The sequence below is a fragment of the Apus apus genome, chromosome 18 (genome assembly GCF_020740795.1).
Source record: "Apus apus isolate bApuApu2 chromosome 18, bApuApu2.pri.cur, whole genome shotgun sequence".
NCBI lineage: Eukaryota > Metazoa > Chordata > Aves > Apodiformes > Apodidae > Apus > Apus apus.
Genome location: NC_067299.1, coordinates 8,416,924 through 8,520,682, shown reverse-complemented (window position 1 = coordinate 8,520,682; position 103,759 = coordinate 8,416,924). Strand labels below are relative to the sequence as shown.

General features: G+C 47.6%; 1 protein-coding gene across 5 annotated transcripts; it reads right to left on the bottom strand.

Moving 5' to 3' along the window:
• Positions 1-9,694: 9,694 nt before the first annotated feature.
• CLIP2 (CAP-Gly domain containing linker protein 2) lies at positions 9,695-103,485 on the bottom strand. 5 transcript variants are annotated; one of them, XM_051635743.1, is made up of 19 exons: positions 103,406-103,485; positions 102,241-102,369; positions 85,579-85,709; positions 70,331-70,551; positions 48,686-49,224; positions 38,872-38,996; positions 34,290-34,503; positions 33,134-33,331; positions 30,998-31,101; positions 28,869-28,929; positions 25,523-25,627; positions 23,013-23,957; positions 20,350-20,407; positions 18,565-18,648; positions 17,984-18,140; positions 17,379-17,538; positions 16,566-16,751; positions 13,134-13,196; positions 9,695-12,529 (listed from the first exon to the last, which is right to left on the bottom strand). In XM_051635743.1, the coding sequence occupies exons 4-19, from the start codon at positions 70,440-70,442 to the stop codon at positions 12,518-12,520; spliced, it is 3,123 nt and encodes a 1,040-aa protein (XP_051491703.1). In that variant the 5' UTR covers positions 70,443-70,551; positions 85,579-85,709; positions 102,241-102,369; positions 103,406-103,485; the 3' UTR covers positions 9,695-12,517. The 5 variants fall into 5 exon arrangements, with proteins under 5 accessions (XP_051491703.1, XP_051491702.1, XP_051491701.1 ...); XM_051635742.1 differs by lacking the exons at positions 85,579-85,709; positions 102,241-102,369; positions 103,406-103,485 and adding exons at positions 72,564-72,677; positions 85,221-85,289; XM_051635741.1 differs by lacking the exons at positions 85,579-85,709; positions 102,241-102,369; positions 103,406-103,485 and adding an exon at positions 85,221-85,289.
• Positions 103,486-103,759: the final 274 nt, after the last annotated feature.

Genomic DNA, 103,759 nt, shown 5'->3' with positions numbered 1-103,759 from the left:
GACCCAGCTTGTCATGGCCCAGCTCAGCACAGCCTGGCTCTGTATGACCCAGCTTGTCATGGCCCAGCTCAGCACAGCCTGGCTCTGTATGGCCCAGCTTGTCATGGCCCAGCTCAGCACAGCCTGGCCCTGTATGGCCCAGGTGCCCCCAGGGGCAGGGATCACCTCGCGGGCTCCTCGCTGCCTGTTAAGGAACAGCAAATTAAAACAAATGGGGAAAAAAAACCAACTCTCTCTAAAACTGGGCAGCACTTGAAGCTCCCAGGTTGGGAACTGCTGACAGTTTTTCCCCTTTGAAGCTCACATGATGCAGCTGCTCCATGAGCTGGATTTTGTTTTAAACAAGGGATGATTTATCACCGCTCCGGGGCCACGGGGAGAAAAAAAAGCATTTGAAAACACTTATTTTTTTTCCCCCCCCAGTTTCTGGAGGAGCAGGGAAAGGTTGGTGGGGTTTGTTGGTGCTGCTGAGCCCCACGTAGGCACCCGGAGGTTGGGGAAGCACCTTTCCCAGCAGACCCCAGTGTCCCTCCCTGTGGCATCAGGCCTGACAAACTCATTGCAGTGGTTGGGGGGGTGCTGGGAGGAGTCCCAGCACAATCCCAGCAGGAATGGAAGGTTTTGGTGGGATGGGGCAGGGCAAGGTCCCTCCGGGAGCAGGTCCCCAACTCGCTGTCCCTTGGAGACCAAAGGGTGAGGGAGAAGATGGTTGTTGGATCATTGCATGGAAGGTCTTACACTGAAGGAAGAAATCAGGGCATCTTTGGGCTAATTATCTTTAAGCCAGACCTCCCCACCCCCCCAAAAAAAAATTGAAAAATAAAAGAAAACCCACCCAAATGACTATAATTAGGTCAGCAGAGCACGGGAGCTGAGCAAGGGATCTCCTGGAAGGACAGACAGGTCTGTGGCCAGGGCTCTGCTGCCCCTTGTCCCTCTCATCCTGGCTCTTGTCACCTCCTTGTCACCCTGTGGCCAGACCCCTGTCCCCACCTGTGCAATTAAAACATTGAGGGGAAAAATGTGTTTTGGTGCAACATCCAACACCCCGAGGGCAGGTGTGCTCTGCCTGTGCCCTGTGCTCCTGGTTGCCCCCCAAGATGTGCCCTCCCCGGGCTGGCACAGGGCACCCCAACCCCACCGGGCACCAGGGGGGTCCCCACCAGTCAGAAACATGAGGGGTTGGTGTTTGGGGAATCAAGCAAAGCCCCCCCTGCCTTGTGTCCAACTCATCCCTGCAGGAAATACTCCTCAGGGAGACACTTCTCGGAGCCCTCCAAAGGACACTGGTCCCTGGAGGGGACCTTGGCACTAAGGTCCTTTTTTCCCAAAGCTCAACATCTGCCCCATTCCAAAAGTGCTGGGAATTGTGCTGCCTTTTCTCCTGGCTCTGGATCCCAAGAACTGGTGGCAAGGCTGGGACCCCAGGGGCTGTGCCTGCTGGTTTGAAGGACCCGTTTTGCTCCTCACCCTGGGGGGAACCAACACAAGGTTGGAGACCCAGAGGTGCCACCTTCAGTCACCCGTGTGTGGATGGGGAGCTCAGCACACGTGGCCAGCAGCAGATCCCAAGGGAACCTCTGCATCAGGTGCCATCCCCAGGCAGGGCCGTGAGTGCTGAGGAGCAGGAGAGGCCAAAATGATCCTGAAATGTGGAGAAGGAGCCTGGGGAGATGGTGAGGAGGAGGGTGGGCTGAGCTGCAAGGGTGCTGGGAGGGACAGGCTGAGCCCACCCTGCTGCCAGCGGGGGGGGCTATGGGCCTCAAGGGGAGGTGGATGGTCTGGAGGAACCCCAGATGTTCTCCAGATGTTCCACAGGTGGAGGTGCTGGGTGCTGCGAGCTGGACTCAGGCCCCCTGGACCCCCATCCTCCAGGCTTATTAAAAGGAAGCCTGGGATGGCCACAATGGCTCAAACACTCTCTCCCAACTCCCCTGGAGGAACCCACCCCAGCAGGATAAACCACGAGATGTTTTCTCTGGGGCTGCACAAACCCATCCAGCCAGGTGGTTTAATCTGCTCCATCTGCAGCAATAAAGAAGTTCCTTGTCACAGCACCCACAAAAGAACAGGCAGCATCCCCAGAAAACAATCCTATCTGCAGAAAGATTTCTTTTCTCTCTCTTTTTAATGTTTTTAATTTGTTAATTGGTGACTTCTGGGCATCACAGGAACCTTTGCTCGGCTCTGATGTGCTGATTTCTTCTCTCGGTGGAATTGGAGATCACAAAAATGTTTAAAAAATATGGAGAGAGGAAGAAAAGCTGCTGCTTTAGAAGAGGGAAGGGGGGGGGGAAGTTTTAGTAAGGTCAGGAGAAATTTAATTGGAGGAATGAGTTTGTTTCTGCTCTCCTGAAGGGGTTTTGTGCTCTTGTGCTGGAGCAACTCGCTGGTTAAAGCAACTGAGGCAAAACAAAATGGGGTTGAAATGATAGATCCAAGAGTGGGGCAGTTCTAGGAACCCCCTCATGGATCCTGGGTGAGCAGTGGGGATGTGGGGGGCTGGCAGTGCCCCCCTGGCTCCTGGCACCACCCTGGGCAGGGCTGGGGATGCACTATCCATGGCAAGAGACCAGGTGAGGAGGAGGTCCTGGGGGGTGCGGCTCTGGGTGGGAGCTTGGAGGGGTTTTTTGGGGAAAAAAAAGAGCTTTTCAAGCCATTGCCCACACTGGGAGTAAAAAGTGGAGCAGATCCAGGGCTGGGGTTGGGGCTGGATTTGCAGCGAGTCCATCCTTGCACCCAGAGCAGCTCCTGTGGGCAGAGCTGTGCACCAAGGCAGCCCAAAGCCTTGTCAGGTCTTCTCCAAGATAGATGCTGTTGAGGAAAACTGGCAAGGATCCCCTGCAGAACCCAAGCTGGCATCTCTGGCTCCCAAACATATGAGTAGAAAGATAAAAAACAAACCAAAACAAACCCTCTCCCCCATTCCCTGCCCCCTGGGGCACAGAGATGGCTTCTAGTGGGTATTTGCTTTGGGCACTTTGGGCTGCATTTATCACCTCCATCTGCATTCACCACGTCTATCTGCATTTATCACCTCTTTTTGTCTGCATTTATCACTTTTATGGACCCTGTGCCAGAGATAAAACCCTTTTCCAGTTGTGTTCCGTGCATCCCTTGGATTTTTTTTTCCATGCTGATGAGAGCCCAACGAGGTGCTCCCAAACTGGAGCCTCTGCACAGTGTCCTGGGGAGCAGAGTGGGGAGATTTCAGTTTTTTAATCCCCCCCCCTAAGCAGGAGGAAAGGTCCTTTCCTAATCTGATGTTGTCACTGGGGTTTTTTTTGGCTCGACAGGACAAGGGACAGGAGGGCAGGTACCCACAGCAGCCCTAGGGGGGGTCTGACAACCCACCCCTTGGCCTCAGGGTCCCCTCTGCAGGCTTGAGGCACTCGAGTGGGCCTGAGGAGGGCTCACCTGTGGAAATCCCACTCCCTGCCAAGGGAAAGCAAGTGTCAGGGTTGTCCCTGAGCCGGGTTTCAGCCAAGAGCATCATCTCCTGCCAGCGAGGCCCGAGGCGGGGGGGGGGGGCTGCAGGGGGGACACTGCCCCCAACCTCAGGCTGGTAGGTATTTTTAATCCAACCCACAACTGAAGTCCCAGCCTCAAGCCTTTGATATCCCCACGGAATTTCCCCCGGAGGCTCCAGCTTTGCCCGTCAGCCCCTTCCCCAGGGGGGGGGCTGCATCCCCAGCGAAGCCCCTCACCCCCATCTCCTGCCCAGGCTGCTTTTGACCCTGGATTGCAGCCCCCCATGACCGGGGGTTTAATGAAGGGAGAGGCTCATCCCTCAGCTTTCCCCTGGAAAGGCTCATTCCAGGAGGTTAGGGGGTGGTTTGGGACATGATGAAGGGCTTGTAGCCCAGGGTCTGTTCTGCATCAGGTGCCTCGTGGTGGTCCCAGCCCCCCAGCCCCTCTGCCCTGCTCTCTGTCCCCACCACAGCAAAGACCCCCACGGGGTCCTTGTTGGTTTGTTTTTTGGCAAGGAGATGCCTTCAAGGTCTTGAAATATTAGGCAAGAAGGGTTTTGCCCAGGGCAGGGCAGAGGCAGGAACCTGCTGCCCAGCAGCAGGGGGGGACACACCAGGACAATCTGCCTCCCAAACTGCTGCATCTTTCCTCGATCCCGCTGCTATTTTTATTACAGATGCCTTATTGAGATTCAAATGAATGTTTCAAATCCTGGCTCCTTTGCATAATTCTTTTTAATTAACACTTCAAAGGTTTGAACACACCAGCCGTGCCATTTCCCTAACGAAGTTGGCTGAGCCTCCCTTTCCCTGCCATGTTTCCCAGGGCCGGAGTTGGGGACAGGGCTGTCCCCTGGGTCCCCTGCGTGGGGGGGATGATGTGTTTGGCTTCAGGCTCTGCAGAAATGGGAGCTAAGGAAAGAGATTTGTCCTCACCTGATGCCCTGGTCAGCTCGGCCCATCCCAGGCAGTGAAACAGCCTGACCCTGGCACAGGAACTGCTGCAGCGTTGGAAGGGAACGTGGCCACAGTCACAGCTTCCCTGCCCCAGCTGCTCTTGTAACCCCACTGTGCTCCCCCCAGGTCTAACAAAACCTTCCCAACAAGGAGCACCTCATCTTCAGGGTGTATTTTTGGTCCTATTTTCCACATTTTCTTGGCATCCAAAAGGCCCAGAGATGCCTTTCTCCCTTCTGAAACTGGGCTTTAAAACATGATGTTGTCACACAATCTTGTTCACTGGAAAGAGATCATGGAATCACAGGATGGATTGGGTTGGAAAGGACTTTAAAGATCATCTAGATCCAACCCCCTGCATGGGCAGGGACACCTCCCAGCAGCCCAGGTTGCTCCAAGCCCCATCCAACCTGCCCTTCAACACTGCCAGGGATGGGGCAGCCACAGCTTCCCTGGGCAACCTGTTCCAGTCTCTCACCACCCTCACAGCAAAGACTTTCCTCCTCATGTCCAACATAAATCTCCCCTCTTCCAGTTTTAATCCATTCCCCCTTGTCCTCTCACTCCCTGCCCTTGTCCCATGTCCCTCCCCAGCTTTCCTGGAGCCCCTTCAGGCACTGGAAGGTGCTCTAAGGTCTCCCTGGAGCCTTCTCTTCTCCAGGCTGAACACCCCAACTCTCCCAGCCTGTCCCCAGAGCAGAGCTGCTCCAGCCCTCTGGTCATCTTCCTGGCCTCCTCTGGACTCAATGGAGCTTTTCCTCAGCTATTCCAAGAGCTGGGAAGGATGCAAAGCCCTGAGGCTTTAACAGATAGAGGAGAGAAGGAACCACCTCAGGTCACTGTCTGACTTTCCCCCATCACTGCACCCACAGGGTCCCCAACTTCTTGGGTGGGAGCAGCCTCATGTTGCAGGACTGGGACCCTGAAGAGCAGCCTGGTTCAACAAACAGGGAAATGAGCTTCAGCTTTAATTCCTGCCAGCACAGGAATGATTAGACACAACAAAATTGTATAATTAGGATTTAATAAGAGACTGTCCCAGACATGCAAAAGAAGTAGGTTAGACAGTGGCCTTTGTTCAGCTACAAAAGACATTAATTTGCAAATACTCTTAATATTCATTTTTTGTTATTTAGACTGATATTTTGAAAGTCTCTGATAAAATGAGTATCTGGACTAAGCATTCCAGTTGCATTTCCAAGCACAGGAATCCAGCTTTGATGTTCCCCTTGATAACATCTTTTTAGAGCCTTGACTGCATCAAATTAAATTCTGATTACCCTGATAGTGCAATATGCAGCTTCCAAATGTATTCAGGTGACTTTTTGTTCTGGAAGGAAATTAGCTATTTTGACAGGGATGCTTGTTAGGCAGCAAAGAGATGGGGAGGAAACATCCCTAGCAGGGAAGCAGCCTGTTCCCAGCTCTGATCTTGGTGCTGGGGCTGTGGTGGCCCTCGAGCTGGGCAAGCTGGGCTGCAGTGGGGAAGGGGACACAGGCAGCAAAAGCAGAATCACACTTCTGGTGGCCCACAGGTCTCCCAGCACCCAGCAGAGACCTGGTACCTCCATCCCCTCCAGAAGGGACGACCCAAAGGGATGTGCCCTTGTGTGACGGGTCCTGAGGGAGCGTGGTACACAGGTGGTCTCAGGATGTGTGGTTAGAGCAGGGTGGCCACATCCATGCAGGTATGTCCCCTCTGCTCATGTCCCCATGCTGAGAGGCCACCTCACATCTCACCCCTGGATTAAACCCATCCCTGAAGCACCTGTCCAGCTGTGGGCACAGCATCCCAGGGGGATGTGGTCCCTGACAGGGATGAGAAGGACACCCCACCCATCACCATTCCTGAGGGCAGGAGCTCCATGTCATCCTCACCCCATCCATTTCCATGCAGTGACCCTGCTCCCCAGCCCAGGATCTGCTCCTTGCCTGGGTGCTAGGATGAACATAAAGTGCAAATATTATTGTTGGCAGGGATGATCAGCTCCCCCACAGTGATTTAGGCATCTTTAAACTTCCTGTTTTATTACTCCTCACTGTACGATTAGTGGCACTGAAATGGGATGTCTGCAAACAAAGGCATCAGCTCCAGCCTTATCTCTGAGATACCAGGGCTTGGGCACCTGATGGTAGATATTCCTGTTAATACATGGTCCAGCAGAGCTGGAGCCACCTGGCCTGAGCAGGGCTGTGCTGCTCCTGGCCTTTGTGTTCTGCCCAGAGCCCAGGGAAGTGCTGCTGTGATGGAAAACCTCCTGGTTTCTGCCAGCTGTACTGGGAAGAGCCTCCTGTCCCCAAACCCACGTCCTTCCCAGGCACATCTCCCTCCAGGACTTGCTTGGTGACCTCACAGCTAAGAGGGGAGCCACGGAGCAGGGGGTCACAAGCCTTGAAGTGGCTTTTCAGAGCCAGGGCTGAGCAGTAAGAGTGGAGTCCCAACACAGGAGCCACCAGCTGGGGCAGGATCCCACCCTCCAGCTCCAGCCCTGACGTGAGGGACCAGCAGCTCCTTGCCCAGCTAAGGGGAGGAAAAACATGGACCACCAGTTCCCTGCTGGGCTGAGCCTGGAGGGACCTTCCTGTGCCAGGAAAACAGGAAGCAAAGCTCCCATCTCTCTCCCCAGGAAAAGCTCCAAACGATCATTCTCCTTCCAGCCGCTGGAGGACAGCGAAGTTCACAGCAGCAGGTGCCACCAGCACCACTCTGGAAATAACCAAGGCAGTGAAAAAACGAACCCAGCAGGATGGATGGAGAGCCCTGCACAGACCTCACGGCTCAGGAATCAGGCTGCAGGGCCAAGTTGCCATGGTTTTATAATGGGTCACCTGTCATGTTCCTGGGGCTTCCCCCTGGAATCAACCCCTCACCTGCAAAGCTCAGCAGCTCTTCAGAGTTGAAAACTTCCAGGTTATCCTGGAGGTGGAGGATTTTGGAGAAGTCAAGGAAAAAAAGCAGACAAGAAGCAAGGTAAAAAGCATCTCAGTTATTTTCCTGTATTTTAAGACAGGTGGGAAAGCTCTGCCCTTCCAGAAAGGATCTATAGCCCATGGGTGCAGGAAAACGTGGGAGGAGAGATGGATGTTTCATTGCTCTGTGGAGTGTTGCTGAGCCAGGGCACTGCCCAGGGGCTGGGCTGGATGCTGGGGACAATTTCTTCCTGGAAAGGGTTGTCAGGCCCTGGCCCAGGAGTCCCCATCCTGCAGGGGTTTCCAAGCTGTGGTGCTGAGGGACATGGGGCAGGGGTGGCCTTGACAGGGCTGGGCGAACAGTTGAACTTTAAGATGTTTTTCCAACCAAAATGATTTGGAAAAAGAAAAAAAGCCCCAAACCCTGGACTCAAGTCCCCTGGGTTCATCCCATGGGGACAACATAACCCTTGGAGCATGTGTGGGGACGTGGTGGGAACATGGGGGAAGAGCCTTACCTGGGACAGCATAACCCTTGGAGCATCTGTGTGGGGATGTGGTGGGAACACGGGGGAAGAGCCTTACCTGGACCCACAGCAACCCTGCCAGCAACATCAGCTCCCCTGGGAACAACCTGCAGCCATCTCTGTGTCCTTGTGCTCCAGGCTCTGCAGTGAGTGAGCTGGAAGGGATGAAGGAGATGGTGGGAGGGAGGAGAGGATGGGAGGGGGGAAGACTCAGCAGCCACCTCTGGCCCTGCTCAAAGGGGTGGGTGCCAGGCTGGGGGTGAGGGGAGTTGGGCTCCAGTCAGAGCCCAGCCCTGCCACCCTCCCTGCCTGGGGCTGCTGTGGATGCCTCAGAGAGAGGGACTGGGGAGACTGACAGAGGGGAAATAATCGTGGAGAAAGAAACACAAGCACCATCAGCCCACGGCTCAGGGGACACCTGACAGCAGCAGGCAGGGAGAGGTGCCCCAGGAAGGAACTGCTGTCTGCTCTGCTTGTCCTCAGCTCCAGCACAGGCTGCAGGAGAGCAAATGCCTCAACACCAGCCCTGGGCTCCAGGTCTCTGCTGCAGCTCAGGGCAAGAGGGACTTGCCAAAGCCCCCCAGTGAAGCTGCAAAGGAAAAAAACCTCCCCTTGCCCCCAAGCTCCTTCAGCCCAGCATGGCTCATGCTCTGGCAAAACACCCTTCACACACCCCCAGCACCCCAAGGTGCCCAACTTCAGCCACAGATTTTATTTAGTAACAAGCTCACCACACCAGCAAGCCAGGACAGGGGGGGGGTGGTACATGGATACACATCTGGAGTAGTTACACAGACTGAGATTTGTACAGCTTTTGTACAGAGGAAGAAAGAAAATGAACCAAATAACAAAAGAGACAGTAGCAGTCAAACCTGGTGGGGGTTTTTTTTTGGTCTTTTTTTTTTATATATATATATCCTCCTAACAAAACCTGATAGCCAAAAAATGACTAAGCTACAAAAGTGTAATACATACTGTAGGGGTAAAAGGTTATCATCCATTTATACATCTAGTATCTTCTTTATTCTGGTAACTTACATGAGGCCTACAGGATCTTAGTGTATTAATAATTCCCTACAAGATAGTGTTGAGCTGCTAAAGCTGCCAGAGAACGAAGTATTGGAGTTTTTATTAAGACTTTTAGAGTGTCATTTGCATTATTTTGTTTGAATGAAACCCTCATGCATCTCTACTGCAAGCCAGAGGAACTGCTGGTGGCTGGGGGCAGGCAAGAGCTGGGAAGCCTTGGCTGGTATCTTGGCACCCAGGGTTCAGCACAGCACTGGTGCTGCCCCTTGCTCCAGCTCTCCAGGTGCTGGAATCCTTGACCCAGACAGATTCTTTCTCCTTTGGTCTAGAGGGTCAGAGAAAATACCAGGAAACGTGGAGCAGTCTCCACTTTCAAGACGTTCCTTCCCCTGGTGCTGCCACCTCCTGCTGTCCACCCTGCTCTGGGGTTCTGGGGTGTGATGCTGGGGACTTGCAAAACCACATGGGAGGTGGGAGAGGGGCTGGGGAGGACACAGCCCCCCCCAGGCAGCTCTCAGGGATCAAGAGAAGAGCAAAGCTGAAGCTGAAGGGGAGTGAAGGCACAAAGAGGAACCAGCCCCTGACCAGTGACAGGAGATGGGTGCATCAGTGCTCCAGTGGCCTTGACCATGTCTCTCAAAGAGCCAAGCCAGTAAGCCCAGGTATCATGAAGTACTTGAACCACCACCACACAGGCAAGAAGAGCAGTTAAACTTGCAAATAAATAGAGGGGCTGGGGAATCTCCTCCTTGTCCCTTCCAGGTTTGTCCTTAGTTTGGTCTCTCACAGCCTCTGAGGTGCCCTTGGGAAGCCTGTGCCAATTCTGGAGAGGGAGGACACTGCTGGTGTCCAAAGCCCTACTGGCCACTGTACAGGGTTGAGCCGAAACCCTGATGATGTGTGATAACGTGCTCTGTTGACACCACAGTTGGTCCTTTTTGGGGAGCAGCTCCCACAGACCTGCAGCCCAAGGGTGGCTGGGACACAGGGAACGTGGCTTCACCCTGCTGCCCATTTCAGTACAGCCCTGCAACACCAAGACCAAAGCCAAGAAGTGCCATCAGCTCCTGGCTGATCCTCAGGGACCAGCACAGCTGTTTACAGCCAGAAGAACATCAGCACTAACTTTAACCCTGCTCAGACCCATCTGCTGCTGTTCTGCACTGTCACCCAAGCTGACTGGGAAGAGCCACAGGTCTGAGCCACTCACAGGGGATGGTCCCTGGGAGGAGACAGAAGTCAGAGACTCCTCCAGCCTGAACCACTGCCACCCTGACAACTTTGGATCTGATTAATGGAACCAAATACATGATCCCCATAACCACTCCTGGGGGATCCTGCCCTGTGCAGAGCCAAAGGTTCATCCAGGGAGATAGAAAAAGCAGGTGTTTTAACTCTGGAGATGAAGGCAGATGGTCACAAGTCTCTGGATGACCTATCAGGGAAAATAAGCTACAAACTAGAGTGCTTGGGAAGCCCTGGGCTTGGAGACAGGCAGCACTGCAGGCAGCACTCTGTGTTAGCTCCCCTCAAGCCACTGAGAGCTGTGAGTGGGACTTCAGAGACCATCCAGCCAACAGAAGCACTTTGGGAAACACCTGCCCTAAATTCCTAAAACCAGCAGCTCCCAGTGAGGCCACTATTGCAGGCTCCAACAACAAACACTCCCTTTGGGATTTTCCTAAATCCCTCAGGAGCTGAATACACCTACCAGGAGGATTTTGGAGACCACCCTTACGATCCCTTGGGAAAGCCCCAGAGCTAGGCAGACATCTGGTGATCATCCTGGTGATTAGTCAGAGCTGATAAACCACTTCTACAAGGCAGGATGGGATCCCACTTGAATTATTCCCAGCCAGTTGGATCCCAAGCTCTGCCTCCCCTTGCCACGTGCCAGATTTGAGCTGTTTTCTGACCTGCATTACACCCCCATGAAGTCACCTCCCTTCCTCAACCTCCCTTTGCATGGAGATCACCAGTCCTGCCTCCAGTGAGCAGGGTCTAGAACTGAACCACAGCCCAGATTCAGCAACATTCTCCTCATGGCAGAACTGCAGCCAGGAAGCCCAGGTCCTTCCCAGATTGCTTCTGGCTTCCCATCCTTCAAGGATGTTTGGCAACCCACTAAGAACATGTAACAACAACTTGGTGGGAAATCAGGGCAAAAAGCAGTGAAGCTGACAGGCTGGGATGTTCACCTGCCTGTGGTCTGGCCCAGGTCTCCTCTCTGAGGTCTTTTCTGTCCTGGCCTATTTCACAGATGCCCCACCATAACACAGGAGCTTCTGAAGGCTGGAGGAGTTGGGCACTAACTAGGAGAAGCCTGATAAATATTGCTGTGACTCTTCCCTGTGGTATTGAACTGTGAATCTGAACAGGATTCTCTCACACCTTTAAGAGCACGTTGTCCCCTTCCTCCACCCTAAAGTTCCTTGGGAGCTGTGGTGCAAAGTCAGAGAGAGAAGTAGAAAGTCTTCAGAAGAAGAAAAAAGCCCTACACTGCTGTGTATGGACACAAGAGCTGTGTGGGCTCCAGACCTGGATTCCTTCTGCTCTCAGGTCACACACAGAGGATTGTTGGCCCCATCAGACACAGCCACCACTGCATGAATGCTCACAGCAGCACCTCAGCCTCCTCCCTTCCTGGTAGTAGGGAATGGGCATCATACAGAGGAGCCAAGGAGAGCTCTGGAGAATGGCCAGGCAGCCCCCAAGTAGCTGTTCAATTAAACAGGCAAGGAGGGAACCAGCTCCTCCAGGCATCTGTCCCACACTGACTGCAGCCAGCACAGAGCCCTAAAACTAGTGGTGCCAAGACCCAGTGTGGAGCTTGTGCTCAAAGAGGACCCAATAAACCTGATAGCAGGGACAGGGACAGGCTGGGCAGCCTGGCTGGGGCTGCTCTTCTCTCTGCAAGAACAAAGGCCAACCACATCTAAACAAGGTGTGCCTGTCCCCAAACTCAAAGCCACCACCACTCCTTCCCCAAACAGCAGCAGGTGAGAAACAAAATAAATATCCCTCTGAAATGGGATCCTTTCCCATGAGATGAAGAGTGAAGTCTTCTACAAGGTGAGGAGGGAAGCACATCCCCACACCCTGTCCTTCCTCAGCCTGCGTGTGACCAGTCAGCCCAGAAGGTTTCACTTGCTTGTGCAGGTCTTCAGGACATGAGGTGGGTGGATGGGAAGGGACAGACCTCGTGGGCAGCACGTGGCCTCTGGGCACACACTTGGGAGTTGAACACCAGGAGCAAATCCCTTTGCAGCTCCTGAGGGGTCACGGGATCTTGCTGACACTCCAGCCACCCTGCCATCCAGACCATGCCAGCTGGTGGGACAAGGGCAGCTCAGGCAATACAAATTCCACAGTCAAAACCAATACAAGTAAGAAACCAAACCCAGAGAGGTCTGTCTGCTCCCTCTTGGAACAATGGCTGTCTTGGAAAACTGGGCTCCAGGATTGTCCTGATGACATCAGTTAGTATATTATAAACATTGTCCTGCTTTAAAGTGAAAATAGTATGTCTGGTCTTTTGGAGGTGCTAAAGCCAGATGTGGTATTGTTCTTCCTGCCTGTGCACAGGAGCTGATACTGGCCTGAAATGATCCTCTTCACCTCTTATCAGAGCTTCTCCTGGAAGGAGAGAGACCTTGTTAGGGAAAACAAGGGTGAGCACAGAGGTCACTTCACAGAAGAAACTGAGCCATGGAGTGGGATGCCACCAGGCCTGCCATGCCCTGACCACACTGTCTGTTCCTCAGGCTGGCCATCCTGCCTGGGAAGAGGCAAAGTCTGAGGCTCCAGGTCCTGCATCATGAAAACCATGGGAGACCAGGACAGCATGTCCCACAAATGCCACCTGTGTAAAGGGGATGGCAGAGATCTGAGACCCAGCAGGTTCCAGCTGGGGCTGCCAGGAGGAGTCACACAGACATTGGACCCAGGAAACTGAGGGAAAGCTCCCCCCACACTGTGTTTCCCACAGCAAGCACCTATTGCACCCCAGTGTGCATCTCACTGGCACCTTCCTGATGGCCTCAAGTGGTTTTCATGGCAAGGTGAGGTTCCCACCATGCCTGGCAACTGGGGTTGGGCAAAGCCCTTGGCTTTTGCTGTGGGAAGCAGAGCCCAGCTTTGCTGGCAGAACTGCCTCCATCCAAGAGCTGCCCCCAGCACAACAGGCAAGAAGCCACATGAAGCAGTGACTGTTTGAAACACCATTCTGCTTGGAACTTACCTCTTGCTTGTGGGATTTATCCTGCTGGTGAATCCCATTGGCTGACCCAGAATTCCCAACAGTCTGCAAGGGAGAACAGACAATACTTACTGAGGAGGGACACAGAGCCTGGTGGTGCCTACAAAGAGCTGAGACCTGGCAAGGCTGCCACCTCCTGCCTTGGTAGCCCACTCCACACCAGGAAAGGACCACACAAAAATCCCACCCCACTTTTGGCAAGAAGCTTCCTGCCCTCTGCACCCTGGCCCAAGCCCCACCTGCTGAATTGCATCCTTCCCAGCTCTAAAACATCCCTGGAGTTCCTTAGGGACACTCTTCACTCCTGACTCTTAAATCCCAACCAACAAACCCTGAGCCAAGGGCAGCATTAGCTGCAGAGCACAGCAGAGGGAAAAACCCAGCAGTGAAAAGGACATTTGCCATCCCCTCCCTTTCCCATCTCTGGGGACAAGCCAGGACAAGCTGTTCTACCTTCAAAGAGCACAAGAACTTTTAAACATTTATGATGTTTCTTTAGCAGGAATAACATGGAGCCCTTCAGCTTGAAGATGACAGCATAACCAGCACACACAAGAGAAGAAAGTTGCAGCCAGAGGTCCCAGAATGCCAAATACCAGCTCCTTGGGTTGTGGTGATCAGGTTCAGTGGCTGGAAAATTGCTGATGACAGCAAAACCAGACATTATGGGGAGACAAGACTGCAAGGTTTAAATCTCCACACTGGAGGGTCCCAGCTACCATTCTCACCATGACCAAAAAAGGTGCATAATCAACCCTATGGGTTTAGTTTGGGCAGGAAAACCAGGCAGAGATTCAACCTGAGCTCTTCTTAGACAGCCTGAATGTTTGCTGGGCAGTGAATCCTGCTGGATGGATGGATGGATGGTGAGATAGTGCTGCTGTAGTGACTCAACCCTGGGGGCTGCACCCACTTCCATGGGTGATTCAGGCCTCACACAAGGCAACACATCCTGCCCTGGCTGCAGCACAGCCCATCTGCTCCCCCCTCAGCAGGAATACCAGGAATTAGGGCTGAAATTAGGGCTGGAATTCAGTCTCAGGAGATGGTCACCATACTGAACAAAGTGGTGCCATTTGCTTGAAATTAAATAAAAAGGCTCCCAGGGCAATCACTGTAAATTCTCCAAGACAAGGCCTGAGTGCCAAACCTTTGTCATTTCCTGCAAAGCTGCAAGATCAAGGTCTCCCAAGACATGGAGAAGGCAAAGAACCTCTTCCTCTATTACAGGACAAATAATTTGCATCTGCAGGCACAGAAACAGCAAGGCAGCAATTACTGGATGAGGAGATGAAGACATGGTGCCATCAGGCTCCCCCAGCTCCTTCACCTCCTCGTGGAGCAGCAAGGCCAGCCCTGCACATGAAGGGCTGTGGAGCCTGCAAAGGGAGAGCAGCAGCTTGGGGTAATGAGAGATTTCCTTCTGGGGTGTGCTGAGGAGTGAAGGCTTTGCAGACAAAGGGAGAGAGATGCCAAGGCAGATCCCTGGGCAGCAGCTGCTGCTGGCAGAGGGGAGATGGGAGGTCAGGAGGTAGGGCAGAATGGGGTACAGCAGAATGGGGCACAGCAGAAACATGCCTGCTGGGGAAGAGCCATCAATTCCCTGTTGCACTAGGATCTCTTTAGGTCAGCATGATCCTCAGGCTCAGCCTGAAGGCCCCTGGTTAACAACACCTCTTCATAAGGGGAAGGCTGAGCAGATATTATCCCAAAACTAAGGAGCTTTGAGCCAGACTTCCCCATAACCAGGCACTTCAAAAAAATCTGACATCAATACAAGTTTGAAGCCCAGCTTCCTGCAGTAATCCTCCATCTGCCTCTTAGCACCACAGTTTGTAGTTGAAGGCATAATACTATCTTGTCATCTCTCTTAAGATTTCTTAAGCATGAAAGTCTCAGAGTAATACCAGGGATAGATTAGCTGACCTCATAAGGTCCATTCCATCTCACTTCATGTAAGATTAGTTATTTTCTACAGTTAGGAAAAAAATAATTACCACCTGCAGCACCACTGGAGACAGGAATGCAAATGGGAAGATTTCCTTTTCTCAAGGGGCTTTGCATTAAAGCAGCCAGAGAAGAACTTTCCCCACCCCTCCCAGAGCTTCCAGCAGATGAGATTGTCATGATGCATTTTCATGTGCCACACAACAATTATAGCAGAAGCTCAAGTCACTCTGGAAGTACTGACAGGATTATAGCACATCTTGGACTGCCACAAACTTGTCATCACTCCTACAGCTGTCCTGCCTGGTGCTGGCAGACAGTGCTGCTGCACTGCAGGGTATAAAAAGACTGCTCTGCAACACACAGATGCTCAGCTGAGCCAGCAGAGCTTTCAGGGCTGCAATTTTTGCTGTGCACCCTCCTCCTGCAGCACAAAGAACCACTCAGTGTATCTGCAAACCGTACAGAAGACAGTGTCATGGGAGGAGAAGACTTGATAGCCCCCAGATTACCTACCACAACATACCTGCACCAGCACCAGGGAAAACAAGCCCTCTGCCCATTCTCCATGTCTAGTGGCTTGTTCTCTACTATCCTAAGGTGACTGCTTGAATGTGAATAGCAGCTCATTACTCCAAGAGAAAGACATTTTTCACTAAGAATTTAAATGAGCAAGTGAGGAGCACTGGTGCATCTGGGCTCTGCCAGCCATGACCTGGTTAGAGTCACAAGAGAAAATACAGCTAGAAGAGCAATGAAGGACATGAAGCACAAAGCTGGGCAGGTCACTCTGCAGGAGGAATCAGTCAGGGCTCAGGCACCACAGCTTTGAGGTGGCAAAAGCCAAATGTGGAGAGAGTCAAGTTATTTGCAGCCTTCAGCTTCACAAAGGATGCAAGACAAACAGAAGCAGTTTTGCTTTATGAGAAGAAACAAAGGGGGACCAGAGGGAGGTGGGAAGAGAAGACAAACTGGAGTGGGAACATTCAGGGTCCATCAGCAAACCCAGATCAGATACAGAGATGCCTCCTGGAGCTGGTAAGAGAAATGGAAAACATCTCCCCAGAGATGCCTCCAAAGTTTCTGCTTACATACTGCAAAGAAAGAAACCTCTCAAAGAACAGAGAAGGCAGAAACCCTCAACTTCCACGTTACAAAGTGCCTGGACCACAAGGATGTGCAGCAATGTGACACTGTATGCGTCAAGGACAGTGACACTGTGACCTTCACCAGGAACACCACATGTAGCAAACATTCTTGCAGAGCACAGAAGGGCCTGCAATTCCCAACTAGCAAGGTTTTTCTTAGCTTCAAGCTGCACCTGACAGAACACAAGTCTTGCCAGGCTGCTTCCAGCAGAGCGAAAGGGACCCGGCATCACCTCCCCTGCAGGGCAGATCCCAGGAGGTGGGGCTCAAGCCAGGTGACAGCTGAGTGGGCTGGGAAGTGAGTGTGGATGCTCTCTACCTGTGTCTTCTCCGAGGAGAGCCTCATGGCTTCCATCAGCTTCTCCATCTGGTGGCCCTGCTCCAGGGCGCTGCGCAGCACGTCCTCCGTGCTGACCAGCCGCTGCTGCAGCCGGATCAGCTCCGACTCCGAGGAGGGGTCGATGAGGGAGAAGCGTCGCTGGTCGCTCGCCGACTTCTCCTTCTCCTGCCACGGCCAAGGGGGGAAAAACGGGAGCAGGTCAGATGGAGAAGCCCCAAGCGCGGGCGCTAAGCAGAGCGGGGGCCGCGCAGCCGCCTCGCCCCGCGTTGGGCTCCCAGCAGCAGCAGCAGCAGCAGGCGGGGGCAGAGCGCAGCCCCCGCTTGTCCCCAGGGGAGTTCCAATCAATGATTCACGTTTCAACCACTGGAGGACACCGAAGCACACAGGGATGAGAGGACATTGCTTATCCCTAGACTGGAGAAGGTGTAACACAGAGCGGGGTAGCTGCCCGACCGGCGGGTGCTCCCAGCATGTCTAGCCCTGTTTGGCCACAGACTTGAAGCCTGTGGGAACAGAAGAACCCTGGGGAAGGGCAGATGGACATTTTTCTGCTCAGTGAGGTGCTGCTAAGCCAGGCCACAGCTCACAGGCACTGCCAAGGACTTTCCCATCACAGGATCAGAGAACGGTAGGGCTTGGAAGGGGCCTCTGGAGACCATCACGTCCAACCCCCCTGCAGGGCAGGGTCACCTCGGGCAGGTCACACAGCTGCTCAGCAAGGGTGAAAATCTTGAGCAGCACAGAGCCCTCCAGCCCCCAGGCCAAAGGCAGGAAGGGTTTTGGTGCTCTCACCAGCACGACCAGTTTCTCTCGCAGCCCCTTGATGTCATCTTTGAGCTTCTGCTCCTTCAGCCGCCACTCGGCTTTGTGCACCTCCCGGCTCAGGTCCCGCTCCGGCCCCGGCGAGTGCCTGTTCGCCTCCAGCAACAGCGCCCTCAGCTCGTTCAGGCTCCTGGAAGAAGCAGCATGAAAAGGGGAAGGTTCTTCCCAGAGCCCGCACATCACTGCATCCTGCTGCACCCCCTCCCATCTTTGCTACAGACCCAAACCAAGGCCAGGAGCAAACCTCACCCAACTGCCACCGCTTCGGGGGCTTCAGATCTCCTGTCCTTCCCACCGTGCTGGTTCCAGGGAGACTGGCACCTGCACAGGGCACTGTGTTTCAGAGCAGGGCAGCAGCCAGCTTAGCTGGCTTCTAGCTGACTTCATTCAGCATCTCCATGGGCCCTGAGCCCATGCCCTTGCAGCTCCTGGTGAGCAGTGAAAGGGCAGCCCCTTTGATAATTCACAGTCCCCACTTTGAACCAAATTCCCACACGAGTATCTCTTAAAGAATGGGGAAGCTGGAGGCTGGACTTCAACAAATCCAGCTCTGTCCTTCAGACCTTCAGACTGACCTTTCCTTCTTGAGTAGCTCCTGGCTAATCAGGACCAGTTGCCCTGAAGCATCATGTGTTTTCTTGGTCAAGGCTTCCAGTTCTCCTTCCAGCCTCTTCTTTTCTTTTACCACTGAATCAGCCTTCTTTTCTGCTGTTTTGCATTTATTTTCCAAAGCTACAAGAAGCAGAAGTTACGGGGGGAAGAAAGGTTACTTACTCCTTTACCTACATTCCTGCATTTTGCCTTTTCCCAGTTCCCACTCCTAAGAGCAAACATCTGGCTAGCTCTGGAGCTAAGGGGAGATCTCAGAAACAACACACCCTGCTCAATTTCTTTCTGCCTCTTTCAGCTTTTGACATTCAATAAGCACAAAACCCCCTCCCCACAGGACACAAATCTTCTGCAGTGTTTGTATTCACCTCCTGAAAAGAGACCAGAACTCCTGAAGGAACTTTTTACCAGCAACATCCACTCACAGACAGGCAGTGTCATGTTTTACACCTGCCCCTTTCAGCACCTGGACCCTTGTTCAACCCCAGTTTAGAGGAGGAGCAGGGAAACACCTGGTTCCCACCAGCACTGGATTAGGGAAACTTACCACTTACTTGGGCCCTTAGAGTTTCAGTCTGGGACACCAGGGATGACACCTCTTTGTCTCTTTTACTCAGCTTGTCTTGGAGGTCTGTGGGAGAATGGAAAGGCAAAGATTAGAAGCTTGGAAAGTGCTTTGTGCAAATCAGGAGTGTACAGCACAGGTGGGGGTGTGACAGGGCCATGGGGATGGCACCCCCATCACAGAGAGGCAGCAGGAGACAGATAATGGGTGTTTCTCACTGCATCTCACCACCACCCAGGCATTAGGAGGCAGGATACACAGCTGGGACACCATATCAGACAGGTTTAAGAAAGCAACCACAAGCAGAAAAAAAAAAGGAATGAAATACTAATCAAACACACAGAAAGGTCTTTTCAGTACCTATCTTTGTGTTACCTCCTATACTGGAAGACAGAGACAGTTTTAAAAGACATGTTTTCTGGAACTGTTGTATTTTCACACTCAAACAGAGCTGTAGATTTGAAACATGATGCTTTTGTGGCTCAAGTCTGAACTGGTTTGTTTTTAGTACATCTATATATGGTTTATTCACTGTGGAAACACCACACATATGGACTGAGGGGGCATTTTAAGAGCAGTGGCTGCTGGACCTAGATATGCTCTGCCCTCACAGGCAGGAATTACAACTTGGTATTGACCAACTGACAGTGCTGAGCTAGCACTGAGGGCAGGTGGAGATGGAACAAACCACCTCTGCATGAATCCAAACCAGCTGCAGGAACATTTGAACTAAACAAAGTTACTACTAAGTGAAGTTCAAACCAGTAAAAGGCCCCAGTAATCTCTGTTTAGGTTGCTCCATCCTCAGCATGACTTTAACAAAGGCTTTGCAGAGAAGAGACTCCTTAGAGGTGAATAACTGAGACAAAGCTACACCAGCATAAGCCACAGGTTATTTGGAGACAAGTGACAAGTTAGTTTTTTAGAGATCACCTTTGTGATCTACACTGATAACACTTCCTGCCAAAAAAACTCAAACCCAACCAACCATCAAACAACAACAACAAAAAACACCCCACAAAAACAACCCTAAGAAAGAATGAAGATATATGAGTCTCTTAGGAATAAGCAAGGGAAGATGTGGTTTGGAAGCACCTTGGGTGTTTTGGAACAGCCCTGAACCCTTCACAGACACCCAACAGTGTATGCCATGCCCAGTGATGTGGTAGGACATCACATCCAGAGACCATGTGGGCCACCCATCTCTAATCTGGCCAGGGTGGCTGTTGCTCAGCTCAGGGGTTACAGCCCACCCTCTGTGAGGGAGGCTAAGTGCAGTTCTGTCTCAAAATTACTTCACATACATTTTCTGAGGGCATGAAGTCTACCTTTTGTCAAAAGGATGGATTTGATTTATAGCAGGCTTAATTAAAAAAAATAATCCCCATTATTTTAAGCCAGTCACATTAATATCTACCATTAGCAGTCCTCTCCTATGGACAAATTACATTTAATGTCCAGATTTTACCTGCTGTAAAAATCAGTGAAGGGAGGAAAGTTTCCATTTCCCCAGAGCTGCCTCCAACCTGCACCATCTGGACAGTGTGTAACACAAGAACATCCACCCCTGCACATGCTCAACTAGATTAGAACAACCAAAAAAAGAAGCCAGACAGCAAATGTCATCCAGCAAAACCTGAGAGGTGAAACAGCTTCCTTAGCCCCTTCCACACAGCCATTCCTGGGAGGGCAGAAAGTTGGAGCAAGGGAAGTCATGGGAGTCACCAGAGCAGGGTGTTCCAAGAAAAAAACCACCAAGTTTCATACCTTCCATAGTCTGCTTCATCTTTATCTTTTCTTCTGAAATATCATTAGTTTCAATCATCTGAAATAAATGTAAAATATGAGACACAAACCAGCCTTCACCCAGTGATTCAAAGCAAAGTTAACACCCACCAAGCCCCATCCAAAGCAGGAATGTAACTGGGACCCAGGTTATGGTGTTTTACATCCTTCCTGAGAGGGAAACAAAGGCTTTTGAGGAGCCACTCCTACAGCTGGACAGGACTGAAGGCTCAAAGGTACCATCTGAGGGTGCCTACACACAACAGCAGGATTCACCAGGGAGAGAAGAGGGATCAGGCCTTCCCCCCCCACAAGCTCTGGTTCCAGCTTTCACACACCAGAGTGTGTGCAGAGCAAGGGAAGAGCTGCTCTCCTTCAGCCCAGTTTCTGGTGGTGAATCACAAGCAAACATTCAGCTGCAAATTCTCTTTAGCATTCAACTGTGAGACCTACCAGACAACAATAGCCTCAATTTCTGAAGAATGTAGCTGTGCCCAAAGTTATAAACACAGTAATCAAACACGGATAAAATAATAATGATCAGAGAATGAACACATTAGTAAAAAAATAAGAAGCCAATGCTGGTCCATAGAGAGGATTCTGCCTTTTCCCCATCCTCCTTTGTCTGTACTGCAATGAAAAGCCAGAGGGTGCAGAGCTCATGGCCAAGCTTCCCACTGCAGAGATCACAATTCAGCCCTGCAAGCCTCTTCACATCCAGCAGCCTTTGGGGGGACCTCAGCAGGTGCCCCAGACCAAGTGTGGCCACCACTGCTGGAAGCCCTGAGGGTCAGTCCCTGAGAGGCTGAGTGGGCTGCAGGATCCAAGGAACAGAAGCACATCCAAGGGGGAATCTGCTGCCTGATGTACTTGTGGTGTGGAAAAACTATTCAGCTGCTCCTTGGAAGCTCAGTTGTGGTTCTCACTTGCAGGTCTAGGGAAGATGGCCACAAGACCTTTGTTTGTTTAAAATGTTTGGATAGTTCAAGCTGCAGTCACATTACCTTAGTTGAGACATGTAAAAACATAATTTGCCCTGGGATACTCAAAGGCTTTCACCCCTGCATTTCTTCCCACATTTTCCTGATTTTAATCCACACATAGTTCAAATAACTACTTCAAGACTCCCTAGCTCTAATCCAGCACCAGTGTCCCCCAGAGCCTTCTCAATTATCTAGAGGGCTCTAGAACAACCTTCAGCTTCTTCCACATTCATTCCTCTATGAACATTGGCTATAACATGTGATGTGTTGTGATAATACCCCACTTTTCTCAGGGCTGTTCTTGTTGTTCACAACTGCCTTTACTAGAGAAAACATGTTGAGCAACCCTTGAAACACCAGGAATGCTGTAGATTCCTCCTTGGGCTTTTGCCTCTCCTGCCCAGGTCAGTGTGCCTTTTTGCAGGCATGAAGCTCTGACTTGGCCAACAGTCATTCATGGGCTTGATTTTGCTGCCCTGAGGTGCAACTGATTTGATTGGGGTTGTTCACACTGGTAAAGGAAACAGGTATTGTATTCACTTCATCTGGAACAGGGACTACAGCATCAACAATTTCAAATGAGTATTCCTAAACCATGCACATTTCATGGCTCGTTTTAATGTCACACAGCCCCACAGGGACAAGCTGTAATCTGGGATTTTGCTCATTTCTCAGGCAAAATCCAGACACAAAGAGGTCCAGCCTAGAGCCCTGAGTAGCACTCTCCCTCCTCACTCTATTGCAAAGCCAGCCACGTGTCCCTGTGCCATGCACAGAGGCAGGGTGGCATCTTCTGGCAAATAGCAAAACAAAAAAAGGAGGACTTAAAAAGACACCAAGGCTGCAGAAAACTGACCTGTTCAGCTTATCTCTGCTCTTATTCTGACCTTCCCTGGGAGGCTCAGGGCTCTTAGGCAATTTTATTTCCTCAGCCTGATACAATCCTGACCCTTCCTAGCAGCACTTTCACTATAATCCTCAGGGTGACCATTGCCCTGGGTCTCCTGTACACTCTGTGAAGCCTCTCCCTGCTTCTGCCATGGTGCTGGCCCACACCTCCCACCCAACCCCACCAGCTCAGCCTTAACTGGGGCTCTCAAACTATGTCCCATGTGTTGAGCCAGCTGAGGGTTCTAGCTCAGCATGGGCAAGGACTCTTCCTCCACCCTGTCCTCCACCTACCCCTAATGGGCCTTGCTCAACAACACACAAAAGCTGCTGCAGCTCCTTGGAGGACAACAGGTATATTGGAGAAATACAGAAATTGTTCTGAGCTTCTGAACTCAGAATGCTGCTCCCCCAAGGTGAGAGCCCACCCCAACAGCCATGTTCTGATGCCACAGCACTCGTGTGGCTCCAAGCCCAGACTAGATGATCTTTAAGGTCCCTTCCAACTCAAACCATTCTATTACATGTGGTCCATTGCTTTTCTGAGCTGTTATTTCTTCTAACTGTGCTGCTGTACTGGCTTTCAAGAGTGGGAAGACACCTTCAGCACAGAGATACAGTGGAGATAAAACACTACCCGTGGGAAGTAAGAACATCCAGATACTTTGAGGCACAGAAGCCTCAGAAAACTGCACAAGGCAGCAGCTGAGGGCTGCTCTTAGGAAGGATTACTAACAGTGATGATAAACAAGCAAAATGACCCAGAAGTCATACATTGGCATGCTGAGAAGGATGCAGGGCCTCCATGGACTGCAGCTTGTTCTCTAAGACAAGCACTTTTTCCTGCAATCTCTGGATCTCCTGTTTGCTCTGGGCTTCTGCTTTCTGTAATGTTTCATAGTCCAACATCTTCTTCTCAGCCAAAGAAATCTGCTCTTTCAAGAAAGCTATGGCTTGTGTCTGATCTTTATATTCACCATGAAGTTTCTCCAGTTCATGCACCCTCAGCTCAGCATCTCGACACTTGTCCTTCACATCTTGGAGCTCCAGAAGGTGTTGATTGCTTTTGGTTTCCAGTTGCATTTTCCAGTTGCTGTTGCTTTTTTCCACTTCATCCACAGCCTCCTGCAACTTCAGTTTGAGACTCTCTTTCTCCTTTATATGAACAGCTGTCTCAATGTCATGCTTTGCTTTCAGGTTCTCCAACTCAAGCTGGTGCTCCATCTTTATACTCTCCACCACCGCCTTCAGTTCCACGATCTCCTTGTGCTGGGTGTCGGGACCTGTGTTCAAGGTGGCTTTGAGGTCCTCTAGAGACTTCTGGTGGTCAGAAGCTAACGTGTCCAACTTGGACTTCCAGTTGTCCATAAGCCCCATGTTCTCATTAGTGGCTTGCTGAACTTTATGCTTTAGGTCAACGATGTCCTGCGCGTACTTCTCATTGACAGCCTTCAGCTTCTCCATCTCCTGCTGGTACTTCTTTAACGTCTTCTCGTACTTCTCCTTCAGCTGGCTGCTCTCCTTCTGATGCTCCTTGTTGGCAGACAGCAGCTGATCTCGCAGACGAAGAGCCTCAGACTGCAAGCCAAGGTGGTGCTCAGGGGTCTCTGGCTGGTGGGAGCTCCTCAGGCACTGCCGAAGCTCCTCCACCTCGCTGCGCCTCAGGCTCAGCTCCTCCTCCAGCTGCAGGATCCTGGACTTCTCCGCTACCGTCGTTAACTGCAACACGACAGAGAAGACAAAGTCAGCCCCCACCTCTCCTCCCTGCATCCTTCCCTTTGCTCCAGTGGAAGTGAATCCAAAGTCCATTAGTCACAGCTCAAATAGGCAGGAAAAGAACACCCAGCACCCTCCAGCTGGACAACAGTTTTGCACCAGGGTAACCACCACCGATACCTCCAACAGTTCCCCCTTTGTGCCAATTACAATTTGGGTGTTGTTTTTTTCTAATCTGAACCTCTCTTTTTCCATAGAGAAACACACATCTTGGAAACAACCCTTGACATTCACTAGAGAGCAACAGTGGCTTATGAAAAATAACATCCTGAACAGGCATTAGATTTCCAGACCAGGCATCTTGCCAGATGTGACTGCACATGCAGGAGCATCACAAGCATCAAAACCAGCATCAAGCACATCATGTTTCCTTTATTGCTCAGCAATCCTCAGCCTACAGACCCCTCTCCTGCATCAGAATTTGTTTACCCTGGTGTAAAAAGGGAAAGGGATTTTTTTTTCACACGAGTACTTGTTAAGAGTTTATTAGCAAAGTCAAAATAAGGTGGAAGGCTTGAGGATGCAAGACAATAAATCTGGCGATGGTTAACACTGAGGATCCATGGATCCATGTCTTACAGTCTGGGTGTAACCCAGCAGGGCTGAGCTACCTGCTGGCCACAGGGAGTTCAGGGTGCAGCAGCTATGGATGGAGAAGAGATTTGACTCAATGAAGTATCAGAAAAAGGCAGAAGAAACATGGAAACCAAGCGGATCTTCCAGTGCCAAAACACAAGGCATCAATTCCATTTCATGTCAGTTGCCATCTTCCCCATCAGCCCAGGAGGCTGGGTGGGTTTTATTTTACATGGGTGCAGGGGCATTCAAACTTTCTAGCCCTTTTGGAGAACCTTAAGTTTGTGTTTTCCACAGCTCTAACAAAATGGTGAGGAGCAAGCTGACTGTAGGCAAATTTTGCTGCTCCCCACCACCAGCATGAAAAAGCCCTTTTCACTTCTGGCTGCTTTTAGGATGTTCATCTGGGTGGCCTGTCCTGCTGCAGGAATGCCCAAGGATCAGAGCTGGTCCACCTGCACTCACCAGCATCTTCCATTTCAGATGGCAGCTCCCACAGCTGGAGGGAGGACAAAGGGAAGTGCAATGTTATTTTCTACTACAGCCTGGGAGGAGCCTCGAGGCAGAATGAACTGTGCAGGGTGCAGATATTATTTGGGCACGTTAATTGAGAGATGAATTGTGAAGAGCTCATGTGTCAAATGGTGGCATGGGGCAGAGAAGCAAACTCAATCAGAGAAACAAGTCCCCACACATGAAGCAAAGCTAGAAATTATATCATAGAACCATTTCCAGGGGAGGGAGCAAGGGAAAAAAACAAACAATCAACCCAACAAAAAGAAATCAATCAGGGAAGCCTAAATTTGAGCCCCAACCAATCAATCCCCACAAACCAAACAAATGAAAAGAAACCCCAAAGCAAGGCATGATGAGCATCAAGGCAGGGGGCAAGCACACTCTTCTGCAGGCAGGGCAAGTGGGGGGTCCGTTACCCTGGTGTCCTCTAATTCTCTGAGGAGTTTCTCAGCCTGTGCCTTCTCAAACAGCAGGCTCTGCTCGAGCTCCCGTATTCGGGCATGCTCCAACTGCGTCTGAGTCTGGTCACACAGAGGGGAAAAAAAGAGGAGTGGAGATGGGAAAAGGGGAAGGGAGAGAGAGAGGGAGAGAGAAAGAGAGGGAAAGAGAAGGCTGCAACATCATCTTCAGTGTACAAGACAAGGAAAGGCAGTTCACGACAGGAGGAGAATCGAGATCCAACCAAGCAGGAGAAAAAAAATCCAACCAAACGAAAAATGACCACTAAGGGATTTTACATGGTCCTCGTGGTGGTTATTCACAAGGACATGGGATCTCTGATGGGAAAATAGCCCTCTGCACTAGAAAGCTGCTTCAGTGTTCTCCTGCAGCAAGATTCAAGACACTTCCTAAAAAGCAAAGCTCCCGACCACCAGTACAGGACCCTTGCACCCCACCAGAGAATGCAAAGACCTTGCACTGATTCTCCACATCTTTCCTCATGAAGCATCACAAGGTAGACTGACAGAATTGGAAGTTTCCATCCTTTTTTTTTTTAATTTTTCCTCTGGAGACAGCTTGAACCCTGCACTAGGTGGGGAAAAAACCCAACGAAGCAGGTCATACTGCACACAGCATGTTGCTAAACCCCAAAATACACTGCACTGAAAGCAAAGAAATTCGAGGTACCAAATTGTTGCACAAATCAGTGCTTAAGGTTTCAACAGGGCTGCTAGGAATTTCAAAGTGGTTGTTGCACACTAAGACAAACAGCCTTGTACACAACTTTTTGTGTTTTGCTTTTTTAAACAGATGAATAAACTAAGCCCAGAAGTTTGTATAACCTGCCCAGTCCAGGAGCACTGACTCAGGGCAGTGCTTTGGTGTCCTTCACTTTTGAAGCAGAATTACCACACAGCTGCACTGGGTGGCAAATCTCTAAAACAACCACTTTAAGATCATGTAAAATCTCCCAGAAATAAAAGAGGAGACATGGGAAAATGCATGCAGACTCTGGCCTTCTCATTTTTTTTTAGCTTACAAAAAGAACATTTTCCTTTGAATTCAGCTGGACCTACTGAAAAACAAACCAACCTGATCAGAACCACATTGGTTTTTATTTTACCCCCATTTTCTGGCCTTCATTCTCCATATAATTTGCTTCTCTCTTTTTCTATTGGACCCAGTTTTAGGGATTTTTCTGCTCTTTTCTACAATAAAGCAAGTTTTGGTTACAAATGATGGAAATTGAAATTTGTAACAATCCATTGCCTCTCATATGGCTTGAAGGTGCCACTATATATGGATTCACAGATGATCAAGATCTCACTTGCCAGATCTATCCAGACTACTCCATATTTTATGTGGTCTATTTGACCCCTGAAGGAGGAAAAAAAAATAAAAGAAGTTTCAAAAACCCAAACATTATAAAAACCCCAAATAATATCACTGAAGTGCAAAAGCTGGCTGAATGCACCCTAATAAGACATTTAATTTTGTACTGAGTGGCTAATTGTGCTCTCTGAAAAGCTCAAAGTACCACATCTCAAGATGAAGCTTCAGGCTTCATTTTATTTACAGGAACAATTATTCCACTGCTATTATTAAATTTTCCTCAATTTACACTGGCTCAAAATCCTCCAGTGAAACTTCAGCAATACAGACTTTTGGAATTACCTTCAGTGGTGACAGCCCATCAGATCTTGGCTACCTGAAGATGCTGACCTATGAAAAAACTCATCTCTGAATCTCCCAAAGAAACTCCCTCAAGCCTCCCAAGGTTGACAAGTTCCCAGCCAAGCTTGCTGATTTCCAAGGAGAGATTTTTTTCTTTAAGTGAATTACTTGCTTCTGGAAATCCTGACTGTCTCCACAACAAAGCAGGAAGGTGAGATTTAACTCCAGTGGGTCAATCATTCAGTCTGAGCATCCAAATTAGACAGGACAGAACATAAATCCTGAGCACAGCAAAGCCCTGACAGTGTCTGAGCTCTTGCTGGTGTTGGACCCACAGTGGAACATCCCAGTTCTCTGGACTGCAGGAAACCAATTGCTCCATGAGTCTTCTCTGAGGAGTTATTTGCTCTTCTGTACAGATGAGCATGGAAGTGGACACAGGACCCTGGCACCTGGCAAGAAGCCTGGCAACAACCCCTTTGTGAAGCAACTTCTTCCCAGCCCAAAGGAAAATCAGATCTATCCTCAGTTTGGGACCTGCAGTTACAGGAGCACTTATGTCACAGCAGCTTACCAACTTGCTAAAACATGATGGCTTTTCCAAAAAGCAGATCTAAAAATACCTGCCAGATAACCCTGGGCCCATTGCCACGACTCCACAGCCAGGCTTAAAGACCTGAAGCTTACACATTTTCCTGGGCTGTTACTGACATGACCAACAGTGAAGCACAGGAGCATACTCCTTGACATCCCTGGCTGTTATCAACCTAGCACTCAGGCTGAAGACCATAGAATCCCAGACTGGTTTGGGCTGGAAGGGACCTTAAAGATCATCCAGTTCCAACCCCCTGCATGGGCAGGGACACCTCCCACCAGCCCAGGTTGCTCCAAGCCCCATCCAAGCTGCCCTTCAACACTGCCAGGGATGGGGCAGCCACAGCTTCCCTGGGCAACCTGGGCCAGGGTCTCACCACCCTCAAAGTGAAGAGTTTCCTCCTCATGTCTAACCTAAGCCCCCATTTACAGACACAAAGCAGAGCCTTCTTTTCACAGAAATATTTAATTTTCTCTTTTTCCCCAGAGCAAAACCTCCCACTGAAGGGCAAACTCCCAACACCACTTCAGTTTGCACAGTGTTCACTGTGACACTGCTCTGACCAACAACCCTTCCCAAACAAAAGGGTGTCCCCAGTGTCAAACCCCACTCTCGTGCTGCAGGTCAAATGATACCACTGCATTCCAGCTGGAACAGACCAGCATCCCACTGGGAGAGAGAGGGTGCCTGCCAAGTAGCTGCTAACCACAGGACACTGCAGGGACAGTGACTGAGGAGTCAAATCATTTCTACAGTGGAGAAACATATGCTGAAATGCATTCAAATCCAGGCAGATTTTAACATGGCTTGGCAACTCATGGCAACACTGAAAGCCAGGCTGGCTGCATGTGATTAACTCCAGGCAGCTCCTGGCATTATTAGTCACTGGGCAAAACACCAGAGAACGACCTTCACAGCTTAGAGCTGTGGTCACAGCAGGCCCAAAGCCATCAATAAATCTCATGTGTTGGTTAAGAGTTGAGCAAAAAGGTGGCAGAAATGACTCAGGTGAGGTTTTAAGCCCACAGTTTGGTAAGGTGGTGGGGAATTACCTCCAGATCCCCCTTCGTGATGGATTCTTCCTCCACACGGAACTGCAAGTCCTCCACCTTCCTGGGGAGGGGAAAGACACAAAGAGCAATCAGTGACTGGGATCCTGGAGACACAAAAGCCACAATCAGGTTTCCCTGGTTTTCTTAAGAGGCTGTTGTCCTGCAGCTGAGGACTGGACAACTCCTGTGCCAAATGTACAAGGTCCATGCTAAATACTTCATGAGACTCAGAGGCTCTGCCTTCTCAGGAGAGGGTGGGCAATGTTTAGTGTTTCCACAACATGGAGCAGAGTGGCAGAAAAACCTTCACCAGGGACTGCACAGGCCAGTCATGCATAAATGCACAGCAAAATCACATGCACAAATCCAGACATGCCTAGGACTCTTTTGCAAAGTCTGAAGAGAAAATCCAAACATAATTCAATCTTCTGCTAAACTCAGTCCTCTTCATCTTCTGATTTAAAAAAAAAAAAGGCAATCATGAGGATGTTGACCTGGTAACCATATGTAAGGACTCTGATTTTGTTACAAATAAAACTAGCTGTGAGTGTGCATATCTAACTTCATAAACAAACTTCTTTGTCTAAACCTCCTCTCATTAGAGGAGGCATCTGTTGATATTTAGGAAAGAACTCAGCTGTCTTGGGTTACAGGGCCTCCTGGAGCTGGGAAAGTGAGCTGCCTACCAAGAGAATGGGGAGGTTTTTGCATGAAAGAACAATTCATCCTCAGGAGGGGCATCATTCAATGGAAATCAACACTGGTTTCAGTTACTTATTACAGAGAAATATCTTGCTATTCCCACTGAAGAGTTTAATTATATATACGGAGCAATTGGACTCCAAGAATGACAAGCAGATCTTCCACTCTTATGCAGAGAGAAAATGTATGCATCATCACATATACATGGATGGGGCCCCTGGGATGTGGGGAAGATGATGGATCACACTACAGGAAGGCTGTGCTCCAGTCTGACTTCCCTTCTTCTGAAGGAGCATCCTGAAGATCATCACATCATTGACAAAGGGGAAAGAAATGGTCTGCAGCAAAACCAGGTTGTACAGAAAGGTTAGGGGGGGTGGGACAGCCCAGCCTGCATGGTTCATTATCCAGTGTTGTTAATCTATACTGTGCCCTTAGCCAAGAACATCTGAAGTTCTTGGCTCCACACCCTTTTGCCTCCAAAACCCCTCCACACCTTTGCCACGAGCTAGTCCCACCTTTACTGAGAAATTCCATTTTACACAGTGACATGGCTGAATTGTCACCAGAGAGGGCAGGGATAGGACAAGGGGTAATGGCTTTAAAATGCAAGAGGGGAAGTTAGACATCAAGAAGAAATTCTTCACCATGAGGGTAGAAAGGCATTGGAACAGGTTGCCCAGGGAGGTTGTGGCTGCCCCAACCCTGGAAGTGTTCAAGGCCAGGTTGGATGAGGCTTGTGCAGCCTGGGCTGGTGGGAGATGTCCCTGCTCTTGGCAGGGAGGTTGGAATCTGATGATCTTCAAGGTCCCTTCCAACCCAACCCATGATTCTATGAAATCTCAGAGTAACTTAGTGGAGCCCTTAACTCCTTCAGGCAAATAAACACTGCTTCTCCCTGCTTTGTGTCAGGAACCAAACAACAGGGAAGATGACTGAAAACCCTCAAATAATTTCACTGCCCAACAGGAGACCAAGATTATTTGGCCTTCTAATGTCAGTGGCAGACCATTGCATCATCAGTGCAACATCTGCCATGGTTAAATGTTCCCAGCAGCCTGTCAAATATTTATCAGGGTCATCACAAAAGTACCAGAACTTGAAGTCCCAATCAGGAATGGAAGCTGATGATGTCTTCTTTTCTTAGAAAGTGCTGCATGCATTTGGCAGTGAAATGTGTCAAATCCTGCAACTCCTTTTGGCAATAAAACAGAGCTGCCCCTATCCCAGGAATGAGCAGCACACCCTTTCCCTACAGGAGACCACAGTGGCCAGGAGAGTGAGACACAGCATATTCAGAGCACTGGAAGACATCCAAAGATGATTTCCCAGGCATTTTCTCCTCCTTAGATCCAATGAATGATGTTCTCAGGCAAGAGCCTCCTTCCCCCATTACTTCACCTCCTCCACACCCACTCTTGCTTTACCTCTTCTCCTCTTCCAGCTGGTTCAGCAGTTCAATCTTCTCCTTCTGCATCCCATCCACCAGGGCTCGTGCTCGCTGGAGGTTTCCTTCTGCCTCTGTCACATACTGCAGCAAAGAGAGAGCCCAAGCCACAGAAATTAACAATGTTTGCAGTACAGAGTTGTTTGAATAAGGATCAGAACAAGGGAACAGAAGGTTTTGATGATCCATTTCAGAGGATGCTATGGCAAGAAAGTAGATTTTCCAAAGAGCCCAGTTTGGAGGTAACAAAATGAAAAAACTGCTCAGTGTCCAGCAGCTGTAAACTTGATCCATTCACTTCCTCTCTGACTTGAACCCTTTGGAGAATCCAGCTGTTATGAAGAGTTAGGAACTTGAAGCCTGAACAGTTTTGAAAATCTGGTTTGAGGTTACCAGCTGCAATTCCAGCCTTTTCACAAAGCAAATTTCAGATTTGTTTTAATCCATTTTTTGCTGGTAATTACTGGAAAATACACACACAAAAGGAAGATGTGAGCCTGCAGCTGTTTTGCCAATTCCTCCTATGTTTCTGACAGGCAGGTGTTGCCCACCACACCAAGATCATAGAATCATAGAACTACTCAGGTTGGAGAAGCCCCTTGGGATCACCCAGTCCAGCCATCATTCCTGCTCTACAAAGTTCTCCCCTCAACCACATCCACCAACACCACATCCAAACCACCCTTCCACACACCCAGGGATGGTGACTCCACCACCTCCCTGGGCAGCCTGTTCCAGTGTTTGACCACTCTTGCTGTGAAAAAATAGTTCCTAATGTCCAGTCTGAACCTGCCCTGGTGCAGCTTGAAGCCCTTCCCTCTTGTTCTGTCACTAATGACCTGGGAGAAGAGACCAGCACCAGCCTCTCTACAATGACTGTTCAGGTAGTTGTAGAGACTGATGAGGTCTCCCCTCAGCCTCCTCTTCCTCACACTAAACATTCCCAGCTCCTTCAAGCCTTCTTCATCAGATTGATTCTCTAGGCTCTTCACCAGCTCCGTTGCCTCCTCTGTCCTTGCTCCAGCACCTCGAGATCTCTCTGGAATTGAGGTGCCCAAAACTGGACATAACACTCCAGGTGTGGCCTCACCAGGGCTGAGCACAGGGGGACAATCCCCTCTCTGCTGCTGCTGGTCACACTGTTTCTAATACAGGCCAGGATGCCATTGGCTTTCTTGGCCACCTGGGCACACACTGGCTCATGTTCAGCTGCTTGTCAATGAGAGCCCCCAGGTCCTTTCCTGCCAGACACTTCCCAGCCACCCTTCCCCAAGCCTGGAGCGTTGCCTGGGGTTGCTGTGGCCCAAGGGCAGGACCCAGCACTTGGCCTTGTTGAAGCCCAGACCATTGACATTGGCCCAACCATCCAAGTCTCTCTGTAGAGCCTCCCTCTCCTCATGCAGATCAACACTCCCACCCAGCTTGGTGTCATCTGCAGACTCACTGATGATACACTCTAAGATGTACAGAGCTATCCCTGCTGACTGGGATTTATAAACACGAGCAAGGAACTTAGGGCAACTACAGTCACTGAAGAGCCCCATGTTGACAAACAGCACAAAGACAACTCCTCTCTAAGCATTCAAGTGCATAAAATAACATCTGCACAAACCCTTGTGCAAAAAACAGACATGTGATCAGCCTGTTTTCCTTACAAATCTCTCTGACCTCATTAGTGTGATAAAAAAATCCTCTCTGGCAGGAAAGCAGTGACATGTGAACTGAGCTGATGTTCTCAGCAGTGTCTGATGGCATCAGAAACACTGCAATGCAGTCCCAGCCCAGACTGGGTGGCAAGGGGAACAAGTTTGCCCTCCACTTGCATTTCAGCATCCAAATGTATTGATCCATCAGACACAAACTATCTACTTTCTTATTTCTGGCCCAGCCCTTTTTCTGCTGCTGGCTTGGGGCAGAGAGAGCACACACTCCTGGGACAGGAGTGGAGGAAAGAGCCTGAGCTTATCCCACCATGCAGGAAGCTGTCTTCACACAAATGGCAGAGATCCAGAGCCCAAGTTTCCCATCAGGAAGCTACACAAGGGTAATGTTATGATCTGAAACTTACAGAGAATGCCAGATACTTGAGTGCGATTACAGCCCCATCACCTCCTACCTGCTCGTGCTGGGCCTTCATGATGGCAATCTCCTTCTCCACCTCACAGATGTGGCTGGTGGCTTTGGCAACCTCAGCCCTCTCCAGATCACGCTCTGCCAGCAGCTGTTCAATGTGCTGCTGCTTCTCCTTCAGTGCCTCCTGCAGAGCTGTGGTGCCAGAGATTTTTCGGGCGTATCGAGAAGAGGTCTCTGTCAGCTGGGAAGAGAGTTAAAGAGAGAGAGAGGTCAAAGCTATGTCCTTCTCAGGCTGGAATAGATTGAAGGGCCCTGTGAAATCTGGAATGCAGCTCACCTACTGGTCATTTATTAGGCTGTACAGAGCTGCAGTTCCAGCTCTGGACCCTACAGGTGGGGTTAACAAGCCTGCAAAACACCTGGACACTGCTCACAAGCTCAACAGCTCTTCTCCACTGCAGTGAAAGGCCCATTTCCCAAAGGACAGGATGTGGGGTGGGAACTGGGTCAGGGAAGATTGTGACATATAGTATCATCTGCTTTCTTCACTATATTTTATTGATGACCTGCCCTGGTACAGTCCCAAGCAGTGAGCTCAGCTGGGAGGACTGATCTCAACTGGAGGCTGGTATGGCTGCTTGGATCCACTCCCAGTAATGGATGCTGCACCCTTGTCCCCAGCTCAGAGGACTGCAGGTGCTATGCAGCACACACTGGCACAGGCAGAGCTTTTGGGTAATATTGCTGCCTGCTCCAGTGTCTGCCCTCTTGAGTACCTGCCAAAGCACAAGGCATGTGATCCAGGACACTGTCACCCTCCACAGCAAAACACAGTCAGTGAAGGAGCTTTTGTGAAGCTGTTCAAGACCACAGCACACTGTGACACAATTGGGTGGGACAATCAGGTGCACTTTCTACAGGGATCCAATGTAAAGCCTGCTCTTGACAGTGGAGCTGAGATTCACCCCATTGCAAACAGCAGTTCAGGCTCTTCAATGGTCACAACTGCTCTACAGCTGTTCCACCTCTTGCAGCTATGGAGTGAGTCCCATCTGTAAGGTGGGTAACAGTATCCCACACCCCACTCCCCTCACTGACAGTGAAGGAGCAGCTGCTGAAACAAAACCCCCACACCTCCCCACTTTGCAGAGCCACAGAAGGGGATGGAGGCTGCAGAGCCTGCAGGAAGAGCCACTCACCAGCCCACTGCGACTGGGCCTGCCCCCAACAGATGATGCCACTGAGCTGACAGAGCTGATGGAGGAGCTGCTGGGGCTGTGGGTTAAGGCAGACACCCCCATGGCCATTCGTTTGCTCTTCTTTGCCTTGGCAGGGCTGGTTGATGGGAACCCGATCCGGATCACCTTGTGGATGGGAGCAAAGAGCCCGAACTTGGGAGGACACTGAAAATACCTGTGATGCAGGAGACACAGCAAATCAGAAAGGGCAGAACATCCATCTCCCCCAGGCCTTGCAGAACAGCCCTGCTGAGCAATAAGCAACCCTGGCCCTCAGCTCAACTCCTACTGCTTTGCCCTGACGTTGTTTCCTGTGTGCAAGTGGTTGGATTATTCTCCATTCCTACCACTCAGAGTGGTGGCAACCTCCTTGTTTTCACTCGTGGTGCTTAAGCAGGGAAACCTCAGATAATTGCCAGGCACTTGTTGCTGTGCACTTTGATGAGGTGCCAGGAAAGACCCATCTGGCAGCCTGGGCAGCACAAAGGTCCCAGGAGGTAAACATAGCGAGAGCATTTGCTCCTTCCCTACAAACCAAACCTCCCCTCACCAGCCAAACCTTTCCAAACCCCACAATTGTTCTCTACTCTGCTTTGCCAAAAAGTCTCACAGTGAAGCATGTCAAATACTGAGATCTGAATCACACAGCTCTGTATAAACATTCTACTGGGTAAAAATCTTTCCTCCCAAAACAGAAGGGGAAGATGAAGATGGCAGCTCCTAACTTTGAAGGTGAAAATACCCACAAACTCTAGAGTGTGCCATCTCCTCTGGGTGGCAGAGAAAGAGGAAACTGGTTCCCATGCAAGCAAACTTAGAAAGAAGCAAGCATAAAAACAAAGGAGGCTCAGATAATTACAGTGCAAGCTCCCTTCCACAACTGCAGTGAGCCTGATGATTGTGTCTCTCTGGAGCTCTCTTTCAGAATACAAATGAGCCAAAATCCAGAGTGTCCAACCTTGGAAACCCCTTCAGAGCTGGGGCTGACCAGCTCAAGCCAAGGTTTATCTGTTGTGGCCAGCTGCACTGCAGCAACTAAAGACAGATCACCTCCAGGAACTGCATCCCCGTGCTTCAAGGGAGCAGCCAACTCAGAAAACTCTCTCCTTTAACAGTTCTCTCACAGGCTTCATAGCAAGGCCTAACTACTGGGCCATATATAAGTCTGTCCTATGTTAACATAAAAAACAGGTCCCAAAGAATAAATCACACAAATCCAGCTTCCCTAACACAAGTCCTCTCTTTCCAGATGTGAGCAGCTGCTTCCCCAATTCCCTTTTAAGTGCTGGCAGCCCCAGGGCTGTGTCACAGGCAGAGCTCTGTGTGCTGGGGAGCCCAGAGAACAGCCTGATCTCTAGCCAGATGAGAAAGTGATTAATTTTCAAACATCTGCACTAGCCCAATTTTTCTACAACCATCTTTTTAAACAAAAAAAACAACCCTTCACAACCCAAAATCCCTTAGTCTCCTCTGCTTGCTGCCAACACAGGCCCTTGGGTTTGGAAAACCAGCCATACCACAGGCTGCAGAACAGGGATCAGAAGGAGAAAATCATTCTGAGCTCTTAAAAACCAGCCAAAATCCTGCTCAGCATCATATTCCCAAACTGCAGTAGGCACAGGCAGAGCAACAACATGGCACAGCCCCTTCTGTCTGGTCTAAGCAGAGTTTGGCACTTGTGGCTGTACAACAATGCCAAGGGCTAAGTCCCTCAAAAGTCCCCCCTGACAGCTCTTAGCAAGTCCAAACTTGCATCACCATCTCTGCTCTTTTTCTTTTAGCCCAGACTGGAAGTAGTTGCAATTAACTTTTATAGTTCAGAAGCAGGAATTGGGTCCAGAACACTTGGCAGGAAAAAGAAAAAAAAAAAATCCTTAAAAACTGGGAGCTGCTCTCACCAAGTGCTAAGGAGCTCTGTACTCACATGAGAGAAACAGGGAAGAAAAGTGGGTTTGTGACAGGAATGGAAGCTGCAGGTGGGAAATAGCACAGGAAATGTGGAAAATAATCTTCAGTGTCCAAGGCTGACATGTCTCAGGCTATGCAAAAGCAAAGGTATGAGCAGTTTGGAGGGCAAAGGCTCCCATAGGAGCAGAGGCAGAGAAGGAAGAGCAGTAATAGTAAAACAGTAAAATAAGCAGGTAAAGGTTAATTTACTACAGATGAGTAAGTGCAACTTGCTTGGCTTTGTGGATAAGAAAGAAAGACAAACCCAGCACCTTTCTAATCTCCTATGCAGACAGGAAAGTAGATGCAGCAAACCTCAGTGTCTCAGCAGCACCCATCTGATTTGGGGAGAGGGGCTCCCCACAGGGATATCCTGCCCTCTCTGGCCCTGCTGCTGAGCCCCAGCCCACAGGCAGCCTCCACAGCAGGGAGCCACCAGCTGCTGGGGGAACCTTCAGCCTCCTCTGGATGCACATCCAGACCTGAAGCTCTTCCTGAACCTGCAGGGAAATCAATGACCCTCCACAGACTTCAACCAACTCGCCACCAACTCGGCGGGAGCTGCCCACGGCAGCAAAGACGGTGGCCACGTCCCTTGCTCGCTGGTTTGCCCACATGGTGCCCCTCCTTCCTCCACCAGCCTCCACTGTTGCAGCTCTTTGGCCCCAACCCTCCTTCTGCAGCAGCAAGCGTTGGTCCCGGGCAGCCAAGCCAAAGATGCTCACTAGGTGGCAACAGCCACCAAAGCAGAGACTCCAGAGTCCTGCACAGCCTCAGCCCAGGCTGATTTTGGCAGGACAAGTTCAGGAAGTATAAGGAATCCCATGTGGCCACGGCAAACGTAGGAAGGCTGTCTGAGGGGTGCGTGGATGCACCGAGGGAGTTGGTTTTGCTCTGCTGGCTTCTCTGCCAAAACATTGCTGTTGAGATTGCCACATGCTGCAAGAAAATCAGAAGGTTGGATGAAGGCTCAAAGGACAAACAGGGACAGTTGCTGCAAACCTGCAGCTGGAGAGTCCACGTGCACCCCTGCTGTATCAACCAGTGACCATTATTGCTAGGAGATCTGCAAAGTCAGCCTGGACACAGGGGGCAGGGATGTCTTACAGACTTCCCTTAGTCTCCCCCTGTTTAATCCAAACCTCTCAATTCACTCCTGCTCCCCAGTCCCTACTGTGGAGTTCAGTTCTTCCTGCTCTTGACAAAAGTGCAAAACAAAGGAGAAGCCTTGCAGAAAAGGCACATACCACAACAACCTCAGCCAAGATGTGTCAGTTTCAGAAGACAGATGGCTTCCAAAAGCTGGATTTTCAAAACACAGCAACCAAGGTGTGAGGATGAGAGGCAGAGAGAGCACCCTTACACTCACATCTGCCTGCCACATGCACAGAGACAATAAATCATTTCTGAGCACCCTGAAGATTAAGCTTAGAGATAATTTGTAGTGTATGATAAAGAAAGCAGGGACTTGGATTCACTCCATGACTTATTCTCTACCATCCTGGTTCTTTTCTTTTGAGAACAGGCTGGAACTCAGCCATCTGCTGCCAATCATTTACTGCTTTCTTGTGCTGACATTGAACCAGGCAGTGTTTCTCTTACTTTAAATGAAAACACGTGGCTGCTGGACAAAACCAGGCTGACCCAGCACAAGAAGTCTTTGAGAACCTGAGATCTCACAGGGGAGGAACTCTCAGCTCCTCAGTTTCAAAGTTAAATCTCACCTTCAATGCAAGATTCCCTTAAAAAGCCCCAAGAAATCAACAGTTCTTTCCAATAAAGGAACCTGCAAAGGACAAGGACTCAGTTTCATCTGTATTTGAAGCAAGGTCAAAGAGCTGCTGTATAATTCAGATTTTAACATCCTCAAGCTCAAGGTCTGTGGCTGGGGACATTCCCTAACCTAACTTCCACAGGAGCAGCTTCCCAGCAAGCCTGTGAGATGTCCCTGTCTAGTTTTATAGATACAGACAAGGGCCTTTTTCTTTCTTTTAAAGAGTGGAGGTGCCTCTGGAGTCAGAGGTGGTAAGATCAATCAGCAGCCAGCTGTCACACTACCAGAAGGACAGACAACAAGTACCAACTGTTCTTTCAGATCTCTGGAAATTTGCCCCCAGAAAGAACAGAACAAATAGGATTAAGCTGAGGGGGGGAGGAAAGAGTAAAATCTGTATCTTTTATTTTTCTGACAGGGTGAATGAAGAGATACAGAGCAAGAAGAAAGTCTGTGAAGGGGATGTGTGGCAGAAAGCAGAGCTAATACCATCACAGAATCAATTTCTAGCAAAAACTAAATCCCACTAAGTTATCTTCTCTCCCTACTCTCTCCTGTTTCCTGAAGCCACTCAGGTTACTTCTTCACAGATGTTACCCTGCTTTAAAATGCTCCAGTGATGAAGTTTCTATTGATCTCCCTGCAAAGCTCTCCCAAAGCCTAAAAGACTCAAAACCAGATTCTCCCTCCCACCCCACGACAGCCAAGGAAACACCGCCCTAATTCTTCCTCCTAGGACCACGTAGCCATTTGGTCCCTGGCCACCTGAGGAGGTGTGTAGGACCTGACATGCCCCAGACTGGGTTTGAAAGCACACAGTACCTTGTACCAGCAACTGCCCCATCGTTCTTGCCCAGGGGCTCATCCAGCTCCACACCACACCACTCGCCTTTGGCAAAATCCGTCTCTCCCACGTAGCGCACGACTCCTGTCTTTGTCCCACCAACCTGATGGAATGAGATGCCAAGGGTTAGAGACACTGGCACTGCCACGGGCACTGAGGCTGGGACAGTCCTGGAAAGAGGAAGGGAGTGAGGAAAAGACAGCAGAGTTTCCTGGTTTCAGATCTAATGAAGCCTGAACGGATAGCTCTCCTAGCACTAAAGATGTCTCTCCAATAACTACCAGCAAATGGACACTCTTTTGGACCTGCCAGCCTGGAAGATGACAGAACAAATGTAATGAAAACATATTTTAAGGTGTCAACTAATTGTGTTACTTGTCAGGCCAGGAAGAATTTTAAGCCCTCCAAGTGCAGCTTATACCCACCTTCTGTAAAGAACCAAGATTTGCACTAACAGCATTTCAGCAATACTGGGGCAGGACATCAAAGGGACGTGCTGGGCCAGGAAAACACTCATCACTCAGATTGTCCCCCCCCCGCAGGGTTTGCTAGGACACAGTGAACAGCCCCCCAGGCAAAACTCTCAGAATAGAGGTGTTTTGTACAGAAAAAACCCTCTGCTTTTACCTACACATCCTACAGCAGTTCACAGTGCTGGGGGCTGCACTGGAAAGGGGCTCATCCCACTGCTCTGCTTCCACTAACACAGATTTTTTTCTCTTCCATGGAGAAATGAGAATGAAATCACACCTTTTCATCCCATATGTACACTTAAAGCTTTCAGCATGCTGAGTAGACTCTAGGAGAGCAAAAGCCAGGAATGTATGGAGTTTTGGTCAGTGCTATGAGAGCACAGCTCACTGAGCAGCAGCTGCCTCTGCACTAGAAGCTCCTGCTTGGAAACTTATGCTGAGAAAAGAAAGATGGAGAAGTAGGAGGGTGGTTTTCAAGGTTTGTACCTCCAAGTAAATCAGCCTATGATTTACAGAATCATAGACTGGTTTGGGTTGGAAGGGACCTTAAAGATCATCCAGTTCCAACCCCCCTGCATGGGCAGGGACACCTCCCACCAGCCCAGGCTGCTCCAAGCCCCATCCAACCTGCCCTTCAACACTGCCAGGGATGGGGCAGCCACAGCTTCTCTGGGCAACCTGGGCCAGGGTCTCACTACCCTCAAACTAAAGAATTTTCTCCTTTTATTTAATCAAAATCTCCCCTTTTCCAGTTTTAATCCATAACCCCTTGTCCTCTCACTCCCTGCCCTTATCAGAAGTCCCTCCCCAGCTTTCCTGGAGCCCCTTCAGGCACTGGAAGGTGCTCTAAGGTCTCCCTGGAGCCTTCTCTTCTCCAGGCTGAACACCCCAACTCTCCCAGCCTGTCTCCAGAGCAGAGCTGCTCCAGCCCTTGGATCATCTTCATGGCCTCCTCTGGACTCAAACAGCTCCATGTCCTCCCTGTGCTGAGGGCTCCAGAGCTGGACACAGAACTCCAGGTGGGATCTCATGAGAGCAGAGGGGGAGAATCACCTCCCTTGACTTGCTGGCCACACTGCTTTTGATGCAAGCCAGGACACGGTTGGCTTTCTGGGCTGCTTGAAAGCCTTTTTTAGCCTATATCTGCTAAAGCCAAGGAAGAAAGCTTACAAAAGGTAAGTTAAAAAAAAATAATAATAAATTGGCAGTTTTATCTTGAATGACTTGTGGTTATTAATTTCCTTAATTTTAAGTTTTACATAAATGGGAACCAATGGAGTAATACTCCCTTATAGAAAGCAGTGATAGATGAATGCAGGAATCTCCAAATTTTTGTATCCCAGAGTAGGGAAGGTACAGATTTACCAGTTCTGAATCCCTAAAAATTCAGAGAATTGCTTATGCAAAGGAGAAAGGGTTTTCCCAGTCTAAAAATAACTGCACCTGAATGGTCTAGAGAAGACAGCTCTCAAGTCTGGGTCCTACCTCAAGGCCTGGGAAGGCTGCACTGCAGCATTCACCTTGAGTTAGCCTTCTGTAATTCCTCCCACTCCAGATTCAAAACCTTTTTTGATGTTGATCTCTTTGCTATAGGAAGGATGAAAATACCTGCCTGCAGGAAAAATATCACAAGAAAGCTTTCTGGACCTACACTGCAGCCAGGAGCAAAGAGATGGTTCAATTTCAGCATTAGGAACTTGGCAAGTGAGATTTGAGCAGCTGCAGGACAATTCTTATCACTCACAGCCAAATGACAGCTCCATTTTTTATTTGAGTTTATACAGATCTAGCCTCTTAATATTAATGCAATGATTTAATGCCCTTCCAATACATTTCTTCAGCTGCAAGTTGAACTCAATATAGGTGTAATTCATCTTAATGTCCTTCATAGGAATATATCACTGCTCCTCAGCTCCCTCTATTTTATTTTTATTGAGTTTTAATTACAGATCTTGAGCCACATTTCCTTTACCATGCCACAAGATCCCAACCCCACAGAGCCTCATGTAAACACCTGAAAAACCTGATGAGCTCCCTCCATCAGTGTAACTCCTGCCATTCTATTTCAGCCACACAAACAACAGGACTGCTCAGTTATGTGCCCGTAGATATTAATTATTTTGAGAAAGCTGTTTCCAAACAGGAAAGAAAATAACCTATTGACTGAATACACCCATTGCCTAACTATGCCCATACCAAAATTGCTCAGTGAGAGCACATTCCTACCCAAAAGCTGTAGATCAGTGCAGATGCTAAGTGCAAGTCAGGTCTAGCACTCCCCAATGTGATTCTCTGCTTCCAGAGCATTGTATTTTCTTTTCTCTTTCAAGCACTAATTATCCTGCCATCTTTTCTAGAAAAGTACACTCTCACCATACAGAATTATCTTCTCCCCCAAGCCAGAAGGGACACATCTGCTCCTGAACAGCCTGGGCTCCCCACAGCTCAACAGGGCTGGCAGTACAACCAGAAGCCAGTTTTGGGCTGTCACCCTCACACACCAGCACTCGACCTGCTTGTTGAGTCTCCCATCTCTTGGCAGGCACATAGAAACTTGTATGGATGGAGAGCCTAGAAAATGAATCCAACTCAGACATGCAGATTTATTCGGCCCTGATAATCTGCTAATGCTGCTACAATAAATGATGTGTTTTGGAGAAAGCCAGCTGGCAGGTCCCAGTGCACAGAACAGCCTGATCAAACCAGAAGCGTTTGTTTCTATCAGACCCTTCAATAAATCAGAGGTATCACCTTGGAAAGAGGATAAAAGGCAGCTTGTGGGAGCCAGGGAAGTTGGCAACTGCACAGCATAACTCCTAGTAGCTCAAGCTGCCCTTCTGCCCATACCTGGCTCTGATACCAAGCTCCACAAGCCAGGCATGAGACACAGCTGGGCTTACCAAACTATTACTGAGATTACATTTGGTAAAATCCCTTTCTCTTGAACATGAATAAAGTGTTCACTGTTTTTAGTTCTAGCTGTTTTTCAAAAACAAAACCAAAAAGCAGCTCTTTCCTGAAGCTCCAAACATTGACATAGGATTTTTTTGTTTTGAAGGGAATTTTCACCAGCATCAACATTCCAAGTTTCTTTGCTTCAGGTAAAACCACTTATGATTAACATTAAATAAGCTCAGGGTGGTTCATCCTCTCCAGTTGGATTCAGGCAGCCTCAGAGCCACACACCTCTGATCACTTGGAAAGTTCAGATCCAGGCTGAAGTTCTCTGCCTCAGCCCTGGTGCCTTTTTCATGTCTTTGACTAAAGACCATCTTCCTGACCTGGCCTTTCCTCAATGGAAGATCTCTAACAGTCTCAAGAGAAAGTCTTGGGCTTGACCTTCACAACAAAATGAAGCCAGGAATATTTAACAGGTCTGTGTCCTAACTGGTGATTCAGAAAAGCCACGTGCACTCCTAGAAGATGGACACCCATCCCCATGCCCTCCCTGCTAATTGTTGTATCACTGACATCATGTTTTACTATGGTTCCCTCATCAAAATGACAAAATTGGATCCAGACCAGTATCCCAGGGCTGAAAAGACACTGATGCTAATCCTTCTAGACACTGTCTTCATCAGAGCTGCTAATATACCATTTAAGCAGTTTACCAAACTAGCACCAGGGCATATCTCAGCTTGGCTGCTGCAAGTCCAGCTCCCTCCAGCCTGTGCTTGCTCTTTTCCCCTTATGTCCTCCCTGCTCACCCCTCAGCAGCTTCTTGCTCTCAGCAACCACCTCTTACCAGCTGTTCTCAACCCAGGGCCTGTGGGCAGTGCATGTTTGCAACTCAAATACTGCTCAGAGGGAAAAGCAAACCAGATTCTTCAGTGTCACTCAGACCAACAGGACCCTATGGTGTCATGCATGGTTCAGGGCTCAACAATTACTGTAGATGCCTACTTGGGCACATCCCTGAAACCATGGGGGTGATGCTGTGTTGTCTGCTTTAAAATTCTAATTAACCCATCTAAACTGATTTTCTCAGCTGCTGCCCAAAGCATTTCCACAGGACAGTGCTGCTGACCAGAGGGCTGAGGTGGGAGCCAGAAGTGCCCAAGTCCAGCTCACTGCCATGCCTCCTCTGACAGGTTCCCAGGTTTCATGAGGGGCCTCGTGGAGCTGTGGAACTCTCCTACTGCTCTCCTGTGGGAACAGAAAGGAAGGGGACAGTGGGTGAAAGGCAGACACGGGACACTTTCTATAGGACCCTCAACTACTTTTAAGGTGCAGCACATCAGCTTACTCTACACTATTGCTGGATGATACTACCAAGAAGTTGGGGCTCACCAATGCTGCTTGCTCCAGTTTGTGCTGTAGCTGCAGGCTGTATCCAGTGTGTAAACTGAAGCAGCCATCTATTCCCTTAGGAAAAAAGGAGATTTTTTTCCCCCCTACACTCATCTATCCAGACAAGGAACCTACTGCCACCCAAGCTGACAGAGGTAGAAGCTGTTTTCCCACCACACAATTTAGGCCTTCCAAGCACTGATGACAGAAGATTATTGTACAGCTCTTGATTGACAGAGGGTGTTTTTTGCAGCAGCATGAGGCAGTAGGACCAGCCATTATAGACCACATGAAATATTGATCTGTTAGCACAAGGGGGTGAGTATGAGTGTGTATGGCAAATACATACTGTCACTTACTGGGTCTGTGTCCCAGCTGGCAGCCAGGGACAGCATTTAGCAAGCTGATGGTAAGGTGGAGGTCTGGCTTGTGGTCAGGTTTGACTGTAAATACAATTTATTTCAGGTGGCATCCAACCATCAGCAGTTTCATCTGACCAGCTACTCACTATGTCCTCTGTGAATGCCAGAACTGGCTTTTCAGGTGAGGGGAAAAGAAGACAGCCAGGAACTACAGGGCAGTCCTCCCTCTGTGAAGGTACAGCAATTTTTATAGTTTCTGTTAATCCAACCACTTGTCTTTGTGCCTTCCCATCCCCACAGCACAAGTCAGTGTTGCAACAGGGATGAATCTGACAGAGCTGCTGATGCAAGACATTTGTGCACATCTACCTTCCAGGCACCAGTGAGAGAACAGCATCCTAGGGATGTGGTGTAGGAGGAAAGCCTAGAATTACAGCATCCCCTCCTGATAATGTCTCTGATAGAAAGTCCACCCATGTTAATAACACAGTATGCTCCACCACAGGCCACTTACAACTCCTACTTAATGACAGACACTGCACACAGAAGACAAGGACTGGCCAATGCATCAAATGAATGGTTAGGAGGGTGTGTGTGTGCACAAAAACCCTCAGAAGGTTAATGTGGCAGCAGGGTGGTTGCTTTGGGCTATTTATTTCCTCTTAGTTTCACTGTAGTTCCAGGGAACACTGATGTTCCACTGCTCCTGTGCCAACAGCAGCCCTGCTGTGTTTCACACCACACAAGGGCTACATGGATACCACACAATTCTACATGCTGAGGAAACAGCTTGGACCAGGAGACCTAGATGTTTTCCTGTCTCTTGAATCCTGCAATCCACTGGAAGACTGCACTTCCCATCACAAACCTCCATAGGGATGGAGATCCACCATTCCCACACTCTGGTGAGAGGTCCTGGGCTCTGCTGTGCTGCTGTGCTCTCCAGTCATGACACAGCAACTCCTGTCTCCTCCTGACCAGAGCCAAAAGCAGGCAATGAAATACTAAAAACACCTTCCCTGAAAATCCTACTTTGGTAGGACTACAGAATAGGGTCCCTCCTTCTTTACTGCCTGGTTTGCAATAAGGAAATCAGTCTGTAAAGCCCTACAGGAGCATTGCTGCATGTCTAAGACCCCAGCAAGCTGAGAGAGCTCTGAGGATCAGCCAGGAAGACAAAGAACACCAATCCCTCCTTCCTAGCACCTCATGTGCCTGCACAGCAGCCAGGCTCCAGGCACTGAAATAGCTCCAAGTCAGCTGGCAGGAGCAGAGCAGGCAGTTGTCTCTGCCCAAGTAGAAGGGCTTAGGCTGCAATTCTTTGCCAGGGAGCTTCTAATGGAAGTGGATTTTTCACTCAGGTGGTTAAAGGCTTTCTGCAGCTTCAGGCTGGCAGAGCAGGGCTGGGCTGGGCTTGTGCAGGGGGGATGCTAAGGAAAAGGATGCAATTAGTTTATTCATGAGAATTTTCTGTCATTTGCCAGTAGCCAGAGGCTGGAGCACACCACAGGCAAAAAAACCTCTGCAGCCTATGGAGAAGAAAATGATTAAAATCACACACTGAGGGGGGAGCCCAGAGCCTATTTGCATCAACCAGCCTATCCTGCCTGTCAGCCAAGCTCCATCACAATCCCTCTGCTGGTGCTGCTTCTGCCATCCCAGCATCTATTCTTGTCTGGGCCACCTACAAGTTCTAGCAAAATGACAACCCTAGAATCCATCCATAGGGATGGATTTGGGGCAAGAGCCCACAGAAAGAGTCAATCAGCCACTGGGACAGAAGCTAACCCCTAGTCTTGTTTACCACTACATCTCAGGACTGAAGAGGACAGTCCCAGTTAGACAGAAGGGTGGCTAAAGGGCAGAATCTCTCTGTGAGGAGGATTTTAAATTTTTTATTTAGACTGATATATGGAGAACAGCCACCTCCTTCCCACCCTTAAAAAAGCAACTACATCTAGGGTGGAATGAGTTCAGCTGCTGAGAAAGCCTCCTTCCCAAAGCATGTAAAATACATTTTCTTAGGCAAAAAAAATCACATAAGAGGCTCCTCCTAAGCAGAGAATGCTCAACTGCTCCTCCATTGCTCTGTTTCCATCCCTTCTTCCCCTGGAGGAAGGCAACAAGCCAGCTGCACATTAACAGCAGCACTCCAGTGATTATCAGACTTTGGGAAGTTCCATTCATACTAAAGGGAAGGTTAATTGTTTCACATTCATTTGTCAGACTTCAGGAGATGAGTTCTACAATATTAGGGTGAGTTTCTCATCTCTTTAATGCAATTTTTGAGAAAATGCCTGAGTTGGAAAGTGCCAAAGGCAAATATTATTTAATTCTAATGGAAAGCTTCTAATGGAAAGCTGTAAGTCACTTTTCTTAACTGCTCCAGAGTTAGAAAAGGGTCTTGGAACAAAGTCATTTGAACACAAAAGTGTCTTCAAAATGTAATGGATTTTAATGAAGTTAAAGAAGACCACTAGCTGGAAAGAAGCAGGGTGCAGCACAGCCAGGTATCAGTCCTACAGACTTGGAAGGGACTCTGCAGCCTTGAGTTTTCTGTAGTTGTTCAGTGGATGGAGCACGTGTTCTCCCTCACTTAAAGAGCCTTTGGTGGATCCCATCTGCCTAAAAGCCATTCTCAAAAAAAAAAAAGATCAGCTTTCAGAAAAGCATGGGCTAAGAGTAAAGACAACTAAAACTGTACCAATCCATAGAGGAAAAGAGCAAATATTTACTCAGGGAATTTGAGGCAACTCAGGTTAACCCAGAATTATTGTTTATGTATTCAAACATCAAACATGATTAGCTGACATCTCCATGATTAAAATAAGCCATCTGCCAAGCAAGCACATGCTGCTGAAGCATAACAGCAAATTATTTCTTCTTGTTGTCATTATCTGTTCTTTTCCTGGAGCTCTGCTACTGCATGCAACCAGTTCTTGATGTTTCTGTAAGCTGAATGTTCCTGCTAGAGCCACTGAGATGCTGTGCTCATTCCAGATTCACTGTGTTGGGGCTATTTATTATGCTAACAAATCATAGCACAAATTTGACCTTATAACATCTGGGGTGGATAGATGAGCAGGCAGGGGAAAAGCCCAGATGTCCACTCTAGCTTTGCAAAGTGTCACATCCAGTGGGCACAGAAGTCATGCTCAGTTTTCCTTCTCTCAAAATGAACCAACTTAAATAAAATAGAAACAATTTAAAGTAAAATGAAAACTATTGGACAGTGTTTTGGTGCACAAGGGCACTGCTAGCTTTGAAGTGTATTTGTAATGCCAGAGTTGCCCAACATTTGGACACAACAAGTCCTGAAATCCTCAGGACAGACTGTGTCACGTGCAGTTTTGACTCAGAAGACATGTATGACCTGTCACAGCTGCCCAGTGTTCCCCAGCCACCCAGGCTCCCTGTGGGGCTGCAGAGAGCAAAGGAATCAACTCCATCAGCTTGAGCCACCCCCTGCCCATGGTTGCTGCTATCAGCAGCAGAAAAAACCTGCTCCCTGAGACAACAAAGGTAATTTGCTTCTGCCCCTGACAACCCTGCACACGCTCCCGAGTCACATGGGCTGTGGAGCAAGTTCTACCAAACCCTGTTATTAACCAGACAGCAGGTCTGTCAACACTTCCCTACTACCTCTACTGGGTTTGGAACGAGGTGCCTCAAAAAGGCAACCTATGCAGCTAACTTGAAATGGGATCTGGATTGCCCAGCATGGACAGAGACTGACTGACCCTCTGCAGCCTGTCATTGCTGTGGGTCAGTCACCTTCATCTTTTAGATCCAGGGACACAGTCAGAAAAGGTATGTCCTCAAACACTTGGCTTTTCCAATACTTTATACCACAGTATGTGTCATAGACACTAAACAAAAGTAAAGCCTTTTACAAAGTGGCAGAAAAAAACCCTCAGTCTTTTCCTTCTCCACCTTCACTTAAAGCCCTAGTCCTTTGCTAGGACACAAACTGTGACAAGCTTGATGTCAAACTTCCAGTAAGCCATTCTTAGTGCAAGTGTGGCATCTGGGCTTAAAGTCATCAGCTACTCTGTTCTAGATAAAGAAAGCAACAGAAATCAGATGTGGAGAACCCATCTATCAGGATAGTGATCTCTCCCAAAGTCCTGCCCTTCCATAAGGACAACTGCAAGTTCCTTTCTGTACAGAAAAGGAGTTAGTGTTGTATCCAACATATAAAAACTGAAGCACCAGAAGAGGAGTGACCAGTGATTCTTGCAAATACTTGCAGGGTATGTACAACCACATGCAACAAGACTCAAAAAGTTCCCCAAAAACCCCAACACAACTTTATGTAGAGAACTGATTATTACTTTCTAATCTAGCAATGAGTTTTCTCCTGTTTCCCTCTCATGTTTGAGTTGCCCTCTCTGACCTCATTCTACTGCTCAGGACTTGTCCTATGCAAGAAACACTCTGGAATATGTTGTCTTGTCTCTCACATTGATCCATGTCCAGAAGACACAGCATCCTAAATAACAATGAACACAGGAGTTTGGTATAGGGATCCCCTTCCAAGACCGGGCTCTGTCGCACACCTCACCACCAACTCCATCCTCCTTTTGCCTTCTCCTGCCCAGGAGCACTCAGGGAAGGGACCAATTCTTGCCCTGTGCCTTTCTAGGGGGACCCCACCATCAACTCACCAGCACACGGTCTCCGAGCCGCAAGTCCTTCTCCCCTTTTTTCACAGACCCACTGTCCGACAGGTTAGATCCAGACTCGTTGCCCGTCTTCATGGCGCTGTTCAGGACGCTCTCCCTCAGGGGGATGACACGGGTGGAGAGAGGTGGTGTGGCTGTCCCCGAGTGCAGTGACAAGTTCTGAGCTGTCAAGGAGTCCACGGAGGGGGCGTCGCTCCCCGAGCCCTCAGCCACCAGCTGCCGTGTCAGCTTGGACGGGCGCGTAAAAATCCCCTGGAGCGGCTGGCATTCAAAGTACCGCACTCCACCGACCGAGCCGTCATTCTTACCCACTGGGTCATCCAGAACGACCCCTGCCCACTGGCCCGGAGCAAACTGGGTCTCCCCAAGGTACTGGATCACACCTGGTTTCACTCCATTTACCCAGACACGTTCGCCCACCACAAAGTCTCCCAGGAAATCATCGCCCACTTCGGCAACCTTTGAACTCGACTTCTCGGCGCTGGCGGTGGAGGTGGCACCCTGCTTGTGTAAAGGTGAGCCTGTGAAGCAAGGGAAAAGAGGTTTTGGTATGAGGAGAAATCCTAAAAGGCAGCCAAAACACCACGAAAGGGCATTTAAACATCTGGGACCACAACTTAGGTCACAGGTTTACACTAGGAGGTTAAAACCTGAGCGACCTCATTACTTACACATCTTCCTCAGCAGGAGAAATCCACACAGCATTCCCTGGATGCTGCCCAGCTTCTGCAGGTCTCACACACAACATAAAGAACAGACCCCACCTCTCCATATCCCCCTTTATAAAACCCACTTACCCCCAGTCCTCTCACAGCACCAAGGGGTATTTTGCATGGCAGCAGTAACATAAATAAGTTCAAAAAGACAGAGGTGGTGGCAAGTGCTTAAGGATCAAAAGGAGACTGAAGAACTGCTGCTCTGAAGGAAGATGCCAGAGTCATCCTTTCATCCAAAAAAAAAAAACCAACCCCCCAAAAAACACCCCCAAAAACAAAAAAAAAGTAAATAAATGAACGAGGTATTCATGTTTTAGTACCTGGCACCATGAGAACTCCACGTGTCTGGATAGAGGCAAACAGTCCAAGCATTGAGAATCCCACCAAGAGCATTAACAGCTCCCATGGGACCACACAGCTGCCTCTGCAAATTACTGTTTCCCCAGCTGCTGCTGTGCCCTTTGCTGGAGCAGAAGCCAGCAGTCACCTGGGGTATGTTCCATATAAACAGCGTATCTGCAAACAGGAAGCATCCACAAAGCCCTGCAGGCACAGCCTTCCAGGCTGAACTCAATAAACCCTGCAATAAAGAACACTCTTACTCTGGCATCAGCCTGTTAAGCCCAAGCCAGACCTCCAGAAATGCTTCAGTGGGAGAAGGAACAATGCAGATGATGCTGGAAAGTCACTGTCCCACTCACTCTCTCCAGCCTTACCAGGACTAGCCTGGTGTCTGAAGTGGAACAAAGAGAACCTGAGCAAATGAGTTTGCAGTGACCTCAGCTCTTGCTGACCCTGGTGTCAAACTCTCCTATCACAAACTTTGGGCTTTCAGCCCCAGGGGAATGAAGGAAAAGGACATATGGGTTTCATTAAAACACTCTGAAAGATAAAGGGGGAGGGTAAGTAAAGCCCTAAATGAAACCACACAAGAGACTGAGGAAATAAGTTCACAAAATAAGGTCCAGCAAGTCACATACCATGGACCATCAGTCACCCTCAGCTCTTGATAGCACTGAGGTCCCAAGTGTGCTTCACCCCCAGTGCAGGAGCTGGGTGCATGACAGCTGCTCCCACACATCCTGCACCCAGTGAAAGCTCCTCAGACTCTTCAGGGAAGCATTAAGCTGAAATATCTGGGTGCCACCAACCATAAAAGCCTGAAGTACAGCCAGGAAGACATTTTTATTTGCTACCAGACAAAGCTGACAGAGAAAGTTTAAGTAGTTGCAAAGACGAGTCCAACTTGAGTGCTTATCTGAAATGAACTGTGAAACTTGTTCAGCCTCAGCCATCACTACTGTTCAGCCTGCACCATTTCCAAGGCTCTTTCAGAAGTAATGGGCCTGACAGATCAGACTCAGCTCCTAGAAAGCCTGAAGAACATAAAAGCTCTCAAATCAAGATACTTCAAAGCTTTGCTAAAGGTCTAATGTCAGGGGAAAGAAAAGAGCATCACTACTTCAGTGCTAGCAGAAAGAACCTACAGTTTCTGCTAAACCAGCTGCAGTAAGGGGGATTAATATTGACACTTTGGTTCTCATTAGACTCCACAGTCAACACTCTTGACAAATCTCTATGGCACAACTGCACCAGTTTGTTTGTGGCTGCTGGCAGACAGCAGTACTGGTCTGAACCAGGTCAGAGCAGCAGGTCACGCACGATCACACAAACTCCTCTTGTGAGCAGAATGGCCTCCAACGTGCTCACTAGGCTTGGTGGGCTGGAGCTGGACCAGCTTTTGAGGAAGCCAGCTAAACAGGGCAGGGTCAGGAGGCCCATCCTGTAATGGGCACAGGAAGGGCAGTAACATAAGTGCTGTTCCCAACTGAAAGTGTTGGCAGCCACTGAGCCTGCAGAGCTCCCAGCAAAGCTCAGCCAGCTCCCTGTGGAAAGGGATGCACTGTAGTCCTGAGCTGCCTTCTCCTGGCCTTTAGGCCCTGCTCTGAAACCTTCCTTAACCTCATAAGTTCTTTGTCAACTGTTTTATTGTTGTTCCGTTGTGGGATTTTTTGGCAAATGTTTGACTTTCAAGCTTGTCTTACTCTCAATCTTGTAAAATATAGTACCTCTAAAGGAGCTCCATCAGGGGTATGGCATTACATCCAAGAACCAGTTTCACCTTAAAAACTGAAAAACAGAAGACTATTAAGGATACTTGGAGCTTTTGATCTTTATGAAAGGCTTTAAACAGAAAAGGGAGGGAGAAGGAAACAGGGCTCCAATCCAGCTGACTCAAAGACAAACATAAGCAGAAAATAAGGCCACCAATTTCATTTCAGTGCTTAAGAGCACCAGACAGTAAAGCAATTAGATTAGGAACCAACAAGTTACATTTTAAGAAGAGTCTTCCAGTTTAATAATCAGAGCTGGCTACAGGAGTCCATCACCAACAATGCCTGTGATCTGTATCTCTCTCCTTTCAAGGGTGTGGGAAAAACATTAAATTAGAAACACAACTTACATGCTGGCTTCATGCTCAGCAGAGTGCCATAACACATGGATCTCATGCCACCAACATGTTGGTGACAGAGACATGCAATGTGCCAAGCAGAAAAGCCAAATTCAACTCTACTGTGCAGGGAACCATAAGCATAAAAATGAAGGGGGGGGTGGGTGGGTGGCTCAGCATCTGTATTCACAAAAGATTAAAGGTGTTTTTCTAGTCCTACTGGAGCCTGAGTTCCAGCACACTAGGAGTCTTTATTAGGGCTGTTAGTTAATGATCAAGATCCAGGTTCCATTAGCTCTCACAAACCCCTCTGCAGCAAGGGTCGGGTAAGCAAACCCTCCAGCAGTGAAGCTCAAGCAGAGAAAGGCAGGAAAGCTGCCCAAGGCTGAACAAACAACACAGCAGGGTTTCCAACCACGTCTGGACTCACCCTGTTTCATTGGAAAAGCAAACACCTTCAAAAACTGACCTGGACTGGAATAAAAGAAGAGTTCCTTGGACTATTGGTGTAACGTGCTCCCCACAAAGGCAAAATTTTAGTGGGACTTGACATGCTCTGTTCATTTTAGGTGCCTGTCTTGACAGGCAGGGCTGCCAAATGATAGTAATTACACAATCTCAGGGAAACAATCTAATTACAGGCTCCTGAGCAGAGCACTGCTGCAAGAAGCATTATTATTCTTTAGCATGAGGTGAATGACTCAAAAATACAGGATTTAAGTGAGAAAATGCCAGAAGGTTCACCCTCTTCATTGTGGCCATGCTGTAGAAACTTGGTATGATACACAACCTTCATTATCCACATATAAAATAACAACTAAGCCACCAATTTTCCTACCATGCAGCTGACAGGCTTTTGTGCACCAGGTTTTCAGAGAAGCCAAGATTCACCATCAGCAAACTAAACCCATTCTTCAGGTCTGATGGACCCATTAACTAGCTGGCCAGACAACATCCAGAGTAGTCCAAGTAGACTAAGCTCTGATCCTCCCAGGCAGGTATCTAGTTACCAGCCCTTCAGAAGGCAAAAGGTAGTGATGAGCAACTTGTCTTCCATCTCATAAGTATCTTAAGATAGTCCAGACCAGACATCAGCTGACAGCACTGCTCTGCAAGACCTCTGGAGTTACCCACTCTCCAAGCAGGTCTTACAGCTTAGGGAAAAGCCACCTAAGTGCCCAGAATTCCAGAGCTTTCTCCAGCCTACAAGCACCTAAAGAGCTGGTCTATGCCTGTGTCATTTGGGTTTGCTGTTTCTGGAGAAGAAAAATTGTCTTGTTCTAGTCAGACTTCCCAGTTAAACACCAACAAGTTCCAGAAAACTTGCTAACAGCAAAGCAAGGGTACAGATCTCAGGTACAAAGTTGAGAACAGAATTACACAAGAGAAACAAACCCCACACAGACTATTTCCTATTCTAACCCTGCCTTTATCTGGTGATGCTGATCAAGAAGCCACAAGCACTCTTTGAATGTCACTATCAGGCATCTAACTCAGCAGCTCACCTGGAAGCCAGCGATGGGGGAAGCTCTTTCCTCCTTGGTCCAGGAGGATCTCCCTCTGCTGCTCTCTCCCACACAACCCTCATTTGCTGGACAGGACTGTGGCAGCTGCTCCTCCCTCCCTCCCTCTCACAGGGACCAGGCTCCAAGACACAACAAGCAGAAAGCAGGATCTCTTCCACTTGGACTTTCCAGCTTTACAACCCTATTGTGTTCATTAGCCAGCTCATTCTTTTTTGGTTTAAATGGTCTTCCTGTAGGTCACAGCTTTCAGGGCTGAACAACAACTTATAAATCAAAGTCGTACACAGCATCCGCTAAACGCACATCTTATCCAACTCCCAATCTCTTTTCCCTTTAGCTTTCCTGAAGCCCACACATGGTGCATTAAAAACAACCCCAGCAGACGTGGTGCTTAAGGGCCTTTTTGCAAACTCCTCCCCTCGGCTTTAGGGGCCCAGAGTGACAGGGCACCCCACACTGACAGGGCACCAGTACCACAGGAGCCAAACAAATTCCTGTCAGCCAAGAGCTGGAGAGGCTAAAGGTTTTAATTGAAGCTTCAGCCTGTTCACATGGCTCCAGTTACCATGTCAATGAAAGCCATGTGTCTGAAATCCCTGGAAGCACTAGGACTTCTGCAAACTGGGGACAGATTCTTCCAGCTCTTGGAAACTTCTGCTGCAGGAAGGGGTGCAGAAGCAGCTTCATACAGTACAGGAGCAAGAAACCTTCCTTCAAGTAAGTTTGACAGCTGAAGCAGGAGGAACAGAGCACCTGCTCTGCAGCATCAGCAGGAATAACCTTCTCTGCAGGACCCCTGATGAGATGCTCAGCCTTGTGCTCTGTTTATGTGCCATCCACATCCAATGAAACCAACCACACATCCCCTCACTGCCTCCACATCTTTCGACCTCCCACAGCACTTCAGTTGCTCATTTCTTATCACCAGGCAATTGAAAGAAAGGGGAAAGGAAACTTGTTTCTAAAGGGGAGGAGAGAGAGGAAGAGAAAAATACTTTAGCATGAGAAGCAGGGCATAGTGAGAGTTGCCCATTTCCTACTCCCTGCAGAACCCTTTGTAATCTTACTGCTCCCGAGACACACGCCAGGCACCCCAACTGCCAAAGGAATCAGAAATGCAACAGCCTGTTGTGTTACCATGGGAATCAGGAGACAGGCAGTTAATTGATAAAATGGAGGCACATTAGATTTAAAAGAAAAAAAGAAAAAAAAGATATCTACCAGAGTAGCATCTCATGCCAGGAAGGGAGGAAGCAGTGAGAAAACACATGATAGTTACAAAAGATCTTTACAGTGCTCCTAGGAGAGGTCTTTTTCCTTCTCCATTTTAATTTTCAGAGGTTTATACCCTCAAATCCCACCACATCACAAGAGAGCCTGACATGCAGCACAGAACTGCCTGTCCACTCCTGGGCTGCATTCCCTCTGCATGCCAATCAATAAGCTTCTCATCCACCAGCCAGCAAGAAAAGCTGTACCAGCCTGGCAGAAGTGCCACTGTCACAAGACCCACAGACACCACACCCTCATCTCACTGGCCCAAGCTATAGATGCCACTAACCTGTGACAGGGCAGCATGCTTTGCAGCTCGTGAGCATCTCTCAAAGTCCAGCCCTGCAACCAAACTAATGAGTCAAAAAACCTTGGTACCAGCTCTGCTCCCTCCCAGCCTGGGCTGAGCTTCAGGACAGTCCCGTGACCAGGACTGCAATGCCCATTTGAATCCAAGACAGATTTTGTCAGCTGGAAAACCCATCTAATGCAGGGGTGCCAGCTAAAAGGAATCATCTGTGTTTTTACTGCCATGAGGATTAGGTAAGAGCCTCAGAGACATCACAGTAGCCCAGCTCAGTCCTTAGTTCAATGCTCAAGTGGTCTCAGGAACGTGGTCTCAGCTGGGACATCAGACACTGCCCTTGTTGAAGCTGCAGCAGAACTCAGGGCACCAAACACTTGTGTTGGTATCATATACTTTTCCATTCCACCATTTCCATTTCCAGACCACCTCCCTCCACTAGGAGCTGGAGATGCAGAATAGCAGTGTGTTGTCTTTACAACCAAGTGCTAGCTAATCAGCTCCTGCCTCTGTGGGTTTTTACCCACTGCTGTCACTTTGCAGCTACTGTGAGCCTCCCTGGGCCTGCAAAACCATTTCATCTCCAACCTTAACACTACAGAAACTCAGTAACCTACGGAGAGCAGAGCTGATCAGAGCTTCCATACTGAGGGGGTAATGAAGGAGGACAGTCCAGGGCATCGGTTGCCAAAGGAACTGAGGGACTGTCTATCAACTACAGCAGCTGATCTACTAGGCAAGAGCCATGGAGGTACAACCTGCTGCAGCTCCAGCAGCACAGGCAGGGAGAAAGGGCTTCACTCCATGCAGGCTGCTGGGGCTCCCAGGGGAGAAGGACTGGCTGCCTGCTGCCTTCACAGCACTCAGGGATGGTGAGGCCTCACCACGTGTCATTTCCAGGTTCCCACACAGGGACTGGAGCTGCTCAAAGCAGCTTGGATTACACACACATGACGCTGTTGGCAATCCAGTGAAAGCCAGCCCACTTGACTGTGCCCAAATTCAAATTATCGAGCACAGCAACGAAGCAGCTGTTTTCTGCAAGATTTATCATGGTCCTTTCAAGCTGCAGGATAAGGAAGAAATAGAGAGGGATAAGGTGGCTGTGAGGGAAAGCAATGCTTTGTGGGCGACAGCCGAATGCCTGGCAGCACATTGTGGGAGGAAGCAGCCCGAGAGATTTATGGCTGACTTGGAAACAACGACTGAAAGCTCTGTAAATTCAAAGCTGAAAAGTTGGGGCTGTAATCTGGCATGGAGATGAGCTCTGCATCTGGCACCCTGGAAATCTGTTGCCCCTGCTGTTCCCCAGAATAACCCCCATGGCATAGACATTAAGATCCCATGCAGCTTCAGCTTCGCCAGCTCTAGCTCCTTTGGAGAGAGGGGACATCCCCAGAAAGAAACCTGAGAGGAGGGGGAAGGAAAAGTGGGCAATAAATGAATGAAAATTATGAAGGAGCAAAATCAAATGAGAACCACTGCAAAGTTGCTTTGCACTGAATGCAAGGAGATGCACGTTGAGGCAGATATTTGTCTTCAGAAGGGCAGCTGGGAAGGGCACTGAACCTCAAACAGCCGTGCTGAACAAAGGCTTTCTCTTATATAAAGGTCTCATTCAGGAGGCTGACTGGTACGAAATCTGCTCTGCCACAGGCCAGACCAGCATTCTTGGAGCCTGCTGGAGACAGGAGGGATGGAGGACCCTGGGGTTTAACAGCTCTGCCAGATCAGATCCCGTATCAATCATAAAAGAGACAAACAGCAAAGATATAGAGTTATTATGCGTGAGGATTTTAAGTTTCTCAAACAAACAATGGTATTCAACAAAACATGCAAAGCAGATAGGTTTTGGCAGCACAGGGCACTGGGGAGGCAAGTGAGTAGTAGAAAACGCATAAGTTTTCTTTCACTGAGGGACAATTAACTTGCAGCATATGGATGATCTATTCAGCTCAAGACTGCAGTCTTAGTTTGTCCATAACTGCTAATTTTTAACACCTTAGTGTATTCTTTCAACACTCATCTTTCAATATGCTATTCAACACTTCCCAGTCTGAAAGCAGGGCCCATCTATCCCACCTCCGGAGCAGCACTCTGTTTTCCCAGAAAATAATGAAGACAAAAATCCCCCAGTTTTGAGGGTGTTTCAGGATTTGATAAAAACAATGGAGAGGCTATGCCTTTCCCCCCCCAACCTTTGTCACCCTCTGCCTCTAGATACAAGTCACAGACATGTGAAAAAAAGGGGACTATGCACAGGCTTCATTCTTCTGTAAATAAATAATAAAAATCACTTCAATTAGACAATATTCCACTTGGAAGCATTACTCATTTTATTCACTGTAGCTTATTCTATCTAGAGGGTAGTTTTCCATTTAAACAAGCTTAGCTGTAAAGATTCAGTAAGTCCTGTTCCCCCAGTCCCAGATCCAAACTGAATTACCTTGCCCAGCCCATTGCAACTATTAAGACTGAAAGAAAGCAGCCCAGCACAGAGGTAAGCCAGGAGAAAGCCCCAAGAGTGAGAACACCAACTTGGGGAGAGACACTTACAGGGGTGGCTCCTGGGATGGACTCAGGGATAGATCCCCACACGATCAGCTCCTTCCAGCAGCCCAAGCGACGCCCCGTGCAGCACAACCTCCCCTTGAAGCTCACGCTTGTCTCTGCTCTCTGCTTGCACAGCTGAAGTCACACCATACGTTCAGCTTCTTTACAACCCCAGCACAAAGCTAACTTCCCCAGAGTCTTTTCAAAGAAGAAGGGAATAGCTTGGGAACAAGCTCAGGCTCTACTCGCCATGGCTGCACAGCCCAGCACACACAGACGCGCGCAGTTGTCGGTGGTTTCTCGGGCTGTGGGAATTTGCAAGGGACCAGTGTGGTTTGGGGGCTGCTGTGAGGGAAGTGAGGACAGCTGCTCTCAGTGAGCTGATCCCATGACAAAAAAGAAAGAAAAGGAGGCAGACACAGGTCTTTAATGAGACATTTAGAAACAATTTCCCAGGCAGAGCACTGGCAGTGGCACACAGAGAGGAGCAGTCTCAGGACACCTTCTGAACTGGAGAAATTTATCTTGAGTACCAAACACTAAAGAGCAGCCAAGCAAAGCATAGTGCTTTCTCTCCACCAGAAAAGCAATCTAGCAGCAGGGTTTCTGACATTTCACAGCCTTTTTAAGTGTAGTATTTTTGCTCAGGCATCATTCCCCCATAAAACCCACTCAGATGGACTCTGGTGCCATTCCTAACCAGCTACAGCACCAACTGGAAGCAGCCAAGCAGTACATTGCTCAAGAGGGGCCATGGACTTATTCACTCAGAAATGATGGGATTAGCTCATTACCAATAAAATGTAGAAGAAAAGGCACCAAAAAATAGCCTGGTCCATCAAGAGAGTAATTATTACTTTATGATGAGACTGGAGCCAGACCAGGGGATGAGCAGCTCTGAGAACGGCATGGACAGGGAATGTGATGCAGGAAGAAATTGCTGTGTGTGCATACTCAGGGTATTTACTCACAGGACATCATCTGAGCAGCCATGCACAAGAAGGGTGGCCACAACTCCCACAATCCAGGAAAAAGGAAGATGAAATGACCAGGAGAGAGCCTAGTCCAACTCTGGCATAGACTGCCTTTGGCCATAGTACTTACTCCAGCTATATAACAAATATTCTAGCCCTCTCTTACATCTTTACAGCCCTCAGATGATCAGTTCAAGTCAATTAGCTCCATTGTAGCAACAGCATTTTGCCTGGTGTGACAGCTGACATGGTGCTTGTACCTCTGCTCCTGCTGCATTATCAGCTCAGGACCAGCAGCACTTTGGAGGCCCAATTGTCCCCAGTTCCAGCTTAAACCATCCTGTAACTCAAACCAGGGGTGCCTTTGCACAGCTGCAAGTTGCAAGCCCAGGCAACAAGTGCTCTGCTGGCATCTGGGAGATGCTGTGCAATTACACAAAGTTACTTCTGAGGCCAGGATTTCAAGCCTTCCAAGTGCAGTTTTTACCCACTTTCTGTAAAGAATCAAGATCTGCAGAATTAAAACATGCAGCAACAGACCACATCATTATGATCTTTCCTACTGTCTCTTGACTGGTAACTTCTCATTTCTACCTGCTGAACCTCAGAAACACTTCCTTGGTACAAGCACAAGATATTCTCTATGCTTCCAATATTACTTTGCCCTACTTTCCTCAGCAGGAGTTGGGCTGATCTTCACAGTGATTGCTCTTTGCAAGAACTCACAGCCTGATAGGTACTTCCTCATGCCCTGTCTGCAGCTAGTCTTAAGGGAAACAGTTCAAAACCTTAACATCTGACATGTAACAACAGAAGATGTATGATTAGCTCCTTATCAGCATGCTAAGAGAGGCTTGTTTCCAGTGTAACCAGCTATCCTGGAGGGCAGCAGTATGGAGCTGCAGGGTTGGCACCAGCAGAAAGGCAGGCACCGTGCTTGCTGTCTTGCATGTAGGATTTTTCTCTTCTGCAACACAATTATACCATCCCTCTGAATCACCCATCCAACTTATCTGAAAGAGGGACACTTCAGGGGCCATCCCCAGGGTCCTAGAGCAACTGCAGGAGCAGCAAAGACCAACATTTCTTAATTCCCAAACAAACTTGTGCACAACTCTAGGGCTGTGCTGAAACACAGCTCTGATTCATTCCTTCATCAGGCATTTATTTGTGCAGCCACAGATCCCTGCACAGATCACACACACACTGTACATCCCCACAAAGGTCACACAATGGACTGATTGTACACAGATCCACTCCAGGCAGAATGCAAAGTTTGTTGGGGTGTTTTTGTTTTGCCTAATCTAATCAAAAGGTAGTTGAGAGCAGATTAACAGAGTCATCTACCTTATCCCAATATCTGGCTTAAACAACTAAGTATCCAACTCAAAAGGTAATGAGCTCTACATAAAGAGGCACTATTTGCAGAAAATCCAAATAACCTATTTGCAGCAGATGCCTAATCATTTTTTTTCTTTTTTTGAGAAAAAACCATGACCATGATCCAGATCTGACCCTGAAAAATACCTGAGTTATGATATGAACATAGAAACCTGCAGCACATCTCAAACCCAACAGCTCTCAAGTCTCAGTGATGACCAGAAATTATACCCTTTGTGGGCAAAGCAAGAAGCAGTGGGGGGGGAAAAATAAATTTAAAAAAATTCATAATGTGAAGTGAGAGACCATGGACAAAGCTGTGGAACTGACTAGCTGAGCTGTACAAAAGTCTCAGTGCAGAGTGCCACCCTGACCACTCTTGATCACACACTATGCTCCCAATCCCAGCACATCACACTGGCTTCAGAGACTCACATGTGAACTATCCCTCTCACTTATGCTGCTTCTTCAGAACTTCAGCAGATGATCATTTAATGCTTTTATCCTCTGAACACACCTAGCTAGGGCAGAAAGCAGTCAGTGAGGATGAGTTAGACAAATTTCTAGTAGTTAGGTTATGGTTGGACTCCGTCTTAAAGGTCTTTTCCAACCAGAATGATTCTGTGATACTGTGAAGTCTCCAAGCCCTTTATTTTGGGTCAGGATTCTCTCAAGATCATACCATCCTTATCTGAAATTCTGTGTTCAGGGTCTGCATCAAGCCCTTCTAATTTCTAGCAGGTTTGTTTTGTTAGGTTTTTTAGGCAATACTTCCAAATGTAATATTCTGCAATAAGCAATTCCATGAAACAAATTATCCAGCAATACAGAAGGCTCCTGTTATCTCCAGGGAATGTGAATCCTAAACTATTGCATGTTTGTGTGTGAAATAGGGCAATCCCAGCCTAAGTTTGGGGCTGAGACACTTGTTGTGATACCTACAGCCAAATGACAGATGCACTAAAGTTTACAGGCACAGCACTTCAGTCAATGAAAAGAACTAGGGGAAGCAGCATCAGGGAAGGAAGCTGCTACTCCTGATCTAAGGCCAGGAGGGCAAAAGGCCAGAAAAACCTGCTGGCCAGGTTGACAGCTCTGTTTCCATCACAGGGTGACATGGGGCAAGCCCTAGTCCTGCCTCCAAGTTACCTGCCATGTAAAACATGGGAAATGCTGACCTACCTCAGAGCCCCAGGCTTCCCTGGCGGTGGTGAAACATTCAGAGTGTCTAAACAGAGACGTTTCCCACATGCAGAGCAGGCTTATAACTGCAGAAAGTCAGAATGACTTACAGCTTGTGCTTTCTAGAAATTCATGCAGCAGCTTGGGAATAGTCCTGGAGCATTCCTGCAGAATGCTGCCCTGCTCATTAGAGCACTGGCAGGGTCCTAAATCACACACATTTCCTGTGCGAGTCATTCGGAATTCCTGAATCCTCAGCGTAGGTTTGGTTGAAGAGGTACTCGTGGCCAAGTTCATCACTGCCTTCCTCTGCAAACATTTTAAATCCCCATGCACAAATATCTCTCTTCTCACAAAGCATTCTGTCAATCAGCACCCATGGGTGAAGCACTCTGCTGCATCCCCCAGGGCACCCACTGCCCCAGGGTAGCAAACAGGGCACATTGGACAAGCTGGAAAACAGCAGTGCCAAAACAGACACATTTGGCAGTAGAAACACCATCCACTGTGTTCTGAATGGAGTTGCTTAGGTCACAGCCAGCCCAATTTGGACAAATCTTCTTTTATAGTGTGTACTGTGATAAATGGAATTTTCTTACAGACTTCACTACTGCCTTAAAACCATTTCTTTTAAGGGGATATTACTTTCTAGCATCTTTTAATATAAAATCAGTAAATATCCTACTGAACCCAAAATGAATAGAGAAAAAATATCTGTATTCTGAATATTTTAAAGCTTTTGTGGAGAGCAATTCACTTATTTAACTGCTTGCAAGGAAGATGCTCACATGCAGGGTCAGCATGATCATTCATTCCAACCAACAGCCAATACTCTGTAGCAAGAGTCTGCTGCCACTCTAATCCTATGGTTCTCACCCCAAATCCATCTATGCCAAAGGGAATCTCTCCTTTGATTTCAATAACATTGGCTCAGGCTTCTAATGATTAATCTGCTCTAGCAGGATTAGTCCAATTGTTCAAGGCAGATCAGGCAGGAGCAGATTCTGCCCCAAAGCTGCACCCTTACTCCAATGGGTGTAACCACAAGTGGAGAGAGGGCACTGCAGACCTACACCAGCCCAGCTGAACAGGATTGGGTTCATTATCTTCAAACCTCCATAAGCTGAACATCTGTGGGAAGCAGATTTTCTTTCCCTGCTGTTCTGCAAGGAGCTACAGACAGAGAGAGCAGGAGGGTGTCTGACCTCCCTACGCCTTTGGTGTCTGCTCATGTCTCATTCTACAGTGAGTGCACTGAATGTTAAGGATTAACTATCTCAAATCCTTCTAAGAGCATCTAATGATTAAGACAATTAAAACCAGACTCCTAGTTGTCTCTAGATGTCACCTGTAAAGCTGATTAAATCAAGATTGATTCAGTGCCCTTTCATATCGCTTGGAATGCATCAGACCCCTTCTCCTTGGGGAAGGAATGCTGCCAAAGGTCCTTTCCTGCTTCAGGAGGGGAACCAGGAGGGATGGGGGAACCACCACCTCCAAAACCCCCCCTAGAAGCCCCAGTACAAAACATATTTCAGCCTGCAGGATGGCAGAGAGAGTGGCTCATGAAAGGGATCTGTGAGTTGAATACAAGCCCCATGCAAAGAGTCAGATGGTCGGTCCACAACCATGCCAGAAAACATCTGGCTTCTGGATACACAGTGAGATTAGAAACAAACATGCAGGGTCTCATGAGAGCATCAGTGTCCAAGAGGGAGGGGGTTTGTGCAGCACACAAAAAGAGGGCACTTTGGTCACCCCCCAGTCATGGTGAATGAACATGCTCAGGCTCTAACAGTCACTCAGCAAAGCTTCTTGGGTGGTTGCCCCAGTTCCTCCACCTCAGCTGCACTGACCAGCAGCCCCACAGCGCTCCTCCCAGCCCTACCTCTCCATTTGAGATGCCATCATCCTAAACCAGCAAATCCCATTTGTGGCTTTCCTATGCAGCCCCTGAAAACCCTCTTTGTTTTCTTTCAGATACCTGATCACTCCTTGAACAGATGACAGCCTGTGTGTATGTGGATATTGTAGCTCTTACTACTAATTGAAAGATAACCTGCTGATACTGTGGTGTTCAGAGGCATTTGATCTCAAAACCTGCTCCCTGGCACCTCATCCTCCCCATTCCCCCGGGAACTGGAGCTGCTGTGCACACAGACTGGGCACAGATAAAGCCAGACCTGATCAAACTTCAGCGCCCCCAGTGACGCAATTCCAGCAAGGATCACTAATCTGCCTCCATTCAGGCTTGCAGCAGGGATTTGAGTGAGGACAGGGCTCAGCTGAGAGCTGACAATACCCAGCACTCCATGAGGCCTGAAGCAAAACAGCAAAAGCAAATGTTTGCTAGAAATAATAGCAGCCTCTGGCCCCACGATGTGGGGTCTTTTTCTCTCAATTCACCACTACACAACACCCCAAGTTACTACTAATCAAGAGCCACAAAGCCTTTGAATAGACAAGAATTAGCTCCTTCTGTCTGTGCCAGTCAATCAGATGCTCTGGACACTACAATCCTATTTCTTTTGTTTCACACAAAACAGTAGCTCAGTGTCTTTCTCATTTATTTGGGGATGAGAATTCATAGATGGATACAAAACCAGACAACCTCAGCACTTTCTTGCAGTTTTATAACAAACTGTGTTAAGACACTGCCAAACCATCAATGATTACCTGAGAATAACCTGCCCAAGCTCTCCCTTATTCCCAAGGCATGAATTCCTCATCAAGGACACCTTTCCTCCCTCTGCTTTACTGCAAGATAACCCCAGGGGCAACAGAAATTACCTGTTATTATTAAGTATCCAGCCACTTTACTCCAACAAAACCCTGAGAAACTTGAGGGGCAAACACCTGGTTTCCAAGTTAATTTACCAAAACACTGGGTTTTAACCCTGTTGCAGACAAGAAGAGATGAAGATTTCCCACTGAGAAAGGGAAAAGCAAGGCACTAACCCTACAGAGGAGCTAAGCTGGTGGTGAGATTTAGGCTCCTCCAGCAGAATTCATGCAGGTATAGCTCATGAATGATGGGACCTGGCTATGTGCAAAGAGATGTCTCCACACAAAATTGCTGAGTCTCTGAAACTAGAAGCAGCCCTCAGAAGAGAACTGCATTTCTAGGAAACAAAGTTAAATCCCTCCCCGCCCAGGAGACTCACAATCAGATTCAAGCCTGATAAAAAGCTTCTGCCACATTAATTTCCAAAGGAAATCTCTTTTAATTGTAAAGAGGGACCTGGGATGTAACCCATGGAGTCCAGTCTGCCCAACCCTCTGTTGGCCTCTTCTCCTTATTTTCCAATGCCAGGAGTGATGGATCACACTCAGGTTGGAGTGACAGTTCTGATCCCACATCCCACCTAAGGCAAACTCAGCAACTGCATCCAACAAACCTGTCCTGGTTGCTGCTTGAACAATGTGAAGCTCATTCCCTCAGCACAGCAGTAACTATCCCCCTGGGATGTAACCAGCCTCAGACAACTAGCAACCAGAAACCAAGCTACTAACTACCCACAGCACAACTCAGGCTTACAAAGCCCTCATTACAACATACTTCATTTAATTGTTCTATGAACTTAAAAGTCTTTTCCAACCAAAACAATTGTGATTCTATCTAGGGCTTTTTTAATGGCCCTGTGAGCATTCCAGTCTGGTTCACTTTTATTTTTAGAGAAAAAAAAGCATCACACAGTGTTTGCAAAGGCAGCCGTTACACCAGCAAATGTTAACAGTTCTGTGCATTTATTTTTCATGAAAAAATCATGTATGTTCACTCACATGAAAACGAGGAGGCATATCCATGTTCCTGACAATGCTGTGAAGTTTGGTTTTCAAAGTATAGTTTTGGGCAATAAAACTGAGCACCTGCTGAAAAAGTTTTGAATCTCACAGTCACGCCTAAAGATGAAATTTAGGTCATGGACACTTGCACCTGCCCATGCAGAAAGACAGAATCCATCTGTACAGCTCTAGATCTAGTCTAGATTCAGTCTGGATGTGTTTAAATCACACCAAAAATGCAATAGGTTGGAGCTTTTTTGCCTCCAGCACTGCAGTCCCAGTGTTGCTCAGCTCCATCTGCAAATACTAATTTTCCTTTTTTTCCCCCTCCCCCTTTTGCCAGAAGTCCTTAATTGAAGAAGAGATTTAAGAACCATAAAAAGCACTGTAAATGATCGCCAGAGCCAGCTGACAGCAAAATGCAGTATGAAAGGCAGGACTTTCTCCTCTAACCAAGTTACTCTAACGCTGCTCTGAGAACTTCCCTTCCCAGCAGCTTTCACCTGTTCCACCAGCTGGGAGGCCTGTGTGGGCCCATTCATCACAGCTCCCATTCTCCCTCCATCTTACAACTCCAAGCAAAAACAGGCTTTTCCAGGAGGGGGGTGGGAAAGAAACCAAGACACATGAGCTTTGTAAGTAACAAATCCAAACATGATATTGAGCCCTTCACCAATGACCCACACCTTTTGCAGACACCTCTCCTGAGAAGCTTGAGAGATTCTTTACTTGAAGCAGCATGGGAAATAAGCCAAATCATTTGTGGGAATTCCTCTCCCAAGACAGCTTGGGATGAATTTTCAGTCTGGTTTTAAAGAAAACAGTCATCACAAAGCAGAACTTTTTTCCATTGTTCCAGCTTTATGGGAGAGAGGGAGAGGGATAGTCAGCATGGACACCACTCATCAAGGCTAATGTTTTCCAAGAACACAGGTCAGGTGCCAGACCCCCACTGACTTTCAGTGGAAATGGGTATTTCAGCTCTCCTTCACAAAATAAAAAAGCCCTCACCTAACCCAAAATACCACAACAAAAAGCCCTAATATCTCACAGGTCTTTGAAAGTGCCCACTCAGGTAGGAGACACAACAAGCCTCTACTCCAGGGAAGTTCACAGAGGACAATCCACAAGCTGGTAAGGAACAGAGGCTCTGAATTAACTTTCAGGAACAGTAAGTTGGATGTACTTGAGCCAGCTTGTCACACACACTGGAACTACATCAGATCTGCTCTCTATGGAAACTAAAGCATTGACTTGTGAGATTATATACAACGTGCACACACAGCATCTTATATCTGCATCAGTCCTCTCTCTGTTGCATAAGATGTGAGTTGTCAAGAGTAGCTGGAACTGTTTAACAGAGTACATCTCCACTGCCCAGGAAAGGAGATAAAAGATGGATGAGGAACACTGGACTTTCTATAAAAGAACACCAGCAGAGTGCTGGGGAACAGAGAAAGAAGAAATCAAAGTATCTTCATGCATTCCAGACTAAGGAAACTAAATCTACTTGCACTTTTGCAGACCAGACTGATCAGTTCATGGGAAGACAGGAGGAAGATATTTTGGAAAGCTCCACACTTCATTTGCATCTACTGGCTCTCTGACAACTCTCAGGGACAACTGGAGAATGAGCATCTTCTTTTGGCACCAAATCTGGAAGACATATCCTAGATGCAGGGTCTTTCTGAGCCAGGCCCAGGCTACCAGACCCAAGAGACAGCTCAAAACCAACAGATGTACATTGTTACAGTTTAATTCTACACTTCATTAGATAAATAGTTTTTATTTTGCAACTGTTTCAAGCTTTTGAGATTTCTCTCTTCCCCCCAGGTAGCAAATTCAAAGACAGCAATGCTGCAGCTCTGTATTTTGTAATCCAAAACTCACTACTTTACTTTCATCAGGCTGGAGTCAGGTGTTCCACCAAATGCCTAAGAAAATGGAGAAGTCCCTTGGCCTTTCTGGCAAGAGCCAGATAAGTGGGAAAGCAGCACACGAGTTCAGAAAAATCCAGTACTCTCAGTTACCCCTGGAGTCAGTGAAACACCTGCAGGACCTGCACAGACACAGCTCATGGAGCTCAGGCAAATGTTCGTATCAGAGCAGAGCTCATGGTTTCTGCAGGGCTCCCTCAGTGCCTCACATACAGCCTCCTTCATGCCACTTTTTAGGACCTGATACAAAGCTTGGTACCTTTAGAGGAGCCTTCCATCCCAGCAGACACTCAATATATTATAAGGACACTTTGCTGGACAGTGACAAAAGAGAAGAAAAGGAGAAGAAGCCCTTTGCAATATTCACATTAAACACACAAAAGAAAGTTTGTTTCAGCCTTTCCATCTCTGCCATTGTCCCTCTGCACATCAGAAAGGCCCCAGCACTGTGACACTGGGGAAAGCACTCAGGCTGGCTGCAAACCACCAGCTCTGACAGCCCTCAGGCTGGAACATGGTTACCTCCTCCTGAGAAAGCTGGGTTATCAGCACTGCCAGGGATTCACAGCAGTTAGAGGCCAGGGGCTGAATGATGCAGGTCAGCAAGACAGAAGAGTGAGAATGGGCCCAAGATCCATAATCTTCCTGTGTCCCAAAACTGATTAATCCCCAAAAAGGCAATGAAATCCAGTCTCTGGGACTATCTACCACCAGATCCTTTGGTCACATGTATCCTCAGAGCTTACATCGGTGCCTGCTGTGGTTGGGATTTTCATGACGTGGACACTTGGCTCTGAAACAGAAACCACTTTGACAGAGAAAAAGAAGAATATTTTCTCTTATAGTTTTTCCCCACCAAATGCTGAACCTCATAACTGTCTGTGCTGGGGCTGGGTCCCACAGCCAGCACAGATGCTGCTGCTCTCCCAGAGGAACATAGACAGGATTTTGGGATGCATATTTTGCTCACCAGTTCTGATTATCATTGGAAAGGAGAGGAGCAGGAGACAGCTAAGTGCTGGCGAGGCATTTGGAGAGGTCTGCAGGGGGAAAAGCAGGCACAGACCATGCACAGACACAGCAGTAGCTCTTGTGCAGGTGACAGAGCAAGATGATGATGCTGGGGAAGATGTCACAGCTGGTGCTACAAGCCCTATCCCAGCCATCCACTGAGCACAGGCTGGGCAAACAGCCCTGTTGTGCTGTTGCCTCAGTGCAGCGACTGCTCTGGCAGCTCCCTGGCTCCTGCCAAGTCTCCTGCCCATCCCCAGAGGCAGCAGAGCAGCTCACAACATGGCACCGAGCTGCCAGCCGAGATCTCTCCCCTTCTCCACACACACGTTTTTCTCCAACCCATTTTAGAACTTACCAGGCAGAGATCAAGCCCAGCGTGGTGCAGGCTCTGCTGCATGCCTGCCACAGAGCTGGGTGGCTGCAGCTGCCAAGGGCACAGAGCAGCTCCAGCAAACAAGTGCTGCTTTCAGCTGAGGGCTGCCCATGGCTGCTGACTGCCCCTTTCATTCTCCAACACACCCACGGACTGTGTTTGCTGAGAAGCCCCTCAGCCAAGGAGAGGACAGGCCTAGGGTCTTTTCCCTTGTTTTGTTGGTTTAAGAGATAAAAATCAATTGAAAATTCCTCCACATCACACTGCAATTATAAATCCAACAGGAAGAACCATGAGGTTCTCTCAACTGGTAGCTAAATAGTCACTTCAGTGAAGTGCTTCAAGTTCATGTCTCAGTCACAGTTAGACACTAGAAGAAATGAGGGGGAAATACAGAATTTAGTCTGGGGAATAACCTCAAACATATAAATCTTATCCTAAAAATTGCCTTTGTCCATTTGTCCTTCCCTCTAGCAAACAGATGTAAAGACACTTCCACTATCTTTGATTTGGATACTGAATTAAGAAACTACTCTCATATTAAAAAAACATTCAAACACAGAAGAGTTCAATCCAAAGGTTTTTTTCTACACCCAGGGCCAAGTCCTCAGCTGAGGAAGAGCAGAACCTCTCCACTCCCTACAATCCTGTGTTATACTGAAAGATCTGGAACTTGGCCCATGGTCTCATGCAGTGACTGGCTCCTCAAACAAGATCTTGCAGACGTGCAAAAAAAGCAAGTTAGAACTGTGGCTTTTCCAACACTGCTCAGTGAAAGAATTTACAGGGTAGGAGACAGGATATATATGCTATATCAGTCACTGAAAGAAGGGATCTCAGCTAAGAAATCTGTGGGGAAAGCAGAGCCCTGAGATGTAATAAGAGAGCAGAGCCAGGGTCACTTAGCAGCAAGTAGGGTCTTTGGGTGGCATCTTGGGCAGAGGTTGTACCTGAACCACCACCCTCTTTTATGGGAGGATGTTCTTGGGACAAGGACAATAAAACAGCACAATAGAAACTTCAGAGAGATAGGGTTTTTCTGTTTAAATAACCATCACTTCTCCATTGCTCTCACAAGGGGCAGCAGTCTGCTGACCCTCATTTTGCAGTATCATCATCACAGACTAATTTGGCATAGCATGCTAAAGCAAGTTTTGTCCCATTTTGTCCAGATTTTGTCCCCTACACTACAAGTGTTGCCTGACAAGTACAAAGTTTTTCTGCTTCTGCCAAGTATTACAAATTTTTGGGACTGAAACATATAACAATGCAACCAGGCTTGCAGGATCAGCCTAGATTAAGGGACAAGAGGTTGACAGATTTCAAGGAGGAGCCAGTAACATCCACAAAAGCAAAGTGTAACATACTGAATTAACAAGTGAATGTCAGAATATACAGAATTCTGATGCTTTTCCCCCTTTTACCCAACTGAAATGAAAAGCCTGTGGCACAAAACTTGCACCTTGAGTATCTGCTAAAATGTATCTAATAAAAAGAAACAAATCAACAGTCAAAAAGGTCACAAACACGAGTCCTAATCAAAACAGGTCACAAACTCTTCTGAAGTGTTAATTATACTGCATAATGGCAGTCTGTACAGCTTATGTATACACTGGATATAGATCAAAGGACAGTAATGCCTCTCTAGGCAAACTGTTATTAAAATCTCAGTGCTTCAAATTACTCTGTTCAAACAAAGGCACAAATTTGAGATAATAAACACAGGACAAATCACTTTAAGTGCCTGGTTCTTACTCTTGCATTATCACAGACCACAAGCAATGGCTGTAGGACAGTGTTTAGGAAGGTTATGGGTGAGGTTTCCATCTGCCTAATTATTGCCAGCTCTTCAAATGTTAGTCTCTGTACAGTAACACAGACACAAACATACAAGACAGGAGGCAGCACCTCTCTCTGTCAGCTCTAGATGCCAGGGGATCCATCTGTTTTCCACCCACTCCCCAGCCTGCCTGGTTTGTGCATTACTTGGGAGAGGGAGGCCATTTACCCACCCCATGACACTTGTTTTGATCCATGCTCACCCTCATTCTACATACAGATGGGGAATTTCACATCCTGCTGAACACTGGCACCACCAGGCATTTGCCTTTAAGACAGGTGATTACCTGGGTCAGCCTCTGCTGAATCAAGCCCTTACCTTCTTTTGAGGTGGTGGTGACAGCAGCTGCAGTGGTCCCTGATGTCCTTCCCACGGGGCTGGAGTGCTTCCCAGCCCTGCCAGGGATTTTAAGTCCACTTGGCTTCAACATGTTTGCTGTCTCCTGGTTCTCAGCCTCTTATTGCCAGTGCCTCAAAGAGCTGTTCTGGTATCACCATTCAGCTTCTCGATGATGGACCTCTTCTTCCATCATCATGGGCCTAGGAGAGAAGAGCAGCAAGAAATCAGAGAGAATGGGTGGGAGAGCACCAAACAGGCACCCAGAAAGCAGTGTCCAGCTCCCTCCTCACATCCACAGGAAGGTCAGGAACTTTCACTTCTTCTCCTGTAAACCATAGGTGATCATTGCCTTCATCTCCCACCTTAATGCTACATTCATTCCAGTCCTGTGGTTTCACTTTGATCCCTGGAGTCCCAGACCAAAGCTGAAGCCTTGCAGAACCACCAAACAGGAATTTAAATTCAGTTTGGGATTTGAGTGACTAAAACTGTTGACAGGCTTTAAATTCTGAAGTCTCAGCTCACGTGTCAGCCAAGCCCCAGTTCTGCTGCTCTGTGCAGGCACTGTCAGAGCCCTTCCCAAAGGCACACTAACAACTCTCTACACCAGACCTTTGGGTGCACAGCTCCCATTCCCACCCCACCTCAGAGGCAGCCTCTCCAGGTTCACAGGAGGAGTCATCCCAAGATGCAGCTTTTCCAGCTCCCTTAACTAAGAACAAATCCAAAACCTTGTTACAGAAAAAGAACATCTGTCCCTGTGGATTTGCAGCTACTCCTTAGTGAAGTCACTTAACTCTTCCCTATGCCATTCCCAGGAGGCAAATGGAATAAACCCACAAAATTCCTTGCAGGAAAAAAAAAAAAAAAAGGAAATGACTAAGTTGTTTTTAAAAAAATGCAAAAACATTCCTAATGGATAAAGAAAAACAGTCAAAATGTGGAGACTATCAGCCAAAAGGAAGTCCAGGCTGGCTGATGAGCAAGGGGGGGTGGAGGGAAGAAGGTGGCAGCAGAGTGAGCCAGGGACACCAAGAACATAACAGTGGAGGGAACTGCAAGGAGAGAAAAGCAGGACCCAGCCAGAAGCCAGGGGACACCCAAATCTGCTATGTGGGCTGAGGAAGGAGGCAGAACCCTGGAGAATTAACCCAGCAAGGATTTACAGATGCTGCAATGGGGGTAATTGCAACAGGGAGATAGGAAGTGATTGAGGCATGAGTAAGGACTTCAATACAGGCTGGGGCAGAGAGAGGGGAGGGCTGGAAGGGCTCCAGGGAAAGCTGCAAGCAGACACAGAGGAGGGAAAACCACAAGGAGAATTCTAAAACTGGATTCCTGAGGACTCAGAAGTATCTGAGACACCAAAGAGCATTTCAGCAGTTGGAGTCAGTCATCCCACACCAGCTTAGAGAGACAAAGAAAGGAGGGATAAGGAGAGACAGCATGGGGAGGGAGCCTGTGTGAAAGCCCAAGGGATCGAGCCCCAGCTCTTCCTCACACAGGATGTTCACCCCAGACACCTGGGGTGTCTTCAGGCACCTGCAGGTATCACCAACTGGGGAATATTTAGCTTATGGGGAAGTCAAAGCTGCTTACGAGAAGCAGGATGCTCAGACCACATCACCAGCAGCAGGAACAATGGACAAGAACAAGTTCTTGTTAAGAAAGAGAGAGAACAGCCTTCCTGTGACACAGCCAGTGAGGACCAGATGCTGTCAGAGCTGGACAGGAGGCTGCAGTCCAGCTCTGTTTAGCATAAAATAGGGAGAAAAATATCAGAATCAGGAGGTGAGAAACACTCATCAGCCTGGTTCCTTCTATCTGCCAAGCTATCAGACATGGCTCTCCCACCCACTCCATCTTATATGACACATTTTGCCCAGGGTAGCTTTGATTTTACAGAACAACTTGATTTCTAGCACTTGTGCTGCCAGGTGATGAGATGCCACCCCCATCCCATCACCTTCAACGTGAAGGTTTGCTCTCTTCACAACAGGCACTTACTCCTTGATTTACACATCTCATTCCCTGGTCCTACCTCTTGGTTACAAGGCTTGATGCTGTACTTGCAATTAAGCATGTTTGATAAAACATGATGGCTGTATGAATTCACACATTTGACAGTTTTTCAGGTCTCTGCTAGAGGGACTCTCTGGATCCCTAACTTTGCAGCCAGAACCACATAAACTTCCTATATTTTGCTGCTCACCTGTGAAGAGACAGGGGACTTCAGTTCATTCCATCTCCACTACCATTATCCCTGAAGGTCAGCTGGCCACACCAGTCACAGGATATTGTGATCTTCTGCTCCTTCTCAGGATGGCTGGGGTTTATTTTTTATGCAGGGGGGGAAGAAATAAGAGGAAATGCATTCCCACTGTATAAAGATCTCTGCCAGAAACCTTTATGCAAACACATTTGCTTTCAACGTACTAATGCTGAAAAACAAAGGAACTCCACAGCTAACTAAGCTGCCCTCTGAACAGATAGTTCCTTTTATCCAGAAATACAGTCACCACGACTAGTTCATGGCCACGTGAACCAGGGGCTCCACACCACACACCAAATTCAAACCCTTCTGAAGTGCATCCTGGCCAGACACCCCCTGCCTGCCACACTCCAAACATCTGATGGGATTTAACTCACCTACCTGAAGTTCATCCTCATCTCCAAGAGCTGCAGAACAACCACAGCCAGGATACAGGGGTGACTGCCTTAGTGTATACCTGCACACTCCCTAGCACACAGGGAAATGAGGATGAACTTGGGAGCATTTTACTATAAATACAGTTTGTTAAAAAGATATAGATAAAAATAAACACCTGGGACATTTTTAAAGAAGTCTACACCTGCTGCTAGGTACTCCTCCTCTGTCACTGGTTTATCCCCCACCTCAACATAAAAATATAGAAGCAGATTTTCAGGAAGCTCTGAAGGCCAAGCATGGACCTCTTCTGAATCACACCATCAGGTCAGTCATCTTCCCTACCCAGAGCAGTGCTGCACAGACATCCAAGTCCCATGTTGCTGTCCAACTGAGTGCTGCAGCTTTTGCACTCCAGAAACATCCTTGGCCTGGGACACAGGCCAATATCTCCACAGGCACTGCCCTGCTCCATTAGAGATAACAAGTTGTCCTGAACTCCTCTATCATCCCCTCAGCATCCCAACAGGCTCTAAAAACAAAGCCCTTCTGAAAAAAAATAAAAAATATCTGTTTCCAGCAGCAGACACTGAACACAGGCAAAAATGATGCCACATGTGGTGTAAGAAACATGATTAATCTTCTCCTTCCTACTCCCTATATTACCTGCCCAAGCTGCAAGCTTTGCCTTCCTGTATAACTTCATGGGAATGTGATTTTCCCCAGACACACTGTAAAAATAAACCCATCTGCTCCAGTGGATACTCCAGGGCCACCATCTCTGCTGATTTTGGTTTTCTGCCTTTTCCAAGATGACATATTAACAGGATTTTCTAGATCTCTGCCAGATTCTTCTTGCAATCTTCTCAGACTGGGATGAATGGTTCTGTCTGTTCCCACAACCAAGAAAAGCATCCCAGGAATGCACAATATTAAAGCCTGCTTCAAAAGACCAAAACATTCTGTTCTCCATCTTTCCATCAGAAGAAGTGGACAGCTAGATCTGAGTCACCTGGGCTCTGATTCAAAAAGGGAAACAGTGCTCAACTAAGTACAGATGTACGTCCAAAAATTGCTTAGACCAGGAGAAATATATCTGGGCATGCAAGTATCCACAGTGCTGGCCAGGCATCAGAACAGCACACACTAAAAACAGAAAAAACAACTGGAGGTGTTTGGACTTCCATTATTTCTCAGAGGTGGAAGGGGAATAACACAAAAGAGGGGTTGGAATGGAAAGCTTTTGTCAGTCTTGGCAACAAAGCTTATCCTGAAGTTTCTCTGCTCCATCCATCCCTCCTACCCTCCATAAGGCCCACAAGTCCTTGCTTGTCATGTGGGAGATCATCCCATTCAAGATGGACATAAGCAACAAAACAGACTCCCAAATCCAGAACACTCCCAGGAGCCCTCATGGGTATATGCCAATCTAAAGACCTGCTCACCTTGACATTCTGAGTGAAACAACTGCAAGACACTGGAACAGGTTTCCAGACACCAGATTGAGCTGGCCTGAATCCCACCCTGTGCCTGGTGCTTCCTTCTGGATGGATATAGAGGCAAGAAGGGTTTACTCAACACTTTTCCCCAGGGAGAGCACAGGGGCTTCATGGCAAGTGCAGATCCCAGAGGAGTTTAGACCAGCTGTATCTGAACACTGCTGGAACAGTTGGGTTTATACAATATTTTGTGGGGAAATAACTCTATTTCTTAAAATTAAATACAGCACAAAAAGTGAGTACCAAAACTTAGGTTTCTAATTTTCTAAATTTGGAAATCCACATGTAAGAAATGAAATTTGAAGCCTGCAGGCACGTGCATACCTCTGCAGGACAAGGACCCATAAAAAAAAAAAGGGTAAAGAACAGCATCTAGTTTCCAGACTAAAGGTGGTCATGTTGCACAGAAGGTTAATGATAAACAAAGGCAATGCAAGAAGCAGCAAACTGTTGTGGGTTTTTTTAAACAATCTTGACTTGTGCAAATAATTGGTGACTTCAAAGACAACTATTTGGATAGGGAAAGGTTTGCATAAGTCTGGATTTGCCTACTCCCATCTAAGGTAATCTTTTGAGAAGAAATTGTTTGTGCCACTAAAACACTCTGCCAGCTTTCCTCATGTTCATAGGAAGGATGAGGAACTCCAAGGCTTGGGATGCAGCTCTGTGGTGGCACATCTGCAGGGAATGCTTCAGCCATTTTCAGGGCTGTCACAAGACATGGTGGTGTGGCTGAACCTGCACAAAGACCCCTGCATTAGTAAAAAAAGACACTGCTTGGGAAGCCCAGGAATTCTGTCTGCAGCTGCTTTGTAATAACAGCGACTCCATAAGGAGCAGGGGAAAGTGCATTTTGCAAGGTAAATCCCCATCCTCTACAGGAAAGAGAAACAATCCCAAGTGCTGCCACACAATGTGCAGCTGGGGAAGGTCCAACAGCACTTTGGTTTCAATACATCCTTTGCACACGTGTTCAGGAGAGTTAAATATAAAAGCAGGAACTTAATTTTCTACTATGATCTGGCTTTGTATTTCAGAAAGAGTACAGAGCCTTGAGGTTTTTCTGGGTTTGGTACCCCAGCCTCTCTCATTCCAAAACCTCTGGGACTCTGGACAAGAGTGAACCTGCCTTAGCAGAGCTCAAGAACAAGCCCTGCTCCCCACAAAACCCACAGCTGCTCTTCCAGCAATTCCTCCTCACACGTGTCATGCTCCCCATGCAGGTTCTCTCACTGAAAACAGCATCACTGCTTGCAGGAACCTCCAGCATCAGGCACTGCAAATGTTGAGAACAATACCTGAAGGCCATCTACTCCTTGAAAACAGACTGCTTTGGTCCTCTGATGGCTGGAGGAGCCCTTTGCTCACTTCAACAATATACATACAGAATAATGGGAAAAAGCTTTTTAGAGCCAACTCCATTATTCATTTCTTAGGCCTTATATAAAACCTTTACTAGCCTAAAGATATTGATTTTTTTTTTTTTTTAAGTTATGTAAAGTGATTTCATTTCTTGTTTCCAAGCATTTGGTTGCACCCACTTCACATTTCCAAACTGTTCTGCACCTTTCCCACCCCCAGGAAAAAGAGATTTTCAAGCCATAAAGCTCTCTCTCCTAGAGCTGTTACACTGGGATACAGCACTGCCCAAATGACTGCATTCCAGAGGCAAGGACAGGCAAAACTTTGGTGCTCCAGGCTCATGACCCTGGCTGCAAAGACAGGCTTGGGAATTCTGCCTTGAAATGCAAATCCAAAGGTCAGCCTCAAACCCCTCAGTCTTCTGCGAAAGGGGCAGGAAATGAATCTGATCAACACAGAGATGGGATCTGATAAGGCCAAACCACAGCTTTGCTAATAGAGACAGAGATTATGCTGAGCTGAAAGGGCAATCTTATCTTTTAATTCCTTAAGATGTTCCATCCAACCCAAGGTAATCAAGCCATGGCCTTCTCACTTCTCTGATCAGTTACTCACAGAACATCAGGGGTTGGAAGGGACCTCTGAAGATCATTCAGTCCAACCCCCCTCCTAGAGCAGGACTGAAAAAAAAACAAAAACCAAACAACCAACTAGGACAGGTCACTCAGAAAGGCATTCAGACAGGCCTTGAAAGTTTCCAGAGAAGGAGACTCCCCAGCCTGTCTGGGCAGCCTGTCCCAGGGCTCTGTCACCCTCATAGGAAAGAAGTTCTTCATGTTGAGGTGGAACTTCCTGGGCTCCAGTTTGAATCCATTGCCCTTCATCCTGTCACAGGGCACAAGTGACAAGAGCTTGTCCCTGCCTTCTACTCCTTCCTACAAGGAATCAGAAACCTATTTCTGAAACACATGGGGGGAGGGCAGATCAGGATTAAACCCTTTTGCTTCATTGAAGTATAGAGGAAATAAGAGATGCTCATTCTTAATTAAGGGCACACTACTCTCCCAAGAAAACCTTCCCTTCTCCCATAGAGGGAATGGAGGGAGAGTATTTCAGGAACAAAAGAAAGGAGGGCATTGCCTTCAGCCACACACAGGGAAATCCAGGGAATCCCAGGATCCTCTGTCTGCCACCACGTTTTTTCTTCCTTGCAGCTGAAGAATTCACATGGAACCTCTGGCCAGGAAGCTTTGTTGCTACTATGTAGTCTCCCCTCATGTGTCTGAAAGGTTGTTAACCTCAGGAAACTTAACAGGCTTTTTTCTCCTCACTCAGGTTTTGCAATAAATTAGCACAGGATGCAAAGGGAAAGCCTAGAAGCCTTTTATTTTAAAACTTAGGTATTTTTAAAGCTAGTTCAAACAACTATGATAGATAAATCACCCTGTGACTTGCTTATAAAACAATGGTTATTAATGGAAGAATGTGCAAAAACATCCTGTTGCACTCTAACTAAAAACCACAATGTAAAAACCTGAGGCAAAGTAGAGGGAAAAAGCCACAAAGGACATTCAAGGAAGTCATCATATACAAACTGGGGAGTAATTATGGGCTTGCTGATGAGCTCACGCTCCCCATGCTGGCAAAATGCCTTCTGAAGACTGACACAGGAGATAGCAAACAGTTCTGCACCAATTGCAGAGCAAAGCTAGCTCTAATTTGTGGGAAAAATCCTGGGGATAATCTTGGATCTAAGAGCTTTTGCTTCCTGGAGTTAAGCCCTGGGGCAGGGGACAGTGTCCCTAGAGAAATGTATAGGGGCATGACACCAAAACTGCACAGCTGATGTGGGAAGGGAACAGAATATCCACAGAGGTTTCAGAACTCCAGGTCAATCCAGTGCTTACCCTGTTCCATTCCAGGAAAGGTTTCTCTACAATTCTCTGATAAAATCCCAGTTTCCTATTCTCAGAAACTGTTACTTGCTGTAAACAGTATCCAGAAAAGAAACAGGAGCAGAGCAGGCAGAAACAATGACACATGATAAATATATTCCATTGTAATGGCTTGGTATTTTACTAGTGGAGAAACAGTTTCTTTAATTAAATATGAGCTCCACAATAACTCAGCCATGCCAAGCAGCCTGTGCAGAGCTGCAGAAGGATCTGAACTTGTGGAATTTCCTGGCTTTTGACTGTTTGATTTAGCATAGCATTAAAGTTCACCCTGGCACTTAATCTGTTACTCACTGGAGCTCAGGCTAATGTACAGATTTTGATTTGTGCATTTCTGTAACCTAACCTCTGCCCTGGGCTTTGATTATGAAACAAAAACATGACCCAGGTCCCTCCCTCCCTGATTTTTTCCCCACCTTTTTTACAACCTGCACTTGCAATGAAGACTTCTTTGCAAGCCAGCCTTGGTTTGTAGACTGTAACTGGAAGGCTGGAGCAACAAAGAGCTGAAAATAGGAAACAACTAGTCTTGCAACTTTCTTCCCTTTCTCCTTGCACACTTAAGTTTTTTGAAACCAGGAATTCTGTTTTCATTTTGAGTGCAGTGTTATGACAGCCTGTCTGACGGCGCAGTTGTACCAGTTTAAACTTGCAGATGATTTTGTTAAAAGCAATGAAAATGGGAGTGGAATGCAACATGTTTCTGGTGTAAAAGACCTTGGGACGTACTGGGCTTGTTCTGAAGCCCCCACTGTGCTCCACTAATGCTGCCCAGTATCTACACAGGCCCTCGAGTGCCCTGGGAGAAGACATCATGTTAATGCAATCACAATTTGATGCAATTCCAGATGCAGTAAAACCTGGTCATTAAACAGGAACCAGAGCAAAGCCTTGCCACTGGCAGGTGTAACACCTGGTATAAAACCCCCTCAGAAGAGCTCCAACACAAACAATGTCCCATGAAGGGAAAACTGACTCTGCCTCTCCACAGGCTGCTGAAGCTTCAGGCAGGGATGCAGGACAGAAAGAGCCCACCCCACACCTGATGCAGCCCCTTTTCTTTAGTCATAAAACCACCTCACAAGATTTTTCACTCTTGCAGTTCTGCAGCGTTAGCTCTGCTGGCTGGGAGCCACTCCCACCAGTTGCCAGGTCAGATTTATTCAAGCCAACCTGCCCAGGTACCTCCTCTGCCCTTTGCACAACTCAGACATTTTCCCATTATGTCCAGCCCCCACGGGACAGCTTTGCTCTTTTTCCACCTGCATTATATCATTCTGAACAAGCAAAGCTCTCCTTTGAGAGGTTCTCAAAGGAACTCATTTCCTGGTTCATCTTAGGAGACCTTCTCTAAACCTCCATCACTTTCAGTCTGTTTTAGACACATACAACCCAGAATGCATGCTGCATCTCACCAGGCCTTGGACAAACTCTGTGCCAGACACTATGAACTAACTTCATTTCATTCCTTCAAACAAAGCAACTGTTCCTAAAAGCTGAAAGAGCAACTAACCCACCTGCTCGTGTCCCCTGGAGCACCCTTCTCCTCCTCCTCCTCCCTGCTGACCCACCAGCCTGCACTCAGCCTCCCACTTCAGCAGCTGAGAGAGGCTGTCACAGCACGGGCTGCACACATCTGGGCAAGGCTGTCAGTCCCTCCTCCAGCAGCAGCAGAGACCTGCCAAGAGTTGTACTGCTCCACAGCCTGGATTTCATCAGCATTTCCATCTACACACTACCATGCCATTGGGAAACACACATAGAGCAGGGCTTGATGCAGGCAGCCAAAAGGAGCAGGTCTGGCTAGACAGATTGGTGCCAAAATGGATGGCACACTCCCTGTCTCTGGAGAGGAGAGGGATGTGATGGGGTGAACCTGGCCTGTGGGCAGGTAGGCAGGACAGATGGATCAACCCACCACCCTCCTGGAGTACCACAGCTCCACATGTTCTAGCCAGAGCTTTACAGAGCCCCCACATGTCCCTGGCTGCTCCTTCACTTCTTACAGAAACGGGTTGTTTCTACACCACAAGTGTTGTTAATCCCTCCTCTAATGCAGGCAAGACCACAACCATGATTTTGTACAGAGACCCAGATATAATCTCATTTAGCCAAGCAAGTATAGAGTGGTTACAAGCAGCAGTCTGAGGACATTATGATGCAGAGCACTGGCACGATGGCTAACACAGACTGGTCCTGTATCAACCATAAAGGAAGAGCAACAAGCAAGTTCTCTCTTCTCCTAACAATGGCAATCCATGTTTCCAGCACCCCGAGGCAGAGTGTATCTTAGCACTCCATAAGCCTGAACCACATCATCACCCAAAAGCACCATTTGGCTTTGACATTTCCATGTCACTGTGCTGAAGTGCTCCCACACCTTCCCACCATCTAGCCACTCTGCTTCAGAGACAAGGAGGGGAAAAAGTGCTTGCAGATGCTTCAGAAACAGCAAGATTAACCTTGCATTGCTTATTGTCAGTATCATTTACTAGAAATATATGTATATAAATATGCATACAAACTTACTTTTTTTCCTAGAGAAAAAAACTTAGCAAGTTCAAAAAGCTACTTTGTAGATCCCAGTAAAAGTCAACATAAAGAGACGTGCAGAACATTAACTGGGTAAGGCAAAACAGCATATTCCACACAAGCCTGCCTTTTTGTGCTGTGTTTTCCATCATTAAATCTCCATTAGGAATGACTGGCAGATTGGTCATCAGCTAGAACATCCCAAAGTTACCAGTTGGGAAACAGAAGTCCAGAGGGGGGGGGCGGAAAAGCACTTACTCCAGGTTGCAGTGACCTACTCCAGTTTGCACAGTAAGGAACTCAGTTATAAAACAACTAGTTATGCACTAAATATAGCTGAGGAGCAGCCTGTAACCACTAGCTTCACGTGGAGGGCTGAGGAGAGCCCCTGAGGTGGTATAGAACACAATATATGACAGCCAAATATGAAGCTAAAAAGCCCATTAAACACATCTCATGACATAAGTGCCTCTCGGCATCTTCCAGGAGAGGCCTCTTTTTCTAGGGAGGTTTGTTCCCCAGCCAGGACACCCAGGGGATGTGCTCACAGGTCACGAATGGGAATATTTGCAAAGGATGGGAAAGTGCTGCTTGTTTCAACAGGCAGCTGCTTTTTGAGCCTGTCAGGATGACTGAGAAGTTCCCAGCACTAATTGGCGGACGCAGAAGTTTTCAGAGCATGATGCAACAGATAAAGGGGGGAGGAAAATGTCAAAGGCAGAAAAAGAACAGGCCAGGCAGAGAAAGCCTTTGTTAGTGACTATGCCAGAAGTTGGTGCCTTGGTTTTGAAGCCTTGCCCTGCTCCTCCAGAGGAGCAGAAGAACCTGATGCTGCAGAAGAAATGGTGCTGGCTTTGTCAATGGAACACCTTTGTCCAGCAACAGGCAGACACACAGTGACAATGACAACAGAGGGGAAGACACACTACACAGTTCTAACTGCAGCATGATTCAAACTGAGCTAGACTGCCAGTGGAGGCTGCAGAAACTCCCTCATTTACTTTTAATGACCAAGATGAGGACAGCCCTAACCTGGACAGACAGATGGAGCAGATGACCTCTTGAAGTTTCTGTCACCCCTAATATTTCTGAAGTCCTGTCAATGTAACCAATACCCACAGGGCCTTTACTACACTACTACTTACTACACCTTACCAAGGTACAACAGGATTAATTTTGACCAAGAGCTCTGGCACAAGCAATACAATTTTATTTGCATTACCTTTTTTAACAAACTGGGTGGGAGGGGGAGAGCACAGGAAAGGGATTAAAAAGCACCATAAAAGTGATTAGAGTTCCAAGATCCAAATATCCAACATCCACAGAGCATTTCATTGACAGACCCTCAAAGGAGGTGAGAACTCATCCATTTTGTACCTGGGAGGAACAGACACAGAGAAGGAAAAGATTTTTCCCAAGGTTACTCAAAAACAGTGGTAAAGATGGATAATTGCCCAACTCTGCTCAACATCACTATCTCTCTGAATATCCAACACATCAAAGGATTTGGGAAGTCTTTCTGGAGTGTTTACTTTATAGACACAAGAGTATAAATATTTTTCAAAAATAATCATTTGGCTTTCCCAGGCACAAATGGAGTTATCAAGGGAGTGGACATCAGAGTTCAGAACATTAACTCTCAAAATAGACCAAAAAAAACTTTAGATTCCCTTTTGTGCTTCAGCACAGACAGGGATGAGGAGATGGGATGTCATGGCTGGCTCAGAACTCACAGCAGGGCATCTCCCTACTCTGTGCCTCATTTCTCTACAAATATCCAGGAGGGCAAACTCTAGCATAATGAAAATAAGACTGGAAGTATCACCTCATTCCAGTCAGCAACATATTTCATTCCATCATCCTGAAGTTAAAAGAAAAAAATTAAACTGTGACAAGAAATTATAATAATGGCTTTATCTCTTCACACACCTTTGTTCATGCTGAGTCTGAAACAGCCATGGCTCTTTTACAGACACAGTTTGACTCAGTTAGGAGATAACAAAAAGTATGCCACTGCATGGGAATGAATTCCAAGAAGTCTGATGCGGAAATATTGTGGGTTTGGGTTTTTTCTAAATGTTGTTCCTTTGGATTTTTTTTCAGGAATAGCAGTAAGTATCAGTTTAAGGTGCCAGACTCAGAGTCACATGCAATGAAGTCATTTTTCCACTGGTAGCTACAGCAAGAGCTGCTGCACAATAATAAAAGAGCAAGAAATTAAATCCAGCTATGAGGAGAGTGAATTTGGTTTGTCCTGTTTAGCACTGCAACTCAACAAAGTACAAGAGACAAACACAGCACACAGGGTCCTCTCAGCAGAGCAGAGGGAAAGGCTCTGGGAGCACCATGGCACTGCAGAAAGAGACTTTGTACAATGATGCTCTGCCTGATCCCTGGGTTTCTTTGTCAGTATCCATCTCAGAGATGAGAGCTTTCAGGAAGGATGGGAAGGACACCCAGCCACGTGGAGACTGCAGGACTAGATTCAGGGAGATCAAGACCAATTCCTTTCTCTAACTTGGGCTTCTGGAATGACCTTGGACAGTTTGTCCTCTTCACTCAGCAACTTACCTAATGTGGTTGTTTTAGAAAACTGTTCAGTAAAAAAAAACCACAAAAATCCCAGTCTTGCTGGGGTCTGACATCACCAAAGTGCTCTCCCAGGTGAACAAGACCTGAAATTCTACTGTAAATATCACAAGAACAGCAATAAAAGAACAACAGCAAGAGATTGCTGTCTGTCTTTAACTCAGAAACAGGGCAACAGAAAACATGCTTTCTTGCCCCATGTCAGCAGCTTCCTTGGTTGTTCTTGTGCTGGACCCCTTGGGAGATGGAGGGAGAAAGGGGTTACAAGGTATTTGTAAAAAGATATTTAGGAAAAACAGATCTCCCTACAAATATCTAGAGCTATGTCTATCAATAAGTGCATACCAGTGTCTAACACAGGTTGGCAACAAGTCATTTTCAGGCCTAGCTGCCTGTACCTGGGCTTTCCCAGGGCTTTAAAAGTATATAAACCTTGCCATGCATCATGTGCACTCTACAAAGTGCATCCCACGTAACTGGGGGATGGAACTTGCTTTATATATTGCCTCTTGTCCTCACTAAAATTATGACTCCCCCAGTTTAGTCATTTCCCCAAGTTTCATGGATAGAGGAGGCATTTTGATAAATAAAACCAGCAACCTCAATCAGGAGGTAGAATCCATGCCCTTACCTGTTCTAACCACCCGGTAACAAAAGGGAAGAGCTGGCATAGAGCCCTTACAGAGTTGCATCCCTTGACACTGGAAGATCCCTCTCTGGGTTCCTTAGCCTTTCTTCTGCCAGAGCAAAAGCACAAGTGGGGAGAAGGAGGAAACACATCAGGAACTGCTACTTGCTGGAGTGAATTATGGCAGCCTCCAAGACTAGAGGTGGGAGGGAGCTGAGCTGAAGAGCAGCACACACCAAGCCTTGGCCTCAGTAGATAATCCACTCCACGTTTATCCTTAGAGCATCTTCTGAAACACACCAGTTTTCCCTTAATTCAAGGCAGGCCCCACACGAGTGCTCCTGAGATGACAGACTGGTTCCAGCACAGCTCCTCTCTGATGTGCCTGTGATGGCTGGTGCTAATGTTTTAACTTGTGGCTTGTCTCAGAGCTGAGCCTTTGAAGCCCTGTGTTCTCCATGATTTCTGGCAGGCACAGTGACACCTTTTCATGAGAACACAGCTGTTTGATGCAGACTCTCTCCTCCTTCCTAGCCCTGGCAGGCTGCAACAGCAGGCATATCATTCCTTAAATTGCCAAATCCCCGTCCCAAGTTTAAGAACAGGCAGCAGCACCATGTTTAAAGCATCACCTCCCCAGCAACGAAGGGGCAGGACTGACCTGTGCTCATTAAAGGGGCCCTGTGGGAGCACCAGTGGGTAGAGGATGCTGCCCAGCAGGGCAGGGGCTGAGGCCGGCAAGCCTGGTCAGGCACTCTCAATAGATCTCTGCTCACACACAGACCAATTTTATTTTCCAAACTGCAAGTCACCCTCAAGGAAACCCTTCTAGCCAACAGTCACAGATGGGCTGGTGAAACTTGACATCCATTCCAGCAGGATGGATTTCTGAGACAAGGTTTGCAGGCCTGGGAGACTGACGCCCAACGGAGCAGCAAATAACAGTCGGTGCTGACACAGGGCTTTGTCTGCAGCCTGCCTAGGTACCCTGGGATCACAGCGCCTGCCTCCATCCCTGGATGCTTCCCCAGCCAGCCCACTAGCTGGTTTGCAGCGGGAGATGCCAAGGGCAGAGACCTGCTCCATCCAGCCCAGCAGGACCTGGGTGCAGCAGCCCGACCCGGCTGGGCCTCGGGAGCACACCTCCCTGCTGCAGACAAAAAGCCCAGCACAGCCCGCAGCACCTAGCTCCTGCTGACACCGGGATCCTTCAAGAAGGAAAACCCAGAGAGGAGACCCAGCCCAGCCAGCAGCTCAGCTTCCCCAAAAGACAAAAGAAAACCTTCCTCCCGCTTCCAAACCGAAACCCGCCGGGCACGGAGGGATCGGTGCTGACACCCGCTCCCATCTCCATCTCCCCAGCATCAGGCCCCTGCCTCCCCAGCCGCTCCCTTTGCCGTGCGCGACCCGAGGGCTGTCCCCGCGGGGGGGTGTGAGCCCCCAGCCCCCCGAGCCGGGGCTGCCCCGCCGCTCCCTCCTCCCGCAGCACGGACAATGCTGGTGGCCGAGCCTCCTTCAGGGAGACCGGGACGGCGCTGACAGCGCCTCCGACCCCTCTCTCCTCCCTCCCCACCTCCATCCACCCTCTCCTTTGTTGCCGGGATGGGGTGGGCTCCCCGTCCGTGTGTCCCCCCCGCCTCCTCCCTCCTGTCCTTACCCTCTCCCAGCCCGCCGGGGAGCGGCACGGAGCGGGGCGGGCTCCTCGCTGCCACCGCAAGCTGCAGCCTCTGGCAGGCGGCCGCTCTGCCACTCCCTGCGAGGGGCCGGGCCGGGAAAGGAGGGAGGGAGGGAGGAAAGGAGGGAGGGAGGGAAGGAAGGAGGGAAGGATGGAGGCGGGAGCTCGGGGTCGGGAGCGGGGCCGGTCCAGCCGCCCGCGCCAACAAAGGAGCCGCCCCGCACCGAAATCCTCCTGGTTGCCGAACCTCGGCGCCGCCGGCAGCAGGGCGGGAGGGTGGAAAAGCAGCCCCCCCCCCCGCCTTTAAAAACAAAATAAAGGGAATGAAATTGAAGTTCACCTTATTTTTTTGTTTTGTTTTGCTCGGCGGAGCTGCGGCCTGGTCTCCGGGAAGGGGGAAGCTCTCGGAGCACACCTGAATGGAAAGATTGGATTGATTCGAGAAGGGCAGGGAGGAGCTGGAGGTGCCTCCTGGAAATAAAAAAAAAGGAGAGAGCCCTGATTAGCACGCAAAGAGAAAACACCTGCAGCCTTGGAAACGGATTCATTCGAAGCCAGGAAGGAGTAGGCTGAGCTGACAGTCATCGCTGGCCCCTTGGTCACCCCCAGAACCCTGCCTGGGCTGACACGAGATGGAGACACAACAGTGCAGGGTCATATCTAGTGCTTACTCCCTGAGATTGCATCTTTAATTCACACAGGAGAGGAACTGCTTCGTACAAGGGCCACAGCTCCACCCCATGTACTTCACCAGCTTTACAGACAGCCCAGATCACCCAAAGGGCCATAATTTTGCACCTCAGGCACGACGGAGGAAGGCCCCAGGCCATGTGGTGACACAGGAGGATCCCACCTGGCAACAGGCCTGAAATGTGGTTCTGTGACTCTGTGTGGGCCTGGGAAAGCACAGCAGAGGCACCAGCAGCAAAGCAGAGAAGTTTTCCATCTCACAGAAGAGAAGCCAAAGCCAAGAGAAGTGAAACGGCTGGTCTGAGCCAAAAATAGAACCTGAAGCACCTGACTCTGCTTCAACTGTTAGTTCACTGTCTTTCCCTGGCATCTTCCCTACATCCAAGCCAAGCTTTGCAGTTCTGGATACAGGCTTTTTTGCCTCCTCCCCAGTCTGTAGTTGCCTAGGGAGACAGTGTGTCTCCAGGAGAAGAACTACAGGAGAAGGTGCCTACTGAATCAGGCCCTGGACTCCAACAGGAGGGCTCACTTCTCCATCCAGCTTCAGCCCTGGTTTGCCACCTCTGCCAGTTTCATCCTTCAGTGGGAGTTTCTTTCCTTATCACAGTGATGATGGAGGGATGATGGAGCCTGACCTCCTTTTGCAAGTTCCAGAGAGACTAATGAGAAGCATTCCATGCAGCCATGCATTTCATAAGAAGGAGTGTAAATTTAAAGCAGTTTTGAAAAAAATAAAATAAAATAAAATAAAAATAAATCCTCCTTAATGTTTCCAGGTGCCTTAGGGTAGGATTTTGAAATGTGTTATTACTCAGAAGTGAAACCTTCTCACAATGTTATGCTGTATCTTATATAAGCTAATTTGTTCTCATTACAAAACCATCCATATAAACGTTTAACTGACAGCCCAGTGGTACCAGAAAGAAGGTCAGCAAGTCTGGGGTTATATTTTGCCTGTCTGTGGTGCACTGCTCCCCACCTTCAGCCTCCAGCTGCTGCAGGATGGGGGCTGGGGCTGCACTGCCAGCTACCTTACAGTCACATCCTGGGCTGCATCAAAAGCAGCGTGGGCAGCAGGTCAGGGGAGGGGATTCTGCACCTCTGCTCTGCTCTCCTGAGACCCCACCTGGAGAACTGGGTCCAGCTCTGGAGCCCTCAACACAACAGGAACATGAAGCTGTTGGAGCGAGTTCAGAGAAGAGCCACAAAAATTATCTGAGGGCTGGAGCAGCTCTGCTCTGGAGACAGGCTGGGAGAGTTGGGGTGTTCAGCCTGGAGAAGAGAAGGCTCCAGGGAGACCTTAGAGCATGTTCCAGTGCCTGAAGGGGCTCCAGGAAAGCTGGGGAGGGACTGTTTACAAGAGCTTGTAGCAATAGGACGAGGGGCAATGGCCTTAAACTAGAGCAGGGCAGATTTAGATTAGACAGTAGGAAGAAGTTCTTTACAATGAGGGTGGTGAAGCACTGGAACAGGTTGCCCAGAGAGGTGGTGGAGATCCCATCCCTGGAGACATTCAAGGTCAGGCTTGAGGTTGGCTGTGAGCAACCTGACCTAGTTAATAAAGTCCCTGTGCACTGCAGGGGAGGTTGGACTATATGACCTTTAAAGGTCCCTTCCAACCCCACACATTCTATGATTCTATGACAAGCTGGCACGTTTCTCTTTGCTTCTCCATTTCAGCAGCAGAAGTATTGAACTTCACAAGAATTTTCCAATTTGATTTCTTCTACAGAACTCAGTCATCCCAAGAGCTCTGTGTGCAGTCACATATTGAAATGACTGTCATATTTTATCTAGTAGTGACTCAAGGCTCTTGTGCCTGGTCTGCCCACCAGGTTTCCCCCATGCTCATGTGTTCTGCAATGCTGATGCAAAACCAAGAGGAGAAACGAGCCCACTGGCTTCAATAAGATAAAGCTAGAAAAATTTCACAGCCCTTAAGTAATTTCCTTGAATAATTTTGACAAATCTGCACCTCTGATTAAACTTTCTCAAGGGAATGTTCAGGGAGAGAAGGAAAGGTCACCCGGGGCCTGAACACTCGTGGTGATGCGGTGGAAGTAGCTAGAATCTGTGTCTTTGCCATCAAGTGCTCTCCCACAAAGCTACCCCTCAGCTTTTGTTGTACCTGTTTTCACAGCCAAAGCTTCAGGAGGAAAAGAAACGTTGAGATCCCATCATTCTGCAGAATGGCACTGCTGCTTCCCAATAACCAGCTGTTTATCCACAAGGCTGTGTGCAGGCAGACAACCCTGCACTGAGGATCCCAGCCAGGGAGAAGCAGAGGAGACACTTTCTCAGCCTCATGTATATGAGAACTTGTTCATTTTAGAGAGGTGAGCAGAGCCATGACTTTCAATTAAATCATTCTATGTGGGAAGCTGGTATGCAATCTGACATTTCTGGGCTACCACATTTGCCTGATAAACCTCTTGCTATATAGTACCCTCCTATTTGATGGGTATGATATCCATTTTGTTTTGAAAAGAGGCTTCTCACAGACAGTCAAAACTGTCTCCACTTGGCTGGTCCATTATTCTGATTTGTTGAGTAGTTGCACTAACTGTTGGGGTCACTAAAAAGCTTCACAGCTGTTTTCTTTTACATTTTCCTGACAGACTGAAGCATGACACAATGGAATGTAAAAACCCAGGGAATACTCACACACGCGTCTAGGGAATCAAAAAGAGTGAACGTTTTGTGCTCTGCTGTTATCTATGTTGTTTGAGTAGATTAGAAATGGCCAGAGTATTCAAGTACCTTTCCATTTTATGAGCCAGGAGCTGGAGGTGAAGCATCTCTCCTCAAAGAGCTGATGAAACACTTGATTTGTCACCTACCAACAGGTTAGACTTCCTAAAGCTCTGATCCTGTAGTTCTCCCCCAAAGGCAGTGACATTTAAAGGCTACAGGCCACATGAAGAGGACCCTAGAAATCAATAAAAGTTTCAGAGTTCATTCCTTTCAGCCTTTTCCCTGAGGAATCCCTGCCAACTCTATCCCTTTGCCCTGTCAAAGTACTATGGGAACTGAGTGGTGGCAGAAACAATGGTTAAAAACACTGTACAACTCCACTCCTCTCACCTTGCAGTGATGTGATTTCCATCATCCCAGAGATGCAGCCACAAAAAGAGCTCAAGTTCTCACTGTTCACTCAAGCTGACAGCATAAATAGTCTGCTGCACTTGGGGACAGAGCACAAGATTCCAGCCTTGGTGGGAGAAACAAGATAAAAGCAGTGATTTACAGAAAAGCTGTTTGGTTGTTGTTGTTTTATTACAGAGCTACTGAAAGAACTTCTTGAGGATCAGTGACTGCTTTAGGCCTTACCCACTCTAGGCCAAGACTAAAGTTCAGAAACTTCTTGTAAACAGCTTTTAAGCTGTTTAGATCTTGCAGAGTTGCAAGGATCCAGCCAATGTTTTCAGGCATTTGTTATCCAACTGAGAGCCACTGCAAAGCCTCTAATATCCAGCAGATTCTGTTGCATGTCCTTAGGTGAAAGAAACCTCTCATCTACCTACAGATGAGCCAAATTTCTAGACTTCCTATATAATGCATGCTGGCACTGGGGTGCAATTCCCCTCATCATATAGCAGACATCTAAAATGGATTTAATTGCTCTCTAACAATGCCTGCTTCCATCTGTGAACTACAGGAGTAGTCAAGAATTAGGCCAAACGAGATGTGTAGAGTGAAGTGATATCAATTCCACTCATCTTCCTTCCAGAAATGCTGAGCACAGATGATGATGCTTACTTAGGTGCACGTAGATCAGACATGTGTTAGGTACATTCTTGCCTGAAGGCCTCAATTTGTCCTGTTTCACTGGAAGGAATCAGAGTGTTGGCCATGACTCAACAGGGGCAAGATCTGGCTCCAGGACCCTTCAGGGGAGGACATGTGGCTTGTAGAGTGTGCTGAAATGTGCTCTGAAAGAAGGCTTTCCACCAGGTTGGTTGCTGTGTGTTCCTACACACTTGTTACCATAAAAGAAAGTGTGGGTGGAAATATGTTGAAGGATCATGGCACTTCTCATTAATTATGAAGACCAAGAGGAGCTCTTACTGATTTTTTAGTGTACTTCCTAGCCTGAAATTAATGCATTAACTGTTCCTTAAACTTCAATCATCAGTATAATTTAATCATTAGCACAGTCTGGTTCCTGTTCTGCTCCATTCACCAGGTGAAGCTGCAACCTACTTGGTAAAGCCTCTGGTGATCCTCTGTGTCCCCCTGGACAGCTCAGTGTGTCCTCAGGAAAACACAAGTGGACAAAGATGACTCATCATGAGGCAACTCTGCATGTTTCCAGTTCTCAAAGCATCAGCACCAGTTCTCAAAGCACCAGCGGTTTGCAAACCATACAAGCTCTGTCTCCATGCACTGCAAATCAAAATTACTTCTAGCTAGCTTACTATCTTTCACTGTATGTCAAAAAATCATTCCCCTCTTCTGCTGCTGCTCCAAGTAAAAGCCACCAGACCTTTCTCATTGGTGCCAGGGCTGTGAAGATTTATTGTTTTCTCTGACCTTGCCAAACAGGGTCTGTAACAAATTTGAGCCAGCCTGTGCTTTATGAAACAAAATCAGTTTATTGTCCTGTTGTTTAGGCCATGACACAAATAGTATTTCAGACCAAACAGAAGCACCAGATGTTTTCTACCAGAGCTACAGAATGTGCAGCATCCATGAGAGAGCCCCGTTTCCTTTGCAGGAACTGGAGCACATTAGAAGATCTAAGATGAGGGGTGGGAGCCAGGATGAAAAACCCTCCTGTCTGTGCCCAGAAGCTGAAAGAAGATTTCTGTACCTGGAACTGAAGCTGTGCTTATTGGGGATCGAAGGAAAACCAGCTCCCATTTTGACACTCATGAAAAGCCAGACTTGTAAAATGTCTTCAGCAGGCACTGCATGGAGGTAGGTACTGACCCCTGAAACATCCAGTCCTGCCACTTGAGGTTCCTTGCCTTTAATTCCCCATGTTAGAAATGAAATGTAGTGTTGTTTTCACATCCTAGGGTTAGAAGCACATTGTTGGGTTTTTTTTTATATATACCCTAGTATTAGGAATATAATAGTTTAAGAGAGAAGTGAGATACCTGCACATTCCAATGACACCTGGGGTGGTTTATGGTCCAAGAAGCTGAGGGACTGAACTGGGCTCCATCTGGGGATCCGAACACGGAGCAGGATTTATGGCCAAGATCAGACCCAACAAAGCCACTTCTATCTTGCTCCTCGGGGCAGGATGACACCAGTGGGTATAGATCATGTTGGTGATTGGGAAGGCAGCCAAGGGGGCAAGAAAGGTCAGAATTATACCTTAAAAGGTAAAAAGTACCTGCTAGAATGGAATGTGTGAACAGGGGCGGGAAACTTATGGGATCATTAGAAGCGTGGGATGGGCTGTAAACCCTGGAGTGCCCAGCCAGGGGGGAAACAGGGGAGGGAACTTTGCTTTGGGAATAGGGAATACAAACCCTTATTCACCTCCCTATGGGTGTGCCTGCTTGTTTAGGTCACCCATTCTTGCAAGAGTGTAAATAACCTGTGCTGTGCTGAAGGATCCATTTGGGCCTGTTCATTGGCGCCACAAACGTTTCTCCCAGGCAGCAAGGCAAGGCTATTCCCTGCAAGCCACCAACACTGGCATTGAACATAAGGCACACTTTCCCAGAAGATCCCAAAGCACACCTGAAACAATCTTAAGAATTTGCAGATGAGAAAATCAAAGTGTAAAGATGTTTACATGACTGACAGTCCCCTGCAAGGTCACCTACAGTCCAGGAATTCCCAGTCATCACAGTGGCTGACCAGGTAGCTGCCCCCAGCCAGCACTGGCTGCATTAATGAGCTCTGCTAGAGCTGTGCTGGCACCAACCAAGGTGTGTAACATCAACAGTTTCCTTATGGAAGGCAGAAGGACTACAGAAGAGGTAGGAAGGCATCCCACAGCCCAACTAGCTGTCAGCTGCTTTCTGCAAACACATGGATGTTTCTCATTAAGGAGAGGTTTCAAGCAAAGACCTTGATGGATCCAGCTCATACCACAGCACTGAGCACAGCAGAAATCACAGAATCACAGAATCTTAGGGGTTGGGAGGGACCTGGAAAGATCACCCAGTACAACCCCCCTGCCAGAGCAGGGTCACCCAGAGCACATCACACAGGAACTTGTCCAGGTGGGTGTGGAATGTCTCCAGTGAAGCAGACTCCACAGCCTCTCTGGGCAGCCTGTCCCAGGGCTGTCACTCTCACAGGAAAGAAGTTCTTGCTGATACTCACATGGAACCTCCTGTGCTCCAGTTTGCACCCACTGCCCCTTGTCCTATCACTGGACATCACTGAACAAAGCCTGGTCTGTCCTCCTGACACTCACCCTTAACATATTTGTAAACACTGATGAGGTCGCCCCTCAGTCCCCACTTCTCCGAGCTCAAGAGACCCAGCTCCCTCAGCCTTTCCTCATCAGGGAGATGCTCCACTCCCTTAAATCCACAGCTTCAAACCCATAGCACAGCTTGGTTCAGCCTTGATGCAGGGGAACAGGCTGCTACCCTTGTCTCTGGGAGAGGTGGCAACTAAACTGCATTTTGTTCTCTTTCCACAGAATGTCCGTGCAACAGAAGCATGCTATTCTGGTACAGAGGAACTATCTACCATATGGTAGGATTTCAGTTTTCCCACCATAGTATGTTTCCACTAACAACCCATTCCACCATCCACTGATCCCAGCTGTCATTTTCCAGGATGACATTAAAAGGCCTAAAGAACTGATGTGATGTCTTCACAAGAAGGAAATTATTTCTGTACCCAGAAATACGATGTTTTGTGACAGCAGAGTTGCAAGATGCCCCAAATGACCTCACTCATCAGCTAGATATTGCTGCTGTGACTGCCACGTGGAAAGGGCAGTCATGACTCCCAGAAATCCCAGTCTTACTAAAACAGATAGAGAAAGGTTGAGAAAGACTGATTGATCCTTTGCCAGGTGTCTGTTTTAATTTTAGAATATTTGTTACAGAAAATCCCTTAGAATGTGGATTTTGGCTGTCAAATGCCATGATATAACCCAGGGACTTAGACACACTTCTTCAGCTTCCTGCCAGTCCAGCTTTCTTATTTGTACTACATAAATTGTAACACATAAATGCTACAGTGAGGAAGAACCACCACAAGGATGCTGCCATTGTGGCTTTCTGTAGAGCACTGGACAGGGACACACGACAATTGGATTCTAATCTAGCTTCTGCTTTTACTGCTGATAGAAAATGGAAACTCCCTCCATCTCAGCACCTGGTTCACTAACAGTGAAAGAGGAACAATGATGCAGACCTGTTCTGTGACGTTCTGGGTGTTGACCAGACTAAATGTGGAAGGTACATGTTAGAAGAGCTTATGCTGCCTGGGAGAAACGTTTGTGGCACCAATGAACAGGCCCAAACGGATCCTTCAGCACAGCACAGGTTATTTACACTCTTGCAAGAATGGGTGACCTAAACAAGCAGGCACACCCATAGGAAGGTGAATAACTGTTTGTATTCCCTATTCCCAAAGCAAAGTTCCCTCCCGTTTCCCCCCTGGCTGGGCACTCCAGGGTTTACAGCCCATCCCACGCTTCTAATGATCCCATAAGTTTCCCGCCCCTGTTCACACATTCCATTCTAGCAGGTACTTTTTACCTTTTAAGGTATAATTCTGACCTTTCTTGCCCCCTTGGCTGCCTTCCCAATCACCAACATGATCTATACCCACTGGTGTCATCCTGCCCCGAGGAGCAAGACAGAAGTGGCTTTGTTGGGTCTGATCTTGGCCATAAATCCTGCTCCGTGTTCGGATCCCCAGATGGAGCCCAGTTCAGTCCCCCAGGTTCCTGGGTGTGAAAACAACACTAAACCAAACAGTATGCTTCTAACATTAGGATGCAAAGACAACACTACATTTAATTTCTAATACTGCCTACTTTAATATCTTTCTCAGTCCTAAATATGTTCAATCAGTGCTGCAAATGCTCAGTCCTTCTCAGTCCTGTCAGAACTGAAAACCTGCCCTGATCTCTGGGGGGCACGACAGCCCCTAACCCGACAGTCCTGCAAAGCACACACTCACTCCAGAGCATCACCAGCTCCAGACACAACAACTGTGTTTAGAAACAGGGGATGGGGCAATTAGGCCCAATAATCCTGACTAGACTGCACTACAAGGTCCCTCTCTGCAAATGTCAGGGCTCAGTCCCACCAGCATGCACTGCAGTCCTGGCTTCAGACAACACAAATGCTCCACGTGTGCCTTGGATTTGGCTGGTGGAAAATACCCCTTCTTAGCTGTGAAGACATAAAAGGAAGGAAGGAAAGGAGGTCAAACTGCATTTCTTGACCCTCTTTGGAAGAACAGAATCTGAGGAGAGTGACCCAAACAAAGTTATCAAGCGGGAAAATACAATTAAGGTAAATTAACCTGTGGAACTCAATGCCAGACTATACTAAAGGTAATCAAGGTAATTGTATTGCAGCAGTAGCTGTGTTAATTCTGATTAGAACAAAGAAGTATGAGACAACCCTTAGCTCTTGATGACAAAGAAACTTCTCTGAATAGATTTTGTAATAGCTTGATATCACCCTTAATGTTTGCCTCTCTTTCCTTCGAGCCTGTGATAACAGCTTCTCAGAGGGGATGTTTGTTGAACAGGTCTCTGGTCTGTTCCAGTAGGTAATTCACCTGGACCTTTCATTTGATTTTATTTGCAATACATCTAAGAATGCTTGTGGCAGAAGAAGAGAAACAGCAGAAATAAGAGTCTTCTTTTTTTTTTTTTTTCTGAAAAACACTTAAAAGTAAGAATTAAGCCATGTCACACCCATCTGGCATGCAAACTGTGTGTATAGCTGAAGAAAAGAGACAAAGATAATTGCAAACCAGACTTAAAATGTCATGGAAACAGCTGCCCTCCCAACAGACTGAAAAATAATTTCCTTGCTGGATCCAGGCAAGAATGGCAGAGAAAGCCACTCACATCCATACTATAAATACTGACCAAAAACCCTAACAAATTATCAAATCTCCTTGGGATTTCTTTTTTTTTTTTTTTTTCTTTTTGTAAGTGGGCTTGTTTTAAAGAGATTTATTAATACTTTGTGACATCAAGGTCATAAAACAAAGCCATGACCATGTTGCAATTCCAGAGAACATTGCCATGAGGATGACACACTGCAGTGACCTTCAGGTCCCAAGATCAAGCAGTTGGAGTCTGACATGTTCCCCACTTACAATCCCTAGCTCATGCAGACCCCTCTCCACAGGGCTGATCTGGGGAAGAGCAGCCAAGGAGATTTGTAATGCAGAGCTCTGCCCTGGAGTTGTTTCCACAGAACACAGAGGATGTGAGATGTTAACACCTGTAAAAACAGGGCAGTTTCACTCTCCCTATCCCCACATTGGAAAAAAACCACATGACTATATTTAAAGACCAGTTTGTGTACCTGGTCAATCTAGAAGGACATAAAGCAGGTCAATCTGGGCAGGAGATGAAAAGAAACTAGGACCTTGTTGGATTCATTCCATCATTGCTGCCTTCAGTCTGTATTGTTTTGAGAGGTTTGGAGAGCATGAAAAGGTCTTGGAAGCCTGTGCCACAGAAGCAGACAGAAGGGTGCAATGTTTCAGTGTAGGCTGGAAGGAAGCTGGTGTCATTCCCAACCCAAGACCTGTCCCACAACAATTTTGGCATTTGTTTCTATGGGAATTGTGCCAACAGACTGCCAAAGCCATGAGCTTAGCTAGGAGGTGCTGCCCCTCAGCTCTGCTGGCAGCCACTCTCTGATCTCTGCAGCAGCAGATTATTTGCAATCATTTTCCACCCCCCAGCCCCCTGGCCTGCAGCAGGATCTACCATTCTATCAATGAAAAGGGTGGGGTTTTTCAGCCACTGCAATGAAACTGCATCCAAGCACCCAGTGCTGGGAAGCACAGCATGCTCCCAGTCTGCTGATTCCAACAGGGAACTGAGCCTCCAGTTTAGCAAAAGCCCTAAGTGTAGGTTTAACTTCATGTGTAGGAGGAATCCCCGTGAAATTAATTAGACACATCATCAAAGTAATCTCTGTCTGAAGTGTGTGCTGATGCACTGTGGCTTGCAGGTGCACAGCCCCTGTCAGGATCAGGCCTTCCCCTGCATTAGACTGTTTTGAGGCAGCAGGACACAGGTGCAATGGGATGCCAATAGAGACAGCACTAAGTTTTGAGTCTGTAAACCCTTTATTTCCTCAAGAAAAGATCCATTTCGCTGCAGCTTTTGATTTTTCCAATTATATTCCTGCCTTTTACCCTGCTTTCCAGGTGCATGATGAAGTCAAATGCCTTGGTCAAGGTTACACTGACTGATGTACTGGGGAAAGAAAGACTATTTCTGGCAGCCAAGATGTCTTTTCAATCGTTAATTTTCATAAAATTCCAGTTCTAATAAACCAATTTATAACCTGCAGTCCTGCCAGATGAGGTGTGTCTGGTCCATCTGTACTGCTTTCCCTTGATGTGCATGTGGGTGAACAGCACATCCTGCAGCACCTTTATCATGAGGTTATTTTCAATAAGTAATAACAGTATTTCCCTTCTGAGATGAGATTTACTAAGCACAGTGGTGTATAGGACATTGCACTGAAACAAGGGGTGTTCCTAAAGGGCATTTTGCTGTTGTTCTGGCTGTATCCAACCTTCACATCCACTAACACTTAAGCCCAATTAAACACCTGACTGATGAAGCACAGAATGATTCTCATTCCTATAGCTGCTGTATATTCATTTTACAACAAAGACTGTGTGTGCAGCTCTCTCTGTTTCACTCCAACATGTCTCCCAAGCTGAAACAATTTAGTGCAGGTGGCATTTGTACTTCTGTATTATCCACCTACAGGAGATGAACCCCTGAAAGGCCAAGAAAGCCAACAGACCAGCTCATACTCATCCTAATGAGAGCATGGAAGATGTCCTAGCCTTTCAGCACCTCTCTCACCTGATGTCAGCATGCATTTCAGGAGGCTGGTGACTAGGAATTGTCACTGAAGAACTGTATATTCACAGAGGACTCCTGGCACACTCAATTTCTGTAGCCCTATCTGCTTGGGGAGCAACTTACCTGATTAAGAATCTACCTATAGTGCAGCAGAAACAGTATCTTACACTAATGACCAGTGAAATACTGAACAAAGTACTTTAACAACTGCATTTGTTTCATTTTAGCACCCAGAGAAATAGAGGATATAACCAAATAATGATCAAATAACCATTGCAGGGGTAGGGCAATCTATCTTTCATGTTTAGGAGCCAAACGTAGTCTTTTTCAACATCTAACACCTTTTTCTGAGCTACTGGTCAATTTGTATTTAACCAAGTAAACTTATATAGTGTCATACACAAACATCCTGCATGTACAAGCAGGTAAATACTTGCAGACAGACAAGGTTAACAACATGCATAAAACCTACACAAATGAAATTATGTAAGCAATTAAAGGAAGAAGTCAGTTGTAGTGACTTCTAGGCCAAAACTCTCTCTTCTTGGGCAAGACATTGCAGACTTTCCTGTTTCAGTTTCACCCCCTGGATATTGGCAGTTTCTTTTTTTCCAGCAAGTGTGCTGCCTGGATGAATGATACAGTTAAAGATTTGACCAAAATATTAGTAGCAAGCATACATGGAGAATTGTAAAGTTAAACCCCAGAGGGTCATTGAATCATAGAAACATTAAGGTTGGAAGGGACCTTAAAGATCATCAGGATCCAACCTCCCTGCTATGAGAAGGGACACCTCCCACTAAACTGGGCTGCTCAAAGCCTCAAGTAGACCTGGAAACTATTTTAAAAATATATTTATATCTAGCAAACTGGCCTGTTCTCAGCTGCTGAGTACTTAAGTCAGGACCTATGTTAAGAGAATGATCAAGAGAGAGAAGGAGTAATGGTGTAAGAATTGGTCTCTGTTCTCAGCTCTGGTACCAGACTAGTAGTCGAATGCAATACTTGCATGAAAAGCTTGCTTGGAAGCCTGGAAATATCCAGAACAAACCAGATTTAGGGAGCTAAGAACTCCCCAAACCCAGGAAGAACATATTAAATCATTTTGTGAGTAAGACAACATTTTCTATTTACTCATATGGGTAAGAAAGTGGCATTTGACACCACTTCACCTCATCTATTATGTTCTGTCTTCAAAGCATGGGAGCACAAGTACAGTCCCCAAGAGGGTAAATGCTGTTATTTATCATTATTATTTGCATATCATGTCTATTAAATCTGAACAAGATGCCAAGGCAAGAAGAGCTGCAAGAGAAAGAGAAAGCCAAAGAATACAAAATAATCTTGATAAACTGTGGAAAGAGATGGAAAAAAAATCAAGATGATTCTGCTCAGGCAGGTGATTGTACAACTCCACAGTCATCTGGACAAATAAAATTTGCAAAAAGGAGGAACACCAGGGAAATATCCACAGGTGACAACACACCAGAAACTGAGTATCAGGCAGCAATGTGCTCTGAGCAAACCAGAAATCATGGATCATTTCAGTCCAAACTGAAACAAATTCCTGAGTTACAAACTTGCTTGAAACAAGGTATCACAAAGGGAGCTGTTCCTCAGCATTGGCTCCAGACAGCAGAGTTCCCACTGGAAGCAGTCACCAGGCTAAACCCTGGAGCCTTTCCTCTCTTCCTTGGTCTCCCTGCCTGCGAGGGTGGAGGCATCAGCAACCACAGCAATAAAAAGCAGTGACCACACCAGCTGGCACTGGTTTCCTCCCTTCGTGGCTCATATTTTATTCATGAAAAATGAGGCCTCGGGAGGTCTAAGCAAAAAAACAGGAAGTAAATATTTCTGAGGGCACTCGGTCACAAGGTGGCAAGTGTCCAGCACATCCAGAAGCAGAGGCAGGGGTGGAGGATGGAAGCAGGAGAGATCCCTTCCTAACAGCTTTCCTGCCATGGTAGGGAGGAGGATCACAAAGGGCAAACTGTGCCCTGAGTGTCCTGTGTGGTGATCCAGTGCAACAGGGAACAAACTGGGCTGGTGTCCTGCAGGAGCTCACTGCATCCCAGAGGGAATGTGGCAGGGATGCATACTGGGATGAGATCCCTCCAGGGTTTGGTTTGGAGAGGCTGGTATTTTCCCCAGACATTTGCATAAGCTGTTGCTTTGAGTTCTCCAGGTAATCTCTCTCTCCACTTGGCCACACTCTTCTCGTGTCCTAAGACTACATCAGGCTGGTTTGCTGGTGCCTTCAGAACAGAAGCACACCTGAGCTCACCACAAACACCTTCCTGGGAGGAGTGATCCTGTCTTCCAGACAGCCCTCTCCCATTTCCCAGTGCCCCCAGTGACAAAGACCACCCTTCATGTCAGCAGAGAAAACAACCTTTTGAGATCCTTCACTTTCCTGAGAAAGCCAAGGTGAAGCTGCAGATCATAGAATCACTGGATGGTTTGGGTTGGAAGGGACCTTCAGGTTCCAACTCCCCTGCATGGGCAGGGACACCTCCCACCAGCCTAGGTTGCTCCAAGCCCCATCCAACCTGCCCTTGAACATTTCCAGGGATGGGGCAGCCACAGCTTCACTGGGTAACCTGGACCAGTGTCTCACCACCCTCACAGCAGGGAATTTCTTCCTCATGTCTAAGATGTCATTTGTCATCCACTAACTGGAGACACCCAAGTGTCCTATAAGCTCTAGTTGTGTGCAGAGGAGCAACCATTGGTCCCCTCACAGCTCAAATCCAACACACAGCACCACCTGGTCCTAATTTCATAAACCTTTCCAGCAGGGCTGTTTCTCAACCCTCAGTATTTTGCACAGGACTCCATAAATATAAAACATCTTTCTGAGAAGCCTGAACTCCTGAATTCCTTCTGGAATCTGCAGGGAAAGAAAGAAGCTACCTATTACTTTCTGACAGATTCCTAGAAGAGGATACATGCAGGGGAAGATTTATTTCTTGAAAATTACACAAGAATTGTAGCATTTTACATGAACATCCATCCTTCATTGTTTTAATTACTGTCTAATGACTATTAGCCCTCAGAATATCTCCCCTGCAGGGCTGAGCAAATGAGAAACAAGTCATAGCAGGGCAGTCAGAATGAAAGGAAGGGGAAAAACAATACAATAAAAAAACCCACACATGAGGAGAGGCAGAAAAATGCACCCTGGGATGCAGCAGCCAACATTCATTTAATAATGTCAACATTTTATATGCAAAGATTTCCTGGGTGGCAGTAAAACATGTGGATTAATAATGGCATGTGGTCAGATGAGATAAAAATTCCTATTTAAGATGCTATTTATGGTATGGAGGGTAAGGGGAGGAAGAAATAATCCTCTATCAGTGCAAGTATCACCCAAGATTACTGTTATAGAAAGAAATGTTTAAAACAACAAAACTCCCTAAAGACCACCCCTAAATTAGATCCTGGTTTTACTCAGTCCCTGGGAGTTTCTCTTGCACTGCCAGTGGACTCAGACTACACTCGTTTCTCATAAGTTTGAGAATCCCACTCCAATACATCCAGCTGCCTCCAAGCCTGCTGGAAACTGAAATTCAGGCAGGCAATTCCTGAGCAACCTCAGCCTGCAGAGCCAGGATACTTCTCTGCTCTTCAGTTACTGACAGTTTCTCCCTCACCAAGGTAAGTGCCACAATTCCCCTCTCAACAAAACTTAGCCACAATTATCCACAAGAGATATTACAAAAAAACCCCAAAACACTTAAAAAACTCTCAGATTAGAGAAATATTGTAAGTACTTTAACCAGAAGCTGATTTAAAATGGTATTTGAAACATTCAAAACTCTTTAAAAGCTTTACCAAAAATAAGACATTAAGAAAAGAAACAAATAAAAGCTGAGCAAAAATCATAGAATCACAGAATCCCAGACTGGTTTGGGTGTGAAAGGACCTCAAAGATCATCTAGTCCCACCTCCCACCAGCCCAGGTTGCTCCAAGCCCCATCCAACCTGCCCTTCAACACTGCCAGGGATGGGGCAGCCACAGCTTCCCTGGGCAACCTGGGCCAGGGTCTCACCACCCTCACACTGAAGAATTTCCTCCTAATGTCCAACCTACATCTCCCCTCTTCCAATTCTGATCCAATGCCCCTTGTTCTCTCCCTCCCTGCCCTTGTCCCAAGTCCCTCCCCAGCTTTCCTGGAGCCCCTTCAGGCACTGGAAGGTGCTCTAAGGTCTCCCTGGAGCCTTCTCTTCTCCAGGCTGAACACCCCAACTTTCTCAGCCTGTCTCCAGAGCAGAACTCTAAGAAGTGGTTTCAGGCTTCTCCAAGCCTATTCTGACACAATTTTTTTATCCTGCTCTTGCAGTGTGAAAACTCCACAACCAACCACAGAAGCTGATGAAGCACAACTTCTATGCAACCTACATACCCCAAGATGCTTTGGATAGATGAAAAAAGGAGAATGATACAAGGATTTTTTCCTTCCTGCTACAGTCAAAGCATCTTCGAGGAAGTGCAGGTAAAAAACCAAAACTGCAGAAGAATGTATAATGTAATGATTAACTTTAATTGACTGGATTAACTGTTACTTTGGCACACCATTAAAGCAAGATGTACTGGATACTAGACAAGATAAGCAAACTGTCTCATTTTGTTTAAAACGTCCTGCTCTTCCATAGCACCTCAACACTGTCTCAATGAAGTGACAAATCCCTCTGCAGCTTAACTGGAGCTCTCTGGACATGGGAACTTCCTATCCTCCCTTGTGGCATTTGCATTTCCAAGGACCCAGCCCCTGACAATGGGTCAGTAGGAAAAAAAAGCCAGCCTGGCTGCTAGGAAATCAGGTCTTTCCAAGGAAGTCACTAAACACCAAGAGATATGCCAGCCTGTCCAAACCTGCAGGGGAGTCTCACTGACTCAGAGAGGTGTGCTCTGCTGGGGATTTCTTCACTTGGAAGGGGCAAAACCCAGATAACTAATGCAAGAAAGAGAAACTTGTTCTCTCCTCACTCCCATTTCTCAGATTTTTGTGATAACTTTGATATTGTAGCACTAGAAACAATGAACCACTAAGTCCTTTACTCAGAGGATATGCTGAACCTAACTGAGGCAAATGAAACTCAGGGAGGCTACAACAAATCTTCAGAGCACAAGCCCCAGTTTTCATTGCATATCTAGGCAAAACCACACCAAATATTGGAATAAAATTCAGCTGTACAGACAGGTCTGAAGATAACAACCACATCTTAATTTTTGTCAGATTTTTCACATCCCCTCTATCATAAACACTCTACAGTCAAGCAAGACTCAACCCTTACCTTAATCTTTTGCTACATTCCTCCTCTTATGCTTTAGGAACTTCCTGGTTTGGAATACTGCAGTTCTTCCCTCTGATATTTCTAAATCCATGTTCTGCAGAGTGCTACAGCCTGGTAATTCCTGGGCTCCTGATAAAGAACATGATTGCATTTTCATCTTTTACATACAGAACATGAGAGCAAATTAATGTTATTTAAGATCTCATTTGTTGCACTCAGCCAAATGAGGTCTTTGATCAGGTTTTGTCCAGCTTTTAAAGAGACTAGATACAGCTGAAATGGATTGCATAATGTCACAGGGTACCAATTAGGGTGGAGAATATTACCAGATTGCTGAAATGAACACAAGAAAATACAAATCCTGGATGCACTAAAGAGAAGCTTTGTGCTGTACCATGGCTGCACTGTGCCTGACTAGAAGTTAAGCAATACTATACAATTTTTTAAAAATTAAAAAGGAAATTCACTTTGTATCAACTTCCTTGCAAATATCTTCTGAAGTGTTTGATAAACCCCAATCAGGCCAGTCCACGTTCCCATTATGGTGGGAAATGGAGGCCACAGAGACCAAGTGCTAAGGCTGAAAGTACAAACTAAGTGGCACACTGGTAAGAGAAGGGATGAACCCAGACTCTTTGCCTGCATTTCAAACTGGTGGATGATGTCATTCATCAGAGCTTAGCTGACATGGCCTTCAAATCTCTCCTCTGGTTTTGCACCAGCTTGGGGCTGAATCTTCGAGCAGAAGACTCCCAGAGCCAAAAGGTTTGTTTTTCTTCAAGATCTTCCTCTTATGCAAGACAGTCCCTGCAAGGCACTCATTGCTGCAGGGTGCTCTTTGCAACACCTGCATTTTGCAACACCAGTCATGCACACCAAGGGGCAGTCCCTGCCCTCCCCAGAAGCATGTGTCCGTGCAAACAGACCTGCTGTGGCCACTAATGGGGACACGAGATCACGACATGGAGGAGACAAGGTGCTGCTCCACGCCAGGCCCAAGCTGCAGGTACAAGCAGCTGAGTGCTCCCAGGGTGAATGCTGCAAGGAGAAGAGCATGGCAAGCACAGGATCATTTCCATCTCCTACACTTTCTGCTTTACCAACACTGTTCGTAGCCAACAGCTGCAGTTTGGCATCTAAGAAAACGTATGCTTAAAGAATTTACCCTTTTTTTGCAGACAAAAGAGAAATTCTAGGAGAAAGTCTCTTCTCTTGGCTGTCCCCGGTGACCCTTTGTGGCTTTAATACAGGTGTCCACACTCCCTCTACTGACTAAAGCTGTAACCACATCCCCGGGCTTACACTGGACACTCATCGTTCTCTATTATCTGCTTAAAAAAACAAAAGGAAATTTCAATTACATCAGTCTTAAAAAAACAAAAGAACAAGAGAGTAGAACTAGCAGGTCACTGCTCCTGAATCCTTTTCTTGTAATCTAGTGTAAAGCACTGGATAAATGATAATTTGTTCATCAATACACACTTAAAAATATTAATAAAGCTTCTCTGGCTTAAAATTG

Coding starts and splice junctions, on each gene's coding strand:
- CLIP2 (XM_051635743.1), bottom strand. CDS start 70,442: ATGTTGAAGCCAAGTGGACTTAAAATCCCTGGCAGGGCTGGGAAGCAC. Junction 38,997..48,685: donor GGCTCGGAGACCGTGTGCTG/GTGAGTTGATGG, acceptor TCATTCCATCAG/GTTGGTGGGACAAAGACAGG. Junction 13,197..16,565: donor TCTCCTCGGAGAAGACACAG/GTAGAGAGCATC, acceptor TCTCCCTTGCAG/ACTGTTGGGAATTCTGGGTC.